Source organism: Crinia signifera, chromosome 4 (genome assembly GCF_055691185.1).
Source record: "Crinia signifera chromosome 4, ASM5569118v1, whole genome shotgun sequence".
Taxonomy (NCBI): Eukaryota; Metazoa; Chordata; class Amphibia; order Anura; family Myobatrachidae; genus Crinia; species Crinia signifera.
Genome location: NC_139220.1, coordinates 261511959 through 261621435, shown reverse-complemented (window position 1 = coordinate 261621435; position 109477 = coordinate 261511959). Strand labels below are relative to the sequence as shown.

The 109477-nt window shown below is 46.1% G+C and overlaps 2 protein-coding genes across 6 annotated transcripts in view; one reads left to right on the top strand and one right to left on the bottom strand.

Moving 5' to 3' along the window:
- Positions 1 to 4686: 4686 nt before the first annotated feature.
- FRMD5 (FERM domain containing 5) lies at positions 4687 to 99492 on the bottom strand. 3 transcript variants are annotated; one of them, XM_083184456.1, is made up of 14 exons: positions 99426 to 99492; positions 57557 to 57661; positions 51774 to 51834; positions 44772 to 44850; positions 41817 to 41914; positions 41507 to 41630; positions 39656 to 39743; positions 39158 to 39246; positions 22125 to 22188; positions 20699 to 20790; positions 20522 to 20596; positions 17807 to 17875; positions 16723 to 16829; positions 4687 to 12787 (listed from the first exon to the last, which is right to left on the bottom strand). In XM_083184456.1, the coding sequence occupies exons 3-14, from the start codon at positions 51796 to 51798 to the stop codon at positions 12240 to 12242; spliced, it is 1458 nt and encodes a 485-aa protein (XP_083040582.1). In that variant the 5' UTR covers positions 51799 to 51834; positions 57557 to 57661; positions 99426 to 99492; the 3' UTR covers positions 4687 to 12239. The 3 variants fall into 3 exon arrangements, with proteins under 3 accessions (XP_083040582.1, XP_083040581.1, XP_083040580.1); XM_083184455.1 differs by lacking the exon at positions 99426 to 99492 and adding an exon at positions 72369 to 72554 and having other exon boundaries at positions 51792 to 51834; XM_083184454.1 differs by lacking the exon at positions 99426 to 99492 and adding an exon at positions 72369 to 72553.
- Positions 99493 to 106176: 6684 nt separating this feature from the next.
- GOLM2 (golgi membrane protein 2) overlaps positions 106177 to 109477 on the top strand; it is a 24599-nt gene continuing 21298 nt past the window's right edge. For 2 of the 3 annotated variants that reach the window (XM_083184451.1, XM_083184452.1), the window contains exon 1: positions 106177 to 106735. In XM_083184451.1, coding sequence (XP_083040577.1) covers positions 106409 to 106735 — 327 coding nt within the window. In that variant the 5' untranslated portion in view covers positions 106177 to 106408. The remainder of the gene's footprint in view (positions 106736 to 109477) is intronic. The other variant, XM_083184450.1, reaches the window with a different exon arrangement.

Below are 109477 nucleotides of genomic sequence, written 5' to 3'. Positions count from 1 at the left end.
TCCCCTGCCGTCCAGCAGCCATCCTTGATCAGGCGCAGGCGGGTGAGCAGGCCGCCGGGTCGTCGCCGCCCATCCCCCCTCCAGACGCCGCAGGTAGCTCGGGACCCGGCATGATGGTCTTCAGGCGGGTGTCTGGGATCAGCTCGGGACCCGGCGCGGTGGTTTCTAGCAGCCGTCCAGCTCGGGACCCGGCGCTGTGGTTTTCAGCAGCCGTCTGGGAACATGCGCAGGCGAGTAAGCAGGCCGCCGATCACCCCCCCTCCAGACGCCGGAGGCAACTCAGGACCTGGCGCTGTGGTGTTCAGGCGGGTGTCAGTCGGGCACCCAGCAGTCTCCACAGGCAGCGACAAGCCCGGCGTGTGGGCTGGAAAGGCGTCTAGGAGCTTCGGGGTGAGGTCGGCAGGGCTAGGCCGCGAGGTAATATGGCGGCCGCGCCGTATGCTCCGATGTGGGGGAGCTGAACTCCGGTGGATGGGTGCAGCACGGGAGCCTGTCCTGGCAGCGGACTCTTGCCGTGTCTTATCCCCATTGGTAGGCAAGCCGCAGGTTCTATTTTTTTTTTTTGCTGGTGTGGGTTTTTCTTTAACTTATGCCCTGCGGCCCGGGAGCTCAGTAAGAACGCGTCCTCTTAGGAGAAACGCCCACCGGAAGTCCTGTGTGCCTTACAAATGGTACACAATGGATGGCAGAGCTCTCTGATGACTTAAGGTCAATAGATCAATAGCAGATTTGCTTAACTCTGAAGAATGTTCTCAGGAAGCTTTAAAGCTTGAAAATACACATTAATAATACAGCATAGTAACTGGCAGATAAAAAGGTAAATCAGTTATATGGGAAAGGGGGTATATCTGTGCTGGCTAGTGCTATAGCACCTGTGCAAGCCCCAAGCAAGACAATCCAAATCCATAGATCTCACTGTCGATGACAGAGAAGAGGAGGACAGGGGAAGAATGTCTTTCTTTGTTGACGCACAGAAATAAGTAAACGAGTTGTGTCTAAGTTTTATGATAAAATTCCAATATTTTTATTTGAGATCGTTAAAAACTGTCAAATGTGTGAAATATTTCTGTGTTGTGTACAAAATAGTTAAATAAACAATTTTATTCTATAACTATTATATAATTTTTGGAGTATACCGTGTATTAGTACGTTTCAGGAAGTCTGTGCCTTGGCCTCCATTCTGTACCTCCTTGGTGCCAGAACTTTAATTGTATGTATTGCCCACCTGGGTTGTTATGAGTTCTGTACTTTTGCAGTATTCCCCCAGTTTTGCTACTTGTCAGATTAGCCTATTTACTTTCTGGGCATGTAGCCAAAACTGGATACTCTTTCTATGTTTATATTTTTCAACTCATTATGGCGCCGTTACACGAAAATTACACTTAATATTGTTATAATTTTAGAAGAGCAGTTCCTGAGTGTACTATCAATGTACCCCAACCAAGTGTTGAATGGTTAAAATTTGTTATATTCAGATAGGTACCTCCTTTTCAACAAATTCATTTTCAATTTATCTTGTATAATGGAATCCCAAAGAGTTGTTCGTATTCAAGTTATTGCATTCTAATCGGGCAAATTGCCTGTTAATAAGTTGCGGTTTTCTAATTCAGAAACAAGAGATACAATGATAAAAAGATAAGGTTACAAGGTAAGAAAGCCCTGCTTGCAAGCTTACCACCTATAGGGGCATATACCTCCAAACTCAGTGAGACAGTCCCTTTTTCTGGGACTGTCCTGTCCCATTTGTGGTCCTCTGTGTCCATCTCTGGGGGGGCACTGATAGCTGAGCAGGATGTAAGCAACAAGTGAATAACTGCTGTGGCCTTTGTGATCCGAACACAAAAAAATAACCCTGTAACCTCAAAACATTTCTAAGTAATGCGGCCCATATACAGGCGATGAATTGTGACAATCCTCCGTTCTGGAGAAGATTGTCACAATTAAAAGTTGATGTGTGGGCTCCCCCTTCTGGCGATCCTAATCAAAAATTGATCAGGATTGCTAAATCAGCTTTTTAGACATGTTTAAAAATCTTGATTTATTCGGGTTTCTATTTTTAATGTATACAGGTATATGGTTGGGGCCTCTTGCAGGGTGGAGAGAGAGGTAGATACATTGTGGGGTAAATGTCCTAAGGTTATCTATTTATAATATACTTGCTGAGCTCCTGTGGGCGGCTGCGATGTGTATTCCTATGGCGGCAGGGTCCCTTGTTCGTGGCAGGGTGGGCAGTGGAGATCTGCGTTCCCCAACTGGTGGTGCTCTGTATAATTTAATGGCGGCGACAGGATCCCTTGTCCATGGCAGGGTGGGCGGCGGAGATCTGCAAACTCTCGGCGACGGTCCTCCACTCCCACTTCAGTAGCGGTGGTGTGGAGGGGTTCTTGTCCATGTTGGGGGTGGACAACAGAGGTTCGCCTTCCCCCTGCGGCGGTGTTCCTTCCATTTCATCTGCATTTGTCTTAGGGCTCCACCCGGTGGATAATCTGTCTGTCACAGTGTACTTTTTTGCTGATGCTCCATGCAATAAAGCATATCATGGGAGGGTGGTAGGCCATGGTCCCCCTCGGAGAAGATACCTGGAAGAAGACAAGGAAAGTCCTAGTAGATGGCAGCAGCCATGCAAAAGCTAAAAGGTTGTTGCTCCCTAAGTGAAGAATGCTGTTTAATAAAAAAAAAAAAAATCCAGAACCGTGTGTGTATTTTCATTACAGGGGGCTTCCAGGTTCCAGCAATAAGTTAGTCCTGGCATGGTGCCACTTGTGGTTCTACAAATGTCACCATGCTGGGACCTTTAGTCCTACTGAACAGAACAATGTTATTTCACATATTAACCCTGCAGCCCAGGAGTGTGGGGGATAGCCCCGGGCTTCAGCACATGCCTGGGGTACACTGGAGAGAGGGGACTGCTCTATTTGAAGGGGTCCCCACCTCCCCAGGAATCCCCAGCAAAGGCTGATTAGCTAGGGTGGCTGAATGCTTCGGTCATGGGACCTATGATCTGTGTCCTCTGACTGTGGCATTACCTCCCTTGCTAGTGGAGCCCGGCGCTGGTTCCCAAAGTACTGGGGTGCCCCGGTCATTTTGTTTTTTCCCTGGTAGCTCCACCCATTATGTAACTATTTAGTGACTGTGGAAAAGAAAATCGATTGAGGTGATGTATGGGCATTTTCCAGATGCAATCTTATGACAGGAAAAATCTGCTGATCACTGAAACAAATCTGTAGTGTGTGGGAAAGTCAGAGATTGGAGAAACAATTTATCTGGGAGGGGAGAAATCACTGGATCTGAGAAACAATTGTGATTGCTGATGTATGGGCACCTTATTCTATATGTTTGGCTACAGAAACAAGTTGTGAGTGGATTGTATAGATGGATTCAGTATGAAATCCCGGCGGTCGGGATCCCGGCGTTCAAAATCCTGATGCGGAAATCCCGACAAGGGGGGGACGTGGATCGCCCCCCCTTGCGGGCTCGCTGCGCTCACCACGCAGCGGGCCCGGTGCCTCGCTACGCTCGGCACGCTAATTTTATTCTCCCTCCAGGAGATGGACACCCCTGGAGGGAGAAAGTGTCGGGATTCTGAACGCCGGGATCCCGACCACCGGGATTTTAACTGCATCCCGTATAGATAAGTGATTGATTAGAATAGCTCAAGGTCATTCTGGAATTAGATTGCTTGCTTGCCAAATTCTTACAGAAATCTTAAAGGTTTTCATGCTCAGGCAGGCATTCCCAACCACGGTCCTCAAGGCACACCAACAGTGCAGGTTTTGTAGATATCCAGGCTTGAGCACAAGTGACTTAATTAGTATCTGAGGGATTCTGATTAAACCATCTGTGCTGAAGCCTGGATATCACTGAAACCTGCACTGTTACGAAGTGCTGTATGTTGTATTGTTAAAGGAAAAAGTATAATAAAAAATATCTGATTTATAAAAAAAAAAAAAAAGAAGCCTGCACTGTTGGTGTGCCTTGAGGACCGTGGTTGGGAATGCCTGTGCTAGGATAAAGTCTTGTTCTACCAGATTCACTCTTCTAGACAGTGGGTCTGATTCTAAGTTGGACAGAACTCTGTGCACGGAACAAAATGGTGTTTTGAAGAAAGCCGCGCCTTGGCAGATGAAAATACACATTTTTACTTACATGTTGGTCATATTCGCACACAAGCGGAGCTGTCTTTCTATAAAATTGTTTCAAGCCAGCAACTGGGTGGTGACCTGAGGCAGTGTTCTGCGAATGTCGCGTACATGTGCCCAGTGTCTTTACTGGAAAAGGGCAGAGAACGGTGAAACCTGATATACAGTCTTGCAGTTCTACCTGCTTCCTGCAAGTATGGACTCTGGCTTCCAGGCCTGGTATGGCTTTTACACTATTACATAGTCTGCATTTCAAGCTCCTCCTGCCGGTATGGAAGTGTGCTTGCAAGCAGACCGGGCTCCTTGGTAGCCACTGCCACAACCCCACCTGGGCTGTATACACAGAGCAGCACTTAGGTGTGGGCAGATGCCTCCAGCCCCACATACTGTAGCTTTATCAATATGAAGGCCAATAGGACATAACATTTCCTACTAGTTTGATGTAATTATTTCCTTTGCAAGTGCAGCTCACGGTTTTTTTTTTTTGCTTTGATTGAATTCTTGGCCTGTCCCCATCTAGAAAGAATCCACACTGAGACCAAACGGATCATGTAATGTCTTTTATTCTTATTCAAAAATCTTGTCCAAGGTAAGGACGACTATGCATGTCACTTCTCCGCAACCTATGGCAGGCGCTGCGGAACACGTGACTCAGAATTGGCACAAGGACGTCATTTTTACGCCTGAATAAGACCTAGAAGATTCACAGTTGCAATCAGTTTCCTCAGCAAATACATCATGCGGTCTATTGGCTCATGCGTAACCGCAATATATGTGTAGGAAACCGGGAAATCTGGGGAGAACACATGACTTTTCTATGCCAAAAAAACAGCAATGGGATGCGCCCATTAAGGCAGCTTTATCTAATGCTTGATACAGTCACAAAGCAACTCAGCACCAGAATGAATTAAATATTTCTAGATCATGTTCTAGAAAGAAAACTGCATAGAAGTTTTTTTTTTTTTTTATTAACACATCATGGTTATGAACCTATTTTAAATTTAATGTACCACATATCTACCACTGGGATCTGAGCCCTGTTTCTCAGTCTATTGGATAAAGTAACCTTACAGAATTGCCACCAGGGTGACCATGAAACTGTGGGGCGGTAGGGAGAGAGAGAGTGTGTATACTTAATAAATCTTGGAGAGAAGATCAAGATAGATAAAGTATCAACCAATCAGCTCATCACTTTTGTTTGCCAAACACAGCCTGTTCTATGACATTTAGAAGCTGATTGGTTAGTTCTTTATCTTGCTGCACTTTATAACTCTCTAGACTTGTAAAATCTCTCCTAGATTCACTGATTGGGCAGAGCATAGAGACCAGCTATGCATGAATGGAAAGCACGGACATGCACGTGTAACAAAACAGCGGGAATATAAAATGGCTACGTTCACCTGTGGCTTTATTTCCAAAGTCATTTTAAAAGGCTCCTTTCACGGAATAAATGTGCTGGTTGTTGATCGAAGCATTTAGAGGAATAATGTCAAAACATGATGCGCCAAACGAATGACAACGGAAAGCTTATTCTAAGTACATTCCAGCACTGCTCTTCCCTAAACTGATCTATTTTTTTTTTAGTTGGAGTCCAAGAAATGTGCAAATGGACGTTTAAATTGGAAATAGATCTTTGCTTGCAGTTCTGACTTATTTGCATAGTCTAGCTTTGCCACACTGGTTTGGCTAGTGGGTGTCCTTAGAGCAAGCCCTAAACAGCAGTCGCCTGCGTTCCTTCTTGTGCCGTACAGAAGTCGTAGTCAGGGACCTTCATGCAAAGATGCAGTCTCTCAGGGAAAATGGCTTGTGATGTCGCTGTACATTGCTTCTTCCCAAGTGCATCAGTAAAGTATTTCAGCATGTTCACCATAAATATGCATGATATCTTGCATTCAGTCCATATGCACTGACAGGGAGCTTATCCGCAGCTCTGCAATGGTCATGCTAGATTTTATATTGGGAGCATTGGGCAGCCCGCTGCGAGCTTACAGTGCCCCTATTTATCTCCTAAACATTGGTTGTGCCTCACAAACAGGGCGTCTCCTACTGTCATTCCACACTGATGAACCACCTCAGTGGGTTTCACCTAATTCTGGGAGTACCACCCTGACCTTGTGGATTTCGGGAATCTTCCATTTGTGGGTTGCCCTGACTAGTTATTGTTGGGTTTTTCACATTTTTTTTGCCGAACTGTTGCTCTGTGACTATAACTCACTATTCTTCTACATTTATTTTTCATTTTTACACACCAACCAAACAGAAAAAAAACCTTAAAAAGCAATTAAAAAAACTAAAGGTATTTTGATAACAAAATAATACTATTTTCTTAAAATATAACCTTAAAACAGTCTCTGCGATATAAAAGTAAGGTAATATGTTTGGAGGCAAAGAGAGATCCCCACATATGTGAGGAATGGGTAGAAGGTCCATTGAAAAATCATAGAGGCATTTAGCTACAGACCACAAAACAAGGACAGCTAGATGGGGAAAGGACAAAAGACACATCAGTCATTCCTTAGCACACAGTCCCCAGGAACCTGCGCCTCCTTGGCACACAGTCCCCAGGAACCTGCGCCTCCTTAGCACAGAGTCCCTAGGGACTTGCGTCTCCTTAGCACACAGTTCCCAGGAACCTGCGCCTCCTTAGCACACAGTCCCCAGGAACCTGCGCCTCCTTAGCACACTGTCCCCAGGGACCTGCGCCTCCTTAGCACACAGTCCCCAGGAACCTGCGCCTCCTTAGCACACTGTCCCCAGGGACCTGCGCCTCCTTAGCACACAGTCCCCAGGAACCTGCACCTCCTTAGCACACAGTCCCCAGGGGCCTGCGCCTCCTTTGCACACAGTCCCCAGGAACCTGCGCCTCCTTAACACACAGTCTCCAGGAACCTGCGCCTCCTTAGCACACTATAGTATACTTTATATACATTTATATGGTTCTTCCAGTCAACTATAAACAATTGCCTACCTATAGGAACTATATAATCTGCTATTCATTAAAAAAACTTATCAGGGGTGACAACCTCTCACCCCCACATGTATTGATCAGCTCGTTATAATACAGAGACACATTAATCTTTCAGCTTGTTCTAATACAAAACACAGGGACAGTTTCTGCTTCTAATACAGAGGGATTAGGGACTTACTGTGAACACTATTGGCAGTGACAGAAATGGGTTTTATAGACGGGCTGACTCGGACGAGAACATCTGGCATGTACAGGCATCAGATCCAAAATACCACGCATGCACACAGCCATGTAACTCACAGATATAAATAATAACATACATAAGGGCAGTCTATCACAGACTTGTTCATCTACCAGATATACTTCTCACAACCCACCTCCTGAATGTAAGCATGTATCATGTCTCACATACTAAGGCACATATGACACCATAACCCTTCTTAAACAAATACATGGACTCAATAAGCAAAATACAGAGCTCTCTTCTAAAACACAGACATACAACTCCGACCTCTCAGCTCCTCCTAATACACTAGCATGAGGACCAGGGGTTAAAATGAGGGGGAACGGGGTGGAACTGAGTTCCACCACCTCTAATGGTTAGGTGGAACATTTTAACCTCCACATTGGCCCTGCACAGTAATTCTCACAGAATAGAATTCTAGTTTGCAGGGGGGTGCCAAAAGCCCTACCACTGGCCCTATCTCTGCCTAATGGGGGGAGGGGGGTAATTTGGTGGCATAGAAAAATGAGTTCCCCCACCTCTGCATGACCACTTTAAGCCCTGATGAGGACACAAACACACACCTCCTAATATTAAGGAAACCGGGCATAACCATCTGACCTCCTCCTAATACAAAGACATCAGGAGACATACCTCTCACCTCCTCCTAATGCTATGGAATCGGGACACAAACGTCTCACCTCCTCCTAATACATCAGGACACATACTTCTCCTTATATTCACCAGCTCACACATAGACATCAGGACACTTACATCTCACCACCTCATTATACACAGATATCAGGACTCATACATCTCACATCTTCCTAATACACAGACATCAGGACACATACTGCTCCTTATATTCACCAGCTCACACATAGACATCAGGACACTTACATCTCACCACCTCATTATACACAGATATCAGGACTCATACATCTCACATCTTCCTAATACACAGACATCAGGACACATACTTCTCCTTATATTCACCAGCTCACACATAGACATCAGGACACTTACATCTCACCACCTCATTATACACAGATATCAGGACTCATACATCTCACATCTTCCTAATACACAGACATCAGGACACATACTGCTCCTTATATTCACCAGCTCATACATAGACATCAAGACACTTACATCTCACCACCTCATTATACACAGATATCAGGACTCATACATCTCACATCTTCCTAATACACAGACATCAGGACTTTTCTCCTCCTCCTCCTCCTAATATACAGACACTTACACAGACATCAGTGCACATGCTGCTCACCTCTTAATACACAGACACCAGAACACTTTAATCTCCCCCTCCTTAAATAAACACCAGAACACATTCATCTCCCCCTCCTAATACACAGGCACCAGAACACATTCATCTCCCCCTCCTTATACACAGACACCAGAACACATTCATCTCCCCCTCCTTATACACAGACACCAGAACACATTCATCTCCCCCTCCTTATACACAGACACCAGAACACATTCATCTCCCCCTCCTTATACAGACACCAGAACACATTCATCTCCCCCTCCTAATACACAGGCACCAGAACACAGTCATCTCCCCCTCCTAATACACAGGCACCAGAACACATTCATCTCCCCCTCCTTATACAGACACCAGAACACATTCATCTCCCCCTCCTTATACACAGACACCAGAACACATTCATCTCCCCCTCCTTATACACAGACACCAGAACACATTCATCTCCCCCTCCTTATACACAGACACCAGAACACATTCATCTCCCCCTCCTTATACACAGACACCAGAACACATTCATCTCCCCCTCCTTATACACAGACACCAGAACACATTCATCTCCCCCTCCTTATACAGACCCCAGAACACATTCATCTCCCCCTCCTAATACACAGACACCAGAACACATTCATCTCCCCCTCCTAATACACAGACACAGAACACATTCATCTCCCCCTCCTTATACACAGACACCAGAACACATTCATCTCCCCCTCCTAATACACAGGCACCAGAACACATTCATCTCCCCCTCCTTATACACAGGCACCAGAACACATTCATCTCCCCCTCCTTATACACAGACACCAGAACACATTCATCTCCCCCTCCTTATACACAGACACCAGAACACATTCATCTCCCCCTCCTTATACACAGGCACCAGAACACATTCATCTCCCCCTCCTTATACACAGACACCAGAACACATTCATCTTATTGCATATTAATACATAAATACCATGAAACATGCATCTTACCTCATCTTATTACAGACACAAGACACATATCTCACCACCTCTTTATAGACCGACATTACAACAAATAGCTCTCTCCATCTCTTAATACACAGAAAACTCATCTCCTTCTAATACACAGGCATCAGGTCACTTACTGATTATTCTAATTCAATGGCTTCAATTATGAACTTTGAGCAATGTAACAAGTGAGTGTTCAGTACCAGTAAGCATAAAGTGAACTGTAAATGTAACTGACCACCAGGTTTCTTTTACTGCAATGATGTGAAAGATAAACATGGTGGCATTTTTCATATTAATATGAACTACAGGCTTTCTGCTTACCCCCGATGTCCATGGATGACTGTGAAGTGATGTCGTTCATCCCAGTAAGTCACATGATCACACCACCAATGTGCTACTCCAGCCCCACTCCTGCTTCCAAAATAAATATATGTTCTCAAGGGGAAGTATCACTTTAAGTAAGAATACTGGTATGTTGACATGTCCAGATGATTACGCAAAATGTATATTGTTGTGCCCTTGCTGATCAGTGGGGTGTAATTGACTTATATATTAAAGTCAATTACACCCTGGAGTTTGGCACCCTCTGATAGACTGAAGCCTGTGTTTCGCTACCTATGGAAAGTGTTATACTAGCAGAAACACAGTAGTGCCGTCTCTTCAGAGCCAATATAATTCATTTAATTTAAATTTAAATTTATTAAAAAATACTTCCCGTTTAACTGAACATATTACTAGGAAAGCAGCCTATTTATGTATTATAATCCTGTACTTCCAGCCAGCCAGCACCCGGAATGTAACGATCAGCAACTTGATCGTGCTATAAATGTCAAGGCTGTCATTTAAGAACTGCAAGCACAGTTTGAACACGGAAGCTTACAACGACTGAGAAGTATACAGTACATTGAAGCAACTGGACTAAGCTTGGTTTTGCAAGTTTGTATCCAGATTAAAACATTTTCGCATCAATCTAAATCTTATATTTTCATTGGCTGGCAGAACAGGAAGTATAGCGAGATGACATGGCGTTCTGATACATTCATGTGTGGGGCATGGTATTTGTATGTTTGTCTTTGCTGCTGTGTAATGTTTGTCTTATTGGGGTGCATCGCTTTCCTTTTACTCACTGATGCCAGTGTTGCAATAACTGTCTATTGAAAGCATTATCCTGGCAACTACACCTCTAAGTACAGCAGTGGGAATACAAGCACCTGCCAGAAATCTGATTCATTTCAGTCTTTTACAACTTGGCTGATAACATGTGAATGATGTGCGGCACAGCCATGATTGTGCAATATGTTAAAATAGCATGACGGTGCGTAATTCTGTAATACCCAATAAGACATCAGCTGTCGTAGGTCTGTTTGACACTACTCTGGCCAATTGTAATGCGTGACAGCAAAAAGGTGCTCTCTGTGTACCAGCCACCTACATAAAGCAGTGTCATCCATTTTGTGAGATAAAACAATATTCAGCCAGAGAATTCAGGGGAGACTTACTGTACCTAACTCTCTTAAGAGGCAAGTGGGTGCGTTGCCCATAGCAACCAACCAGATTCTATCTGTCCTTTATCTAAACAACTTGTGGCACTCCAGCTCTCACATCCCAGCATTCCCTTACACAATTAGCATTGTCTACAGCGATAGCATGCTGGAGTGTGTAGTTCCACAGCAGCTGTGCTACAATCTAGTACATTTTATATTGTAAAATGACAGAATTTGATTGGATGTTATGGGCGATGCCTCCACTTGACCTCTTTAGAATGATTGGTAAATCTTGTGCAACATCTCAGTGATGTCACTGGTCTCTGGATTGATATTCAGCATTGTGATGCAAATTGACTCTGCTCCACAAAATGGCTGCCTTCACGGTGCGTAGGCCGCTGTTACTCTTTAAAGCAAGAGCATACATTGTTTTGGTTCCCATTCATTTTACCAGCAAACAATGCTGAAGCTAGGCAACTAGTAGTATCACAGATATGCATAGACTACAACAGTCTCAGTCCATAAGCCGGATGCAATTAAGCCCGTGTTCGGGGGCTGTGCCGGCCGTCGACCGAACTCAAAGTTTTTTTTAAAGGGGCAATCATTTACAATGAATGGTTTGCCTTTTAAATGATTGCCCCTTTAAAAAAAAAGGTCAGAGTTCGCCAGCATCCCACAGGGCCTCCGAATTCGGAATTCATAACATCTGGGCCCATAATAGAAGCTGTAGTTCCTCACAGATAAAGACCAATGTTTCCAATCCCTTTGTATTCCACGCAGATGTGCATTCTGACACAGTGCAATGAAAGCGAGTGAGAACATAGAACTATGGATATGATGCAAAAATAGACTGCTTGATTCATGGAGTTAAATAAACACAATCCTGTGGCTTATAGACTTGGCACAGATGGGTGCTGCATTACAAAGCCTGAAGTGGTTGTAGTGCAGACCTGATTCCCATGCAATGCATCGGGGCACCCTCCACCTCTCTCACCATCATCCAGTCATACACACATGGAGAACCCTATGCAGTGGTTTGTTCTGATGACCTTTGAACCAAGAAGGGTTTGTGAGACAAGACAGGGGTGAGAAGGGGGAAGACACTGGAAGACATCACTCCTCACAGTCACAGAGTGTGCACAACCTCGAATAGATCAGGAGTCAATGAGGCGGATAAGCGGGTGGAGTTTGCATGACACCCATCGCCGAAGAGGACAGAAGTACTGATAATGGAACTGCTGGAACTCAGGGGTGAGCCGAATGTCCCTCAGAAATGCTAACTCCAGGTCAGACTCTGCCAAGATGACCAGCAGCAGAAGCAATGCCAACAGCAGGCATAGTGTGACTGCCAGCAGCCGGAGAACGCTTTGTAGGAACTTATTTGCCTGTTCTGGTTCTGGTTCCCTCTGATTGGCACCCTCTGGTCCAGGTAGTGCTGGTGGTGGGACCTCCATGTCAGGAATGCTGGGAGCAGCCATGTCACTCTCTTCATCCTGGCTTGTGCACGTTGTCCCATTTCCCTGCTGACCAATGGATAAATCCAGGTTAGATTCAGACACAGGGGTTGGGAGGATGCTGCAGCAAGGAGTGTATGCCTCATCGCTGATTACTGTTTCCCGAGAGGCTCGAGGAGATAAAGCATCAAGTCGGTCAGTGGAATGGACTGGAGTAGAGTGGGCACTGTCACGTAGCGATTCCAGACCTGTAAGAACAAGGACACAAGATCAGAAATGGAAAAACCCAAAGACAACAAGAAACCAAAAACTAGATGATAATAATAACAACAATTCAGTGCTATGAATCTGCACAGTAGTACGTACACACACACACTTCACCTGTTAATCTCATTTCCTTAATGGCTGCGTTTGGTTCAGCTGATGAAGTTGGCGCAGGTACCCCTCCCATTAGAGCAGGGAAAAGGGGCAATGCTCCCAGGGCTCTGCCTAACAGCCTAGGCCCAAGATTTAGAACCCGAATCTTCACATCACGGTAACAGTGATTGATCATACGTAGGTGTACATTCACCTTGGTCCTTATACGGATCAGACACTTCACCATGTTGCAGGCAGAACAATTCCCAGTATCTTCTTGTAGTGTCACTTCCAATTCAGCACATCCAGTTGTACCTCAAATCCCTCCTTTCTTCCTTACAGTTCTCACCCTGAACGCGTCCTTACGGTTCCCTAATAACCTGCCACCTCTCTCTGCAAATGCACTTTCTATACTCTCTCTCTTGGCTCCTTCTTTCTGCTTCTGTTTCTCTGCTCAACCCAAAACTCTGTCTCTACCTTCTCACACCCTGGTCTCTGACATACAAGGTGAAGCTTCTGACTCCCAGCAGCTATTTTGGGAGCTTATATATTTACTACTGAGCTAAAGCAGATAGAAGCAAGTCTGTGCCCAGCTGTCTTTTACCCCTCCCACATAGAAACCAGCAGTCTAGCCCACCACTCAGCAGACACATATCCCAGCAAATGCTCCCTGCTCACTACACTTATACCTCTTATCAAGATTATATCTGAAGTGGGTTAACCCTTCGCAATCCACACAAGAATCCGGCAAATCATCCCGTTATAAATACACTGGACTCGGAGCCAGAGTTGATCACTTTTGTGTTAATTCGCAATCGATTATTGAATGACTGCGCATGCCTTGGATTGTAGCACATGCGCGAGCCAAAATAGTGTCAAAAATAGCAAAAGGATCTGTTCGCAATCCCCTCGTAGTTTGACTGACATTAAGTCAGTGTTTCTGGGTGGTTTCCCGCCGTTTTCTGGGAGTGTCGGAAAAAAACACAGGCATGCCCAGGAGTTTTCAGGCAGGGTGTGTGATGTCATCTCTGGCCTTGATCAGTCGGTCTCTGTCGCGGAGTTGTGGTAGGCCAGAGCTCCTACCATTGCATATGGATGTGCGGCAGGATATCTGATAGCGATCATTTCCGCAATTTACTCACAGATTTGCACAGGGCGGGTTTTCTTTCTGTGCGGGTGCCGGCTACCTACTCGCAGTCATCTACAACTTTGCAGATGAGCGATCAGGTCTGAATCAGGCCCTTGGGCAGGACTTTCTCAACCTGCGATTGTTGGTACATCTAAATTACGCATGTATTACAGTTTGATAACATGGAAGTAATGATATATAAAGAAAAATCCATGAAGTGATTGCAGATGTCACTTATCCTATATGGGAGGAGCGGGGTTTTAGTGTCCTGCACACGGACAGCCACTAGGTGGCGCCCCATGGAGCAGTTCTAGTGTAGCTTAGTTTGGGAGCGCACAGCCGCCAGTGCTGCCATTACTGTTAAGTCGTTCTGTCATTTTGACGGGCTGGCATATAGTTAATTATATTCATTTAAGCCTGTGTTTGAAGCTGTGATTCTTTGAAAAAGAGTATACAAAGGGTTTTAAACAATATATATATATATATATATATATATATATATATATATATATATATATATATAGTGAGGGTAGCAGCGGCACTCAGGACTTCATGAAGAAAAGAACGACAAGTAGCCAATAGCGATGACGTTTCAGCCCTTTCAGGCTTTTATCAAAAACAGCTTACATGAATACATAAGGTGCTCTTACCTCTATAAGTAGTGCAGGATCAGTGCTGTAAGCAAGGACTGCGGCCACTCGTGGACGCCGGGGGCGCAGTGTGAGTGACGTCACTGCCAGTGAGAACGTAGACACAGCAACGCGTCTGTTCATCAAAAGGTGTAACAAAACTTTTGATGAACAGACGCGTTGCTGTGTCTACGTTCTCACTGGCAGTGACGTCACTCACACTGAGCCCCCGGCGTCCACGAGTGGCCGCAGTCCTTGCTTACAGCACTGATCCTGCACTACTTATAGAGGTAAGAGCACCTTATGTATTCATGTAAGCTGTTTTTGATAAAAGCCTGAAAGGGCTGAAACGTCATCGCTATTGGCTACTTGTCGTTCTTTTCTTCGTTCAAGTCCTGAGTGCCGCTGCTACCCTCACTATATATGCTTGGGGCATCTATTGGCTGTTCCCCCGCTGAAGGCACCTGGCCCTAAAATTTATTTGAAGAAGGAGAAGTGCCAGCCGTTCACGCTATATATATATATATATATATATATATATATATATATATATATAGCATTATTACTTACTTCCCTACTTCCCTATGTTGTCTCATGAATCAGACTGAACAAATATAATACCAGTAATCTAGGCTGGTATTGTAATCTTTATTATAGTCATCTACTAGCTGCAGTTCCCAGATGCGATGTGCTCCTACCAGTAGGGAAGTGATGTGCTGCTGTCAGTAGGGTAGGGATGATCTGCTGTCTGCGGGGATATGACGTGCTGCTGTCAGTAGGGTAGGCAGTGGCGTAACTATAGCTCCGCAGCCCCCGCGGTGGCGGGGAGGCGCAGAGAAAGTTTGGGCGCCGGGGGTCTGCGGGGCTATAGTTACCCGCTGCTGTCTCTGCCGGTACCTGCCTGCCGTGCCCGGTGCCATCACGGTCCCGACTCCCGTCTCTCCCAGCGCTGGCTAGTGGCTCCTGCTGCGATAATGAAAACGAACACTTAGAAAATGTCTGCCCCCATACTGCAGACAGTTTTCTGTCTGCAGTATGGGGGCAGCCATTTTCTAAGAGGCTTTTCATTATAGCAGCAGGAGCCACTAGCCAGCACTGGGAGAGACGGGACCGTGACGGCACCGGGCACGGCAGGCAGGTACCGGCAGAGACAGCAGAGGGGGGGGGGGGGGGGGTGGCGAGGGGAGGGGGAGTGGGGGCGCCCAAAAAATTTGCGGTGGGGGGGGTGGGGCTCAAAATTCGTAGTTACGCCTCTGAGGTTAGGGATGTGTTGCTGTCTGCAAGGATATGACGTGCTGCTGTCAGTAGGGCACGGATGTGCTGCTGTCTGCAAGGATATGACGTGCTACTGTCAGTAGGGCATGGATGAGCTTCTGTCTGCGAGGATATGATGTGCTGCTGTCAGTAGGGCAGGGATGTGCTGCTGTCTGCAAGGATATTTTGTGCTGCTGTCAGTAGGGTAGGGATGTGCTGCTGTCTGCGAGGATAAGATGTGCTGCTGTCAGTAGGGAAGGGATGAGCTGCTGTCTGCGTGGATATGACGTGCTGTTGTCAGCTATCAGTAGGATAGCAATGGGCTGCTGTCAGTAGGGCAGGGATGTGCTGCTGTCAGGGAAGCTGCAATGTGCTGCTGTCAGGGAGGCTGCAATGTGCTGCTGTCAGGGAGGCTGCAATGTGCTGCTGTCAGGGAGGCTGCAATGTGCTGCTGTCAGGGAAGCTGCAATGTGCTGCTGTCAGGGAGGCTGCAATGTGCTGCTGTCAGGGAAGCTGCAATGTCTCTGTGAATGATGCCAGTGGTTACAGTTGTGGAGTGATACAGCTGTGGCTCTGTGATGGGGTTTAGGAGACAGTTGCAAGTTCAACTGTGCGATTGTTGGGAAAGAAATGAATGGTCATGTGATCTAGTGTGTCCAATCATGATTTCTGGCATTATAACACACCTTTATAATCCCTGTAAGACCACACAGCAACCTAGGTGCCAATGTGGGGGGCTGAATTGCAGCAGGGAAACCATCTATGGCTAGTATTGGGTGAGAGGCAGGATGAATAATTAGAGAACCATATGTACCTTCCATGATTGATATGTGCACAGCCCTCCTGCGTGTCCGGGGAACACTGCTCAGCCGCAGCCCGTGGCTAATGGAGGGACAACTTCGGCTTGGTACCATCCCTGACCTGTAACACATGGTCAGTTTCGTCAAAAGCCAAGAATGGTCCACAAAAGTCAGACATGATGGTTAGAACAATGAGCCGGATGTAATGATGCCCAAATTCAGCGGCCTATGCAGGACGCCAGCCAAACTTTTTTTAAAGGAGACAATCTGATTGTCAGTGCCAACAATCTTAATACAGATATAAGGGGTAATTCAGACCAAATTTGTACGGTGGTCGATTATCGATACACTGCGCATGCATATGGGCTACAATGATCGCTTGCTGTTTGCAAGGTGATTGACAGGACGTAGACATCTAGGGGTGGTGATCGGCAATTTAGTGCTAAGATAAAATGCACATGCCAGAATAAATGCTAGCCATGCCTAGGAAAATGCAGTCGTGCCTATGCGTTTTAGGAGAAGGTGTTTGACGTCAGCAACAGGCCAGATATGCCTGTATTTATCGCAGACGCCAAGTAAAGGTGCCCATACACTATTGCGATGTATTGCAGCAGTGTATGGGCCATCCGGCCCCCCCGAGCCGCCTGGGACCTTACATCGCTTGTGGTCCTTTCGCATGCGACCCAGCTCCCCGCTGCCAGGAGGGGGGCTGACCTCTGGCTCAGGTTCGATGAGCACAGAACTGCACATCGGTCCCGATGGGGACATCAAACACATCCGATTTGGGCCGATTTCTCAACCCGATCCATCGAGATCAGGTGAAAACGCGTATTACTTTATGGGCACCGTAAGTCTCTGGCTACTCTGCGCCTGCAATGGAATGAGTGAATTATGAATGATTTTGGACATATTCGCACGGGATTTTACTCTAGCGGGGTTCCATTTATCTGAATGCTGACCGCTGCGTAGTCTTGTGATCAGGTGGGAATTACCCCATAGGTAAGTCAAAAAATACCATTTTATTCAAATGTCAGGGTATATCTATAATAAACTAACAGAATTTGAAAAGACATATGGGTATGCATGCTACAAAGGTACCTGTGAATCTCAGGGGGTTCCCTCTTGATTTTAGCGCTCGATTCCATTACTTCTTTGGCAACTCGTCCACTAGAGAGAGAGACAGGTTTTTTAAAAATAGAAGGAGGGGAAACGAGAGTGAGGTTACATCGATGTTGTTGTTAGAAATACATTATCAAGAGGGCAAAATACCTAGCAAAGGACCATGGAAGGGTGACGTACACTCTGTGACTATAAGGCAAGGGGACAGGCTGGTGCGATTTAGGGGATGATTTGATTAGATGCATATAATGCAAACACGACGCATGGAAGAAGTGTACTAGCATCTGTACATTGACTCTTGTGATAGAAAAAGGATTTTTTTGTGTTGAGCTTGGTCCCTATGCGTATTTAAATGGATCACAAAGTTATAGTTGGGTAATTTTACTTGGTGATAACGTATATATACAGTGCAAAGTAAGACATCATGATGCCAAACAGATATACATTATGAAAAGAATGCAAAAAATAATAAAAAACAAAGAATAAAACAATCCAGAGTGATACAGTAGCGAGTGCTAGTGTATGTTCATAAACAGTACCAGAATCTCCAAATTTGATCGACGGGCTTGTAGCCAGTCCTGTCAAACCTGGGAGATCAGTCTCCTGGTTAAGCTGGATTGTGGGGGTATGCTCGTCCTCCTTAATTCAGGGGGATGAGGTTTGTCCAGAGTAAGTGTCTTTATCTGATTGCGGCGTCCCGCAGATCAGATGGTGGATGGTTGATTGCAATTTATTCGGGTACCCCTTTTAGACGTCAATATGGGTGTCTCGAGTTTTCGGGAGGGGGATGGGAGGTGCAGTATAGGGGTGCCAGTACGTTGGGAATGTCCAGTATGGTGCGGTGCTGCACACGTGTGATACAATACAGTGTGCCGCAGCCGCAGTGATCTGGACTGGTTCCGGGTGTAAGAACAGCAAGTGGATGCACGTCGCCGTAGTCAGGTGGCTGACTTGTGCGCCGTGTCCTCTGTGCTGCCTGGGATCCCTCCTGCCTCACGTCACCAAGCCCCGCTTCCTACTTACCGATTCTCCACGATTGGTGCGTCTTCTGCTTCGCTCTCGCCGACGGCTTCTGACAGGTCACGCTGACTCTTCAATCTCTGCTGCCGGGAGATGGATGGTATGCAGCGCGGGGTGATCGTCCTAAAGTGCTTCTCAGGGTATGTAATTCCTCAACGCGTTTCTGCTCATTAGAGCCTTCTTCAAGGAGGTTGTTTCCGTCTGGGCAGAAACGCGTTGAGGAATTACATACCCTGAGAAGCACTTTAGGACGATCACCCCGCGCTGCATACCATCCATCTCCCGGCAGCAGAGATTGAAGAGTCAGCGTGACCTGTCAGAAGCCGTCGGCGAGAGCGAAGCAGAAGACGCACCAATCGTGGAGAATCGGTAAGTAGGAAGCGGGGCTTGGTGACGTGAGGCAGGAGGGATCCCAGGCAGCACAGAGGACACGGCGCACAAGTCAGCCACCTGACTACGGCGACGTGCATCCACTTGCTGTTCTTACACCCGGAACCAGTCCAGATCACTGCGGCTGCGGCACACTGTATTGTATCACACGTGTGCAGCACCGCACCATACTGGACATTCCCAACGTACTGGCACCCCTATACTGCACCTCCCATCCCCCTCCCGAAAACTCGAGACACCCATATTGACGTCTAAAAGGGGTACCCGAATAAATTGCAATCAACCATCCACCATCTGATCTGCGGGACGCCGCAATCAGATAAAGACACTTACTCTGGACAAACCTCATCCCCCTGAATTAAGGAGGACGAGCATACCCCCACAATCCAGCTTAACCAGGAGACTGATCTCCCAGGTTTGACAGGACTGGCTACAAGCCCGTCGATCAAATTTGGAGATTCTGGTACTGTTTATGAACATACACTAGCACTCGCTACTGTATCACTCTGGATTGTTTTATTCTTTGTTTTTTATTATTTTTTGCATTCTTTTCATAATGTATATCTGTTTGGCATCATGATGTCTTACTTTGCACTGTATATATACGTTATCACCAAGTAAAATTACCCAACTATAACTTTGTGATCCATTTAAATACGCATAGGGACCAAGCTCAACACAAAAAAATCCTTTTTCTATGTACCATTTAACAGGAAGGCACAGTCAGACCTTCTAGTGTTTTGCAGCTAGTCCACAACAGTAACACTTGGTGCGCAGGTATACCACAACCTTTACATCTTGACTCTTGTGATGTAAACAACTATAATAATTAGACCAGACCTACCAATAAAACAAAAAGTGGTATTTGCCATGTTACTACAAAACTATCTATACAAGCTATTTAGCCCTTTAAAAATTAAATGGGAATAAAATGGGCATAGTCTTCCTTGCAGCAATGCAAAGTGAAATGTAAATGAAGTAATATGAATGGATGTCCGCAACAACATATCATACAACTTCTAATGACGCGCTTCGCCTCGCCCTACATTTACACTCCCCCTTCCTTCACGTTTTCCCTTCCCAGGACTATGGAGCCATAACCTACAGACAGTAAGAGGTAAATCATTTCTTTATTTTTAGAATTTTATTAAATGTACCACTAAGAATCTAGCTGCAGAAAATGATGAATACACTTTTGGTGCGCATACACAGTATGGCAATATGTACCTCACTCTTAAGAAAGATCTTAGAACAATATGGAAATGTTTACCACAGACTACCAACCTGTATCTGAAACGGCTGCCTTTGAAGAACAAGTTACTGCTGGACACTGTGCGCACCTGGTTGGAGTTCTCTAGTCTACACAGAGAATGCACAAAAGGAAAGCATTGAATATCATTGGAAGAAGGCTTGGTAGAATGTTCACGAATAGGCGCATGGATTAGGAGACTGAATACTGACTTATAGAAGGACTGGTTCTCCACACCACATTTCCACAGGTGTTTGCAGGCCTCGGGAGTGGGTGCCAGGAAGGTGAGTACTAGGCGCTTCTCCTATGAATACAGGATATTAGAATAAGCCTCACGGAGGTACCAGTGTTTCTCTTATACCTAATTTCCCTGAGCTGAAGAGTACAAATGAAGTCACACATGTCATTACTACGGACTAATGTAAGGTGCCTCTGGTGAGGGAAGCCTACAGTATGACAAGCCTCAATCTATCTGACTTAAATATACAGTAGCCCATGTACATTATATATATCCTGACTGACTGGTATATATATAGGGCCTATATGACTGATGAATACACACACTTTAGGCTAAATGTACACACAAATACACTTTAAGAACATCCCTGGATTCACAAGTGTTACACTGCTGCCAAATAGACCCTCAGGTATCCTGCAGACAGATAAACACCAGATTTGCTCAAAGACTCATTTATGAACTGATCCGTGCTAGTACACGGAAAGCACGCCCACAAAGCAGCGTGTATGGGCTGCTTTAGAACTTGTTCAATTTAACTGAAACTGGAGGGAGAGGTTTTGATCATATGGTCGACCTAAAGATGGTCGACATTCATTAGGTTGACACATGTCGGGTCAAACAACAGTGAAAAACCCAATGTAGACCCCATGTAGACCTTTTGACTGTTGACCTAGACCCATGTCGACCTTGCAGTATGTCGACCTAGTGGTGTCGACCTAATGTCTTCTTTAGGTTGACCAACTGACCATATCCCGGAGGGAGGTAGGGCCACGGAAAATATAAGGAAAAGTGACTTCACAGAAAGGGTAGTGGATAAGTGGAATAGCCTCCGATCAGAGGTGGTAGAGGCTAAGACAGTAGAACAATTGAAACATGCTTGGGATAGGCATATGGATATCCTTACAAAGAAATAAGGATCAAAAAGATTTATCCCAAGAACTCATCATTTGATACAGAACTTGTTTAGGCTTATCCAACATTTTACGTATCAGTCTGGACCTGTTCTGACTTAGAGAAATGTAAACCTGACTCTTTAAAATAGCGGTGCACTTCTTACCCATTGGTTCATTCCTAGGTATGGACGTACCTATATTATGGCTGTGTATTTGTGTGTAACACTGTACTATTTAGACTGATAACATATCCTATATAAAGCACTGTGTCATATGTAGGCGCTAGATAAATAACAATATATAGAATAGTTATGTATGTATACACATCAGTCAATCAGAAGAGGTATATATCAATTAAAGTACTAGTCCCTAGTGTTCAATTTAATCAAGCAATGTAAAACTTCCAGTCAGTTAGTGTATATATATTTATATATCAGCTAGTCACCCTGTATATATACCAGTCCATTTGTATATACCAGTCTGTCAGGGTATATATTGACATTTTACCTCCTTCTCTCTCACATATAAATGAAAAGTTTTTCCTTCAAATTTCATTTTTGTGGCATCACTCCTGAAATAAAACAAAAATAAATAAAAATCACAAAGACTTCCACAGGGATAGACATAAGGACAGGACATGTACAAGTACAATGTGGATTTTGAGCAAGGAAGCAGTATGACATTACAGAAACATAGGTAGGATTGGGGGGGGGGGGGTAGTAGGAACACAGATAGAGTAAAAGGATTATTTCCTGATGAGGTTACTCCTAGGTAGTTTTCTTATTAAGGGGTGTACACACAGAGCAATTCTTATAAGCGATTTTGACTACATAGTGAAAATTGCTTAGTAGGTTAGACAGATCGCCATATAATATCGCTTATTAAAAAAGAGTGGTACTTGTGTAGTTTCACAGCGGCAGTTACGTAGTCAGCGTAGCGTCCCTGTCAGAATCAGCGTAGTGTTCCCACGGCCAGCGTAGTTAGCATAGTCAGCATCCCTGTCAGAATCAGCATCCTGCACCCAGCGTAGTCAGTACGTTCGCGGCTAGCCAGAGCTTACGTAGTTAGTGTAGTCAGTCAGTGTTACGCAGTTAGCGTAGTCAGTCAGTGTTACGCAGTTAGTGTAGTCAGTCAGTGTTACGCAGTTAGCGTAGTCAGTCAGCATTCTGTCACCACTTATTACATAGTGTCACACAGTTAGCATGTAGTCAGCATAGTCCGTATGTTCGCGGCTAGCCTGAGCTTACGTAGTTAGTGTAGTCAGTCAGTGTTACGTAGTTAGCATAGTCAGTCAGTGTTACGCAGTTAGCGTAGTCAGTCAGCATTCTGTCACCACTTATTACATAGTGTCAGTTATGGCTGCCGAAGCATTAATCATCTTTAACCTGCCGCAGACGGAGGAGGAGTCGGTGGAGTTTTTACAGCGCCACCACTTGCTGCCAGAGACACAGACCTGTGTCAATGGGCATCCTATGAGGCTTAATGTAGGAGCAGATGTAGCGCTGCCACATAAGAAGCTGTGGCAAGAAGGTCAGTCTCCGGGCCGCACAATGGTTTTGCGGATGTCACCTGACATTACTGACCCTTCTGCGCTTCATATTTTCTTGGGTGGAGGAGCTGACAAGAATTACATTTTGTGAGCGCCACCTAATGATTTCCAACAAAACCTCCATGATTTATAACAACCTTATGTGGGAGGCGTGTACCCTTGATTTGATGTCGCAGCCCCAATGCCGGATTGGCGGACCGGGTAAAATTGTTGAGGTGGACGAAAGTCTGTTTGTCCAGCGCAAAAATCATGTTGGACGTGTCATGTCTCAACAGTGGCTGTTTGGTGGCATATCCCGTGAGACAGGTGAATGTTTCGTGACACCAGTGGGCAGCCGTGATGCCAGCACCCTGATGTCCGCCATCCAGACGCATATTGAACCGGGTACCACCATATACTCAGACTGTTGGCGTGTGTACAACACACAACGACTGGAGCAGGTGGGATACCATCATGCGCGGCTCAACCACCGCTACAATTTCGTGGACACTGGGGTTCATACCAAAATATTGAAAGGCTGTGGGGCTCATGCAAGTGGAGGAACAAGAGACAGAGGGGCACTGCACATCAAAACCTTGACTCCTACCTGCAGGAGTTTATTTGGCGCAAAACCCTTGGTGCAGAGAATGCCTTCATGCGCATTTTACACGCACTAACTCTGGTCCCGACGGCCGACAAACCACTTCCGACACAAATGTTGACGCAGCTGCATTAACATCAGCTGCATTTAAAGGGAATGCAGAAAGTGAAGAATGACTGTTTTTAGAGTATGGGCCTGTTATTTGCTATTATTGAACATTGTTCATTGTTTTTTTCTTCTTTATTGTTCACTAAAATCCAGTTGGCAGTTAACACATGTCGTCCTTACTGTTTACTGTGAGCCCTGCGCGGGGATGCGTTACGCGTCCTCCCGACCTGTTCACACCCCCACTTTCCACGTCGGCATGGAGTTGATTTTATGTAGCGTGACGAGTGCAGCGAGCCCCGCGAGGGGATGCAGAACACACGTCAAGTAATCTGCATCCGCTCGCCACGCTTAGGGCTCGCCACACTTTATAAACTCAACTCTACGCCCACATGGATAGTGGGGTATGAACAGGTTGGTAGGACGTGTAACGCGTCCCCTTGCGGGGCTCGCCACGCTTCGGGCTGGCGTGGATAGTGAGGGTTCGAAAAGAAGGCATTTGCCAGTATGTAACATGGAGCGCTGGCAAATGTGTCTTTATTGTGTATGAGACGCACTTGTGCCCGCACCCCTCTTTGTGCACGAGACGCAAGTGCTACGAACCCCTAACCCCATCTCCCTGAAGCGAACACGGGCAGGGTTGCCGTACCCTGCCGCAAGAATTACTGAGAGGTGCAAGCGTCTGAGATGCATCTCAGGCAGATGGAGCGCCTCTCCGCCGGTGCCCTCATGATCGCCTCTCCACCGGCATCCGCCAGCGCAGGGGATCTGGCGGTTACCGGCGTTGTGTGAGAGGCGCTCACTAGGCTTGCCAGGGATGCCGGGGACAGAGCTGCAGCTCGCGGGGACAGTACGGTGACTAATCTGCCTGATGGGGACACTACGCTGACTACGCAGGGCTGCTGCGGGGACACTACGCTGACTACACTAGGCAGCCATTGGGCTACACTGACAATGTAGTTTAGGCTGCCGCCGTGAAACTACACAAGTACCAAAAGAGTTGCCAGGCAAGAATATTTTGACTAGATCGCTGGCTGTCTAGTCAAAATCGCTGCTATTCACTGCTGAGGGAGATATTCACTAGGCGATCTGCAATTGAATACCAACCAAGTATGTTAATTCTAGTATAGTCAAAATCACCCATAGATAAAATCGCCAAATCGCTTAGTCAAAGTCACTCACTAGAAAAATTCATTCCGTGTGTACACCCCTTTACACCCTTCACTGTATGTCAGGACAGTCATCAAATTAAAATACAATCTACAGAACATTAGTATGACCTCAAATGCAGCCATAAGGGGTCTATGTACTAGGCCTTGGAGAGAGATAAAGAGGCGGAGATAAAGTACTTACCAATCAGCTTCTTGAGGGGCCCATTTATCACGCATCGCATTTTCAATGTGAACTGGGTGCATTGTTACCGCCCAGGATCGCACTGTAAAGTGCAATCCTATTGGCGGGAAGTATCACCCCTGACGCGCAGGGACAGGGCTTTGCAGCTGGATGGCGATTTCTCCACTAATGAATAGTACAGTGCCGCGGATAGCTACTGTGCAGTATGTGAAGAGCCATCACTATTCACCGGCCACCTTTGCTTCCACTTTTTAACTAATTATGCTAAGTAGTCGCTCAATCAGCCCCATGGACTCGTTGGGGTAAGGTATGCCAAGCTCAGCTCTGTAAGGGCGGCCTAAGCTCGGCAAACATTTAACCACCAAGTCAATCAGGTTGAAATTGCATCTATGTGGCATAAAAAAAAAATGCTAGTGTGTATTTCGAGATCTCTCATCTCTTGACTTATACTTTGTCTCTGAAATGAACACTAAATCTGACCCATAATGAACCACAATAACTTTTTTTTTTAATTCAATAATTTTTTATTTGATTTTTCATTGCAGTTTACAACTTATACAAAACAGCAAGACATTGACGTGAAAACAAAAGAAGGAAGAAGTAGGAGGACAAAAGAGAATTACAGCATGTATTGGTGGAGTACTTTCTGCTCCAGATTGTCAGCAACAAAAGAATATGTAGAGGCAGCGTGGCTTGAAGTTACATTTGTTACCAATAGTTATGTATACAGGTATACTAATCTGGCAGTCATTTTGACAAAGAAAATCTGTTGTTAGTTATAGTATGCACAATAAAGAGTAAATAAAAAGAACAAAAGGAGAAAAACTAAAATAAATCCCGAACAGTGTGGCTTCACTCCCTGGTTGTGCACAGTTGAGGTGGTGCACCTGGGCCTGAGTTTCCCTCCCGCTCCGTCACACCCATCTCTCCCCCTCCCGGACGGGCCACAATTAAATAATGATTATGTACATTACTGCCTAGACAGTAGGTTGCATAAGAGGTGAGTCTATCCATGGATCCCATATTTTGTGATATGTTCTCTCAGAGGTCCTGGAAGCATATACAAATTTTTCGTGCCTGACCACTGAATTGGTTAGGGAGAGCCATTCCCTCTTCGTGGGGCCCTCTGGAGCCATCCATTTCCTAGCCACACACACCTTGGCCAGAGTACAGAGATTGACCGCGTATCTCATCATATTCTTATCAAGGCTATCCACGTCCATAAATGATAGGATACAGAACCTCGGGGTGAAAACGTCCCGAGGGATGCCTGTGGAAACTATTGTAGTGATTATTTCTTGCCAAAAGGTAGACAGTACTGGACAGCTCCACAGTAAGTGCCAAAATGATCCTTCATGCGACTTGCATTTGGGACATATAGAGTCGTTTCTACCTCCCATTCTACATAGCCTAGTGGGGGTCAGGTATACCCTGTGTAGTATGTATAGTTGGATCTGCCGGTATCTGGAGGATGTGGTTGATATGCGGGGGCTCCCCAGGGCCGACTCCCAGTCCTCCCCCGAGATCGGACCGACTTCCAGTTCCCACTTGGCCTTCAAATGAGGCAGACCGGGGGCATGGTGTGCTGTCAGAATGGCTGCGTAAAATCTAGAGACAGCCCGGGAGGGTCCACCAGACACCAGCAGATTTTTAACAGGTGAGGGTCTGAGTTCCGGATGGCTCGCAGGGAACTGCGCCTGACATGCATGGCGGAGTTGAAGGTAGCGAAAGAAGTGCGTGTTGGGCACCTGGTATTCATCCCTTATCTGCTGGAATGATTTAAGTGTGTTATCGGAGTAGATTTGGCCAATTGTGGTAACCCCCCATGTAGCCCAGACTTCACGGAGTTGGAGCCCCAGCAGCTCGGGGAGTGCTCTGGTGCCATCTAGGGGAGTGTCTGGATCTATCCCGGTTGCCGACAATAAGCGACTAGACTGTCGCCATATCATAACCGCTTGCTTAAACAGTGGCATATCTATTAATTTAACGTTGTCGCTTAGTAAGACATGTAGTGGGGACAGTCTAGGTAGGTTTTGTGTAACCAGCAACGAGGGGAGCCCAGCTGTAGTACCCTCTCCAACCCAGTTCAAGAGATGTGCCAATTGTGCTGCGAGGTAGTATAGCCGGAAGGAAGGGACCGCCATGCCCCCATCCTCTCTGGTCCGCGTCAAAGTGTGTAGTTTGATACGGGCCCTCTTACCCGCCCAGATAATAGAGGAAAGTAGGCCATCTATTTTCCTAAACGTCTGTAGGGGTATATACGTCGGGGCATGTTGTAGTGCGTATAGGAGCTTAGGCTGGGCTGTCATTTTAATAAGACTTATTCTCCCAGAAACTGTCAAGGGCAACTTGCCCCACACCGAAACCCTGGATTTTAGGTATGTTAGCTGTGGTTGAATATTTAGTGGGATATATTGGGATGGGACATTGGATATATAAATCCCTAGGTACTTAAAAGAGTCTACCCATCTCAGTGGGAGCGCGATGTCAGGGGTCTCCGGGATATCGCCTCTAAATGGGAGCACACAGGACTTGTCCCAGTTTATAGTAAGGCCAGAGTACGTACCAAACAAATTGATAATATCTAAAAGTGGGGGCATGGAGGTAGCGTAGTTGGAAATAAACAGTAAAATGTCGTCTGCATACAGCGCTATTTTTTCCTCTAGGTGCCCCACCCTAAACCCCGCGATCACCGTTGAATCTCGTATCAGGCATGCCAGGGGTTCTATTGCGATGGCGAATAGGGTGGGTGACAGTGGGCACCCCTGCCGGGTACCCCTGCCTAACTCAAATGAAGACGACATATACCCATTTACAGATACCCTGGCCCGCGGAGAGGCATAAAGCAGGCGAACCCACTTGATGAAGGCAGGGCCAACACCAACTTTGGCCAGGGTGAGCCAAAGGAATTCCCACTCGATTGAGTCAAACGCCTTAGCGGCGTCTAACGAGACCACTATAGAAGTATCTGCATCTCCGCGGGGGTTCTGCAAATGGGTAAACAGCCTACGCAAATTGATCATAGTCGACTTGCCCGGCATAAAGCCGGTCTGGTCAGTGTGTATAAGCTTAGTGATCACGGTGTTGAGGCGGAGCGACAATATTTTAGCGAGGATTTTAATGTCAATTGGTAGGAGGGATATTGGCCTATACGATTCTACAAGGCATGGATTCTTATCTGGTTTTAGCAAAACCACTATAGCAGCCTCCATCATAGACTGAGGCAGGGAGCCATGGGAAAACAGCTCATTGTATAGTTTTAAAAGAGTAGGGGCATAGAAGGAAATGTGTTTTTTATACAAATCTATAGGAAGACCATCCAGGCCTGGTGCTTTACCAGCCGGGAAGGCCCTGATGGCCAGTTCCACCTCCTCCACCGTGAGGGGCAAGTCCAAAGTCTCCTTATCTGCAGGGGTCAACGTAGGCATAGCAATTTGGTCCAAATAGCGCTGCATGGCAGGTGTGTCATGCGTCAGTTTAGAGCTATATAGCGTTTGATAATATTTTACAAATTGGCCGGCAATCTCCTGGGTTCCAGTGTGGACAACTCCCTGTGGGGAAAGGATCTCGCATATGGTGTTACTGTTTCTCTCTGAATCTGCCAGCCGGGCTAAGTAACTGCCAGGCCTATCTCCAAAGGCATATTGGGAGTGTTTAGTATATAGAAGTTTGTATTTGGCTTTGTCCCCGAGGCATTCCAACCATGCCTCTTGGGCCAAAAGCCACTCTTGTCTAGATGAGTCAAGGCCATCTTTCAAATAGGCAGCCTCAAGCTGTCGGCAGGCAGATTCCAGTTCATCCTCTGTCTTTTTATAGTTTTTTTTAAGGGAAACTATCTTTTGGATTAGTGAGCCTCGAACATGAGATTTAAAGGCGTCCCATATTACCGTGACTGGAGCGGTATCTTTATTCAGCTCTATGAATTCTTTCCAGGCGGATACTAGTTCCACCCCCTCACCCATACCCACCAGCCAAAACTTGTTCAGTTTCCAAAAAGACTGACCCCTATCACCTCCCAACTGTACATCAAGAGTTAAAGGAGAATGGTCTGATATGCCTCTGGATTCATATGTAATGGAATGAATTTTAGGGAGAAGGGTTCGGGACACCAGAGCCAGATCAATTCTAGAAAATGTGGAGTGGGTGGGGGAGAAGCAGGAAAACTGCCTGGTGGTGGGGTGTTTATGGCGCCAAGCGTCGACTAGTCCCATACCTACTGTCAGTGCACTGAACTGTCTATGACCAGCTCTCCCTGAGGTCCCCGTAGCGCGGTGCGTGTCCAAATTAGGGTCTAACACATTATTGTAGTCGCCCACACTAATGATGGGCACCTCTGGAAATTCAGCGACAAACTCTGCAGCCTGTTTAAGGACTTCAGCCGAGTAAGGGGGGGGAATATATATAGCCAGTAGAAGTAGGGGAGTGGAGTGAACAGTACAGAGCATCAACACATATCTACCCCATTTATTAGTCTTCACTCGCTCCACCTTAAAGGGGACATTCCTGCGTACAAGTACTGCCACCCCCCTAGATGAAGGTGTGTGAGAGGAGTGATAAAGCCAGCCTATCCATGGTTTTTTTAGGGACATGACCTTCGTGCCAGTCAAATGAGTCTCCATCAGGCAAATGATGTCAGACTTGTATTTACGGATTTGATTAAGCACCAGTGTGCGCTTGATTTTGTCGTTAAGACCCCGGACATTCCAGGATGTAATTTTAACTAAATTAGGAGCCATATTTTAACTGAGTAACCATAGTCATATAGTAATCACCTGCACAAGAGCAGTCTCCCGCCCGCCACCTCTGTATGAAGCATAGCGTCACCCCACCAGCTGTAGATATATACAATATTTTGAGAAAAGAGAGATAAAAGAAAATGGAAAAAGGACAATAAAAGTACATAGATAGAAAAAAGAAAAAACACACATGATGCATTGAAAATAACTTGCATCTAACCCATCCACCCCCCACCCTGCATGTCGCTCGAAACTGTGACATACTTGGATCCCTAACTAACAAAAATCCCCTTATGTGGATAGGAGAAGCCTATCCACCCCTTTTTTAAATATTAACCATATCAATTGAACATAAACAGTAAACGGTGGGCAAAGTATACAATGACTATCAGGAACAGTGAGCACACAGTACCCGCTCACATTTATACATACGCTCAGTTGTCATAAGGTTGTTTCTGTTGTGGCGCAGGTGCCGGGCCCACGATCTCTACGTATAGTCCAGTATAAATAGTCCCAGCAGCAACATTCTCTTTTAGGGCGTACAATGATGAACAGCCGGCAGTTTATGAATCATCCAGCACGGCCCGCCTGGCTGGTCTTGTAGTGTCCAACCACGCAGATGCCTCCCTCGGATTGGCGAAAAATTTGGATTCCCCGTCCACAATCACCTTCAGTCTTGATGGGAATAACATGAAGTATGGCAGATTTAGCTCCCTCAGTCGCCTTTTAACTTGTGCATATTGGGCTCGGCTCTTCTGCACCTCCACCGCAAAATCCGGAAATATAGACACTCGGTGACCATTCCACATTAGTGGGCCTTTGTTGCGGTTGACCCTTAGTACAGTGTTTGGACACTGGGTTTTTATTTGTCAGGACAGAGAAATCCGACAAAAAAAAGAAAGAAAAACGCTTTTTGGGCGCACTCTTTTATAATTGAATTAAATTAGATAATTAATACATAACTTTTATTGAGACTTTATTTAAAATAGGATGGCACAAAGGGTTAATTTAGGATTGAAGATATTAAAATGTAGTGTGATCCTTGTACTAGTTTAGTTCAAGGAAAATTCGCAGATTGGTCACACCTTTTAATCTGTCATTTTAAGCACTGTTTTTATCAGAGGTACAGTTACCAATGGTAGTAGGCAGTGAAATGATTAGGTTCTCCTCAAATGTACAACACTTGATGCTTAATAGCGTAGGTAATGTACCTAAATTGGTGGTATGAGGAGAAAAAAGTTACACAGCCTCAATATGTAAATCTAAATATAATTTTTAACAATAAACACTCACTCCGGCAGTCATGGTTGCAGGTATTTTATTTGATGCGGCAGCCCCTACCCCTGATTTCGATGTTGCCACACCTGGGCTTCCCCGGGGGTCTCCCACCTGGGTACTGACCTGGCCCTCCACTGCTTGGCTTCCAAGTTCGGAGAGGGTTTGGGCAGACCAGTGGGGTATGGTGGTAAGATCTTAGGGTTCAGTGTCCCATCAAATGTGGCCTGTAGGGCTGCAAGAGAGGATTACTTCACCAGGCGCAACAGGTGAATTTTATCGAAATAAATTGTATAAAATTAAAGAATTATCAACTGAGGGATTTGGGAGTCCATAGATGGTCGGACGTTTTAATGGTCGAAGAATAATAATAAGTGGCAGTTAGCTGCCTGCTGGTAGCAGGTTTGGTGGTCAAAAATAGGTAGCAGTTAGCTGCCTGCTGGTGGCAGAAAATTGGGGATTCTATAAAGAATTATTTGAATATATAATCATATGCGATAATTGCACCAATAATGCCCCACACCATGCGATTTTTGGAGTTGATAATTGCACTGTTTGAGGTAACGTTTACACACTGTATAATAACAGGTTTGCAAGCATAGTTGCAGATGATATTCAAACACTTAGTAGCAATATTTTAGAAGATGCCTGGATAGATTGTTGCATAAGTAAGGGACGATAAATAGATGCGGAGATTACACTTAGTGGTCAGAAACAGATAGCAGTTGGCTGCCTGCTGATAGCAGAAAGATGAGAATTTTTGAGGAATTATTTAAGATATACAGTCACATGCGATATTCCCAACAATTGGAATAATGCCACACACCATGAGATTTTAGAGGTGATAGTTGCACTGTAAGGGGTAACGTTTAAGCATTGTATAATGGCAAATTTGCAAGTATAGTTACCAATGATATTCTAACACTTAGTAGCAATAATTGTGGCAAAAGTAAAGGACAATGCACCGATGCGGAGATCGCTTTGTGTAGCGAGACGGCTACCCCACTGCTGACTGCAGTTGGGGAGCGTCTCTCTGACCTGTTGCCGCTGCCTAGGTTAGCGGCTGACGTGGATGGGGTAGGAGTCCCGTGCTGTGGTTTCGCACACAAAGTGTGACCCGCTGTGCGCTGGGTGACGGAGCCGGAGGTGGAGACCTGTTGCCGTCAGACTTGCTGCTTGGCTGCGCCGGAGCTCGCTGGTGAGCGTGTGGATAGCGGGATGTGGGAGCCAAGGGCTGCCGCTGATATACTTGCTTACAGTGCCACTGCAGGAAGAAGCCCGTTAGGCGAAACACGTGTCCACTGCTAATTCCAGCCTCTCACTCCTCCGGCCAGGAGGAGTGAGAGGCTGGAATTAGCAGTGGACACGTGTTTCGCCTAACGGGCTTCTTCCTGCAGTGGCACTGTAAGCAAGTATATCAGCGGCAGCCCTTGGCTCCCACATCCCGCTATCCACACGCTCACCAGCGAGCTCCGGCGCAGCCAAGCAGCAAGTCTGACGGCAACAGGTCTCCACCTCCGGCTCCGTCACCCAGCGCACAGCGGGTCACACTTTGTGTGCGAAACCACAGCACGGGACTCCTACCCCATCCACGTCAGCCGCTAACCTAGGCAGCGGCAACAGGTCAGAGAGACGCTCCCCAACTGCAGTCAGCAGTGGGGTAGCCGTCTCGCTACACAAAGCGATCTCCGCATCGGTGCATTGTCCTTTACTTTTGCCACAATTATTGCTACTAAGTGTTAGAATATCATTGGTAACTATACTTGCAAATTTGCCATTATACAATGCTTAAACGTTACCCCTTACAGTGCAACTATCACCTCTAAAATCTCATGGTGTGTGGCATTATTCCAATTGTTGGGAATATCGCATGTGACTGTATATCTTAAATAATTCCTCAAAAATTCTCATCTTTCTGCTATCAGCAGGCAGCCAACTGCTATCTGTTTCTGACCACTAAGTGTGATCTCCGCATCTATTTATCGTCCCTTACTTATGCAACAATCTATCCAGGCATCTTCTAAAATATTGCTACTAAGTGTTTGAATATCATCTGCAACTATGCTTGCAAACCTGTTATTATACAGTGTGTAAACGTTACCTCAAACAGTGCAATTATCAACTCCAAAAATCGCATGGTGTGGGGCATTATTGGTGCAATTATCGCATATGATTATATATTCAAATAATTCTTTATAGAATCCCCAATTTTCTGCCACCAGCAGGCAGCTAACTGCTACCTATTTTTGACCACCAAACCTGCTACCAGCAGGCAGCTAACTGCCACTTATTATTATTCTTCGACCATTAAAACGTCCGACCATCTATGGACTCCCAAATCCCTCAGTTGATAATTCTTTAATTTTATACAATTTATTTCGATAAAATTCACCTGTTGCGCCTGGTGAAGTAATCCTCTCTTGCAGCCCTACAGGCCACATTTGATGGGACACTGAACCCTAAGATCTTACCACCATACCCCACTGGTCTGCCCAAACCCTCTCCGAACTTGGAAGCCAAGCAGTGGAGGGCCAGGTCAGTACCCAGGTGGGAGACCCCCGGGGAAGCCCAGGTGTGGCAACATCGAAATCAGGGGTAGGGGCTGCCGCATCAAATAAAATACCTGCAACCATGACTGCCGGAGTGAGTGTTTATTGTTAAAAATTATATTTAGATTTACATATTGAGGCTGTGTAACTTTTTTCTCCTCATACCACCAATTTAGGTACATTACCTACGCTATTAAGCATCAAGTGTTGTACATTTGAGGAGAACCTAATCATTTCACTGCCTACTACCATTGGTAACTGTACCTCTGATAAAAACAGTGCTTAAAATGACAGATTAAAAGGTGTGACCAATCTGCGAATTTTCCTTGAACTAAACTAGTACAAGGATCACACTACATTTTAATATCTTCAATCCTAAATTAACCCTTTGTGCCATCCTATTTTAAATAAAGTCTCAATAAAAGTTATGTATTAATTATCTAATTTAATTCAATTATAAAAGAGTGCGCCCAAAAAGCGTTTTTCTTTCTTTTTTTTGTCGGATTTCTCTGTCCTGACAAATAAAAACCCAGTGTCCAATCATTGATATTTAAACGCTGGGCGCACCACCAACCCCTCAAACTACCAGAATTTATCAAGACGTGTAGTTTTTCATGTTGGTTTCCAAACTACTATACAGATTTTCAGTCTGTGCGGATCTTCAACCCCTTCCTTAGTACAGTGTCTCTGTCTCTGTAGTGGAGGAGCTTTGCGATTAAGGTGCGGGGGGGGGACCCAGGAGGCAGAGGTCGCATAGGCACCCGGTGTGCCCTTTCCACCGAAAAGAAGGGGGAGAATGCATCAGCTCCATACGTGTCACGTAGCCACTTCTCGATGAATTCTTCTGGGTGCTGGCCCTCCTCCCTCTCCGGGAGGCCCACTATTCGAATATTGCACCTCCTCAGCCGCCCCTCCATGTCTTGAAGTTTGGTCTGAATGGAAGTGACCTGTGATGAGAGGTTCGAGACCTTGTCGGTGAGGGGTGAGATTTTGTCTTCTAGTGTGGACGTGCGGGTCTCTACTTCCCCCACTCTTTCTCGGACCCTCTGCAGGTCATGATGTATGATGGACAAGTCCGCCTGCACCTGCCCTATTTTATCCGTCAGCCTCTGTTCACTAGAGGTCACGGCCTCCAGTACTCGCTGCAGGGCCTCTGTTGGGTTCTCAGGCGATGGGGGTGGAGGATTGGATGGGGAAGGGGCCCGGGATGAGGGCCGAGAGGTTGCTTCTGAGTCAGGAGCTTCCGCGGCCGATCGCGGGGTTCTGGCAAATCTCTCCAGCTGGGTAGCTGCGGTGCTGCGGTTATTCTTTCCCATATTAATTGTGGAGAGGGAATATGCTGTGCAAGTATATGATAGCAGTGCAGAGTGAAAGTCTTATAAGCACAGTGAATCAACTCAATGCAGAAGGGCTCAGGATATTTGATGAGGGTGCTTGGTAACCCAACTCAGGGCTTTGAGTCTCAGGAGGGGAGTTCAAGTAGGTTATATGGCAGGATGCAGTGGGGAGGCACATGCAGACCCCAGCAAGGTATATATGGCGTTTAGGATGCCAGTTGACAGGGTCTGAGACCTATTGCTGTGGTCCCAGCCCAGCCTGCGTGATATAGTGGCCGGCTGTGTACCTGTTATGGCATCAGGGAGATGATCCCCTTGTCCACGGCTGTCCCTTCCTGCAAGGAAAATGGCGCCGGCGTCTTCCCCCCTGCGCTTCTCTGTTGGAGCCTGTCTCCGCTTCCACCCCTCATGCAGGACTCGCTGGGGCTCTGGTGTGCGTGGCCAAGCGGGGAGGTCACTCTCTGCGTGCCGGAGATTCAGACGCCGCCGCCGCTGCCAGCCTCAGCGTCCCGTCCTCCCGCACGATGCGCGCGGCAAGATGGCGCCCGGACTCAGCACAGCTGCGGGGATTCCGGCGTTCAGGAGGAGAGCCAGCGGGCGTATCGTGACCACGAGGGCACCGGAGGGATGCTGGTACCTTCCCACACCCGCGCCACCGATTAATTCAGTTACTGAGCGTTTTCAGGATAGATGTACAGGATCTGTGGAGCAGGAGCTGCTTGCAGGTACGTCCGCTCACATGTTCAGCGAAGCCACGCCCCCGAACCACAATAACTTAACATAAAATTACTCCCCCCCCCCCTTTACTCCATTCTCTACATCGGGGAGTGTGACTCTTCCACCCATATACAATGTCTGCATTACGGTCTGCTTTACTGCTAACAAAAATGGGGGCGCTGAAATAGTCCAGTTTCTCAGAATTACTTTTTTTGCTACTGTCACCACAATAGTGAAGAAGGGATTCAAAGCTCATTTGCGACCCTGTAAATCCCAGTTGGAGAAATTCGCAAGAAGCACAGCCAGAGGGTCTTTGATCAATTTTAGTTGATAGACTTCGTTAATAAATCCCATTACTTTATCCCAGTATTTGCGAAGCCTGCCACAATCCCACATATTATGTTAGAATGAGGAGAATTAACTTTTGCATTTCAAGCACAGACCCAGGTCACCAGGTATGAAATATTTCCTCTGTGACATATAGGCCCTCTGCATGGTTTTAAGATGGACCTCTTGAAGCATAGTAGATTGTAGTATCTTAAATGTTTTCTCCATATGTTTCACATTGGATACAGTTTTAAAGGTGTCAGAACATAAAGGGCGTGGTTCTGGGTCAGACACAAGCGGATGCATCCTGCGATTAGCAACAGACTGCGCATATGCTGAAGAAAAAGCATATATATATATATATAGCGCATGCACTATACCATGCTTAAGTACACTGACTGGGGGAATACAAGGGCAGGGGGTTCTCTCTGCATATGGCCACTTCTCTATGTCTGTGAAATGGACATTTCTGGATAGCAACTGTTTATTGTATGGATGTACTCATATCACTGGTGTGCTGTTGGGCTTCCATGCTTGTATGATGGGTGCGGATCTAGTGCACCCAGCATGGGATGGTTAATACTATGGCAGCAGTGGACAGAACAATAGTAGGTAAATTGGTGCATAGACTGGCGGAACACGGGCATTAGCATAAGGCAGCAAACATGGCTCCACCGTGGGCAGCACGGACGGTGTAATGGGTAGCAGTACTGCTCATGGGTTCCATTCCCACCATAATCTGGGTACTCTGGTTTCTTCCCACAATCCAAAAATATACTGGTAAATTGGCTCCCAACAAAATTAACCCAAGACAGAATGTGTGTGCGTGTACAAGTGGTAGGGAATATAGTTTGTAAGCTCCACTGGGGCAGGGACTGATGTGAATGTTCAAATATTCTCTGTGCAGCGCTGTGGAATATGTGTGCGCTATATAAGAAACTGTTAATAAATAAAATGAATGAATATATATTCTACAACTTCCGTTTGCTCTGCAGCTAGACCCACCTCTGAGCGGAGAATTCCTGCATTTGAGTTGTTACGAATGCTGCTCACCTAACACGGATATCCTCCATTGTTTATTATGGGCTTTATCTAAGATTCACTTCACTTATTATGGGATAAAGTGCAACATTACGTCACTAACATCCTGCAGATTTCATTTTCTGGCACGAAAACAGCTAATCCGAAGATCAGCTGGTCCCGACTCCCAGCCAATGCTTTCACCAGTACTTCTGTAAGGAGACTTAGCACTGCTGGGTCTGACTCGGCAGTGATACTGCGGTTGGGTGAACATGGGTACACAAATATACACAATTTCCAGTGGAAGCAGCTGAGCAGTGACACAATGAATCCTTTTGTGATGGGACTCCTTCCCATAGGTAAGCGGCGGTAGTGGTTCGTAGTATTTTCTGAGCTTGATAAATTTAGGTCTCCATACAGTCATCTGTGAAATTTCTGCAGTACCTTTAAAATGAATGCACTAGCAATTTATACAAAGGTGAAAATGTTAATTTGCCCCTGTTTTTGTATACATTAGAGTCAAATCAGAATCAGACCTTGTAAGAATAAATGGAACTGTTGTGATATTCAGTGACAGACAAAATATTACAACTCACTGTAATCATCAATGATTGAAAATACTGATTTATAATACGTGCACAGTTGAGATCTAGTATAAATAATTGTGATAAAGTACTTTATGTAATTCAATTATAGCAGGGTTGCCTACTTTCTGGTAGCCAGCCAGTTCCTTGAGGCAGGGGGCGGAGCTGCTGAAGAGATGCAAAAGGTGCAGGACAGGGAGGAGCTAAGGAAGATTGTCATGTTTTGGGGGGGTGGCCAGTGCAATGTCGACCTCGTGGTCCTACCCCCCGACCCCAAAAAAACTGTATTTTAGGCATTACACAGTGGCGGGCAGCGCTACAAAGACGCGATTTGCATCACCTGGTCCTACGGACCCCACGCCGAGGGGAGGGGGGGGGAGTTGCGTGAGGCGGCAAGGATTCCAGGATACCCGATTTCCGGGACCCTCCCATCCATTACCATAATGACACATATATAAGGAAACCATGAGGACAGAACCGTCTCCAATTGGGAGGGAGAGATACATAAGGAAAGAGTAAGACCTTGGACTGGACTCTAGCAGTACAAAAAAAACATACAGACAATAAGATGAGGACATATATATACACACTGCAGCACAGGCCACACAATTTGACACAATGTATCTCCCTTCTGGGTTCAAATAACCTGTCTTCCTTCTGAGAGCATTATATACATACAGAGACATTGCTTTATCAGCCCTTTCAAAGTACCTGCTTTAGTGATACAAACGTGACTATTACTTTGTATTTTACCAGTTTGTATATGTAACACAGTATATTAGTTATGCTCACATGTCTGTCCTAGTGTGTGTGCAGGTGTCTGTGGCCTGCGTACCAGAGGGAACATACTCGGGCCAGATGCACTAGGCTTCAAAAAGTGATAAACCACCAGCCAATCAGCTCCTACCTGCCATGTCACAGACTGTTTGAATAATGACAGGTAGGAGCTGATTGGTTGATTCTTTATCACTCTCCATTGTATCACTGTTTGAAGAATAGTGTACAGTATCTGGCCCTGGGGGAGAATATAGAGGCATACTGTTAGAAGACAGAGTACATGACAGAGCGGCCATACGGCAATGGCACAGCTGCATGATGGGTTATTATGACAGGGTTACATGGTATAGATAGAAGATAGGAGGAGAGAGTTTACTGGAAAAACAGTATCAGTACAGGGAAGGAACAATGCAGTTGATATACTGACATTGCCTATAAGACGTGCAAACCTCTAGCAAATAAGAAAGGCAAATACTGTAGCTACATGTTTGTGGGTAGCTTACAAAACATGGCTGTATTTGTCTCATTGCTAGTTTGCACCAGTTTTGTTACTCACCCTTCAGTAGGAGGACAGACAGAGAGCAGACAGTGATAGAAAACACAAGCAAGGACAGTGGTCTTCCAGACTCACCATTTTATAAAGTGAACCCTCTTATTTCCCTGCAACACGATAAAGCCGAAAGGAGTAAAAGCCAAGAATGCAGAGTTCCCAGAGACATCCTGAAATATAGGAGACAGGGAATACAAAAGGACAGGAAAGAAGAGTCAGAGAGTAGAGTAAAGGCCCCCATGCATCAATGTCATATTGACCAACCGACAGATCTGGATTTTTAAACATATTCAATACTCCCGATTAACCGACCCGGTTAATCGGGAGCATTGATTATGTTTAAAAATCCAGATCTCCTTATACCAAATGAAAAGTGGCGGGTTAGGCACATCTGGCATTTTTAAATGATTAATTTCCCTCAAATCTCCGACAGATAGCAGATTATATGGCCAGATCCGGTCGATGGTTCTACTGAGCTGTCGGATTGGGGAACTGGAGACGCTGATGTATGGGGGCATTTAGGCGTAGGTTGGACAAAGAGGACGATGGGTAAAGAAGATTCAGCTGACTATGAGGTACCTTACACGGATGAGGATCCACTCCGTATGTCTCCAGGGTCTGGGCTTTCCTCAGAAAACTCATCTCTGCTGCTGGAGGTAACAAGCCGCTATAAGGGTAATAGAGGAGAACTGCGTTATCATACCCTTATAACAACACTACCAAACATATAACCTAAGCTGTGGACACAAGGTGCGATTTGCACTATCGATTATGACTATATAGTCAAAACTGCATAGCACATAGTGCAAATCGCACCATGCAGCACCTGATCCCAATTCGATCAGTCTATTTCTACTACCTCGGAACGAGGGCCATGGTGCTCGATGCAGCATGGCCCCTGATCCCCCTGCCGGGCCATCCCTCCCTCCCTGCCAGCACCCCGCCGGGTCTCTGTGGCTGCCAATATTGATCCGATATCGGTGGTCACCAGATTGACCCGTGTGTCTTCAGCTTAACACTAAACTCCAAGGCCAGAATATAATATTTAGCAATGGTGGAAACTCACTGTTAAGCTTGAACTAAAACTCGTCGTATATACAGATGTGTCCTCAAACATCTAGCCTCAATATGCAAAGCAGTAATGGGGTATAGTTAATGCCCTGATGGCAAGCTATGATGCTGGGAAGTGCCCAAACTCACTGTCACAGTATTCAACTCCCACCCCTTCACTCGCTGGTTCCACCTTGCCTGTACCCTGAGGCGAGGTGGAAATGGCGAGTGTGGAAATTAAAATGGCAGGGCTCGCCACAAAATGCGGCAGAGTCGATGCATTTGCGCCAAACCTCGCCATTTAAGGGGATCCCTGTCGTCCTCTCGTGGCAAGGATTGCTTGTTTTCGGCAAAGAAAAGCCAACCTCGCTGTACAAACCCCCTCGCCGGCCGTATTGAATACCCCTCATTGACTACTGGCTTTTCTTAGAGGCAACTTGATGTGACTAGGACATACCAGGAGACTGCTGATTAATTTGATATGTGACACTTGTTTATTGTGTGTGACTGATGGTGAGATGTGGAGGTAAACTAGCAGACTCCTAACTGATTTTTCAAACCCAGCCTGTAACATACTGTAGTAGTTAAAAATTGATTTTGAGCTGATTGGCAGGTACTTTATCTCTCTCCACTTTATCAAGCTTAGTACATTTCCCTCTGGGTGTATACAGAGCAGAGAGGTCCTTATATTAGTAAAAAGCTGCTGCTTCCACACTGTAGCACCTCGTAAGCAGATGCAGAGACTCATTCGCACACAAGTGTTTCATATCAAATTTAAAAACACAGTTGAGCACAAAACACATTTTCAGCAAACTAGCAGAGTACCATGTGACCTGGAGTGCTGAGAGGGGCTGTTTGGTCTGACTGCAGCAAGGATGTTGGAGGGCACATCTGTAATACCCAGCAGGTTTGAGGTTAAGCAACAAGCTAGCCAGCCTTTACCAACAATTTATGGTGGGTTTTAAAGGACAGACTTGCCAGAAAGTTGCTAGAAAATGACTCTAGCTAGAGCGGAGGTTCTCAAACTCGGGCCCATACACAGTTCCTTGTTTTCTAGGTCACCCAACAGGTGCACTCATTACTGACTGACACATTTTAAAAGATCCACAGGTGGAGCTAATTATTTCACTTGATTCTGTGAGGAGACCTGCAAATCATGCACTGTGCGGGGTCCTGAGGACCGACTTTGAGAACCAGTGGGCTAGAGAGATTGTATAAACAGCAGGTATTTTGCAGTATCTGTTCAGTCAAACCATAATCAGGGGACACTTAGTTTAAGCATATGTACTGCATTGCTTTGCCACTTATTAATATGGAATGTGATTTAGGGTTATTTCTAATATCGTTTCTGCCTGTAGCAGTCGATGGTACTCTGCTGACCTGAGTTCATTCCTGTGAATCTCCGCGATCCGCCTCTCCAGCTTTTCTGAGTGTTTGGGAAGAAATTGGAACTTGGAACTGTAACCTTCTGGATGTTTTCCAGGGTCATAATCCCCAATTTCAGCTGTAGGTGAGACAGAACATGAGCATCAGGAATATCACATTGTATTGAAATACACTGGTGACACAAGGAGCGACAGTAAAGAGAGGATAAGGAAATATTGCATAGACATACAACACTAAAGCATTACAGCATGAGGATCACATTAAATCCTAACATAGGAAGTGACAATCTGTCAACTGCACATACCCTGTAATATGTATGCTGCCAGCAATGCAGCATCAGAGGTCTTGCAGAGCAATCGTCCATGGTACAGATCTCTCTTTACTTGTAGGAAAACCAGATACCTGTAGTAAAGTCATTTAAATAATTAGTATGTCTGCTATCTTAGCAATCAGTTTGCATGCCTATCATAGCAATCCGATACAGTATATAAAAATGGAAATACCTGCTAATGAAAAGTGCTAGTGCAAATACCATAAATACACTATAACCAGTGGCAGCTCTAGAGGCGGGGCTGCAGCACAGTTCAAATTCCAAATAGGGGAGCCACACCAACCGCCATTCCAATCTAACCCACTGGCCGATGGTGTCCCCCCCTTTTTTGAATTTGACCTGTCCTGCAGCCACTCCTGTGGAGCCACCACTGACTATACCGCAATAACCAATCAGATTTTTGCTGTCATTTATATAACTTGCTCTGTACTGATCAATGGTTTCTGTTACATTTGTGCTGTTTATTCTGGGCTATTACATGTTTTATGTCAATGCCACAGACATTGACTGAATATTTTTTTGTGAAGTAACAATACAGGTAATATAATACATTTACTATAGATAAGATATGGGGAGCAGACATCATTTTAACTTGTTGGTCAGGCCAATAGCGATGAGCCAGAGTGTAACTAGACTCTACCGTAATAAGGATTTGTTGAGTGAGACACAAGATGGACAAATTAAGACACGAGTGAATTAATGCATGGCAGCAGTTCAAGAGGTGATTGTACACAGGGACTGTGACAGATGCAGCAGATGTTATTCTAGTGCAACTTACGGTAAGGGAGGGAAAATCACTTCAAGACACTATAACAGAGTTATCCAGGCAGTAAGTCAGTGATACCACATAGCACAATGGGGCAATTGCACAGGACATCATCAGCACAATTCATTTAAGGCCCCCACACACTAGAACGATTTTTTGTCCGATTGTCCGATTTCCGACCGTTCGTCCAATATATCGGACGATTTTTACAGATAATCAGCAATGATCGTCCGATTGTTGCCAATTATCTATAAAAATCGGCCGACGTATCGGACGGAAATCGGACAATCAACCAAAAAATCGTTCTAGTGTGTGGGGGCCTTTAAACATTATGATCGTGACTTTGGAATACGGTCAGTTAGGTTGACCAATATTAGGTCGACATGCATTGGGTCGACCACTGTAGATCGACACATGAAGGGTGAAATGTAATCGGGTGAGAATCAGAAAGTGAGAGATTTGGTAATAAATCTCCAGTTTTTTTAAAGCGGCAATCATTTACACTGCAAAAACAAACTGGTATTGCAGTGTAAATAATTGCCGCTTTAAAAAATCTGGAGATTTCTTACCAAAAACTCTCACTTTCTGAATCTCTCATCCTATAAAATTTCCCCCTCAATATGTTGACATGGCTAAGGTCGACATGGCTAGAAGGTCGACATAAGCATTAGGTCGACGATGGCGAGCGCCAAAAGGTCGAAATTAGGTTTTTGCATGTTTTTTTTAGCCGACATGTGCCGACAGGCGGTATTTCATGCCCTACCACCCGTTGTGTACTGAGAGGAGAATAGTGTGCCAAGAGTAGCGAGGCACCGTGCCCGAAGCCGAGGGACAAGAAAAACATCAAAAACTCATGTCGTCCTTTTGATTGTCAACCTAGCCATTGTTGACCTAATGCTTGTGTCGACCTAAGCCATGTTGACCTTCTGTGGTCTACCCAATACATGTCAACCTAATATGAGTCAACCCAATGACCAATACCCATGACATCTACTGTACTGGGGGAAGTGTTCTGGTAATTGAGGATGACGATGGTAAAAATATGAGGCGTCATCACCAAATAAATATTGCACATAAAGGTAATAACTAACAGTTTGCTGATTGTTTATACCCTGTATTCAAATAAATTGTGAGGTTATTGAATATAATACGATTTGTACTAGTTGTTCATGGATCATTTAAAAAAAATAGTATATACTGTACAGGGTCATTATTTGTATATTTTTATTTTTAAAACAAAAACACATTATCACTAGTGTATAGGGTATTGCTAGTCCCTCGCATACTATGCTATTTTATTTTTCAACCATGGTTCATTTCTTATTGTCAATTTTTTCACTGTGAAGTCAATGTACAGAGAATGCAGTTCACAATAATATCTAAATTACTCAGGGAATATTTTGCTCCCCTAAGTGTTCAAAGGTGTCTATGTACTAAGCCTTGGCGAGAGATGTGGAAGGAGATAAAATACCAACCAAACAGCTCCTAATGGTCATTTTTCAAACACAGTCTGTAATATGGGAGCCGACTGGCTGGTACTTTGGGATAGATGTATGAAGCGTCATTATGGGGAGTAGCAGTATCTTATCTGTGTCAATACCGATTCTCCCACATTTATAAAGGAGGAGAAGTGTTCTAAGGTGACAGGGGAGCTAGGCACGCCAATATTAGAGGACAATGTATCGCTGAGCGCTGACCATTGTGACACCTGTCCATACATCGCAGCAGGGACAGCGATGTGGTGTCTGCTGGCTCCGGGCTGCATGGGAGATCTCGCATGCCCAGTGAGCTGGCCGGGTGTGGGGGGGGGGGGTGTCTGGCAGCCATTGTCGGAAAGAACCCACCTTCGGCATCCAAGTTTCTCTTAGTGATCATGTGATCATCCCCAGTACAGCCCCTTACTTCTACCACAACACAAATGGACATGGTCCTATACTGAAGTGGTCATATCAATTGTAATATACAGAATGTTCTATGTGAATATAGCCAGGCATCTGGTCCTGGTATTTAATAGCTTTCCATTTACTCTTCCGCAGGGAATACTACTGGGGTACTTACACATAGCTAGTTGATGGCTACACGAGAATGTCTGCAAGTAGTACCTACAGTATATAAGTGACTATCTGGATGGTGCATGTATGCTGTGACTGCATGTCACTCACCTGGTGATCTCTTCCTTTAGAGCTGCTGGGTCTGGGGGATAGAACTTTACTCGAAAGCACAGGATATACGGGGAGCGAGCTGGAGATGAACAGCAGATGGTCACATGGCGCTCAGTACTACATTCACACATTAACACATGTAATCACAATGCAAAGAAATAACAGCGCATATCTGATCATCTACATTATATAAACAGCTGGAGGTCCCAGACATTGATGTGAAAATAAGAGACTGATGGTGTTTAGCAGGAGACACGGTCATTGCGTCACCACCAAGTAAGTCGACAAGCATTAGGTCGACATGACTTTAGGTCGACATGGGTTAGGTCGAAATGGGTCATTAGGTTGACAAGGTTAGGGCGACAGGGTCATTAGGTCAACAGTCAAAAGGTCGACATGTTTTTTTTTTTACTGTTTTTGGAGCCGACATGTGCCGACAGGCGGTATTTCATGCCCTACCATCCACTAGGGCGTGGTGGGAGAATAAAAAGGTGTGCCCGAAGCATGGCGAGCCATGCGAGGGGACACGGCGCTACATTTTAGTGTTTATGTTGACTGTGTTGACATGTGGGTGAAAAAAAAAAACTTGTTGACTTTTTCACTGTCGACCTTACCCATGTCAACCTAATGACCCTCTCGACCTTACCCCTGTTGACCTTAAGTCATGTTGACCTAAATGCATGTCGACCTAATGCTGGTGACCTAATGAACCATACCCTTTAGCAGCAGCCTGTAGTTAATAAGCCGCACTCCTGACAAATGCTGTTAATTTATAAAAATAAATGATTAAAACTTCTAAAATCACTTTTTTCAAATTGAATTCAATTCTAAAAACATTGTATATAGGCAACACGAGTTATGAATGAATTACTGCAAGATTTATCTACAACAACATGAATACGCGTTATGTGTTACCAGTGTATGCCAGGATGTCTGTAACGGGTGCGGTATGACTGCCTGACAGGAGGGGATCCCAACTGCCGGTGCTCCGACAGGGGGGGGTGAGCTCAAAGAAGCCCCTTGGTCGTGGAACCCCACAAGGGAGAATAACCCCTGTCAGTCAGGATCCCCCCTATCAGGTAGTCATCCGGCACCCGCCTGTAACATTTTGTGACGAAAGCTCCCATGGCTGCCATTTGTATAAACTGTATAAGATTCAGGGGTACATTTGCAAATGTTTCTAAAATAAACAAGTAGTGTTGCTCATAGCAACCAATCACACGCTAGCCATATTTTCTTGGCTAGATTCTAGAAAATTAAAGGCAGTCATTTTGGTTGCTATGGGTAACACCACTAATTTGACAGGCTTAGAAGCTTTAGTAATTCTTCCCCTTAAGAGTCAGTGTCACACGCAAAGTAACCACTTCTGAGATTTCTGGCACTGTGCATGACATACATACATATCATAGGTAAATGTAGAGGGGTGGCCTAAGATCCCCCCTCCCCATAGCCTGGCCAGCGGCCACTTCATGCAGTATAAAGGATGGAAAGGAGCTGCTGCACTTGCCTAGTGGCAGCTGATATTCCTACCAAGCCTGCTGTGGATCTGACTGTTAAATCAACCAGAGAGAGAATCTGATAAGTGGCTTATCATGATCATTGGGCCGGCATATGTCTGAAGTACTGTATTACATATACTGAGCTTTGTTTGTCGCAGGCTACAGCCGGTCACATGCCAATTAAGTGCAGCAGCGCCGACAGTTGTGCCGGGCCCATGTACGCGGTGGGGGTGTGGTCAGTGCATGGAGGTGTGGTCAGCCCCCTCCTTAATAAATATTTGAAACAAAGATTCTGTGCACAGGGGGTGCTGGGCTCGGGAAGCTGCTGCAGCAGCAGTGTCACCATTAAAATAATATATTTGGAAACCTCCACCAGAAATCATGCATTTGCCACTGAATAAATAGGCAGGTGAATCACATGGAAGTCAGCCAGTTCTCAGCCTGTTGCTAACATGGAATATTCACCTTTTCCACTAAAGACAAGTCTTTAGTAAAATGATGAAATGGTGAAAGGGTGCTGCAACAGAGGATGCAGTGTACAGGGGAGGTGCAAATCACACAAGTTCTAATGCTTACAATGCGTTCACAAAAGCTTCTACTTTGCGTGTGACTTTGCATCAGGCCCACGGCGCATGGTATCCAGACTCATGATAGACTGACTTTAGGTCTACAGTCTTAAGGTTGACAACTATTGGTCGACAGTCAAAAGGTCGACAGGGTCCAAATGCCAACAGTCAAAAGGTCGACAGGGTCAAAAGGTCGACAGGGTCAAAAGCGCATCAGACAACAAGTCGACATGGAAACTGTCAACATAAAAAGGGTCGACATGCATTTTTTTTACAAAAAAATTGAGCCGACATGTGCCGACAGGTGGTATTTCATGCCATACCATCCACTACAGCATGGAGGGAGAATATAATAGTGTGCCAAGTGCAGGGAGGCACCGAGCCCGAAGCATGGCGAGGGTAGGGAGCCATACGGTACACTTAGACAGTGTCCATGTCGACATAGACACCCAAAAACATGAAAAACTCACGTCAACCTTTGACCATGTTGACCTTTCGACTGCCGACCTTTGGCCCCTGTCAACCTTTGCATTGTCGACCTTTGGACCCTGTCAACCTTTTCACTGTTGACCATTGGACCCTGTCATCCTTTTGACTGGTGGACAATATGACTGTAGACCTAGACACTGTAGATCTGATACACCATAACCCTGCATCTGTTATTAGTATGACTGTTCAGCATTAACATCAATTCTCTACACTGAAGACAGACAATTATTTACTGCTGAAGTTGTAGATATTATTTGCTGCATGTATTACATGTGTTTCTGCATTATATGTGGTCAATTTGCTAAGATGAGAATTCTATTGAAGATGCGATGTTGCTATGGGCAACCAATCTGATTTTATCTATTATCTTCTAGAAGGTGCTACATCAGTGATTTTCAACCTTTTTACCTTGCGGCACACTAAATAAGATTTTAAAATTGCCAAGGCACACCATGAGCAAAACAGATTGGCCCCCACAGGAAAAAAACAAACCTATCTCCCTCCCCCCCCCCCCATATAAAAAACACTCACACTGGTCCCCACAGGTAACACAAATAAAATACATTGGCCCTTGAAATAAAAAGAAGGGACCAGTAAATAACAGTTGAACTGGTGGTGGCTGTAAACAAGTTTGGGCATCTCTAGATCTGGAGGCACACTTGAGAACAGCTCAAGGCACACTAGTGTGCCACGGCACAGTGGTTGAAAAACACTGTGCTACATAAATACTTAGAATCTGATTGGTTGCTATGGGCAACATCCCATCTTCATTAGAACTCCCACCGTAGTAAATTAGCCCCTATGCTGGTATAGATAATATAAAATAACAAGTTTTATAAACAATGCTTTAACGCAACATAATTACTATCCCAACTATAAGACTATTACAGGGCCAATATTCACTTATTTGGTGATAAACAGGATTGGCTGGAGCCAAGGGCCTTGTTTGCAATGATTATGTTACAAGAAATAGTTTATGACTGACAGAGGCAAGAATGCATCAATACACTACATCACACATGACTAATAAAATACTCCATTAGGTGATTTTTATACATTAATACCAAGGTGTTATATATGTAAGAGCCTGTCCAGTAATGTAGCTGCTATATTTGGAACAGCGATTATTTAAAAGACAAAACTTGACTGGTTTTGCCTTTAAAAAAAAATTGCACTTATAGGGGGGTATGCAATCCGGGATCATAGCTGTCGATCCCCGCTGACAGCCGTGATCCTGACCTGCCTGCCGATGGGCGCGTGGCCGCAAAAATGGCCATGGATTGTCGATCTGCAGCCTGGATAACAACAATCCACGGCTGTTATCAGCAGTTCTTACTGGTATGTTGTAGATATGGAGACTTTCATTGTAACTACACATCATTTGATATAATAGAAATCTTGGAAATGAACCCCAATTTTCTATACGAGAGGCTATAAACGTTTATAAATAGAGGGTGACATTCTATGCTTTGCGCTAAATGCGCATGTTTTATTCGCGCACCACATCGCCGCAAATCGCACTTTTACAAATCGCACTTTTCAGTCAAAATGCGCATATTTAATGTAATGCGTATTGGAGGCTGAAAAGTGCGAAGTGGTGCGATTTGCGGCGAAGTGGTGCGCTCTATTTAGTCCTGAAAATGTGCGATTTTCATGTCTGAAAATCGCACGTTTGCAGGACAGCGCAAAGTTAAAAAAAAAAAACGAGCGCGGGGTCCCCCGCCCGAGCATAACCAGCCCCGGGCTCACTGAGCCGGTGCTGGTGACATAAAATCAGGGTCCCCGACAAATAGGGGTCCCCTTGATTTCATGAAACCAGCACCAGGCTCAAGGTCCGGCGCTGGTTCCCAAAATACGGGGGACAAAATGACTAGGGGTCCCCCGTATTTTAAGAACCAGCACCGGACACAACCAGCCAGCAGGGTAATGCCACAGCCGGGGGAAACTTATTATATAAGCTCCTGCGGCCAAAGCATTAACCCCCTGGCTGGTCAGCATGGGCAGGGGTCCTGGGGAAGTGGGGACCCCCCCCCAATGAAGGGGTCCCCCCCCTCCAGGACTTACCAGCCCATGCTGATAGTCCGGGGCTGTACCCGATGCCCCTGGGCGGTGGGCATCGGGCTGATGGCTTGTGTAAAAAAAAGAAGTACAACTATTGTTTTATACTGGCGAACTATGAGTCCCAGCAAGCCTACCCCGCATGCTGGGACTCGGAGAACCACAAGTCCCAGCATGCGGGGCATTAAAGGGCCCGCTGGCACTTGTAGTTCTGCAGTACAAAAAATAGTTAACAAAGTCACACTGACACACTGTAAAATAAAAGTTTAATACACACAAAACACACACACACTGATACTTACCTACCTTGAGCCCGTAGGTCGGTCCCTGGATCCTGGGTCCGTCCTCCGGGGCTCCAGGGCAGAAGAGTCCGGTTCCGGGGCCTTGGTCCTGGTTCCGGGGCTGGTCCTGGGGTTCCGGGGCTCCTGGGCTGCAGAATCCGGGGTCCGGGATCCAAGGTAGTCCCCAGGGGTACCTAAGGAAGCAAATCCAACTCACCTGGTCCCCGGCGACGACCTCGGAATCCTCTCCGGTGACAGCGCTGCTCCCATCTGGTACCCGGCTCGCAGGACTTTGACAGGCGCTGAGATGTTTCCTCCTCGGCGTCTCTGCACAGAATGATTTCTTGGCCAATCAGGAGCCGAGAAAGTCGGCTCCTGATTGGCCAGAAATCATTCTGAATACAGACGCCGAGGAGGAAACATCTCTGCTCTAGATGCGCTGAGATGTTACTTCCTCGGCGTCTGTATTCAGAATGATTTCTGGCCAATGAGGAGCCGACTTTCTCGGCTCCTGATTGGCCAAGAAATCATTCTGTGCAGAGACGCCGAGGAGGAAACATCTCAGCGCCTGTCAAAGTCCTGCGAGCCGGGTACCAGATGGGAGCAGCGCTGTCACCGGAGAGGATTCCGAGGTCGTCGCCGGGGACCAGGTGAGTTGGATTTGCTTCCTTAGGTACCCCTGGGGACTACCTCGGATCCCGGACCCCGGATTCTGCAGCCCAGGAGCCCCGGAACCCCAGGAGCAGCCCCGGAACCAGGACCAAGGCCCCGGAACCGGACTCTTCTGCCCTGGAGCCCCGGAGGACGGACCCAGGATCCAGGGACCGACCTACGGGCTCAAGGTAGGTAAGTATCAGTGTGTGTGTGTTTTGTGTGTATTAAACTTTTATTTTACAGTGTGTCAGTGTGATTTTGTTAACTATTTTTTGTACTGCAGAACTACAAGTGCCAGCGGGCCCTTTAATGCCCCGCATGCTGGGACTTGTGGTTCTCCAAGTCCCAGCATGCGGGGTAGGCTTGCTGGGACTCATAGTTCGCCAGTATAAAACAATAGTTGTACTTCTTTTTTTTACACAAGCCATCAGCCCGATGCCCACCGCCCAGGGGCATCGGGGACAGCCCCGGACTATCAGCATGGGCTGGTAAGTCCTGGAGGGGGGGGACCCCTTCATTGGGGGGGTCCCCACTTCCCCAGGACCCCTGCCCATGCTGACCAGCCAGGGGGTTAATGCTTTGGCCGCGGGAGCTTATATAATAAGTTTCCCCCGGCTGTGGCATTACCCTGCTGGCTGGTTGTGTCCGGTGCTGGTTCTTAAAATACGGGGGACCCCTAGTCACTTTGTCCCCCGTATTTTGGGAACCAGCGCCGGACCTTGAGCCTGGTGCTGGTTTCATGAAATCAAGGGGACCCCTATTTGTCGGGGACCCTGATTTTATGTCACCAGCACCGGCTCAGTGAGCCCGGGGCTGGTTATACTCTGGCGGGGGACCCCGCGCTCGTTTTTATTTTATTTTAACCCTTTATTTTATTTTTTTACAGCAGAACCCTGCACAGAGCATTGCGATCTGTGCAGGGTTCTGGCTAATTCGCCAAACAGACCCTGGTCTGAAATAAGTGCGATAATTAGGCACCTAAAAAATGCGATGTGCAAATGCGCATTGCATTAAATAAGCGACTTGTATACTTTTCTATACGAAAACATCTGGATGCGATAAAAATGCGAATTAATCTCGCAATTTTTATCAGCATACCTTAACGCACATAATATGCGATTTCAGTCCCTTAGCGCATCCCATTAAATTAACGATTTAATGGGAAAATGCGATATCGCCATTTTGTGGTCTAATTACCGCAAAAAAACGGAAATCGCATCCCATAGAATGTCACCCAGAATGTCAGCATTGCCTTTTCACCTTACTGCACTGATCCATTTGAGAGGCACTATAGTGGATCCATCTAAACACCCAACATTGCAAATAAATGGTCCCTATATACTGTAAGGACAATAATAAATGCATACTAAACAGGAGATCTGGCCATGATCATGTGTAACAAATAGACAAACACAATTAAAGCATGCAATAGGAAGCACATTATGTTATACGCACGTTCAAACACGGAGTTACCTCTCATTTGTTTGGCAATTCCTTTGGAAAATTCCAACCAGTGCTGAAAATAAGATACACCACAGTCAAATATTACACCACAGCTTTCCATACTTATACATACCATTCCAGAGCCAATTCACTTCTAGAAGGAAATGATCACAGTACCTAAGGCACAGCATCATTAAACATGGCCGTGACGTTCTATTGCAATTTAAAGACCAACAAACCAAAAAGCGACATAAAAAAACGAAGGGGTAGATTCAATTAGCTCTGCATTAAGCTATTCAAGTACTGCCATCAGCCCTTGCTGTATGTCCCATAGGGTGCATTTAATATAGATTTAGACAAATTTCACAGTAAGAGTACCCTCTGGGGCTTACCGCATGGGGGGATTCCATAACCCTTGGCACTTAACTTGGAATCTATAGGTTAATGTTCATCAACCACAAGCTTACCCTAAAGGAAACTTGGCTGGTAATTGAATAGCTTCAGGCATTAAACCCAGAGTTACAAGAGTTCTTATGTATGTTTCAGTTAATTTTCTGTTATTTATATGCATGTGTATATATTTATATATTTTTGTATAAAAAGTTGCAAGTGCTTAATAAAACATGCCCAGAGTTACAGCCAAGGGGCTAGTTGAATCTGCCCCTAAATATTGTATTCAACATATAGAACAATATTGTTAAATGTTTTAAAATGAAAAGATGTAATATGTAAAAAAAAATTAGAAACAGAAGAAGTAAAAATGGGATCCTCTAAATAGGGTGGCCAATCCCAGGATCCCGGGATTTGGCCCCAACACTGCTGGGAATTTTAATCCCGGGATTGGAGTATCCAATCCCGGGATTTTGGGATTAGACTGCGCATGCGCAGCCTAATGCCGGGCAACGTCTGAGCACCCGCTCAAACGCTTCCCGGCTAATCCCGACGACTAGCCTGCGGCTCTGCGCAGTGTGACGGTCAAAGGTCACGCTGCGCAGGTCACGTCACTCCCGTCAACCCACTTCCACGTCCGCCCGCGTCACTCCCATCCGCACACCAGACCAGCAACTGTCTGATTTCAAAGTCAGCCAGGCTAAGCCGCACACCCCTGCCTCCCGCTCCAGCCACTGCATTAGTAAGTGAATGTGCGGCACAGCTCGGCCTCTTTGGGGGGGCTGGGGGTGTTCAGGAATGCCAATCCCAGGAATCCCGGGATTGAGCATTTTTCAATCCCAATTCCCGGAATGGAAAAAATGCCCCGGGATTGGCATCCCTACTGGTAACATGATTTAGACCTGGCAGTGTTAGCACAGCCAGCCATCAGTTTAGCCTCCGCCCTGCTCTAGTGAAATCCCACCTTGCAAATTAATGTGTGCACTGTGAGAATGGATGTGTAAGGCTGCAAATCAGTTTGCACTTGGGCGAAAATGTCCACTGTCGCAACAGGCCACAACTCATTGCAGCCGCCACGTAGACCAGGACTTAATCAGCGGCTGCAATTAATACAGGCCTATCCGGCCTGCAACTGACGTCGCACACCCTACCCTAACAGGCTTTGGCACGCCTGTGTTTTCCCTGAAACTCCTAGCGGGTTCTTTCTGGCACACCCCAAAATTTTTTTGCCACTCACTAAAAAAGGTCGGTTACAACCACCAAGCGCCCACCCCCTGTCATTCACATTGCGAACGGCCAGCGAATAGAAATAGTTGCAGGAGTTAATTGCAGCACGGCCTTGCGCATGCGTACTGCGAACCATACGCATGCATTGTGTATCAATAATCACCCGCTGCGCAAATTCGATCAGCTCTGAATCAGGCTCAATGTGTGATTTTATGTGCAGAATCCCTTTAATATGTGACTGCAGACATCCCTTAGATATATTGAATAAATCTGTTTCTGCTGACTTCTACCAATCCACAAATTTACAAGTCAGATTCACTGCAGCTCTCATTTTCTGAGCCTTTAATCACGATCAACGGGCAATGCATGTACTGCATACCTCCCAACTAACCAGAATTATGCTAGACAGAGCCAATTTCAGGGCATAATAACATAACTTATGCATGGCACTGACTTAAGTACCTTGTATGTTTCCTTATATACAGTAAGCAAGGTTTTCACAGATTGCTATTTGAACTGTGTCAGCGACACTGTGCTAATAGTAACATTGTGAATGAGTGAAGTGCGGCGCCACCTAATGGTTACAGTATAGAACTGACTGTTCCTTTATTAGCTTAGCATGGTTTTGACTGGCCAAAACGTGTCACTGTGTCACCTATCGTGTTACAGTATTATAATAAATATATTATATTCCTATACAGGTGCTTTTTAATAATCATAAGCTTTTTAGCTCTACAGTTGCAGGAAAGTACTGAGGTAACCGTTGTACATCAGTGAACTCTTTTTCAAGGTACACAGTACAATATGTGCAAAATTATTATTTTTATTAATAAAATGTATTCTTATTACTATTATTAATAATAACATTTAGATATATAGGGCCTGCTTCATATTTCTAAGTAAGGCAATAAGCAAGCAACTGAGCAAAAACATTTTACTAGATGTAACATGAGCGGTACTTGTTTCTTAGTAGGGCACCCAGTATGCTTTTAGCGTACTGGGATATTCTGCGTAGTGAAATCGCATCGCACAGCGTGTATAGTGCCGTGCGATGTCCATATTAAGTGCACAGGAGTGCTTATACAATGAAATATCGCTTGGGATCGGACTCGGAGGGCACCATAGACAGGGTGCGATCCATTGCGATGCGATGCAATATTTCATTGCAGAAGCACCCATGCGATGAGATGTGATGTGTGCTTACTAAGAGATGTGATGGGATGAGATGTGATGTGTGCTTACTAAGAGATGTGATGGGATGAGATGTGATGTGATGCGTGCTTACTAAGAGATGTGATGGGATGAGATGTGATGCGTGCTTACTAAGAGATGTGATGGGATGAGATGTGATGTGTGCTTACTAAAGGTGCCCACAGACGCTACAATTGTACTGTGCTATGCGTTTTTGTCTGTACAATGGTTCTATAAAAATTTTCTTCCAGCTTGCTATGAGATGTGCACTTGGATACATGCGATGTGATGTGATGAACCCATGTTTGTAATGTTAAATTTCAGATGTAGTCTAAAAAGTACGTGCAGCACGTACTTTTTTAGACATACAATATCGGGCTCCCGGGAACGCGCATAGCATAGCGTCTGTGGGCGCCTTAAGAGATGTGATGGGATGAGATGTGATGTGTGCTTACTATGAGATGTGATGTGTGCTTACTATGAGATGTGATGGGTGCTTACTATTCAAAAGCACCTATGCCATTGTTTTGCGTCACCTCCACTATCGACGCCACCCCGAAGCATGGCGAGTGCAGCGGAACGTGTCCTCCGACCTAGGCACTGTCGAACTAACGACCTGTCGAACTAATGACCTTTTGACCTAGAACCATGTCGACCTCGACTGATGTCAACCTTTTCCCATGTTGACCTAATGGTGTCCACCTAATGACTGTCGACTATCATGCTGTAGACCAAATGACTGCATCCCGGGGTGAGAGGGTGACAGCACTGTACACCTTGCAAAGGCCAAAAGTCACTAAAATAACCCCCTTTCCTCTGGGAACCAGCATAACAATGGTTCTCCAAAAGCAGCGACATCAATATAATGTACAGGGGACTGTAGAACTCGCTGCGGTTATACCAAAACATTAATAAAAATGCAGCAACAAAGTAATTCAAAATTAAGTTACATAAATCAGATACTCCGCAAAAAAACTCATTCTCTGCTAGAATTCTAGGATTTTTTCATAATCCATCACAGTCCAAAAATGAAAAGCATCAGCACTGCATGGACCAGCCTCAGGCGTGTTAATACCGTAGCAGGGGAAACTCTCTTGGGAGGCAATTTAACTAAGCACATAAGTTGGTGGAAGACGTGTTACATCACAGAATGCTGTTTCCACTCGCAGCCTACTGTGTTTGTCCAAAATCTCCCTACACAACCTGCAATCGGCATAGTCTGCCATTAAGCCTGTATATATGTACTTCGGATTTGGCGAGGGTTAGCACAATCCTATTTTTGTTTTTATAAGGAAAGGGAATAGCCATTCTCTGCTGGAACACCCTTGAAATGCACCATTTCCACTACTTTATCTCCATAAGGTGAAATGTACTTTTCTATATCAATGCCATCATTCTGCCAGACTAGTCTGCAACAAATATGCCCTGAAGGTTTTCGTGTTTAATGCTGGCCAAACGTTCTGCGATATTGTAATCAATACTGAATGTTGAAATTCGGAATACTGAAATGTCTACACTGAAGTAATGTCAGCATTGCCAGAACATCAACATTGTAAATTGAAACCCTAAATACACTATAATACATAATAATGTCAACACTCAGACCTTGTAGACATTATAATGCTTAAATGTCATCATCATCCTCACTACATTCCAATCAGCCCCACTGACTCCTTCCTAATGTAAATAAGGAAACTGCAGTCACAGACCAGCTGAGGGCATATTTGCAATAACGGTGTTACAGTGAAACAGGGCTATTTAAATACAGAGTCCTAAATTCAGCTCGTGAGTGGGATGGTCCCTAAAAATAGTCACGATCTGAACACAGCAAAAATCATAGTACTGAGAAGATGAAACTGTTCACCTGGTGTTCCCACAATCACATGTTTAGCACACAGCATGACTCAATGTGATACCCTATACCTGTAGTATATAATTCTATGGGGCAGATGTATTAAGCCTTAACAAGAGATAAATGCAAGGGTGATACAGAGAGATAAACATCCAGCCAATCAGCTCCTTACTGACCTTTTTCAAACACAGCCTGTAACATGGCAGTTAGGATGTGATTGGCTGGACGTTTATCTCTCTTTATCACCATTGCATTTATCTCTTGTTAAGGCTTAGTACATCTGCCCCTATGTGTGCAATCAAGCTCATTTATGATCCATAACACCTGCCCATCTTTAGAGTGCTCCAACATGGATTTTAGGGTCTTTAGAAACACCCCTGTAAAAGCAATCTAGATCTAAATATGTGTCATTAGACATCTTGCCCAATACTCCTTGCAGCGCGAGATGCCTGGCGTGAGTGAGCAGACAGGTCCTGTGCAACTCTGCTGAAATTCTTGCTGAAAATTCATCTTAGTCAAAACATAAATGCAACTAGGACCCTCGGTGAGACTGGATTCATTTGATATACTACACTTTTATATACAATATGTGAGCTTATTTATGAAGCAAAACGGAACTTGTCACAGGAAAACAGCTGCAGCCACTGCATTGTACTAATTCATATGCAGATTCAGAGACTTGTCGCATACACATATTAAAGTGTTGCATATCAGCAAAGTCTCCCTTTGCGTCTAAATAGATGCAAAAAAAAAAAAAAAAAACGACCAACATTAGCAGAGTCTCAGGGGACCGGTGTACCAAGAGGCTGTTTGGTGCGACAGCAGCAAAGATGTTTGAGGACACATCTGTAATGTCATCCCACCAAACAAACGTTAAATTCTTGTGTAAATGAGTATCAAAGTATTACAGAGTAACGCCACTAATCTGCCAATTTTTTGTCATCAATGCAAGTAAACCCTCACGCACGCCGCCACCTTGGCCGGTAGATCAATGCACTTCTCCATACAAATTGGTGCATTAGTAAAAAACAAGATCTGTGGCATTGCAGGAGAGCACTGACAGCTGGAAATGACTTTTTTAGTTTCACACTGCTACAAACCATTCATTTACACTAACAGGTGTTGTCACACTTACTCTCTGTTTGTCAGGATCTACATAGCGGATTCCAAAGTAATCTTTCTCCAGGAGATTCAAGTGGTGGCACAAGAGGTCAAACAGCTGCTGGCCTTTTGCATCTCTCTGCAAGACAAGACATGAACACTTAATAGGTATACAACGGCTTGGATTGAGCAAAACAACATAGTAAAGGTGCAAGTGGAGTTATCTGGTCGATGGGTCGACAGTGTGTGACAGTGATTAAAAAAAGGTTGACCTGTCGTAGGTCGACCTTGACAAAAGGTTGACACATGCAAAATGTCAACATGCCAATGGTCAACACAAGAAAAGGTTGACATGACCTTTGCATGTTGGCCAATAGTGGTCGACCTAACAATCCACATAGTGGAAGAAACAGGAAATACAGTCCAATTATAGAAAAGACGGACAGCAGAGCTACAGAGAACAAGGATTAAACAGAGAGATTAGTGTGTTTAAATCAAATTAGCCTCTAGAAGTGTCCTGGTGGGAACCATAGGACACCCAAATACAGTATAAGCAGGATGTGCTTCATAGATAAACACAAGAGAGACACTTGATGGCACATAAGGGAACCATATTATAAAGTAGAGACATGCCAGAAAACACTTCAGTGATTCATGTGTACGCAGAGCCATTGTTGAATACATTCATTGTATACATCCAGTGACCCTTTACTAGGTACACCTGTAATCCTGCTCATACATGCTATTCTCTAATAAGCCAATCATGTGCCTGGAAATCCATACATACAAGAAGAAGCAGAATTGGGCAAGAGGATCAATTGTTGTCTAGATCATTCACCAAAAGGGGGGAAATATGTGATCAATGAGACTTTCACTGTATGATGACTGTGGCTGCCAGATCGGATGCTTTCAGTCATTCTTCTAATACAGTGTGTAGAACAGGGTTTCCCCATTTTTGTATTGTGATGCACTATTAGAATTAGAATTTTTTTCATGGCACCCCTAGGCCATAACGCCCCGTACACACAGGGTGACGCCGGCTTCCATCCTGAGCGATGTGCTAAACACATTGACAATTTTTCTTTAAATTGTGTTTACTGTATATGTCATCTTTAACTTTCATTATTTGGTAAAGAAAATAATGTGATTGTTTGACCACATATTTTTTTAAGCTTGGCAACTATCAGCACTTTGACGTGTACCATGTCCCCTCGCATGGCTCGCTGTGCTCACCATGCTCCCGTCCCACTATTTTATTCTCCTGCCACGCCGTAGTGGATGGTAGGGCAAGAAATACCTCCTGCCAGCACGTCGGCTAAAAAAAAATAAACAGTAAAAACCTCACATCGTCCTTTTGACCTTCCCACTGTTGACCTAATGCTCGTGTCGACATTCCGACTCTGTCGACCTGAGCCCGTGATGGGTAAACTATGACACGCCAAGGCACTTTTACTGACACGCGTCTGACCAACCGATGTGCGGAGAGTGAAAACCCGGAAGTGCGCAAGGGAAGTGGCTAAGCCAGCACGCATGCTGCGCCGCCAACTGAAAGGGGACAGAGGGGGCGTCACCTGTCCGCTGGAGGGAGCAGAGATAGCCTTCCCGCCTTCCAACAGGAGACGCTGATGCCGACAGCCGGGTCACAGGACCTGGGACTGCCCTGGTGAGTGTACAGCGCCAGCAAAGGGGTCTGCTTAGAGCTTTGCTGGCTCAAATGTTTGTCCTCCAGTGCCCGCTGCAGCAGTCGCTGCCCGCTCTGCTCTGCACGCTGCCACCGCCCGCCCTGCACGCTGCCGCTCACTGCGTCCCTGATGCTGCCCGTTTAGTAATGCTGCACCCCTCCACTGTGTAGGGGGGGGTTGGCGGCAGCCATAACGGATCTGTGGCAAAAGTTTGTACTTGTATTATATGTTCTGAAAGGGACAGGGACAGAAAGGACAAGGTGCGATGGAAACAGTGTGGGGTTGTTATGATGGGGGGGACAGTGTGGGTCTGATGTAGGGTTGCCACCTTATCCCTTCAAAACTGGAGACATATTAATTACACAGGTTCTGTGGCTGGCTCACTTCAAGACTCAATTTCAACTGTTTTTTTTTTTTTAAACAGCTATCGTACTTCATTCCAACTGTATTTTTTTAATCAGCCACAGGGCCTGATTCTGGTTCACTTGGAATGTGTCGAATTCAGCTCCGTTCCGATGTTTGTGGTGCTGTGCATGCATAATCGCGTATTTGGACATGTGCAGACTCCAGCAACGAACAGCCTCGAAACAGATTTTCGCAAGACATCTGCAGCCTTGCACCAGGCAGGTTTTCGCTTTGCCTGGGTGGCGGCTATCTGATCACAGGGCTCCGCTATATCGCCCGGCTGCACTCAGGTCTGAATAACCCCCTATATTATTGGTCTGGATGTTCAAGGGCAATAGTTAATGACCTTGTATCGATTGCACATTGTATAGTGTGTGTACCCAGCTTTACAGGACATGCCCATACTGTTCTGATACAGCTACTAGTTTTTTATACAGATAAATATGAAAACAAATCAAAAGTAAAAAAAAAATATTGTCAGCTAAAAAATTGCTTTATTCAAGGAATTTTTTAATTGATTTTTCCTGTTAACTGCATCCTGCAGTCTTTGCTACATAGGGCAGTATTCAATGAGAATAATTCTCCGTGCATGGCGAGAGATTTTTTCTCTCGCCATGCACTCGCCCTGTTCCGGAGGCCTCGCTGCCACTCCTGCTCCCACTATTCAATGTGGTTAAGACTCGCCGCCACTCGTGGCGAGTCTTAACCCCTGCAGCGGACGAGCGTCCGCGGCAGGGAGCTGGCAGGGAGCCGGGGGCAGCCAGGGAGATTAAAGTCTCCCTGGCTGCCCCAGAACATATGTGGAGGGGAGGAGGGCTCCCCGGGACCCAGGCAGCACAAGCTGCCCCCCCCCCTATAGCCAGCGGGGGACCGTGTATTCACTGCACCCGATCGTGCATATGTAATGATCGGATGCAGTGAATATATGAATATCTAATGAGCGGCTTGAGAGCTCCGGCCCCCTGCTGGCTGCTCTGTGTAAAAAAAAAAAATTGAAAAAAATATATATTTTTTAATTAAATATATATTCATGTGCTATAAGCACATGAATAAAAATAACATGCCCCTTCACAGAAAAAAAAATCCTGATTTTTTTTTTACACCAAAATTTAAATAAAAAAAAAAACCTTTTAGTTTAAAAGTTCACATTCCAGTTCTCCATGAAAAGATGGAGAATTGCTACACGGAGAGACACGGTAAAAATCACTTAAAAAGACGGCGAAAATATCACATTGAATAGGGTGGTTCACTTTTGGAGAGCAAAATGCTCCTTCCAACGCGAAAATAGCACAAACTCGCCATAAAACAAGGCAAATTTTTCTCATTGAATACTGGCCATAGGCAGATGGAGGCTATGGCCAGCAAGTTGTGGCAAGATTTATTCCAAAGGTCGTAGAGCTAGAAACCCTATAATAAATATGTCCTAATTACAAGTGTGCCACTCCTGTGAATCCTGGCAATTCATGAGCTTCTTAGAACAATTTTCCATCTTTAAGATAATCAATGATTTGGAAACATTGCGTCAAAAGATGAGATCACTGCAGGACATGGTGGGAAGTTATTCTACATTCGAACAGAGACAGATTTCTCGATAATTCAAGCTGGAGGTTTTGTTCTTGGGAAGATCAGTGCTTGTATCCAGTGAATGGTAACTAATACATCATCATCTCTTTTCACACCAACCGATTTACTGGAGGAAATGTAAGCACAGCAATTCCTAATTGCTACCGTCAGTATGTACTTAACTGTGCAACTGGCTCTAGAACACTCTCTGTGTAATATGATGCTCAGTCTAAATTCACAGTGGACAAGCATTGAACATATAAGTTTCTTATTACGCCGAATAATACATAACAATAATGCCCTGAAGCTTATACTTATGCAAGCAATTGTACAGGGTTTTTACTACTTATGTGTACAAATACAGTGTGTGGATTTATATTTTGTCATATTTTTGATACGCATTAATTGCACTTTAGATTAATGTTCTGATGTAAGGAATACACATTATCATTTAATTAAGGCCACTCTCTGAATTAGTGAAGTATTATACGTTATAGCACACATATTATGCACATATAGCGATTTCAGCCTTGGCGTTACTACGGTGCCGCAGATCCCGTGGTGGTTTGGGGGAGCCAGCGCCGACTGAGTCTGGGGGGGTTATGTAGCTTCGCACCAGAGGAACTGCCCCTGACATCGCTCAGCTGCACTATGCATCGCTGTGTGCTGAGCGATGCTGAGCGTTCTTGCATTGCTCATAACACTCAGCAGCACACCTCCCCATGTGTAGGCCCATTAGCCCGACTACACGTACCTCATGAGATTTTACATACATAGTTATTTTGTATTAGAAGTACATCTGCGTAGTTTTATCTGAAGAAGTGTATGTTAAAGTATAATATTGACAAATGCCTTTTCTTTATACTGCTAATCCTGCCATAAGGCCGATAGTGGTCTATATTACAAAGAGGATGATCATGAAATGGATTCTATTTAATGTGAAATGAAAACTCCATTGCATTATAATGTTCTGAGCTTGTCTCTGGCCTACTAAAACACACCGAGTAGATTGAATAATTGGAGCCTGTGGGCATACAACGCTTCCTAAGAGCCACATTATCTACTAAGAACACCTCTTTACACTGTGCGTTCTATCACGGAGAATCACTGGCATTTCTTCCGATTAATGCTCATGGGTTGATTTTTCTCGTACTGTCAGTTCATTTGTCTTTGCTGATGAAAGAAAGTGAAAACATTTTGTACTTATGCACCGCGCAGGGAAAATATGCTTCTTCCTCCCTTAGGCACAGATGTATTCTGCTTAATGCTAAATGTTAATTTCATCTCGAATAAAGCATGTCATGTTTTATAAGGCTTTGGTGGCTACTGCTGGTATCAGGGGTGGAACTATATATAGGACCTGGAGTGAAAAGAGCAGTACCCATGTCTACAGGGGGAAAGGGGGTGGAAATGCATTTACAGAAAACTACACAGATGGTTCTCTGGCACGATGAGGCCCTCAGCTAATATATAAGTCTCAGTTTCATTTATTATTATTATGGATTTAACAAAATGCCATTAAATAAACTATTAATACTGCATATGCTCTTTGAAGAGAGGTGGGGACAGGGTTAAAAACCTTTCTGCCTCAATCCTGCCTCTCTCTCTCTCCCTATCAATTCTAAACAAAGGACCTGCAGGCCCTGGGTTAAATTGAGCGGGCCTGATTTTATTGTGTGCTTGAATGGGCTATATAATCTCATAGCAAGGAAATGGCAGTATGGTATGAGACGAAACACTGTCAGTGGCAGTATAATAACTTCCCGCACTGTACTGACATGCCATATCAGCTTCCTAAATAAGCTGCAAGTCATGATCTACTAACTATGATTTATCTCAGACAAAACGCCAAGTAATGGAGGGAGTCACGTGATAGGTCTGCAGCTGTACTACAAGTACAAGCAGGCACTGCCAGGGGCAGCTATAAATCCTGGATCCACAATAGGCCCAGTCTGCTCATGTCTGATACAGTATGACTCCCTAGAATATTAATTTAGAATATAATGACAAATAATGGATGATTTAATGTCCTGCGCTACAGCCGGCTGCCATATTAAGTCTAATATAATATTTGCTAATGCCAGTAATTAGGTTTTTAAATATGATAGTGGTCTGGGCTTTTCTGAGCTTCTTCAACGGTATGGCGGTTTTATCTTCATTTCAGGAGCATATTTACCCTATAAAATAGCATTTACTTTAGCGCAGATCCCCGGAGACGTTGCACAGAAAGAAAGTGTCTGATGAAAGAACACAGATTTCTCATCAAGTCATTTAATTTCTTTATTCCCTGAGCTCTGGTTTATTTAAGTCTCTCTCTGCTTGTGAAGCCAGCTCCAGATACAGATTCACCTCATGCTGCTGTTAATAGAATTCACCCTGACTAATTCCTGTGATAACGAACAAACACATCCCAGCGCCTCTCTCCTTAGTATCACCAAACCTGCATCCCGCACCCTTCCCTGCCCCAACATCCTCTCCCCATCTCACAAGGGATTTTATAGGGGGGATTTTATACACAGATTTAAGGCTATTATATGAAGTGATCCTCGCAACCATGTGTTTTATTACACTTAAATTGTCTATGTTATATACGCACTATGGAGAGAGCCATGTATGCACATGAGAATGTAGGCTATCAGCTAACTGGTAGTGAGTGACATCACTGAGGAACATTAGTACCACTGGTCCCCAGTACCTCACCGTCACTGGTTCCTATTGGTCAGACAGGCCGCATTCCCATAAATACTTCCTCAGCTCACAATGGCTGCATTCACTATATTTAATTCATATGTATTTTTTAATTTACTTCAGCTTTTAAAATCACAAAATAAATCAACTGTGACTTGTTTCCACCTTTTCTGGGTGGAAGTAAAAATAAAATAAAGTATATACGTATATGCTACTGAGTCATATTTAGGAATGAATAAATAATTATGCAACATGACTAATAAAGGCCTTAGACCATACTTGCCTACTTTTTAAATAGAGAAGGCAAGTATTCTCACCACGTGCTCCTGCTGTGCAATGATGCAATTTGTGGCATAAGGTCACAAGACCCGTACACAAGGGGCGATGGGGAGCCGTGCTGAGCACCAGCGATGTGTACTGAGCAGTGTTCTCTGGTGAGGGAAAACTGGCAATGACTACATTTTGACTGCGTACATTCAGGATCTAGTCAGGCGATAGCAGGACCGCCTATAACTACCCCCCTTAAGCTGTATACACACTATAAGGTGATCTGTCCAATCTTTCTGAACGGAATGAAAATCTGGTAATATATGGGAGCAAACGACAATTGACCATTGCTCTGAGCAACCTTAGATCCGCGTGCACATTCGGAGGGAAATGTGCGGGCAGCTAACATCCGGTGACGTCAGCTGCCTGCCCCCAGCCACCCGCGTCATTGTTCCATTAGCATGAAAATACCCAGCATTCCCATGGGAACACCCATAAAACACTGGGCAGTCCGTGCGTGCACCCAGCGAACAGTTTGTTCGTCGTGGCAGCACGCACCCAACGCATGTGCAATGCGAAAATATTGGCCCCGTTCACATGGGCAGAAGAAGGTTCATTGTGTATCCAGCATTAGTCAGATCTCTGCAGGTTAAGGGGCCTACACACAGGGAGATTTTCTGAGCATTCTAAGTGTTGCTAGATCGCTCAGAACACTCAGGAAGATCGCTCAGCACACAGGCCCTTATTCTGGTTGGTGCGGTCAGAGCCGCACACGGGGCTCCGACCGCACAAACCAAGGGCCGCCCACCGGACGGATCGCCACGGCCGTCCGTACACGGACGGCTGGCGATCCGCACAAAAATGGTGGAGGCTACGCCTCCACCATGGTGGGAGCTGCCCCCTGCCTTCGATGGTCGACGACCATCGAAGGCAGGCCCGCACGCCGCGGCAGCTCCCGCAAGCTCAGACCACACGGACAATCGTCCGTGTGGGAGCTTGTAAGGGGGCTGAAAGCTGACATCCGGCGACGTCAGCTTTCCGCCCCCATGTCATGGTAATGAGGGCGTCATGCCCTCATTACCATGCATACGCCCCGCGTTTTCATGGGAACGCCCATGAAACGCGGGGCGTACACATAGGGAAATGAGGGGCTGAAGCCCCTCACGCCCCTATACGCCCCCTTTGCGGCGGACGAAATCCGTCTGCGGCGAAGGGGGCTGCACATGCGCAGAATGACCTCTGCGCATGTGCAGACCACAAACATCGGCGGTACGGCCGCACGCGGGCCGTACCGTGCCGATCTGAATAAGGGCCACAGTGATGTGTCAGCGCTATGTGCTGAGCGATCTGTCAGGGCCAGTGTTCTCCGGTAAGAACAATGACCCTGCCCGGCAATATTAATTGCAATAGTGACGCGCAGGGCCTGGCATCGCTATCACAATGCCCCTCCACACGGAGCGATGTAGGGGTATTTTCTAAGTGATCTAGTTAAATTGCATAGACAATGCCCTGAAATCGCCCCATGTGTAGGCCCCATTACACCTATAGCCTTCTATTATGTCACTTTGCCATAGTTAAGGCAGCAATCCCACTTTTTTTTTGCTTAAAATAGCAAATTACGTCCTTTTAAAAGCAACCATCTGATGGTTCTTAATCTATCCTCCTGCAACTCATTATCTGCTTTTTCAAAATCTCTCTGGGGGACAGTATGGTGGCAAGACACAAAAAAGGGCTTCTCATAGGATGACAGGTTTACTGTGGCTGATTTACTGTGTCTGTGGCTAATTACCGCACAGTATGGGGAAAGACTATTCAATTAAATAGCCTTTTCACCGAGCCAAAAATCAGAGATAATGCCACGGAAAGTCAATGGCCGCAGCTAACTGAATATGCCTGTACATCCCGTAACTGTGGTTTATATGGTGCTTACATAACACTAAAATTACCAGAATCACCAGCCTGAAGAAACTAAAGGAAAAAAAAAACTGCCTCATATATAGGCCCATTTATCTTTGATCAAATTTGCATTGCGATCTGAGCACAATATTAGCACCGTGTGCATGATTTTAGAGCCCAAGACTGAATGCAGAATATGATCCCATCGGCGGCATTTAGGGAAGCCAATCCCAGGGTATTTTTTCAATCACGGAATTCGGGGAATACCGGGATTGGCTTCCCTAATTAAAAAAAGTGCCCAGCCGCCCCACATAATTACCTGCATAGGTGTGGCAGGGAGCCTGGCGGGGGTGCAGCATGGAGCCTGGTGTTGGGTGCAGCGCTTAGGACGCTGGGAGCAGTGCCGGGACAGCTAAACAGGCAGGGGTGGGCTGAGTGGCTGTGCGGACTGCTTAGCGTGATGGGAGAGCAGCGCTTAGCTGGGCGAGCGGAAAGCTGGGATCAGTGCCGGGACAGCTACACGGACGGGTGGTGGGGGCGTGTTGAGCATACTGTGCAGTGTGACCTGTATCTAGGAGCAAGTGCTCAGACCCTGACCAGCATTAGACTGCGCATGCGCAGTCTAATCCCGAAATCCTGGGATTGGAGTTTTCAAATACCGGCCATTTCGGGGCCAAATCCCGGGATCCCACCAATCCCGATCCTGGGATTGGCCACCCTAGTGACATTTATCAATGAAAATCCACAGGGCAGGAGCATCGAAAGGAGCCTGTCCCCATGATGTGCTGTGATGGCTGCCTTCGCTTATGTACGGTCATGGTTCACCACACTTGCAAAGCAGCCACTTTCAGTGTGGGTTCCAGGGAAACCCTCTACCAGCAAGGTTTGCGGTGAGTAGCCTTTAGATGGAGTTAGCTGCAGAGGCCAATATCGGAAATGCTTTTCATTCCAGAAATTGATCAATCTGGCATCATCGCACACCAGCAGGAATGGAAGGATCGCAGCAGGTAGCTTCGATACCTGCTCTGGTCCCACCTACATAGATTAGTGGATACTTCATTCACTTAAGGCAAACCCCCTGAAAATGGTGTTTTCAGGGAAATAGCTGCAAATATTGCTTGATAAATGGGCCCCATAGTCTGCCACAGTGATTTATGCAATGGAATAACTGCTTTGAAATATAACAAAATATACATACATAGGCAAACGCAGGGATGGGTTCTGGTTGCCCGGAAACCACTCTCCTCTTGGCAAATGCCTTAAATTATGACAACAATAGCACTGGTATATAATATGATCTATATAATATGATCATTGGAGATGCCACCACATCATGCAATTTAGTGGACAGAGCAGAGTTTCTGCACATGACTAGTGTACCAGCTTCTTATACCAAATTTACTGTATGTGGGATCTGAGCCCTCAAACATTGCAATGGACCAGAGAGCAGCTGCCAGGAAGAAGAGACAGGAGTCTTACCATGAAGTGGGAGATTGTGAGCTTAGAAAGTGCAGTACTGGTTCTATTATGTTTGTGTATTTATTTATTTATTATGTTTAACCATTTCCTGACCACTTATACTTTTTAAATGTTCGAAACAGCCTATACTATAGACCAGGGATCCTCAAACTATTTTGCTCTGGGACCCCATCATACAGTGAAAATAATGACAGGACCCCAGCAAGTTACTGCAGAAGGTCATCACACCACATGTGTAGTCAGCACATTGCAGCATTGTGGAGGCACTAAATGATGGGAGGAGCCTAAAATAACAGACAATTCAACAGATCTTTCAGACTCTTTGAATCACTGACTGAGATTAGAAAAGTCATCAGCCTGATGGTCAGCAACATGGAGTCGCAACCCCATGATGAGAAGGTTGGGACCCACTTTGGGGTCAGGACCCACAGTTTGAGAACCGCTGCTATAGACCATCTATTCCTTACAGTATCCAGTGTATAAAAAGATTAATTTTCGGGGCTGTTAACGCTCTCTCAGACTCTCGTACTTACTCCAATGCCCTGCAGAGTGGGAGAGTTTGGATTACATTTGAAAACCCCCCTCTAAAAATCCTGCATTTGCCAGTGACATATACACACACAAACCAGACAAGGATAAGTTGTATGCTGCTTAGGCATCCAATAGCCCTCAGTATCACACTGGTCACATTGTTACACCAAATGCTTTTTTCCATTACAATCTGGATAGACAAATATGTGCTTTATGGTACATATCCACCATATATATTGTAGGCTCAATATCGCTACCTTTTCTGATCACCTCAACAGGGCATAAGAAAAAAAGTTGCAATTTTGCTGGTCTGGTCTCACTGTGCCGTGCTGTCCCGCACATCAGGGCCATCAGATCTAAGTCGCTGCCTTTGTCTGTTTAGTAATACCCAGTAATGTTTTACTGTAGAGAGCTGCGGAGCATGCTGGTGCTGTATAAATAAATGTTGATTAATAAATAATGATTGAGAACTAGATCGGGTAACTTATGGTTCCCCAGCTGTTGTCTTATGGTTCCCCAGCATTGTCTCCGGACATACAGCATTTGCTTTACTAGCTTTGCCACAGTGCATTATTTTCAAAATTAGCTCCCTATAATTAGTTCACATAATCGCCGCCCTGTTTTACAGCTGGAACCCATAAACAGGACAGTGAATAAAGTGCTACAAGAGAGCATTGTTACTGTAGCTAAATTTCGCTCATCAGTGCTGCGCTTCTTACAAGTTCCCCATTGTCATGTTTTTCATACGGCAATCCTATTTTCCTCTTTACCCAAAGAATGGCTGTATACCTCCCCTAAATTCCAGGGTCACTTCCAGACTTTAAAGATTGGTATCTGGAAATATCCAAATGAGCAATCAAAAATGTGTATATTTCTGCATGCCAGGTGCACCTACCGGGTATGGATCATTAGGTCTACAGCAAGAAGGTCGACAAGCATTAGGCCGACACCATTAGATCGACATGGGTCTAGATCGACAGGTCATTAGGTCGACACAAGCATTAGGTTGACAAGGGCACGGTCGACAGTTAAAAGGTAGACATGGGTTTTTTCACTGTTTTTTTTTTTTTTTGCTCCAATGTTGACAAAGTCGACATGGACACAGGTTAAAGTGCACCGTGTCCCCTCGCATGGCTTGCTACGCTTTATTCTCCCACCACCCCCTAGTGGATGGCAGTGCATGAAATACCGCCTGTCAGCAAATGTCATCTCAACAAACAGTGAAAAGCCCCATGTCGACCTAATGCTTGTGTCCACCTAATGACCTGTTGACCTAAACCCATGTCGACGTAGACCCATGTTGACCTTTCAGCTTGTTGACCTTCTTGTTGTAGACCTAATGACCGTATCCCCACCTACCATCCTATGTTCCTATGTTGGATGCAGAAGTTTTCAGTCATTTAAGTGGAATATTTAAATGCAAAAAGTACACTATCATACAACTCAGCCAATATAAACAACTGTATACACAATTGTATGGTGCTATAAATCGGGCACAGTTTGAGTGGCAATTCTGATTTTACCAACAGCTGGCCTGTGAAACAATACCTGTGACGCCCAATCCACTGCTGGAAATCTAACTTATTAGCAGAAAAAGCACATACCAGTAATAGTACATGTCTAGATGCAAGACCGTGCTTCCGCTGTGTCAAGTTGGCTGCTACATATGGGTGAAGTTTGATGGTGGGTATACACTGGGCAAAATTGTTATCGTTTACGATATCGCGTGCATATCGGCCAGTGTGTATGCTAAATATCATTAATGAAGTGAGCTCCCACAGATTGTTAACAATAACAATCTCCCCTGCCGTCTGTACATGGACCTCAATCTTGACTATCTAGCCAACAACTACATGTACGGGACGGGTGACGTCACCGAACGATATCATTACCGATATCGGTCGGTGAGTATCCACCATATCGTGACTCCTACGGCACCGCCAATCTAGTCAATAAAATCGGCGATGCCGGGAATCATCTATTGTGTACCCACTACGAGAGTCATTTATGAGAGGGCTAATGAGCTTATACGGAAGGGGTGAAGGAAATATTTAGTATATGTCAGGTGGTCTCAAAACTATGTTGTCTGGGAGGCATCTACATCGGTTTAATAGGCATATGGGGGACATATGGGGAGATCTGTGGAGCATGTGGTGATGTCTGGGGTTGCTTAGGGAGGTTTAGGGGCATGTGTGTCTGAGAAGCATGTGGGAGGGTTTGGGAGGGTTTTTTTTTTTTCAAATGCCAAAAATAGCTCCCCCCAATCATTAGAAAAATGAAACAGTCATTTCTATAGACACATACAAAGACAAGGTTGCATTAATAGTTAAATAAGCACGATAGTACTGTATACCCATGTAATACAGATTTGCAGGGACTTTTCTCAGAATTCAGTATATAATTGTAGCGTGCAAAGGAATAGAGGCACATTGTGCAACAAAAACTCAGATAGTGGTTATAATGTAAGACTAGAATAATGGCATTCACCAGTCACAAAGAGTCTCTTAGTATCTATGAAAGCACAAGGATAAGAGTGGTTTGTGCGGCAGACAAAGTGATGGTGGGTAAAACGCAGGAAATTGCACTCTGTCTGAAATAATAGAAGTGTATTATGTAACAAAGTAGCTTTAAAAAGTCAATTAACAGATCAAACTAAAAAAAAAAAAAGACAGCAGTGAGCGAAAGTCTATTACTTTAACATAGAGAAATGCATTTTATAGAAATACTCTTATGAAGCCTGTGTTTGGGGGGTTACTGAAATCCAGTCTAATAAGCCCAGATAACATGTTTGTACTTTGTTATCAAACAGGTTATTTCATTCATTAACAGCATGGGACGAATCTAATAGGATGTGAGAATCAGAAAGTGAGAGATTTTGGGAGAGTTTTCCCTCTTTTTCTTTTTTTTAAAGCGGCAATCATTTACATGGCAAAATCAACCTGGGTTTTTAGTGTAAATAATTGCCGCTTTTAAAAAAATGGGAAAAATATCTGAAAATCTCTCACTTTTTGATTCAAACACCCCTTTGGCCCCTGGTTGGATACACAAATTAAACATGAATGCTAAGTTACATAGTGGATAAAATTTAATAGGATGAGAGATTTAGTAAGTGAGAGATTTGGTAAGGAATCTTCAGATTTTAAATGCGGCCATCATTTACACTGCAAAATCAAACTGGTTTTGCAGTGTAAGTGATTGCCGCTTTAAAAAAAATGGAGATTTCTTACCAAATCTCTCACTTTCTGAATCTCTCATCCTATAAAATTTCACCCACTGTTTCAGAAATTGGCCCGAGTGAGGTCCAGGCTTCTATGTGTTCATCTATACTTCTGCATCTAAACAAAAAAAAGTGATGAAAGTTACCAATGTGATTCTGATCCTAGGTGGATCCAATCCAACTAAGATTTGATCTGACATGACAGGGACACACATTGTGCAATGGCCTGCCTAATGTGGGCAACCAAATATGCTTGTCTGTGGCCACCGAGTGGGGTAAAATGCAAACTGTGTCATGTACAATATAACTAACTCTATTGTTTAGTATTAAAATACACTTTACAGGATGACATCGCTACCTGACACATAAAAGCAATGACATCATTGCATACATAATGTAACCATGTATTTTATAAGGATTTCAGATATAATAATATCAATTACATTACACTATCAACTATATGTTCATACAGCGTATCAGGAACCATATTGTATGTCTGTAAGTAGACTTTTATATAACACCCAAAGGTATAAAAGTGCATTACATTACATGCTGGGCACTTGGTTGTGGCAGACAAGTTGTCTTTCAGAGCAATACAGAGAAATAGAAGCGCATTGTACATCAACACTTGGCTACAATACACAAGAAGTACATGCACAAAATAATAGAAGCAGTGTGTGATAGACATTCAGTTGCATGTCTGACTCTTATAGTCACAAGTACGAGTCACAAATCAGAATATATGGATATTGTATGTCATGCACATACATGGTTATAAATGACACAAGGAGCCAGTATGAGAAGGACACAAGGATTGTCATGCACGTTGTGAGTCATTTGCTGACAAAGTACGATGTGTGTAACACACACACACAAACAGGAAGACCACTGGTTATTATAGCACAATGTATGTTCTGTGTCATGCACCTTGCTATAGCACACAAGCTGACAGCAAGAATGTGTAAGTGCCTTGTGTGTCCGGAAATTTAGTTGCACACAGGACGGATGTGTGTGTGTGTCATGCACCTGGCTACAGAACAGGGTGGTCACACACAGGCCCACCAGTGCCCTGGCTGTCCTTCGTGTCCCCCCTCTCCCCCCCCGGTCCCTGCTGTCACCTGCACATTGCATGTATACTCCGAGTCGTCCAGCAGCCGGACAGTGCATACACACGGGAGCTCCAGGCTGCGGCTGCTCCCGCTCATCAGGCGACTTAGCATCATCCCGAAACCGGGCACACACCCGCTCCGGGTCACCGTGCGCCCGCCGGGCAGTGCTGCAGACACAGCCCGCCCCCACTGCCTATGAGCAATCAGAATGGGAAACCACCTGAATGACAGTCCGCCAGCCAATAGGACGGAAGGATGGCGAGAGAAAGCCCCGCTATCAGCTACTGGGTAAGAGAGGCGGCCAGGGGGCGTCATCACCTCCCCATCATCGCTACAATCATTACTGGTACCCAGAGAGGACAGCGACACTGAGCCCTGTTACTGTATACACGCAGAGAGGGACCCTGAGCCTTGTATATACACAAAGACGGACACTGAGACCTGTATATACCCAGACAGGAGCACTGAGCACTGTAGTAACATACACAGAGAGGGACACTGAGCCCTGTATATACACAGAGAGGGACACTGAGCCCTGTATATAGACAGAGAGGGGCACAGACACTAAGCCCTGTATATACACAGAGAGGGACACTGAGCCCTTTATATACACAGAGAGGGACACTAAGCCCTGTATATACACAGAGAGGGACACTGAGCCCTGTATATACACAAAAAGGGACACTGAGACCTGTATATACACAGACAGGCGCAATGAGCCCTGTATACACACAGAGAGGGACACTGAGCCCTGTATTTACACAAAGAGGGACACTGAGACCTGTATATATACAGACAGGAGCAATGAGCCCTGTATATACAGAGATAGGGACACTGAGCCATGTATATACACAGACAGGGACAATCAGCAATATACACAGCCAGACATATATTCACATGGGGACCCTGAGACCTGTATAGGCAGAGAGAGGCAACCAGCCATATCTACTCAGAGAGGGACACTGAGCCATATACACAGAAAGGAACAGTGAGCCCTGTACACACAGAGAGGGACACTGAGACCTGTATACACAGACACTGCACCCTGTATACACATACAGTGACATTAAGCCCTGTACACAAACAGGTACACTGAGCCCTGTATACACACACATGGACACTGAGCCCTGTATACAGAGTTACAGACAGGGACACTTGTATACAGAGAGGGACACTAAACCATATACACAGAAAGGGACACTGAGCCTTGTATAAACAGACAAGGACACTGAGCCCTGTATACAGTTTACACAAACAGGGACATGAACCCTGTATACACAGACAGGAACATGAGCCCTGTAAACACGGAGAAGGCAACCGAGTCATATATACACAGACAGGGGCACTGAGCCCTGTATACAGAGAGGGACACTGAGCCATATACACGGAAAGGGACACTGAGCCCTGTATACACAGACATGGTCATTGAACCCTGTATACACGGACAGGGACACAGAGCCCTGTATACACAGACAGGGACACTGAGCCCTTTATACACAGACAGGGACACAGAGCCCTGTATAACCAGACAGGGACACAGAGCCCTGTATACACAGACAGGGACACAGAGCCCTGTATAAATAAACAGACAGGGACACTAAGCCCTTTATACACAGACAGGGACACTGATCCCTGTATAACCAGACAAGTAGGGAAGCCAATCCCGGGGCATTTTTTCAATCCCGGGATTCGGGATTGAAAAATGCTCAATCCCGGGATTCCCGGGATCCCGGGATTGGCTTTCCTAATTAAAAGTCTGCCCCACAAATTTACATTTGATGGTTGCCGGGTGGGGGGATGGGTAGTCCATGCCGCTGGCGTGCTGGCTTCGCGCTGGCTGTGGGCGCTTGGGCTGGGCGAGTGGGCGCGCTGGGTGGGTGGGTGCTTGGGCTGGGTGGGTGCTTGGGCTGGGCGGGTGGGTGGGCGTGCTGTCCGGCACGGCATTACAATGCCGGGCGCGTCCTCTGCCTGCGCAGCGTGACCCCTGATCTCACGCTGAGAGGTCACGCTGCACAAAGTGCTGCCGGGAGAAGTCGGGCAGCGTCTGAGCGATGCTCAGACGCTGCTCGGCATTAGACTGCGCGCATGCGCAGTCTCATCCCGAAATCCCGGGATTGGAAACTCCAATCCCGGGATTGAAATCCCGGCGTTTTGGGGGCCAAATCCCGGGATCCCGCCGATCCCGGGATTGGCCACCCTACAGACAAGGACACAGAGCCCTGTATACACAGACAGGGACACAGAGCCCTGTATACACAGACAGGGACGCTGAGCCCTTTATACACAGACAGGGACACTGAGCCCTGTATACACAGACAGGGACACTGAGCCCTGTATACACAGACAGGGACACTGAGCCCTGTATACACAGACAGGGACACTGAGCCCTGTATACTGTATAAGCACTTATTTTCGCGCGGCTTTAATTTTCGCGATTTTCGCGAGCCTTCCGTAATCGCGAAAATTAAAGCCGCGTGAAATATTTCCCTCCCTAAAGGGCGCATTTATCATTCTTTAGCGATCCCGGCGTGATGACAACCCTTGCAACGCCGGGAGGCCCGGAGCACGTTACCAGTACGGCTGAGCGACAGTGGCAGGCAGCAGCTGGGGAAGTAATGCGCCCCCTCATAGGGTTCCGGAGACGGGGAACAACAGCATGCACATACACACACACACATTTGTCTTTCCGCTCTTACCGGCCGGGTGCACCGCGGCAGCCGCACAGGGCTTTCGGGTTAACATGGCGGCTAGGCAGGGAGAGGCCAACGGGGAGCAGTGACCTGATCTCCGGATTCGGGCTGCTGATCCCCCACCGTCTCCGCTACCTCTACTCCCCGGCGTCTCCGTCCAGAGAGGCAGCGCCCCGGCATCCCCGAGACCGTCACTTCCTCACACAGCAACACACTCGGCCCCGCCGCCTCTCCCAGTCAGGCAGCAGCAGGGCTCCCAAGGGGTCGGTGTCGGGGGGAGCAGCCTGGGACACAGGCCCCATTTATCATTCTGGGGGCGCAGGGACAGGGCTCCGATAGGAGCCCGTCCCTGCGAAGCCCTAACCCGGAAGCCAGGGAGTCAGCGCATGCGCGGTTATGCGCTGACCCCTCTGACCGCACTGCCCCGCTCGGCAGTGCTATGTGTAGCCATAGGCTACAATGGGCTATCGCCATATCAGAATGGCGATAGCCCAGGGGTGCGATGCCGGGCTGCCCGATGCTGATACATCGGGCAGCTTCGCATCCCCCATAGAAACCTATGGGGGATGCGACCGGTAATTATTCGCGAAATTTTCCACTCGCGAAAATGCAGATTCCTTCATTATCGCGAAAATTACTACCCGCGAAATTAAGTGCTTATACAGTACACAGACAGGGACACTGAGCCCTTTATACACAGACAGGGACACTGAGCCCTGTATACACAGACAGGGACACTGAGCCCTGTATACACAGACAGGGACACTGAGCCCTGTATACACAGACAGGGACACTGAGCCACATTATATATATAGAGAGAGAGAGAAAGAGAGAGAGAGAGAGACATGAACCCTGTATACACAGACAATGGCCTGAGCCCTGTATACATAGATTGGGTCACTGAGCCCAGTATACATAGACATGGGCAATGAGTCCTGTATACACAAACTAGGACACTGAGCAATGTATACAGAGACAGGGACACTGAACCAAATATACACAGACAGTAATACTGAGCCATGTATATACAGTTAGGGGTGCTGGGCAGTGTATACACTGACAAAGACACTGAACACAGAGAGGGACACTGATCCTTTGATCCATGTAAACACAGACAGGGACATGAGCCCCAGGGCCAGCAACAGAAATATTGGGGCCCGGAACACTGATATCTCTGGGGACCCCTAACACTGCATGCAAATTTGTATTACATTGCATATCGAATGTATTTTTTTATTATTAAACTTAAACAGATAATTAATATTTATTATGCAATATAATAGGGGAGGGCAGATGGGAGGGCACAGCATTGTGCGTTTTGTGGTTTGGTGCGTTGTGTGATGTCACTAAACTCATTAGTACCAGTAGCCAGACAGGTGACAAAGCTTTGGGGCCCCTCAACTGGTCGGGCCTGGTACAAGTGTCCCCCTTGACCCCCTGTCGTCTGCCCTAATGAGTCCCATATACACAGAGAGGGGCACTTAACCCTCTATACACAGAGGGGGTCACTGAACCCTATATACACAGACAGGTACACTGATCCCTGTATACACAGACAGGGATACTGAATCATGTATGCGTAGATAGGGACACTGAGCCCTGTATACAGACAGGGACACTGAACCATATATTCAGCCAGGGACGCTGAGCCCTGTATACAGACAGGGACACTGAGCCCTTTATACAGACAGGGACACAGCACCATATACACAAACAAGGACACTGAGAGGCCCATTTATCAAACAATATTTGCGGCTAAATCCCCGAAAACACACGTTTTCGGGGTTTAGCCGCAAATATTAAGTATCACCTAAATGTATTAAAGGGGACCGCAGCAGGAATCTCTGATCCCTGCTGCGATCCCCCCCTGCAGCGCCGCCGGCCGCATCCCCCATAGGTTTCTATGGGGGATGCGAAGCTGCCCGATGTATCAACATCGGGCAGCCCGGTATCGCAGCCCTGGGCTATCGCAATACTAATGTGTTGATAGCCCGTTGTAGCCTATGGTTACAGCTCGGGCAGTGCAGTAAGCGGGGTCGCAGGGGGGGTCAGCGCATAACCGTGCATGCGCAGACCCCCCGGCTTCTGGGTCAGGGCTTCGCAGGGACGGGCTCCTTTCGGAGCCCTGTCCCTGCGCCCTCAAGCGTCATACATCCCGGTGATAGGATCGCATTTTACAATGCGACCCTGGGCGGTAATATTCCGCCCAGATCGCATTGTAAATGCTATCTTGATAAATTGCGCCCCTAAGCCCTGTATACACAGACAGGGACATGAGCCTTGCATACACAGATAGGGACACTGAGCCCTGAGTGTGCAGACAGGGACACTGAGCCCTGAGTGTGCAGACAGGGACACTGAGCCCTGAGTGTGCAGACAGGGACACTGAACCATGTATGCGCATACAGGGACACCGAGTCCTGAATACACATACGTACATATACACATACATATGGAGTGTCCATGCTTTTACTCTCTATAGCCCCATACACACTACAGGACTGAGGCCCCGGACGATATAGTTAACCATATCGGCCACGGTTAACCGATACTGTCCGAACATAGTGAATGGTGTCAGCCTCTGATATCGTTCAGTGACATTACCAGGGCCTTATAAACACGCAGGTCATTTGGTTTATTGCCAAGCTGATCTGCATGTTTGGAAGATATCAATCATCGTTAACAAGGTATGGGAGCACGTATCATTAACGATATTGAGGGCCTTATTCAGATTTCATCGGTACTGCGCGCATTCGCACGCAGTACCGATGTTGTGCGTCTGCGCAGGCGTGTTTCTGCGCATGTGCAGGCGCATGGTGCACGCACCCATGGCAGCGAGGGGGGGCGGAGATGGGCGGGGAGCGCCGGGCTGCCCCATTACCATATGGGAACGCCCAGCGTTCCATGGTAATGAGGCAGTGACGCGGGTGTGTGGGCCGGGTAGCTGACATCACCGAATGTCAGCTGCCCGCCCATATCACGCCAGCGTGCATGCTAAACTAAGTAACTCAAAAGTCACTTATATAAGCGTGCACGCTAAACATCATTCGATGGTCACCGACCATCGAATGATGTGGGCGGACACCCCAGCAAAGCGAATGAATGTTTATGCAAAACATCCATTCGCTGCTGTGCGGACGAAGCCGCACTTTGCTGGGGCGGCGGGGGGGGCGTGCGTTCGCCGGGCGGGGTTTGGTGGACTCGCAAGGCTGCGAATTCGCAGCCTTGCGAATCAACCTGAATAACCCCCTGAGTGTAGACAATATAGCCTAGAGCAGGCATGTCCAAACTGTGGGCTCCAACTGTTGTGAAACTACACATCCCAGCATGCTTTGCCATATTTTTAGCATTCCCTAATTGCAAAATTGTGGCAAGGCATGATGGGACTTATAGTTTCACATCAGCAGGAGGGCCATAGTTTGAACATAACTGGCCTAGAGTGTATGGGGCTTTAGACATATACCGCCTAATACAGTGGCCCGAGTGTCGCCCATATTTTATATCTCCCAATGACCTGATTGCTGCTTCAAAAGTTACAATTTGCAGTATTTAACCCGTCAATCGATCTTATAATGTCAGATAGTAACAAGTCATATAGAAACATTTGGCTGCAATTTATTTAAGGGATAAGATGGGTATAAGTTAATTTGCAACTTCATGCATATAAATAGGTACACACTCTCCTGTATGTAATATATGAGGAATATTCAAGAAAGTCAAAATAAACCCACATGATTTATCAAATCACTGTAGAAAGTAATGATGAAGAAGTCATGGGGGAATTTAGGGGTAGATATATTATAGCGGCCAGTGCCAGATTAAGCCTTCGGAGGGCCCGGGGTACTTTAGACAGGGGGGCCCCCTTGCACTTGCCATTACTGGCTGCAAACTGCATGGGCGAATATTATACTGTCAAAACACAGAGTAAAGGCAGAATAAACTTGGTCAATGGTTAACTGCAGGGTATATATATATATATATATATATATATATATAGACACACACACACACACACACACACACATACATACATACATACATACATACCACATGAAAAGCCTGTGTTTGTCCCTCTGCCCCTTACTCTGTAGGAGACCTCACGGTCCTAGCGCTGCCTCTGATTAAAAACCCTCCATGACTAAGGTGCTGCTGCTGTTCTCCATGGACCTGAGAAGCATGTAATGAGCTCCACCAATCAGAGCTCAGCACAAACCTCTCAGCCTCTGCCCTCTGGTGCAAAAGTGTCATGGGACTTAGTCAACTCCCAGTAATGCACAGCACACTTGTGCAATCAGTATGCCTTGGCTCCCGATGATGCTCAGCTCCATTAATCATTGTCACATTGGCAGATAGGTGAAGCTGCAGCACTACCCCACTCCCATGCACAAAACCTTTAGCCAAAAAAAAAAATTTGTTTTAAAAAATACATGCCAACCACAGAGGGCCCCTAGTTAGAGGGGGGCCCAGGGGCACTGACCCCTTGTGCCTCCATTATAATCTGGCCCTGATAGCGGCACTAAGAGCGCCACTATAACACTCCCTGCTTCGCCTCATTAGCGAGGCGAAGCAGAAGGGGACACCGACAAGATCTACTAAGATCTTTCCGCCGAAGCGGGGGAGCGCTAACTCCCCCCTCCGACGATGTCCCCTCCAGCTGACAGCACGTCAGTTAACATTGACGCGCTATCTCCTTCCCCCGGCCGCCTGGACTGCGCATGCGCGGGATCTCGCTACTCACGCGAGATCCCAGCGCAGCTCAGCGCCAGCAGCAGGGATAGCGCTGTCCCTGCTGTAGGTATAGGGCATCGCCGCCTGCAGCTGTCGTAGTCGATAGCTGCAGGCGGCGGAACGGTCAGGGGTGCTGACCGTTCATAAGTCAGGCAGGAGGCAGGGGCGCAGCACGAAATATCGTAGCTTCGCTATGCCTCCTGCCCCACACCACCGCTGATAAAGTACCCGGCCAGCAGGTGTGATAGATCAGGGCAAGCGCTATCCCCTGCCTTAAGGCACGGGGATAGCGCATATTCCCCTGATCGCCATATAATAAATCTCCCCCTCAATTGGATGTGATGGTTAACGAGGTAAAAATCTTTACACTGGGGAGGGGTCTGTTGGGAATCGTGGGGACTACTGGGAGGCTCTGGGGTTTACCAATTTACCAAGATGGAGTTCTATTGAAGATGGGATATTGCCCATAGCAACCAATCAGATTCTACTTATTTATTTAGCATCTTCTAGAAGATAGTAGATATAATCTGATTGGTTGCTATGGGCAACACCCTATCTTCAATAGAACTACCATCTTAGCTCTTTAGAAAACACCATGACCCATTTTCTGTCCTGCAATTGAATACTAAAACCCAGCGACTGCAAGCTTTTAAACTTTTTCTGCCTTCAATTGAATCTGCCCCATACAGTAGAGAAGACGTAATCAAACAAATATCCCAAATAGTGGGAATGTAAGTATGTACAATGACCAGGGTCGGCCCCACTATTTTTCAGCTTTAGGCAGCCGTCTAGGGTGTTGGGATCTGGGGGGGGAGGTGGGGGGGGGGGGGGTGCCACAAACCTGTCTATCACAAAATTAAGAAGACATCCATGTTGTACTTACAATCTGTTGCAGGTGACGACTGTGACACTTCTGAGACACCTACTCCACCCTTTGACTTGAGGGGATGAAAAGTGGGTATTGACTGCAGTGTGGCGTGGTGGCAGTAGATTTAAGTTTTGCCTTTGTTTTCATGTTGTGCTGATAATGGATGCTATGTGTAAGACCATGTAGGTAATGAATGGTCAGTATATATCTAAGTGAGACAGTGGCGTAACTATAGAGGGATGCAGCTGCTGTGGGAACAGGAGGCTTGGTGGGGGGGGGGCACAACATTCCTCTGCACCCTTTAGATTTTTTTTTTTTTAAATAGTGCTGCACCACTGCCCATACTCCCTTCAGCGGTGGAGAAGGGAAAAGGCCAGGGCCAGTGCAAGGCACCGGAGCGCCCCAGGCGAGGGGGGGTGGGGCGCCCCGGTGCCTACGGGGGGGGGGGTACCTGCGGCTCTGTGTGATCTGGCGGCGGGGTCCCTGCAGTGATGCGCGCAATCCGGCAGCCAGGCGGCGGCGCGGGAAGCGCTGATGGGTTTGAAAACTCGCCACACGCTGATTGGCTGAATCTCAGCCAATCAGCATGCGGAATGTTTTCAAACCCAGCAGCGCTTCCCGCGCCGCCACCTGGCTGCCGGATAGCGCGCATCACTGCAGGGACCCCGCCGCCAGATCACACAGTGCCGCAGGTACCCGGCACAGACACCCCTGCAGCCTCCATGCGAGAGGCGAGGGGCGAAGTGCCGCCCTCCAGTGGCTGGCGCCCTAGGCAAATGCCTAGATTTGCCTAGTGGTGGCGCCGGCCCTGGAAAAGGCAGCAGCAGAGGACTGTAGGAGGAAGGAGCCAGAGGCTGCGGTGCTGAGAGCAGGAGACCAGCGCTGGGTGACCAATACATTGACACGCTCAGGAGCAGGGGAATGGCGCTGGTGGGAGAAGGGTACACAGGGGCGTAACTAGATGTCCATAGGCCCCATAGCAAAAGATTGTAAAGGCCCCTATTTACCAGCCAATACTTATAGATAGCACATCTAACTTATAGAGGGAAGATGGGTCCCCAAAGTTCTGGGTCCCATTGCAGCTGCACCCCCTGCATCTGTGGTAGTTATGCCCTTGAGGGTACCCCACTAACGCCAACAGGTGCAGTATAACAGTGGCAGTAGAAGTAAGGGGCCAGAGGCAGCAAGGCTGTTAGCAGGAGACCAGCGCTGGGCAGAGTGGGAGATTAGCATGGTTGGGAGCAGGGGGACGGCGCTGTCAGGCACAGGAGACCAGTGCCGGGCAGAGCGCAAGACTTGCACAGCCGGTAGCAGAGGACCAGCACCTGGGGGAGCAGGAAACTGGTGCGGCTGGGAGCAGGGGAACGGCGCTGGCGGGAGCAGGGGACCAGCACTAAAAGGTGCATTATAACTAGGGATGGCCATCAACCATCGATGATTCGAAATCATTGATGGTTCATGGCTGATGTCGAATACTTTTGCCATTGATGGGGGAGAACCAGATGGTTTCCCTCCATTGATGGAACAGCAAAACAATGTTTTGGTTTTTCTTTTTCTTTTGTGCCGGGACACGGAGCATAGCTCCGCCCCTGACACCCGCGAAGCACCGGCCCCGTGTTTTGATTGGCCAACAGGCCAATCAATCAAACAATGGATGACCATCAATATGTAAAAATATCAATGGTCAGCCACTGCATAGTTTAGCACTATCGATGGCCAGTTGCAGAATTGCCATCGATGGCAACCATCGATGGCAATGGCAACGATGGCCATCCCTAATTATAACAGTCGTGGCAGCAGGTGACAGCAGGGCAGGAGTGAGGGGCCAGAGGCTGCGGAGCTGTAGGCAAGGGCAGCAGGCAACCAGCATTACATTGGAGGGAAGTAGGAGGGGTCAAAAGTGATGCCCGTCACCCTTTCAAACTCCTGCCCTCCCCTTCCCTTACTCACACCACCTCCCTCTCCCACCTCCCTTCCCCATCTTGGTCCTCTATTTTGCTCTCTATCCATCCCCTCTATCTTTCCTCCCTCTCTCTCGCAGTCTCTCCTGTCTCTCTGCCCCCTTTCTCTCTACCTGGCACTGTCCCCTTCTCTCACTCTGTGTCTCACCCCTTTCTCTCCCTGACTGCCTCTTTCCCTGGTACCCCCTCTTTCCCTATCTCTCGCCCTGACCCCTTCCTTCTCGTTTTCGTTCCTTCTCTCTCTTTCCCTGACACCCTCTTTTGCTCTATCATTCTCTCTATTTCCCTGATGCCCATCTCTCCCTGACACTCTCACTCTCGTTCTCTCTTCCTGCCCCCTCTTTTCGCCCCTTTCTCTCCTTGACACCCTCTCTTTCGTTCTGTCTTGCCGCCTTTCCTCCTGACACTCTCTTGTTCCACGCTCTCTCCCTCCCTGACATTCTGTCTCCTGAATGTACCCATCCCTTTTTCTCTTGCTCATCCCCCTCTCTCGCATCTCTCTCTTTTTCTCCCTCTGACACCCTCTCCCTCCCTTCTCACTTTCTCTCATTCAATCTTTCTCCATGGAGCCTCTCTCCCTGACCACCCCTCTCTCTATATATTTTTTTTTCTTTCCGTAACAGCTTCTGCTTCTTTTATCCAAGAGGCATTGTAGTGATAATGGTAGGGTACGCGGCCCTTTCAAAATTTTGCTATGAGGCCCACAATGTTCTAGTTACGCCCCTGGAGAGATAAAGTGGATAGAGATAACATACAAACTAACTGGCTCCTGTCAGTTAACAGGAGCCAAAGAAGTTGAACAAACAAATGAAAGAGTGCATATTTTTCTGTTTCATTTGTTTGTTCTTTGTTGTTGAATATTAAGGGTAGGGTATACTCTTTGAAACAGCCGCAAATTGAATTGTAGCTGGATCAGTGCTCAATCACATAGTATAAGTATTTTTCTTATAACTCTGATTTGCTGGTACTTTATCTCTGTCCACTTTATCTCTCTACTAGGCTTAGTACAGATGGAGCCGCTCTCATTAGAGCGGCTCCTGGTGATCTGATTGCCATCCGCCAGCGTGCGCCACACCGTTCGGGAGGATGGGTCTCGCACGCCCTATTCTTGGCAATGGGACGCGGGAGTGTGTGAGTCGCTCGTACGTCCCCTTACGCCCCTGTCCACCAGCCACACCCCTATGGCGCATAGAGTCCTGAGTCCGTAGCAGTCCCTAGCAGCTCACTGGCTTATTTATAATGTGTGCAGTGTGAGTGGTGCGTGATCAGACACATGGTATAGAGGGAAGAATTACACAAACTGTAGAATGAAATGATAGATAGCTATTATAGCAAAAGATGAATACATTCATTTACCCCACTCCTTTTGTTTTATGGTGCTGCTTAATTGATGTCTGAATACATTTCGGTGTAATTAATACAGGCCGTAGATGGAGTGCATCTGTAAGCTCTATTTGAATATACAGTACAGGCACAACATAATAGGAGGTCTCTGAGGAACTTCATTTATTTATAAGGTGGACTTTATGAATTGACTGCAGCTATTAAGTGCTCTTATAATTGTGCTCGCTCCACTTCTACAATTTCATTGATATATTTCATCCAACTTCTCATTTGTGCGTCCAGCCTGTATTAGCTAGGAGCAACCCTGGGTACTTGTGGAGTATCACGGCTCCCATCGTATGCCATCGTATGCCATATGTAGTGGCATACGATGGCATACGATGCGATACGATTTTTACCGATTTTTGAGCATTTTTGCTCAAAAATCGTATGCGATCGCATCGGATGCCATACGATGGCATGCGATGCGATGCGATGGCACCCGATTTTGCACTCAAATGCATCAGAATGCATTGAAATGTGTATTAAACTAGTGAAATGCCCCCAAATGCCATTTTTCATAGTGCACCACCCACACTATCAACGTCAACTCGAAGCGTGGCGAGCGCAGCGAGCCCGCGAGGGGCGGCGGTACGCGTCCTATGGCCTTTTCATACCCCCACTATCCACGTCGGCGTGGAGTTGAGAATGGAATAGTGGGGCGAGCGCAGCGAGCCCCCGAGCCCGAGGGGACGCGGATACCTGTGAAGCCCGCGAGGGGACGCGTATAGCTGTGAAGGTATCCGCGTCCGCTCGCCACGCTTCGGGCTCGGTGGCTCGCTGCGCTCGCCACACTATTCTATTCTCAACTCCACGCCGACGTGGATAGTGGGGGTATGAAAAGGTCGTAGGACGCGTACCACCGCCCCTCGTGGGCTCGCTGCGCTCGCCACTCTTCGGGTTGACATTGATAGTGGGGGTGGTGCACTATGAAAAATGGCATTTGGGGGCATTTCATAAGTTTAATACACATTTCAATGCATTCTGATGCATTTCAGTGCAAAATCGGGTGCGATCGCATTGCATCGCATGCGATTTGATCGTATGCGATGCGATGCAATTTTTAGCACACGATCTGCATACGATGCAGGTCGTGGGAGCCGTGATACTCCACAAGTACCCAACCCTGTTAGCTAGGAGTAGCCCTAGACTGATCACATTCAATTAGTGACCTGCATGCAAGTCCCCAGAGTTGGACTGAACCTTGCAGTTCATGGAGCTGCAAGGAAAGGTCGGCATAAAAACCCACAAAATTGGGCAGTTTATGCAGAATCAGTGGGTTTTTGCACCCGAATCACGATTTTTTGGCATGGGAACATAGCTATTTAATTGAATAGCCTTTCTCTTTGCAGCTGTGGTTTTGCAGGAAATGAGTCGAGGGGTAAACCCCATAGCTAAATGAATACCCTGTTAGCAGGGCTATTTTTCAGCAGGCTCCAGCAGGAACTGTGGCCCTTATTCTAGTTCACTATTTCTGACAAAATATTTCTTAGATGGACAAAACCATGTGCACTGCAGGTGAGGCAGATGTAAAACCCCACCAAAATCTAATTATCTCTGCACAAGTAACACCTGCCTCACCTGCAGTGCACATGGTTTTGTCCATCTAAGAAATATTTTGTCAGAATGAGTGAACTAGAATAAGGGCCACAGTTCCTGCTGGAGCCTGCAGAAAAAATAGCCCTGCCTGTTAGTGCTCAGAATCTCCATCACAAGTAAGATGCAAATACATTATTTACTTTGCATCCACCCTTAAGTCTTAGGGCCGCATTTATCAAGGGGGAGTGAGAAAAATGATGCGATAACCAGGCAGTACCGTGACATGACAGTATCACCAGAATGTCGCTCATATCGCAGGAACAGCTCGTTTTCGCAACTGCTCTCCCTGCCCACCTCCCTTCATAAATCCAGGTGATATAGCACAACATCGCAATGCAATGTTAATGCGATGTTCATCGATATTATCGCGAAAACATTGCGGTTTATTGATAAATGTGCCCCATAGTTGCCTACCCTCCTGCATTTTGCAGGAGACTCCCTGAAATTGCAGCAATCTCCCTCTCTCCCTGATTAGTCTAGCAATCTTCCTCATTTCACCTAGCCCACATTATGTAGCTGTTAGATTTTTGGGGGGAAAAGGAAAGGAGATATAGATACAATGGGGCAGATGTATTAAACCTTAACAAAGATAAATGATAGGGTGATAAAGAGAGAAAAACATTCAGCCAATCACATCCTAACTGACATGTTACAGGCTGTGTTTGAAAAAAGTCAGTAAGGAGCTGATTGGCTGGACGTTTATCTCTCCTTATCACACTTGCATTTATCTATTGTTAAAGCTTAATACATCTGCCCCACTGATACCCCTTTTACACCAAAAATCCCGGATCCGGCATTTGGAAGAAGGATCCAAGCCGGGTTGGATCCGGGATTTACACTGCTTACACTGCAGTGTCCACCAGCAGTGTAGACGGAGGCGGCACTTTGAGATGACATCATCTGAGGTTTAATCTCTTTTTTTCTCCTTTTCTTTAGTACCCAGTATGGAACAAATCGGAGTTTCATATATTAATTTACCTGTATTTTTTACATCATATTTTATATTGTATTTTTATATCATATTGTATTTATGTACCCCATTTACAATGTATGAATAGGATGCTATTTTGATTTTTATGTCATGATGTAAAAGGCTGTGTGAACATCCATTCATAGCTGTGCGCGGGACAAGGCTAAGTTTCGGGGGTGGGGCGAGGCTGACGTCACCATGCCCTGCCCCCATGATAAGCAGCCGCATTCATTTGCGGGTCTCTGGATGGGGGAGGGGCCAAAATGATGCGATTCATGACATTTTAGCTCCGCCCCCTCCCCACGGACCCGCAAAATTCACCATTTTATACTGCGGGGAAGGGGGGAGCAGGGGTTGTGGCGATAATGCGGGAGACTTACCCACCTTCCCGGGGGGCCGTGAGGGGGACCCGATTTGCCGGGCCAGGTCATGGTTACCTTGATAGCACTCAGCTCCTTCTTGATTCTAGGAGATAGCAACACTGTTGTTTTCGTCATTCTTTAGAAAATTCATCCATTCCTCATTTGCTCCAACTGCTACATTACATCTAGTGAGAACACATTCTTCAAGGACAAGATGACACTAAGGACTCCACCAGTCACATCAATGAGCATAAACATCTGAGGTAAGAGACAGCCTGTTCCATAGACATCCAAAGCACAGAGGAAATGTCTAGAGACATAATGACAAAAGCAATCTTCTGCTTATATCTGCTTATATCTTGCCCAAAGGGAATCCATTGTACAGTATAACTTCCAAATGTTAAGCTCTTAAAGTGCACCCGACACACAGATCAGTGGAAACAGCTGTTTTAGACATTAATTACAATTCAGCCAACCAATCCATGAGAAGACTTGCAAAGGGTGTATTAATAGAGGATGGGGCCAGTGCGCAGTCAACATCTGGGCCCCCTTCCTCTATAGACGGCAGAGAGGTAGACTCTGAGCATTAGCATACTCTAGCGCTGTGCAAGAGTCTACTGTACATGTGCAGGTTTCCAGGGAAATGGTGCTGCATCTATTGTCCCAGCCATCTATCTACTGTGTATGCGTAAAATGCTGGGAAAATGTCCACCACACCATTTTCACCATGATTTCAGCAGTGCTGCTGCCACCAACACAGGACTTCAGAGATAAATATTGGATACATGGGAAAATGTTTGCACCCCTTGGAGCCAGGAGCCCATGTGCACCACACATCCTGCACCTATCATAAATATGCCACCGAGTGCGTAACTACAAATTTTGAGCCCCCTGCCAAAACAAAAAACATTATGGCACTCCTTTAATACCTGCTTCTTGTCAGAGGTTCTGCTCTTTGTCAGGGGATCCCTCACCCCAGCTGCCACCACCGCTGCTCTGTGGTCCTGACGGGGGCCGCTGTTTGTGTCTGACCCTTCATACCATTGAAAATGGCCACATCTCCTCTAGCATCCTTAATAACTGTCTCCTCTGAGGCGATGCCCATTTTGGGAAGGACATCTCAAAAACAGGGCTGCTCCTCAGGCCAATGGCTCCTCTCTTCTGTACTTTCATCGGTGTGTCGGCCGTGGACAGTTGTCTCCACAGTATTCCCATCTCCCACCAGCCACCCAACACCTCTAAGTCACTACAGGTTCTTCAGAGATGGTTGCTAAGCCACTGGTCATAGAACCTTACATGTCACTATATAATATTCCCATGAAATATGCCTCATGTTTGTTTGTTCCCAGTAAGGTGATAGGCTTCTGTGTCTTTTGGATGTCAGTATGGGGTGACAGTTGCAAACCCAGGGTTTCTGGAGGGGGGTTTCCAAATGCAGTTCAGAAATTGGAGTAATGGTGTGCAATTTGCAGTAGCGATTTTGAATATAGTCAGCACCCGATCCCAAAGCGGCATTGGAATCGAATGTAGAATGTCCAGCACAGTCTATTTCTACTATCTCGGAATAAGGGCCATGCTGCTCAATGCAGCATGACTCCCTGCACCCTCGCCACACCATCCCTGCCCGGCCCCCTGTTGGGTCCCCGTGGCTGCTGATATTGTATCAATATCAGCGGCTGCGACATCGGCCTGTGTGGACACAACATTAGAACGGGAGACAGGAGGAGCGGTAGAAGTACCTAGTAGTGACCCTGGACATTAATGTAAACATTGGTCTTTTTATACACTGGATACTGTATTAAAAATATTTAACGCTATATAAATGATTTATACTTTAGTCTGTATCATTCATATAAATAACATAAATAGGTGGTCAGGAAAAGGTGAAAAATACCATATTAAATACACAGACATAACAGAACCAGTACTGCACTTTCTACCACCTCATGGTAAGGCTTCTGTCTCTTCTTCCTGGTAGCTACTCTCTGGTAGGGATGGCCTACCATGAATACTAATCATCAATGGTTTATGGCCGATGTAGAATAGTTTTGCCATCGATGGGGGATAACCAGATAGTTTCCCTCCATTGGTGGCACAGCATAACCAAATAGTTTCTGGTTTGTTTTTCACCAAGGGGCTGGGACACAGAGCATAGCTCTGCCCTGATACCCATGAAGCCCCGCTCCAGGTTCTGATTGTCATCCATTGCATAGTATGATACCATCGATGACCGGTTGCACGATAGCCATTGATGGCAACCAATGGCCATCCCTACTCTCTGGTCAAGTGCACTAATTGAGGAATCAGAGTCTCAAACACACACACACACACACACACACACACACACACACACACACACCCCCACACACACACACACAGCAAACTTGGCAGAAGGAGCTGTTACCACTGGGCATGTGCAGCAACTCTGCTCTGTTCCTTACACTGCATGATGCGGCTGGAGCTCTAGGGAGTGTATTATATATATAATACCATTGCTAATGTTGTCATAATTTTAACCACTTTCTGCATTTATATATGGTTGAGTACTAGGCTTGTCTGGATGGGCCTGTGCTAGCCCTTGAGGCAGCTCAGGCCCTTGAGGCAGAAAAAAACCCTCCTCTCATTGGCTGTCACCACCACTTTGCAGGGGAAAGCACAATATTCAGAGTGAATGTTTTCTTTGAAGAGCATATAGGGTGATGACAGTGTGTCTGGTAATGCCAACCCCAACCTTTTCATGTGTCAATCATTGGCATGACAAACGTTTGCTTGTGTCGACCTTTTGCCAATGTCAACCTTTTGTCATGTGTCAACCAATTGCCTGTCGACCAGTAGTGGTGGACCTGTAGTCTGTTTATTAGCAGAATAAAATGGGAAAGCATACTGTACCTCCCAACTTTTTCAAACCCTAAATCGGTATCTGCTGTGCCTTCAGCGGGGCAGACCCCAAAATAGGGTGGAGCTAATGGGTGTGTCCTAAGGTAGAGGGCTTGGCCTATCACTGCAACCCACATTTTAGCATTTTTTTGGGGTGTCCCCCAAGCTCCACCAGTGACTGGGCAGCCCCTGGTTCCCATCACCAGGGCCACCGACAGAGGGGTGCCCCGGGCCCGGCCTCTGGAGGGGCCTCGGCAGCTGCCCACAGCGGTGCCAACCCCCCCCCCCCGCGCGCGTGCGCACCCGCACACTGCCTCCCCCTCCCATCACTAGCGGCCAGCCAGGCACGCACAATGCTCAGTGCAGCCTGCAGAGCGCCAAGCCTAGGACACAGAGGGGCTAGTCGCTCTGCAGGCTGCACTGTGCAGTGTGCACTCCGGACCTGACCGTGGAGGCTGAAGGACCCGGCGGGTGAATCCGCAATGCAGGTGATGATAAGTAATGGGGAGGGGTTAGGGGGAGGCGGGGTGCTGGGCAGGCGCACGCGGGCGGGTGCAGGGGGTGCGGGTGCAGGGGGCGCTGTACCGCTGGGGGCCTGGACTGTAGGTCAGTCCCAGGCCCCAACATTGACACCTGTGGCAGGGACAGCAGGACAGTCTCCAAACAGCAGCACTGTCCCGCTGTAATCGGGACAGTTGGAAGGTATGGAAAAGTACTGCAAATATTTAAGCCAGAAAGATTTTCTCACCCATCAATGTGGAGTCATTATTTATTTAAAATGGTAGAATGAAAAAGTTCCTGAATAGAATTTTTTTCCTATTAGCCAGACCCCATTTTGTTGATTAAGTAACATGTAATATTTGTAGCATCTTTCATCATCTGCACTGTGTACATAAAGTATATGAATAATCTAATAATATGTATTACTCTGTCATATACACTATTATGTGCTACTCTTTGAAATAATCTGTCCTGTGATGTTGTATGTCATTATTTACTTTTCTTTACATAATATCACGTCAGGGACATGGCATGATTGAGGGATTCAGACGCCCTAAGCTAATACACCACCAGAATCACCCACCCACACACAACCTTTGTTACATTTAAGTAACTCATTTCACTTCTGTGCAGCTTACTTTGATCTTTGTATGTATTTCCCCCTCTGAGGACGGAGAGACATGCAGTTTTCTCTCTGGTAGATTTTGTGGCCACCAGTGGCGTAACTTCAAATTGGCCGCCCCCCTGCAAGTAAAGTTTTGGCGCCCCCTCACCTCCACTGGCACAGTCCATTGCTGCCCGCTGGGACCAGCAGATCCTCCTGTCTGCGGTCCCGGTGCTCCTCCTGAATGTCACTTGCAAAATGGCCGCCGCCTTAAAGCAGACCATTATTTAGGATGCTAGAGGAGGTCGCCGCATCATCTAGCATCCTTAATAAACGTCTTCTGTGAGGGGGCGGCCATTTTAAAAGTGACATTCTAACAGGAGGAGGATCTGCTGTTCTCAGGGGGCAGCAGTGGACTGGGAGGCAGCTGTGAGGAGGGGAGGAGAAAGAGCAGGGGGAGGGGGCCCTGCCAGAAGCGTAAGCGACATATTCGGCAGCAGCGGCGGCCCCCGCATTAACCCCCAGCAATAGCTTCCGCAGACCCTGCGGAACCCAATGTTACCTAGCGCCTCCAAGCCACCGTGGGGTCTGCGGAGCCATTGTTACGCCACTGGTGGCCACCAGATTTGCGTGCTGGAATATCTCATACTTGGGAATAGTTTTGTCATGTCAAAGCCTTGCATAGCTTGGATCATTTTGATACCAGGGCTTGGAAATTAAATGGTTCCAGTTGATAGATCTACAGAGGTAAATTAATTTACTAAGATGGGATTTCTATTGAAGATGGGATGTTGCCCATAGCAACCAATCAGAATCTACTTATTTATCTCCATCTAGAAAATATTATATACAATCTGATTGGTTGCTATGGGCAACATCACATCTTCAATAGAACTCTCATCTTAGTACATTTACCCCACAGTGTCAATAGTTCGACATTAAAAGGTCAATATGCAATAGGTTGACATGGAAAAGGTTGACACGTGAAAGGTCGACATAGGTTTATCACAATGTTTTCCATTTTTTTTTCACTCTTTCACACTTTACGATCTCCGTAGACGACAACTGGGGGCAGTAAAGTTTGTCGAGCTAAGCGCCAACAGGTATAGGCACTAGGCCGAAGGGTAGACCTTGCAATGATTAGGTGTCCATATCGGCAGAAGTCAACATTGACACAAAATGTGAAAGACTCATGTTGCCCTTTCATGTGTCAATATTTTACATGTTGACCTTTTGCTCGTGTCAACCTATTGCATATTGACCTTTTGTCAATTCAATCTTGTGCATATCTGCCTCTTCCATGTGTAGACCTTTTGGCTGCCGACCAATAGTGATCAACACTGCAGAATCTGAATTGGGTTCACACATGTGCACATCCCGACTGCCTAGGGATCAGAGAAAAGGGCAGAGCGAACCTTTAATACCTTGACTCTCTGGGCCTTATTCTAGTTCACTCTTAGAGGCAAATTCCTTCTCAAATGGACAAAACCATGTGCACTGCAGGGGGGGGGGGGGGGGGCAGATGTAACATGTGCAGAGAGAAGTTATGTCCATTTGAGAAGGAATATGCCTTTGTGAGTGAACCAGAATAAGGGCCCTATTATGCAGGGACAAGCATAAAAAAGTAGCAGATAGGTGCTGCCCCATCTCCAGCTCAGTGTCCTCACCATTACTGACCCTCACCCCAGTGACTCCCATCCTGTCAGCCCAGTGCTTCCCTGCCTTTCCATAACAACCAGCCAACTGAGCCCATCTCACTGCCCTCCTACCTAGAACCCACAACCAGTCCAGTCACAGTGACCAGCTCTCATTCAGCCAAGTGTTCCCTCTGCACACACCTCTCTCACTGCCCCCTTCTCATTCTGCCCAATGCACCTCACTCACAAAGTATCTCCTGCATCCAACCCAGTGTCCCCTATCATCTAACTGACTCCCGGATACCAATACCACCTACTACCCAACCAACCAACCAAGTGTCTCCCCACTTCTCTCACCTAATCAGCCTACTGCTCGTATATATCTGCCCCTCAGCAAGAACCCTCCTAGCCAGACCAGTCATAGTGCCTAATTCAGCCCACTGTGTTCCCCCCTCCAACCAACATCTTGCTACCCTCTTCCCATCCAGCCCAGTGCCCCCATATAGCTCACCCACCGCTTCTCCCCCTTACTCTCCCCATTCACCCACTGCCTCCATCACCTCTCTCCTGACACCCACTGCCTCTCCATATCATCCCCTACATCACCAACTGCCTTCTTCTGGGTGTGGATCATAGGTCACTTAGGTGGACATAATACAAAAAGTTTGGAGTGGGAAAGCGCTGTCCTGCTTGTGTTGAGATTGTGAATGGTGTTGGTAGGTAAAGAACTTAGAGGATAGCAGAATGGATGAGTAAAATAAATGGTTTAGTAAATAAAAAAATGAAAGTGTTGGATGAACACCAAACTCTGGTGTCGTTGAGGAAATGGGGGATGGAGCCTAAATTACCCTAGGGGTAAGTGGGTACCTTGTGCGGTGGTAAGTGGTGTAGGTGGACAGTCATTAGGTCGACACCACTGGGTCCACAGGCAACTAGGTCAACAGGATTCTAGGTCGACATGGATGAAGGTCGACAGGTGTCTAGGTCGGCATGGGACAAGGTCCACATGGTTCACAGTCGGCAAATGTGTTAAGTCCACATGGGTTAAGTCGACAGGCTGCGTGGTCTACATGGTTTTTTTCACTCGGCACACTATTTTATTCTCCCACCATGCCCTAGTGCAGGGCTGGGCAATTGCGACCCTCCAGATGTTGATAAACTACACATCCCAGCATGCCTTGCATCAGTTTCAGCATGGCCACATAGCAAAACTAATGCAAAGCATCCTGGGATGTGTAGTTCATCAACATCTGGAGGGCCGCAATTGCCCAGCCCTGCCCTAGTGGATGGTAGGGCATGAAATACCAGCTGGCATGTTGTCTCAAAAAAAAACAAAAAAAAATAGCGACCTGACGACCTAACGCATTTGTCGACCTAGAACCATGTCGACCTTGTCCCATGTCAACCTAGACACATGTCGACCTTCATCCATGTCGACTTAGTTGCCTGTCGACCTAGTGGTGTCGACCTAAGTGGGTCGAGAATTTGACCGTTTCCCCTTCTTTTGCCATTACCCACTGAATTTCCCAGTTAACAATTTCCTGGCATCACATTGACTCTCCGTGTCCTCAGAAACGCATTCCGATAATGAGGAGCTGACCAGTGCTGTGTGCCGTAGGAGGGTCTCAGAGGTAAAAGAGGTAAATGTGACTAAAGGTGCGTACACACGTATAGATTTTCTGTCTGATTTATCTGGTGGGAACAAAAACCTGGAAATGTAAGGGAGCAACTGACAATCAAAAAATTGGTCCCAAACACTTGAAAACAGATAGTGATCAGTCAGACAAATTGTTTAAATCATTCTGATATAACAAATTTATCAAAGCATATATATTTTTTTTCCTGCATTTAGGTAGAAATTTTTGATTGTCATATGCTCCCATACATTTCCATACCTCCCAACCATCCCGGATTCGGCGGGACATTCACGATTTACGGCCGATGTCCCGTCGTCCCGGTACTGCTTACCGCAGTCCCGGCTTCCCGAGACGGTTGGGAGATATAAACCACGATAATTACGACGAGCGTCGAAAACGGGGGCGTGGCCGGATTGCGTGTCACCCCGTGCGACCACGCCCCCTTTTCTCGAGGCCACGCCCCCTTTTCGGGAGCTTCGCCGCGCGAACGTCCCGACCTCCCAACTTCAAAAGTTGGGAGGTATGCATTTCCAGGATTTTGTTCCCACCAGATAGATCAGACAGAAAATCTGTACATGTGTACGCACCTTTAGAGGTCAGAGCCTAGGAAGAGGAGCATGGCTGTGACTGCTGCACATAGTGGGTGAGGACTGTGGAGGCAAAGATCAGCTGGGAAGAGGGTATGGAAGAGTGATAGATCTGCTCCTGAATGGACACATTACTTGATTAGATGTGGAATCTAGGGTTTCTGCAGGTGTATAGGCAGGGCCCATTAGTGATGATGAATATATTCCATTGTTTCGTCAAAACTAGGTGACAAATATTTTTTGGGGGTATACATTTAAAATATTAGGACATTACAAATGTAATGCATTATTTAGCACTTCAATCATAGGCCCTTATACAGATCTGATCACAGTACTAATTTGTTCTCAAAATGGGCAAAACCATGTGCACTGCAGGTGGGGCAGATGTAACATGTGCAGAGAGAGTTAGATTTGTGTGAGTTATTTTGTATCTGTGCAGGGTAAATACTGGCTGGATTATTTTTACACTGCAATTTAGATTTCAGTTTCAACACACCGCACCCAAATCTAACTCTCTCTGTGCATGTTACATCTCCCCACCTGCAGTGCACATGGTTTTGCCCCTTTTGAGAACAAATTTGTACTGTGGACAGATCTGAATAAGGGCCATACTGTATATGAATGATTACTACTAGCCCGTATAGCCGCTGCTTCCAAAAAACTATTTTATCTCAATGGATCGACTCAATACCGGTCACACTTATGCTAACTCCTTTAGCAGACTTGTAGAATATTTATAAGATGCAGAATCCATAGCCAAACACTTCAACATCTGGCTTCCATACTTAGTCACCCTCTAGACCAGGCATTCCCAACCACGGTCCTCAAGGCACACCAACAGTGCAGGTTTTTAGTGATATCCAGGCTTCAGCACAGATGGTTTCATCAGAATCACTCAGGTACTAATTAAGTCACCTGTGCTCAAGCCTGGATACAGTGGCGTAAGTTCGTCCCAGTTGCCCGGAGGCAAGATAAATATTGGTGCCCCCAAATAACTCAATCAGTAAATTGTCTGTCACCAGTAAGGCAGGTCATGGGTTCTAATACAGAGTGTGACACTAGCAAAAATGATGGTAGGAGTGGGAGTCAGCCACAGAAGCCATATCAATGGCTTTCAATTAACTGATTCAAACTGCCAGGGTAGGAGAGGTGCCCCCTTGAGAGCAGGATCCCGGCGGCAGATGACTCTATTGCCTCCCAGAGTTACGCCTCTGCCTGGATAGAACTAAATCCTGCACTGTTGGTGCGCCTTGAGGACCGTGGTTGGGAATGCTTGGTCGAGACAGTGGTCAGAGTAATACCCCTTTCACACTGCAGCTCTTAACCAGTATATTGCAGATTTTTTTAGCCTTTTAAAACGTTTAGAACTGCAGTGTGAATGCGCCAGTCTGCATTTACCCAGTTACAAATAACCGGTATTTGCAAACGGGTAAAAAGCAGAGTCCTACACGGTTCAGAGACGTTTTGCATGCATTGTTAACGGTTTTGAATTGGTATTTAGGACTCAGGCAGCAGTGAGCACTGAGATAATTAAATATGCGCATACTCTATGTAATGAGCGTGTCCCGCTCATTAAATATGCACTGCGCTGTCTCATAGCGACTGTGTGTTCTGTTCTCCTCCTGCTGCTTTCACACCGCAAACCTGCTTGAGACACGGTATTTGCATGCTGTGTGAAAGGGGTTTTACTTGCTCTGACCCATTTTAAGAAATGTTTTAAATACCGGGCTTAAGCAGATTTTGCGGTGGGAAAGCAGCATAAATGTATGGAATAATGTGAAATTAACTACCTGGTATAATTTGGTATAATCACCCCTGGCTTAAATGACCTCATAACTCTGTCTGTTGTTACCCAGTTTGTTTTATCTCTGTTTACAATTGTAAAGTGCAACGGAATCTGCTGCGTTATATAAGAAACTGTAAATAAATAAATAAAATAATAACTAAAGGCCCCCTTACATTATGCGATTTGGGCACGATTTTGCCCGATTCGGATGAATCGGGCCGTGAAATCGTCCCAAATCGCATATGGTGACATCCCCTCCGACCCGATGCGCGGCCCCGTGCGCATCGGATCGGAGATGGGAGGTCGGACGGGCTGCACATAAGATTTGCTAAATCTTATGTGCTGCCCGGAGACGTGCTCCCCCACAACAGGGGACCTACCAGAGTCAGGCGCAGGGAGCCGGGCAGCATCAGCGGGAGCATGGGGGGGGCGGCGCAGAGTACCAGGGAGCCGGGCAGGAGAAGACGCTGCAGCAGCAGCACTTCAAAAAAAAAAAAGGGCCATACAAACGCATAGGAAGCCATTCATTGGCTGAGACCTCTCTCAGCCAATCAGCGATTGGCTGAGACCTCTCTCAGCCAATCGCTCATTGGCTGAGAGAGGTCTCAGCCAATCAATGGCTACCTATTCGTTTGTATGGGGTTTTTCTTTTTTTTTTTTGGAAGTGCTGCTGCTGCATCGTGTTCTCCTGCCCGGCTCCCTGGTACTCTGCGCCGCCACCCCCCCTGCTCCCTGCCCAGTGGCTTCCTGCCCGGCTCCCTGCACCCCGACCCCCCCCCCCCTGCCCACTCTCTGTTTGCGGGCATATTCCTGCTGCTGTCCCCCGCTCCCATTGTCCCTGCAGCTCCCCGGGAGTGGCATGTGATAAATCGCATGCGATTTATCACATGCAAAACTTGACACATGAAGTGCCATCGCATGTGATCCCTCCCGGGGAGCTGCTGGGACAATCGGGTCCGACTTGTCGTTATGACAAGTCGGACAAATGTAAGGGGGCCTTAAGTTCTCGGACACATTTTGTTGTTGTTGTTGTTGTTGTTTTCATATGGGATTATACTTATTTTGCAAATAATACTAAACTGAGATGGACATACTCTTGAAACTGTCTTGTACTGTGTTATATTGTTACAGATTTGTTACCGTGCTTTTTGTTTGGTGTTATGTAATACTTAAGATGCTTTTTCCTATGTTTCCAATAAAAACATATTTTACAAAATGGAGTATGGATCATAGGATAGACAGACATTAGGTCTACAAGCATTAGGTCAACCACTGAACGTCGACATGCATGAAAGTCGACATGACTGAATGTCGACATGCATTAAAGTCAACATGCATGAATGTCGACGTGGGTTAGGTCGACAGGATCATTAGGTCGACATAAGCATTAGGTCAATATGGGGAAGGGCAACATGGGGCTGTTCCTTTTTTTTTTACCCAAATGTCGACACAGTCGATATGGACACTAAAAAAGTTCCCCACATCCCCACGCCATGCTTCGGGCACAGTGCCTGCACATGTCGGCTCAGAAAAATGGGGAAAATCCCATGTTGACCTTTTGAATGTTGATATTCCCCATGTTGAACTAATGCTTGTGTTGACCTAATGTCCCTTTCGACCTAACCCATGTCGACCTTCAGTGCTCGACCTAGTGTCCGTATCCCCAAAAAATGTAATATAGTAGATCTCGCTGAGATCTCCCGCTTACCTTTCAGTCCTGATTTGGCCTGATGTCCCCATACAGTACATTGGGGACTAAAAAGTATCAAGCTCTGAAACACTAAAGGGGTGTTATTTATAACACAGTGTTATTTACTTTCTAGTCTATACCGATTTGATCAAGATAGAATCGCAGGGCTCGGTATACACATTCCATTTAGACCAGGGTTGCCGACCCTCCCGGAATTCTCGGGAGTCTCCCGAAAATCGGGTCCCCCTCCCGGCCCCCCGGAAGGGTGGGCAACCCTCCTGGAATCTGGGGGACCCCACTGAACCCACCGAATCGCTGCATGTAAATGCCACAATCCGTGGGTCTCAGAGGAGGGGGCGGAGCTAAAATGGCACAACCGCATCATTTTAGCCCCGCCCCCTCCATGGATATCAGTCATTTCTACTATTTCCCGTAGTGGGGGCGGGGCTTAATGTCGTCACAGTCAAGCCCCGATCGGGTAAGGAAAGTCTCCTCTCCGGGCTTCTCCCGGAGAGGAGCATTAAAAAGTCGGCAACCCTGATTTAGACTATGTGAAACAGATCTGTACTATATAATCTTGCCTGCACAGTCTATTTTTCTATTCGATTTTGATGCCATGGGATCGATTTAGATTCTATTTTGCTTATATAAGAAAAATCTTATATAAGCAAAATAGAATAGAAAAATTGATGACATTTAACTGTACGGCTATAAGGTCTGTTTACTATGCCTTGGAGACATAAAGTGAACTGAGATAACGGGGGAAAAGTAATAGGATGAGAGATTCAGAAAGTGAGAGATTTGGTAAGAAATCTCTAGATTTTTTTTTTAAAGCGGCAATCATTTACACTGCACAACCAGTTTGATCTTGAAGTGTAAACGATTCCCGGCATGCATGAAGACCTCTTTTACACATGCACACTACACACAGTGATATGTAAGTAGAGGTGATAGTTATCCTGGGGGCAGTTGATCTTGTTTTAGTATCCACAGTTGCCACTCACATGGCAATGCTTAATGGATGCTTAATGATATTTGACTCAGCCGTCTCCGCGCTGGAGCAATGTTGCCCGGTGTTTGCCTGCAGTGAACTGTTTTTTTTCGTTTTTTTGTAGTCATAAATTGGTATTTCACTATACAGATAGTTGCATGGGTATCATAATAGATTTTGATGGCAGAGTCTTACCTAGCTAAATGCATGTGTTCTCTTTGCCAACGGTCCAGGGTAAATAGCCGGTGTGTGTCCAAAAACTAGAAGAAAACAAAAGTACTAGTTGTCACAAGGGGCCTTATTCGAGTTCACTCTTTCAGACAAAATCCTTCTTAGATGGACAAAACCATGTGCACTGCAGGGGGGCAGATGTAACTTGTGCAGATCTAATTAGATTTGGGTGGGGTTTTACTTCAAAGTGAGATCTATATTGCAGTGTTAAAATAAAGCAGCCAGTATTTACCCTGCAAAGAATCACCAAAAAATCACCAAATCTATTTCTATCTGCACATGTTACATCTGCCCCCCCTGCAGTGCACATGGTTTTGTCCATCTAAGAAGGATTTTGTCAGAAAGAGTGAACTCGAATAAGGCCCTAGGTGACAGTGTGCAGGATAATTACTGGCATAGGGTGAAATGGGAAACTTCTATCTGGTGGCTTTATTTTGTAGAGATAACATAGATGAGGTTCTCCCATCATTTCTGTCTCTTATAGCCCAATCCCTTCCCATTGCTGGGCTGCAGTTAGCAGGGATTTATGGGATTATTATAGTATAGCTCACTCAACTGAGGCAGCCTTTGATTTTTTGTTACACGCTGGCTCAGTTTGTTCACAGTTAAATGTCAGTTGGTGAAACAGGTCTTACAACACTGGATAGCAATCAAATTCTATCGCCACCGATGTTATCTTTAATCTTAAAAAAAGAAAATGAAAACAAGTAGAAAAACCACATATTTCAAACAGAAGACAAAAGAATGAAAAAATTGTGCGGAGAAATTTATTTACAGTACATATTTTCTTTTTTGTTCTGTCGTTTCTTTCTGGTCTGCATATTCTGACTCAAATTTCCTAGCCCCGGCAGAGAAGTTACAACAGCCATTCTAAAGTGAGTACACACTGGGTGACTTAGAGCTGAAAGCAGCTCAGTTTACTCGTCCAAACTGCTTTCAGCTCAAAAGCTCCCACATCATCGCTGGTCCTGCCGCCCTTCTGCTGGTATTACCGGCAGAGGAGCGGCGGAGTGGACAGCTTTCCTTAGCTCTCCGCCGCCTCCTCTAACATCTTAAAAAACTGTCTGCTGTAAGGGAGTGGAAAATTTGTGAGAAAGATTTTTCATTAGCAGCAGGAGCCGAGCCAGGATGAGCGCCGGGACCGCAGATGAGTAGGTCTGTGTGTCCCCATTACAGACGCAGTGGCAAGCGCCAACGGGGGTAAGACAGGCAGCAGTGGAGCGATAGTCCCCACAGACGCCTACACTTACTCAGAGCCTCCCTGCCACCGCTGGGTCTGCGGGGCTATTGTTACACAACTGGCCCAGTGTGTATGAAGCAGGGGCGGATTGGCCCTGGTGGGAAACCGGGCTGTTTCCCGGTGGGCCGGCACACTTTACAGTAAAAACGGCCACCCGCCATCCCTAACTGGGCTGCGGCCCACCGAACGGACATCTCCATGCTGGGCCGCGGCACTGTGCCTTAACTGGAGATGGCCGCAGCCAGCCTCTTCTATTCCCTAAGTTAAAATGGCCGTGGGAGGGAGGGACAGTGAAAAAACCACAAGTGATGCACAAATAATATATTAAAGATAATCACAATACAGCTTGCTGGAGCACCACCTTCCCAAATTGAGGGGGAAGGTCCTTGAAGAAGCCGCCGTATAAGTAGGCGGGGACATAGGTGCCGATTCTGTGGAAATTGATGAGCACCCACAGGACCGAGACCCGCTGCTGGGCCGCCATATTAACTTGCTAATTTGCGACTGCAGCACCCACATAGCCGGACCCGCCACCTGGGAAACAGTATGCCGGGAAGAGTGTATCCTGTCCGCGGAGTACCTGCCCTATGGGGGCACTTATGTACCTGCCCTGTGGGGGCATTTATGTACCTGCCCTGTGGGAGCATTTATGTACCTGCCGTGTGGGGGCATTTATGTACCTGAACTGTGGGGGCATTTATGTACCGGTTCTGTGGGGGCATTTATGTACTGGTTCTGTAGGGGCATTTATGTATGTGGAACTCTGTTGCCGTACTTTGAATTTTGGAGACAACTGTGCTCAGTAATGTAAATTGGTATTTTTTGTGGCCACACCCCTTCCCCATGAAGCCACTCCTCTAGATTTTTGGCTTGAGCACCCACCAGCAAAAACATAAATCGGCACCCATGGGCGGGGAAACTCGTTGATCTAACAAACGTCTCTCTGCTAAAAGGTTAGCCGTCCAACACCTACTTTGGACTTCACTCCGTATCCCTAATTGGAGTTTTTGGTGGATATACAGCAAACTGGAAATCAGGTTTGGAGGCTCCCTATGTGGTTATACCATCTCTCCCTAGACCAGTATGCTAGTTAATCAGCTACTGAGGATCTGATAACCATCAGCATACTCTAAAGCCCCGTACACACGGGGGAGAGATATTGCTCAGCCATATATTGCTAGCAATATATGGCTGAGCAATATATTGCTCAGTTTCTCCTTTTCATCAGCGACCAAAGATGGTCACTGATGAAAGGGAACCTCTGCTGGGGAAGCGGCAGAGGTAATCAGCTGGTCGCAGGAGCAAACTCCTGCGACCAGCGATCATAAGGGGGCTAAAAACAGGAGTGCGCACCCGGCGATTTATCGCCAAGTGTGCACTCCAATCACTGGCAATATGGTCGCCAGCGACCATATTTCCAGCAATTTCAGCCCCTATCGCCCCCGTGTGTACACAGCTTATTACTGACTTTGCTTTAACACTTCGATTGCTGGACTTTTATTTACTAATCCAACTAACAGATTGTCTATGTTCACAGTGGTCATCGTTCTAATATTTGGATAACCTAAATAAATGTGTTTCAAGTTGATATATTTTAAACAAACTCTGGTGCACTAAAAACTTTTTACCAATTTTTTTGATTTTATTTTCTAGTTGTATCGGCCGGTACCTTATGTGAATATTATTGCTATATGTATATTGATGTTTACATAAATATTGTATTATTGTGAAGACTCGTTGAACTGGCTATTGATTTACCTAAAACCTGAGCGCTTTCTTTTTTGTCACAGTTTTACACTTCCCAAATTGATCGGGAGATACATCCAAATTATAATAGTTGGAAAAAAGTATGAATAGAAGATCACGTAGCTGCAGCACATATCTCCTGGTCCGAGAGTAGCGCTCTGTTTGCCCACAACGTCGAGACCTGGTGGAGTCTGCCTTTAGCTTCTCGGGGACTTCTAAGTTGCTTTCTTTATAGATGAATGAAATAGTTTCCCTGATCCAACGGGCTATCGTTCCTTTAGAGGCTGCTTCTACTTTCCTTGCCCCTGAGTGGAGAACAAACTGTTGTTTTACTTTCTGTATCTTCTGCACTCTCAGAAGATAAACTGAGATTGCTCTAAGCATATCTAATTTAAGCAGTTTTTTCTCATCTTCATCTTTTGGGTTTGGAAAGAAAACTGGCAAGATCACTTCTTGAGTTAGGTGAAACCCTGAAACCACCTTCAGAAGGAAGCCAGGGTTTGTCCTTAATACTACTTTGTCAGGGAAGATATTTAAGTAAGGCTGTTCTGACCACAAAGCCTAAAGTTCACTCACCCTCCTGGCCGAAGTAATGGCTGTGAAAAAGACCACTTTCCAGGTCACATACTTCAATGGCACCTGGTCCAAAGGCTTGAATGGAGTGGACATAAGGGTGTTAAGGACCAGATTTAAGTCTCATGGAGCCAACTGCTCTTTAACCCTTGGCCGATCTCTCTTTATTACTTGACGGAATCTTTTAATAAGCTGGTCTTCTGACAATTTCCTATCTAGTAGAATAGACAGAGCAGAAATCTGGACCCTCAAAGTTGAAGCCGCCAAACCCTGCATGAATCCCTCATAGAGAAATTTAGAGTGTTCCAAACCTTATATCTTCAGGGTACGACTGCACCCAGGACAGGAATTTCTTCCAGATCTTATGATATATTTTTGATTAAATCTCTTTCTTTGCCTTCATGAGAAAACCTGCCACCTGTTCTGACACCCCTTTTTCTGTAAGAATCACCCGTTCAACATCCATGCAGTCAATCTTGGACTTTAGGTCTACATGTTATTTCAAGAGACATAAAACTTCTCTCTGTAGCGTCCTCATCCGCCATCTCGCCCACGGGATTATGTTTATATGACCACGACCCCCATAGAGGGAGAAAAGAACCTGTAACGAGCCACCGGGCCTGCAGCGCAGCGAACCTGCAAGGGGATTCTTTGTGCCCACGCCCTTGTCGGAGCACCGGCAGTCGGGATCCCGACATCGGGATCCCCATACCACACCCCATTACGAATACCCTGGAGGAACTCAAATTTAAACACTCTTTGGGGACAATTGGTCTAAATACAGGTGCCGTGAGGAAGAAGACCAGCCGGCTGGGGATTAAGTGGCGGGCTGGGGAGGAAGAATGTGCAGCCGCAGCCGTAATCAGATCAGTGCTGGAGCGGGCAGCGGTGACCTGATCATCAGTGTCCACTGTCCAGCGCCGTAGCGAGAGGGCGGGCAGCAGTGGCAATTACAACTTTAAAATAATATGTCAAATGACTGCCCGGCTAATGATTGGCTGAGAGTGCCCACTCTCAGCAAATCAGTGGCCTCCCTCTGCGGCCGCTGATTACCTGAGAGTGCTCTATCTCAGCCAATCAAAAGCCGGAGACTCATTTGACACATTATTTTAAAGATGTAATAGCCGTCGCTGCCCGCCCGCTACGGCGCTGGACAGTGGACACTGATCTGGTCACCGCCGCCCGCCCCGACTGATCTGATTAATGCTGCTGCCCCACTGCTTGCTCCCCAGCTGGCCACTTATTTGAGTGCCGCCGCCCGCCCCCACTGCTCCTCACCGCCCTGCAGCTCCCCGTTGTTATTTTTTTTTTTACATGTGATAAATTGCATGCGATTTATCACATGTAAAAAATGGCACCTCAAGTCCTAAATTGTATGTGAGCCTCCCGGGGAGCTGCCAGGCGGCTCGGAGGAGAATTGGGTCCGACTTGTCCTTAGGACAAGTCGGACTAATGTATGGGGGCCTTAAAGGTGCGCACACACATAGAGATTTTTCTGTCTGAGCTATCTGGAAATGTATGGGAGCAAATGACAATTAAAGAATTGTTCCCAAACACTTGAAAACAGACAGTGATCAGTCAGACAAATTGTTGATATAACAAATTTATCAAAGCATATATTTTTTCTGTTTTTGTGCATTTGGGTGGAAATTTTTAATTGTCATATGCTCCCATACATTTTCAGGTTTTTGTTCCTACCAGATAGATCGGACAGAAAAATCTGTACGTGTGTACGCACCTTAAAAGGGCCTTATCCAAAACTTGTTATCCAAACTCTTGCATTATGGCAGGGGTAGCCAACGCCAGTCATCGAGAGCTAGTACCAACAGTTCATATTTTCCAGCTCACATCGCAGGTGCACTCATTACTGACTAATTGTGTTTACACGAGGGTACAATCAGCATGAGATTTTGATTAGTCAAAATCTCATGCAGATCGCACAGGTTTTTTACCTTGCAATCCCGATGCACGCCCCCGTGGCCGCACAAAACGAAACCCAGATAGACAGGGCAGCAATGACTATACATTGCAAATCGAATGTAAATAGCATGAATTGTATGTAAATAGTACAAAGTTAGCAGAGATTGTATAGCACTCAAATCTTAAGTCGAATAGCAAGGGAAGCTCACCGTGTGTACACAGCATTACACGTTAGAGTTAGCAGAGATTGTATAGCACTAATGGTGCCCACACACGCACCGATTTAAGTGCTATGCGTTTTTGGCTGTACAATGGTTCTTTACAATTTTTCTGCCAGAATTAAGCATGACCCGATGTGATGGTTTATTTTGCTGTCTGCGATGCGATGCTGTGCGATTTAAGCACATTTTTTCACTGGCTTTTTCTGACCTTTATTTTGTTCGAGTTCAAATGTTTTAAACCTGCAATAAAGTTGTTGATAACAATTTGTATGTAATTATTTCCCCCCCCCCAAAAAAAACCCGTCGTATAGCATCGGCTCGTATGCCTGTATAATGCTGAGCCCGATGCTATGCGATAATGTCCAAAAAGTACCTGCTGCACATACTTTTTTGGACATCTAAAATCGGCCCCCGGGAACGCGCATAGCACAGCATCGCGTCGCAAACGCCGCACAAATACACCCCGATAATTGTACACACGATGCGTTTTGTACTTTAAAAGTACAAAACGCGTTCTAAAATCGATGCGTGTGTGCATCAAATCTTAAGTCGAATAGCAAGGGAAGCTCACCGTGTGTAATTACTTCACTTGTGATTTTGTGAGGAGACCTGGAAAACGTGCACTGTTAGTAGCTGTCGAGGACTGGAGTTGGCAACCCCTGCACTATGGTGTGTGGCATAATGTGGCCATGCCCCTATTGTCATGTTACCATTTCCCTAGTTTTATTACCGTGCTCATTTTTGACACATAGTTAAATCAGTTCCACTAAGAAAACAAATTCTACTTGCATCACTGGTGTGCAAAACACATTTTCCAGCAGCCAAATTTTCAAGGTAACTGGTTTACCTGTAATAGAGGCACAGCAATTCATTTGGGGACGCCCCACAGGTTAACTAAACCTATGCTTAATAGTACCATCTCCATAGTAACCGGATGGGCCACGCCCCCGGAGACAGACAACGCGGCCATGACAACGAATGCGGAACTCCACCGCGCATGCGCATAACAGACGTCCCTCTTGCCTAAACCTTTACGCTCGGTTACTCTGCGCCTCAACCCAACATCTAGGCGGGGTCAGTGCTACCTCCAGAGCCAATCACTGCTTTACTGAGGCCGGGGAGCAGTCACTCTATTGGGCCACCCGGTTGTTTCTCGGGTTAGTTGTCAGCAGGTTCGGTGGCGCTGGAGAAGGGAGAAAGTCCCGGAGCTGAGAGAGAGAGCGGTCCAGGCCGCGGGGGCTGCTGTCATGGTGGGGTTTGGAGCCCCGCGGCGCACGGGCCGCCTGCCTCCCTTTGTGCTGGTGGTGTTGCTAATGGTCATCGCCTTCCTGGCCTTCAACCTCTGGAGCTCGTCCGCCCGCCAGGCTGCGCTGCAGGAGGACCTAGCGGCGTTGCAGGAGCAGGTGCAGCGCACGGAGGTGGCCCGGAGCCGGCTGGAGAAGCGGCACTCCGAGCTGATGGTGCAGGCGGATGGCAGCCGGAGACAGCTGGAGCAGCGGCTGGGAGAGTACCAGAGCCTGGGGGAGAGACTCCATGGCCGCGACCTGGAGGCCCAGCGCTGCGAGACGGAAAGGGTGAGTGAGCGAAGTGCCCAGGCGGCCTGCGTGTGCGGGATATAGTCCGTGTGGTGACGTAATAGCGCGACGTATGTGTGTGACGTCCCATGGTCTGCATGTGACGTCTTATGCCTAGACTGTATGTGACTTTAGCATGCCCCCTAGTATGTGTGAATGTGACACCCTGCATGTATTCCTGTGTGACATATAATACTTGTATGTATGTATGTATGTATGTATGTATGTATGTATGTAGTATGTATGACTGGGCCCCTGTGATACAAAACACACAATCCTGTTAATGGGTTGCATCATAATGCTGTCTGTTTTATATGCTTACTATTATAATAAAGAAATGACAGGTCCATGGTTACTGCTCTAGTAATTCTGTTACTAGAATCCAGAGCACACCCACATAGATTCATTAGGGAACACGTCAGTCTTCCTTTCCCTGTGTGCTGGATATTGTCATTCAGGCCATTGGGGCCAAAAGTCACAGTCACAGGATGTGATCTATTATAAAATCCAAGTATTGGGATCAAAGACATCAATTTAATGCAATTGCAATTTTTAAAGCCATTGTTGTTTAGTCTTTTCAACAATCCAACCACAGCTGACCTGTTACTTGTTTCTCTGTACTGTAGTTGTGTAGCATTACTTTCTTTTATAAGTGTTTTAAAGAATTCTGGCATTCTACACATATCAGGATGATCAGGCTCTATCTGGAATATGTTTTGTATAAGGTGTAATTTATTTGTTATTGCTAATCTATCGTATTCATAGAGTTTCCATGTATAACATAATATTTGGGTATGTATAGTACTATATATAGCATTGCAAGTATGTTTTAGCCTGCATGTAGTGTTACAAAAATAGATTGTCAAGCAGGTTAGGCTGGTTATTATAATCATCTTGTGCAAAGATAGCAATGTATTTGTAGGTTTAAAGCAATTAGTAAACTTTGAAGGGACAAGTTTCCCTAAAGGCTTGGTTATAGCTACATTTACATTGTAATAAAGTTATTTGTGTTTTCTAATTTCTTGTCTTTCTTGCTTCTTTGTTATATTGTAACCGTTTCAACTTGCTGTATCAGGTTTCAGAACCTGTATTAAGAACATGGGGACAAAACATCATTGCAGAGGGCTTATCCATGCCTTTCTACTTTCTTGTGCAGTATTTCTTATAATTATATAGAAGCACCACCATTCAGGATAGTGTGTATTCATTAACTAGAGCACCCTTTAAAAGAAACACAATCAAAACTATGTTGTGAGTTGGACAACGTTCAGGTCCGTTTTGACTGATGGATTGAAGGCAACTGTAATCTGAGGGGTAGATATAGTAGTAGTTTTTTTATTTATAAGGCGCCACAAAGTGTCCGCAGCGCCTTACATTGCAAACACAAAACAAATTACGAGGTAACGTACAGGGTGTGTTGATAAAATACAGCATAAATATGGGTATAGCTGGTAGAACTAAAATCAGCGAAATTAAGGTAAGTGTCTTACAAGGAGACGTAGAGAGAACAAGAGGGTTTTTGGGGCACACTTGAAATGATAAGATAGTGAAAAGATGGTGTACAGATGTGTGACATAAAATCTAACCTTTATTGATTACACTTAAAATACATACAAGCACACGTCAATTTTGATACAAAGAACAATTTTAAAATGCAAAACAGCATGTGAATTAAACAAATAATTTTCGCCCACTTGACGGATATTGTATTACAATTTCGCTTTTTTCTGCATTGTGTATTAACTATTATAAATAAATTCCACAGTTTAATTCACATGCTGTTTTGCATTTTAAAATTGTTCTTTGTATCAAAATTGACGTGTGCTTGTATGTATTTTAAGTGTAATCAATAAAGGTTAGATTTTATGTCACACATCTGTACACCATCTTTTCACTATCTTATCATTTCAAGTGTGCCCCAAAAACCCTCTTGTTCTCTCTACGTCTCCTTGTAAGACACTTACCTTAATTCAGTTATCCTGCTGAACTTTTTTGGGAGCACCGGCAACCTAGTACCCCACAATAATCTTCTTGATATTAGGTCGCATGTTGGTTATCTACTAAATTTCATTTTTCTACTTTTTCCTCCACAACCTGCCTGTGACACTTCACCCAGTTATTACTAAGAACTAAAATCAGCATCAGTAAAGTAGGTGTGGAAATTGTTGAGGAGACTGAAGATGAAGTAGAGGAAGGGAAGAACAGGGCAGGAGCGCTGGTGAGGTAGAGTGAGTACGTGAGGAAGGAGGGCCCTACTCATAAGAGTTAACAGACTAAAAGGAGGTGGGTTGATGAACGGAAAAAAATAGGATAAGTAGGAATGGATGGAGGTGTAGGGTAGGCAGGATAGGAGGAGTGAAAGAGGTTAGGAGGAGGAGGGATAGGCTAGTGTGAAGAAGTGGGATTTGAGGGAGCGCTTGAAGGAGGTAAGGGAATCGGAAAGCCTGATAGGTGGCGGCAGGTTGTTCCAGTGCAGGGGGGGCAGCGCGAGAGAAGTCTTGGACACAGGAGTGGGAGGAGGTGATTATGTGAGAGGTCAGCGGCAGAGCGAAAAGGACGGGAGGGAGTGTGGATAGAGATCAGTGAAGAGTGGTAAGGAGCGGTGGAGGAGGATAGAGCCTTGTAGGTGGTGGTGAGGAGTTTAAAGAGAACTTGGAAAGGAATGGGGAGCCAGTGAAGGTGGAGCGGCGGGAGAGGAAGATGAGCCTAGCAGTGGCGTTAAGTATGGATTGGAGAGGGGTG

Bases quoted from the DNA above. Each gene is read 5' to 3' on its own strand.
- FRMD5 (XM_083184454.1), bottom strand. From the start codon at position 72,473: ATGATGCTAAGTCGCCTGATGAGCGGGAGCAGCCGCAGCCTGGAGCTC. The intron at 44,851-51,773 runs GTGCGTATAACA...GTTCATCTCCAG, and splicing joins AGGTAACTCCGTGTTTGAAC to CTCGCTCCCCGTATATCCTG. The intron at 17,876-20,521 runs GTTGGTAGTCTG...CTCTCTCTCTAG, and splicing joins GGCAGCCGTTTCAGATACAG to TGGACGAGTTGCCAAAGAAG.